The 144,179-nt window shown below is 41.3% G+C and overlaps 3 protein-coding genes across 6 annotated transcripts in view; 2 read left to right on the forward strand and 1 right to left on the reverse strand.

Moving 5' to 3' along the window:
• The first annotated feature begins 3,085 nt into the window (after window positions 1-3,085).
• On the forward strand, window positions 3,086-96,698 carry LOC137658429 (uncharacterized). 4 transcript variants are annotated; one of them, XM_068393139.1, is made up of 19 exons: window positions 3,086-3,822; window positions 11,993-12,698; window positions 18,845-18,980; window positions 19,808-19,884; window positions 20,144-20,288; window positions 20,955-21,057; window positions 23,321-24,117; window positions 24,428-24,676; window positions 39,997-41,310; window positions 42,220-42,416; window positions 53,184-53,367; window positions 53,605-53,793; window positions 54,650-54,835; window positions 65,130-65,861; window positions 75,036-75,274; window positions 77,313-77,480; window positions 78,715-78,894; window positions 88,818-88,952; window positions 89,525-96,698. In XM_068393139.1, the coding sequence occupies exons 2-19, from the start codon at window positions 12,054-12,056 to the stop codon at window positions 90,404-90,406; spliced, it is 6,558 nt and encodes a 2,185-aa protein (XP_068249240.1). In that variant the 5' UTR covers window positions 3,086-3,822; window positions 11,993-12,053; the 3' UTR covers window positions 90,407-96,698. The 4 variants fall into 4 exon arrangements, with proteins under 4 accessions (XP_068249240.1, XP_068249258.1, XP_068249266.1 ...); XM_068393157.1 differs by lacking the exon at window positions 3,086-3,822 and adding an exon at window positions 3,912-4,215; XM_068393165.1 differs by lacking the exon at window positions 3,086-3,822 and adding an exon at window positions 3,912-4,180.
• A 23,750-nt stretch (window positions 96,699-120,448) lies between these two features.
• LOC137658458 (peptidyl-tRNA hydrolase 2, mitochondrial-like) lies at window positions 120,449-134,452 on the forward strand. Its single transcript, XM_068393189.1, has 4 exons — window positions 120,449-120,588; window positions 123,184-123,634; window positions 124,953-125,107; window positions 134,202-134,452. Exons 2-4 carry the CDS (start codon window positions 123,442-123,444, stop codon window positions 134,346-134,348), a joined length of 495 nt encoding a protein of 164 aa, XP_068249290.1. The 5' UTR covers window positions 120,449-120,588; window positions 123,184-123,441; the 3' UTR covers window positions 134,349-134,452.
• The window catches only part of Prosbeta6 (proteasome beta6 subunit), a 27,749-nt gene continuing 18,012 nt past the window's right edge, over window positions 134,443-144,179 (reverse strand). The window contains exons 3-6 of the mRNA XM_068393177.1: window positions 143,727-143,916; window positions 142,901-143,030; window positions 135,199-135,353; window positions 134,443-134,690 (exon numbers count right to left, since the gene is read on the reverse strand). Of these exons, the coding sequence (XP_068249278.1) occupies window positions 134,553-134,690; window positions 135,199-135,353; window positions 142,901-143,030; window positions 143,727-143,916 (613 nt within the window). The 3' untranslated portion in view covers window positions 134,443-134,552. The remainder of the gene's footprint in view (window positions 134,691-135,198; window positions 135,354-142,900; window positions 143,031-143,726; window positions 143,917-144,179) is intronic.

Genomic DNA, 144,179 nt, shown 5'->3' on the forward strand with positions numbered 1-144,179 from the left:
GTGGAACACCAGATATCACATTCCTATACTCACTATGGTGCCCATCAACAACAACTCTTTGAGATCTATTACTTAAAAAATCAATTATAATGCTAAGAAACGACCCACCCACTCCCAACTGTAATATATACATATATATTACCAAGCTACAAATCTAGCTGAAAAAGTAGGATGTTATAAGCTACGCTATTCTATCTTGTTTATCTTTCTTATTCTATTTTTGAAGTTTTTATAGTTTATATATGAAAGATCTAATTCATAATGTTATTATTTTGAATATATTTTATTTCGGTTGCTTAGTACGTCTCTCGTAGGTTATTTATTTCCTTGTTTCCTTTCCGCACTGAGCTATTTTTCCCTGTTGGAACCCTTGGGGTTATAGCATCTTGCTTTTTCAACTAGGGTTATAGCTTAGCCTGTAATAATAATAATAATAATAATAATAATAATAATAATAATAATGGGTAAGACTTTTTTTTCGGCAAGCGTGGCACTTGTTAATATTACTAGCTAAGCTACAACCCTAGTTAGAAAAGCAGAATGCTATATTTACCCAAGGGCTCCAACATGGAAAGTAGCCCAGTTAGGAAAGGAAATAGGGAAATAGAAAATAAACTATATATGAGTATTGAATAAAATACATAGAATATTTTGATATTAGTAACAATATATAAACTATAAGACGGAAAAGCATTTACAGAAAGTTTGAACTTCTGAAGTTCCACTGATTCAACTGTCTGATTAGGAAGATCCTTCCACAATATGGTCACAGCTGGAATAAAACTTCTAGAATACCGTGATTTAAATAAAAAAAAAATCTGTTAAGTATTAATTATGAAGAATAAAATTTCTAGAATACTGTGATTCATATAAAAAATCTAGAATACTGTGATTCATATAAAAAATCTAGAATACTGTGATTCATAAAAAAAAGATCTAGAATATTATGATTTACAAAAAAGATATGTAAAGGGTTAATGATGAAGAATAACACTTCTAGAATACTGTGATTCATATAAAAAGAGTTCTGTAAAGGGTCAATGGTGTAAATTTTACCAATACAAAATACACTAAATTCTTAGAGTACAAAATATGTAGATACTATATAAGGTACAATATGTGAATTATGATAGTTTATTTAGCCTTGTTTCTTTCAAGGTTTTCTGATGTAATTACATAATTAGGCCTAATCATTATTAATCGGTTATAATTTTTCATCTGAAATTTAGTTTTATATAAACTTTTAGTGATATTATAAAACAAAATTGCAACAATAGTATATTGATGATATTCAATACAACAGAAAATGCAGCAGTTTCTACTCCATTGCAGGACATAGGCCTCAGACATGTCCACATTCATTTCTTGGGTTTGGCTAGTTTACATCACCATGCTGGGAAACTGCAGATTGGTAAAGGTAGGAGACATTTGTCTGATTTCTCACAGCAAACCAACCTAGTATGGATGTCCCTGACTATAGTCCATTTCTTTTATCGAGGCAGATTTGCACCGACTCGCAGCGGTGCCCTTTTAGCTCGGAAAAGTTTCCTAATCGCTGATTGGTTAGAATTATCTCGTCCAACCAATCAGCGATCAGGAAACTTTTCCGAGCTAAAAGGGCACCGCTGCGAGTCGGTGCAAATCTGCATCGCTAAAAGAAATGGACTAAAGTACATCTTTGCTGATCATTGCGATACGCAAACCCTTTCAGCACATTAAGGTATCCCTACACTTCAGTACACTACACAATAAATATCTAGGCCTATTTTAATTATCCACAAAAGTACTTCATCAAGTTTGTAGTTATGTCATGACATTATCATATCAGAAAACAAAAGGATTTTAAATTCAGAGACATCCAATTCATTTATAATTCAACAGATGAGAGATTTCTAAACCTGTTAAAAACTTTTTAAGTTTAAGACTTCGATTTGTCTGATGTACATAAATTATCCCATGAATTGCAAAACGACCAAATTGGATACCATAGTAAACCACATTGACTCTTCTTCATGTAAAAGTTATGTGCCCCACCCAATCTTGATTATGTAATCAATTAAAGTCTATATTACACGTGACCCCTCTGTTTCTACCATAATAAACCCTTATAGGTTTTGACAACTGAAACGGCTACAAATTTGGAAAAAAATCACAAACTCAATCGGATGGATAAAGTTCACACAGAGGCATTAAGTAGTTGAAGGTGACGCTAATGTTCAAATCGATTACGGCTGTGAACTTTGCATTCTTTCGCTGTTAGAACGAATGGCCTGAGGTAAGTATGACAAACTATTTTGGAATTGTTCATTCATTCTTTAAAAATACTACGTAAAATGTTGCATATAATTTATTCAAATGTATTATATTCGATGTAGGACTATTGGATCAAGGTGAGGAAGTTTATCTTTAATGATAAGATTATAGTAATAGTTGGTTTAATTGATATTTTTAATCCAAATTAACCAAATCATAAATAGAATACACAAATTGCTGTACAAATTAATTACCATTTGGATAGATAAATTGTAAGGTATTTAGTAACACGAGCCCGATATGACATTGACAGCGCGAGATTAAAAGTAGGAGTGCTATTGATTACTTCCATGACAAAGGATGAACGAGCGACCAACGAGAGAAGCGCAAAAGAGAGAAAGAATCGTGAATAATTGTGTGAGGATGTTCCCTGTCTCACTCTCTTTACCAATCCGAAGTTGATCCATCAACAGTAACACCTTAGTCATTCTCCCATCCCGCTAAATATCGCTCACAACGCGAAGCGGTGAAACTACCTTTAGCCAAGCATGATGCTAAACTCAAACCCCTGGAGTCACTTGATCTAAAAAAGAAACCTTAGAATGTGCAAGGTCATCTTATTCAATACACCAAACTGACTTGCGTTCGATTTTTTGGCCTTGCCCCGTAAATACCAGTACTAACATCTTATGCTTCGATGTTTTTCCTCCTCTCTTAGTGTTGGTGGTTAAGAAACATATTAGGAAGTTGCGCCGACTGTTACCCTAAGGAGCGGCCAAATCTATTCATAACTACTAACCACGTCACGACCTAAGCACCCTTACCATCTAGCATACGTAATGGCCGTCTTTTTCGTAGGGAACAGGCGGTATTTTAAGAGGCGTGTAACTGCTATTCAATCACAGTACCGTAGGTAATGAGAGAGTACAGCATTGTACCAGGACTGTACGACTGAGTTGGCAATAAAGGTGAACAAGTTAGTAGAACCTTAAAGAGAGGATGTAAAAGGCGTAAGCCCCCTGAGTACATCATTTACCGGATGCAAGAGGTGTATATTGCAGTCTTGCTCTATTGATCTCCAACAATCTTGTAGGGCCATTGCAACCCCCATTGTCGTTGGCATGAGTGGTAGAATGGGGGAGAAGGTTTGCGCCGAAGCAACTAGTTAAAGTCGTTGTGCGCATACTCGGACACGAGTTGTTACGGCCAATCCGCCTGCGCCGCTGATGGTAAAGGGTGGTTAACGACACACCGTGTTTCAATACATGCAAATTATTCCTCGTTCATTAACAGGTCTTGACAATCGTCGAATTTGCGATTTATGCATGGCGAAAATATGGCGAAACCCGGTCAAGTTATAGTAACGGCGTTTGAGCCTTGTACCTAAAATTGACATGGGGAACGTGTTTGTGCGGACGAACGAACGAACACAGTCGTTCGGCGTAATTGTGGACTTGACGACTCAGTTCCACTACCTTGTTCAAGTGGCCGTGTCCTCGATACCCCCATCGTTTGGGGACAGTTTGTGCCCCATTTACACCTCGGTGATGGAATACCCATGATTTTAAGGTGAGTATATACCCTCGTTGTGTCCGAAACACCGTAAGAATGATTCACGTGATGGGATCTGGGGCGGTTTGTTTACATTTGGTCGAAGAGATAAAAGGCTCTGCAGGGCCCCTCAGGTGATGAGGGTTTCTCACCTGGCCATAATGAACAGGAATGTACTCGGAATTATGTGTTTTTCCTGATGCCTAATTACCAATTCCAGTTATCCCATGCTTCTATGATTAATAAAGTCTCGCGTGATCGCTGGATCCGATGAAAAGAAGCTTTTAAATAACGAATAGACGTGGAAAGAAATGAAGAGTTGTGTTCAGTGGAGGAAATGTCAAGGGGTTGTGTGATTGCCGATTCAATGGCTGACGTAAGATGACCATTAAGTTCATTGTGGTAATGAAGGTCCTTATAAATATAATTCGTCATTTAAGATGCCCAATTTCATGTCAGGACTTACATTAAATGCTATTTGATACGCAAATAGACTTTGGCATATTCATTTGTTTTGATCCACTGACATGTAAAGCCAAATTAGGCAATCAATCCTTAATTGGCGATTGCTATCTAATCAGGTAATTCAAATTCAATTTTTTTTATCTAATTTCTCTTCCTCTTGTTTTGTTTATGTTTATATGGGAAAAAATTATGTTAATGTTATTACTGTTCTTAAAAAAATTTATTTTTCCTTTATTCCTTTCCTCACTGGGCTTTTTTCCCTGTTGAGGCCCCACGGCCTTATAGCATCCTGCTTTTCCAACTAGGGTTGTAGGTTAGCAGATAATAATAATAATAATAATGATAATCTACCGGCAGGGATGAATCCTAACCTAACCTACCTGCAGGGTTCCTTGTTTTGATTGACATGTATTCACAAGTATAGGTTAGGTTAGTTTAGTGTAATTTAGTATTGAAAATAGATCATGTTATATCCCTAGTTACAGGTGCTATGGCTAGGTATAAAGTAATGTCCTTGTTGCGAATGTTTTTGTCGAACATGATGACATTAGGCTCTTTTTATAGCAAATATATGAAAGGCTTATTCATATTTTAATATTGTTACTGTTCTTAAAATATCATATTTTAATTGTTCATTACTTCTAATGGTTGTTTCTTTCTTTATTTCCTTTCCTCACTGAGCTATTTTTTCCTTGTTGGAGTCCTTGGACATATAGCATCCTGCTTTTCAAACTTGAGTTGTAGCTAAGCCAATAATGATAATAATAATAAAAGTGCTTCTCTTACATTTAGGAAAAAAACGTACTTGATTGAAATTAAGGACTGTTTTCTTGGGCCTTGTCACACACAAACCCTATGCTCTACAGGACAGGATCTAGAAGATTTGTATGTCATCTATTGTACATTCTTAAGTATGTAGAGTATCACAGCATAATCTGTATTCATTTTATATACATTAAGTTTCCATGTGTTGAGTAGGTTAAAAAAAAAAAAGGTAATGTTTTACTCTTACAGATTATAATTTCGAACAGAAAATATGTTTTCCTGTGGTAAATAACGTGATTTAACTGAATTTGACATTCATTTCAAACGTAAACAAACAGAACAACCAGTTCGACTAACTTAAGTAGCCGAACTGGTTGTTGTTGTGGTTGAAATGAAGGTGAAAACCGGTTGAATCACGTTATTTACTTGAGGAAAACATAGTTTTTGTTAAGATTTTTAAATATAATGGCTCTTGTTCCGCTGTGGGCTCCGCTTTGCTCGCCAGAAAACAAAAATATCAAGCTCGTATGTACTGGCAAGCGGTTATGTTGAGCTGCGTACGCTAACATTAGCAATGTTCCGCTTACCTTAGCAACAGTAAATATAATGATTCTTGTTCACGTTAACATGTATATATTTCTGAAACTATTCATTTGCGACAGGAACGAGTGTCATTTTCGAAGAGAGCGGACCTTTTTCTATAGAAAAAAGTATTTTTTTTCCCTAGGTTACGTTACCCTGTAATACTGTACAATAATACCTAAAAAAATCTCATGAGAAATAAAGGAAAATCACTCAATGCATTCCACATGTCCATAAATACACTTATTGTATTCAAATCACTCATTTTAAAAGGTTGTAACTTATAATCCATAATATGATGAATATAAATTAATATTGTAATTGAAAAAATATATTGACAAAATTGCACTTTATTGCACCCTTGAGGAGAGTTGCTGCTGTGGTATGGGAGACGAGAAAGGAATGGGATACTGCTGGGAGGAAAAATCTCCCTCCATGAACAGTTCTGGTAAAATATCAGACGTTTTCTCTCCTCAGCGGTATTCGCTATGTGAATTGCTTAATTTAAGCTTTATGGACGCTAGGTTGCCTTTTTTTCCACATTCTTACATTGAATTTTGTCAAAGAACCTATCTAGAGGCAGCTGTTATTACCTTTTCTTTAAAATATTATGGAAATGGGGTAGAAATCACATGCACAAGGCGTGATCACTACGTGTGTGGGAGGAGGGGATACAACCGCTCTGGCACAGTTGTGACCTCGACCGGCCACCTATTTATGTGTGGGAGAAGGGGATACAACCGCTCTCGCGCAGTTGTGGCCTTGACCGGACATCCATTTCCCACAACCCGAGCTGACCTCTGTGTTTCAGTGCTTTTTCTTTGTTTTGTATTGGGGTTTTGTGTGCTATGGTGTTGCTTTGCTTGCGTTGTTATGGAGCAATCCTGCGTGATGCGTGTGTCCTGTGTATAACGATCAGCGTTTGACGCCTTCACGAGTCGACATGAGGTCAATCCTAATTATGACTCGTGTGCCATGCAGGGGATAACAATATTCCTTCGTTTCCACGTGCCCGGGATGTAAGGACAGGCTGGAGAATTAATGGGGTTGCTGCAACAGGAGGAATAAGAAAAAGATGAAGAGAGATTGTTTGCCCTCCAAGATGTTATCTGTCTAGACTTATTACACTATTTTATATTTATTTCTACATGAATACAAGTTATTGTCCCCTAATAGCAGTATGATTTCAAAGAAGCTAGACCTTCCTTTAAAATTTCAACAAGTTAGTAATAGCTATGGCTACTACTGTAACTGGTGTTAGGTAAGTCCTGCTAATCTGTCAGTCAGCTGTACATTCACTTTTGACTTTGGTCACAAGCTGTACATATGTACTCTTGCTGCCTCTCCAATCTCGGTTGTATCATTCCTCTCTCTCTTTTTTTTTTTAATGAATGAAGAATTACACTGCTATGCAACTGTGTCCAGGTAAAGCGGGGAGAAAATGTGTCAGGTTTATGTCGAAACATGCGGTCATCTCCTTGGGACATGTGCTGGTCATGACCTCCTCTGCAGAGAGTGGAATTTGCCAAGAAGAGTAGAAGTCTAAGAGTGATTTTTCAGTCTTAAAGGTAAAGATGCCTAAGCTGATGTTGAAGAAGCTCTAAACCTCCTCCTTTTCTTCTGGTGCTGTCAGACCTATTGTGTCTCCCGTGGATTCCTTTAGGGCTGGGTGTTCTGGATGAGTTCATGAAAGGGGAGGAGACCTCGATTTACCTCCAGTGAAAGTAATACTGCTTTACCTTTGTCTTGAATCTCGCCTGCCCCTGTACCGACCAGTGACAATGATGATGATCAGTACCTGATGAAGTTGTGGCCTGCCTGGAGCATTGCTAAGGGTCCTTCAGCTGAAAAGCTTATGGCAGCCAGCTGGACTTCTGATGCTTTCCTTGTTTTTCCCATCTCCTGTTCCACCTATCTAGGAGCTAGACGACATTGGCGCCTGTTGATGTGTTCCTGTAGAGGCCCCTGTACCCTTTTCATCCATGGGGTCGTAGTTGTTGGCCTCCAAGATCGACCATGAAGAAGAAGCGTGTGCACTCTTCTAGTTCTTCCTCCAACCCACCTTGTCTTCAGCTGATCCTAGACATTGCTCATTCTGCCCTGAAGAAGAAGAAGAAGAATTTGTAGAGGTCCAGAAATACCGATTGCAAAGAGTCCCCGTGTGATCTCTAGACCTAGTCGTGACAGAGGTTTTGCTTTACCTAGAACTGACTCAGACTGGGAAGGTGTCTTGGTATGTAGTTTAGATATTCACACATCTGCTATCTGTGCTCGGCCTTACAGTGAACAGAGCACCCAAAACGTCGGTCGATATGAAGGCCGCTGTTATTACCCCTATCCTTCTCCTGGATGATATAGGTACACATTGGTTTCTCTCTCTCGCAAATATTTTGGTGATGAAATATTGCTTTTCAGATGGGCCCTGATCCTATTAGGATCAGTCACAGCATGATTGTTCTTCTAGTTACCCAGGTCACTGTGAATGGTTCCACGCATTCTTGCGTGCGGGAACGCAACCACCTGTTATCCGTTCCTTCCCCGTGTGTCTAGTCCACACTTTGAGAAGTTCCCATTAGTTCACGGGATCCGGAACATTAACTCTGGAAGATGTCCCTCTTATGCTCTCACCTCTTACACGAGACAAGAGGGTGCATACCTTGATTGTTTCCTTCTCCAAGAATACATTTAATTATTTTATTCTTGTATTCACCGTGTTTTTCCGACGCGATCCGACACTTTGCACGTGTTCATCAGTAAGTTTTTGGTCACAAAACCTCTGGCATCTGCTTCGTTCCATCTTTCCCAATACAGGAGGCTGGTGGAAGAGGAGACTATAATAGTTTTCATCATTTTTATAGGCTACGAGATCTTCCCTTCACAAGTGCTGAGGTTTCCTTGTGCACTTTGGCTTTAATTTGAGTCTTCATGAGAATCTTCCGATGGTGTTCTCTCTCAGCAAGACAAGTCACTTCGCTCTTGTTCTTTATGACCATTGTTTCCCACGGGTTCAGATGTATGCCATGATATGGAACCATAGCTATCAAAATATACTCTCGTTATTGGGGGATTGTTGTTTTCAAGTCACCATATAAGTGTTACACCTCTTTCTTTTCAGTGCTACTAGACCAGAAATATTCAAAGAGATCTTCAGACACTCCAAAAGTCTTCCTTGACTGTGGTTTGATGCTAGCTTTTAACCCTTTTACCCCCAGGCTTTTTGGAAATTTCCAACCCTTAACCCCCAAGGGGTTACTTTTTTCCCAGCACATTTTGGTGTATATTTCTTTTAAATTGCTCTAACAGCCTTAATTTTTGTCATAGAGAGGTCAGGTTGGTCTCATTCTCTTGGAAAATGTCTGAATTTTCTCCAAAAATTATCAAAAATATGAAAAAAATAATTTTTATAGCATTTTTTTGCAAGTACGTACCGGTACGTCCATGGGGGTAAAGGGATGGCTTTTGTGAAACGTACCAGTACGTCCTTTGGGGGTAAAAGGGTTAAGAACTGGTCAGTGGAACAAGTACAGTACTAAAGACGTAGTCTAAAAGCGCCAGACAACTTTTACGGCCCATTATCTGCGGGACGTATACCCACAAGTTTTTAGTCATGTGTTAACTTGGACCTGTGGTAGTTGCTCGTCAGGTTGCGTAGTGGGATTTTTTACTAGGATAAGAGGTAAAGTGTCTGGTTCTGGTTTTTTTTCTTCTTTTCCCTCTCTTGGGGTACAATGGTCGTGTTGTTACTTGTTGTATTGGACATTTTGATGCAGGTTAGCATCCAAACCGAATACTTTTGTATGGAAAGTCCTCAACTTATAACAATAGATTTCAAGAAGCTGTTTGTAAGTCGAACATTGCTAAATTTTTGCCTAGGGTACCATCCCTACGGTTTTCATCACCTAAAGTCAACAAATAATCAATGCTTCATATTGTAAATGTCAACGGGCTTATCATTATTACTATTATTACTAGCCAGGCTGCAACCGTAGTTGGAAAAGCAGGATGCGATAAGCCCAAGGGCTCCAACAAGGAAAAATAGCCCTGTGAGAATAGGAAACAAGGAAATAAAGAATCTAAAAGAGGAGTAATGAACATTTAAAATAGAATATTTTGGGCTCCAACAGGGGAAAATAAACCAGTGAGGAAAGGAAATAAATAAACTAAAAGAGAAGTAATGAAGAGTTCAGATAAAATATTTTAAGAACAGTAACATTAGAAAATATCATATATAAGACAATAAAAACTAAAATAGAAAAGATAAAGAGAAATAAGATAGAGTAGTGTGCTTGAGTGTATCCTCAGGCAATAGAACTCGCCAAAGAGTGGAAGACCATGGTACGGAGGGCATGGCGCTACCCAGGACTAGCGCACAATGAATTGATTTTGATGGGTTCATTCTCCTAGGAGAGCTGCTTACCCTAGCTAAAGAGTCTCTTCTATCCTTACCAAGAGAAAAGTAGCCACAGAACAATTACAGTGCAGTAGTTAATCCCTTGAGTGCAGAATTGTTTGGCAATCTCAGTATTGTCAGGTGTATGAGGACAGTGGAGAAAGGGGAAAGAACAGGCCAGACTATTCGTTGTGTGTAGACAAAAGAAATATGAGCAGAAACCATATTATGTTGTTATAATTATTATTATTACTTGGTAAGCTACAACCCTAATTGGAAAAGCATGATGCTATAAGTCTAAGGGGTCCAACAGAGAGAATAGCCCAGTGAGGAAAGAAAAAATTTCAAGAGAAGTTTAAGAACAATAACATCAAAATAAATCTTTCATATGTAAACTATTAAAAACTTATAGATAACGAGAGGAAGAGAAACCAAATAGTATAGTGTGCCCAAGTGTACCCTCAAGCAAGAGATCTCTAACCCAAGACAGTGGAAGACCATGATACAGAGGCTATTGGTTTGATTTTGGAGTGTCCTTCTCCTAGAAGAGCTGCTTACCATAGCTAGAGTGTCTCTTTTACCCTTACCAAGGGGAAAGTAGCCACTGAATAATTACAGTGCAGTAGTTAACCTCTTGAGAGAGGAATTGTTTGGTAATATGTGTTGTCAAGTGTATGAGGAAAGAGAATGTGTAAAGAATAGACCAGATTATTCCGTGTATGTGTCAGCAAAGATGAAGTGAGCTCTTTTTTGTTGACCAGGCGGATATGAGTCTTTTTATAGTTTATATAGGACATATTTGTTTTTGACGTTGTTAATAGTTTATATATGACATATCTGTTTTTACGTTGTTGCCTTTTTTAGAATGATTTATTGTTAATTTGTTCTCTTCATTTATTTATTTCCTTATTTCCTTTCCTCACTTGGCTATTTTTCCCAATTGGGGCCCCTGGGCTTATAGCATCTTGCTTTTCCAACTAGGGTTGTAGCTTGGATAGTAATAATAATAATAATAATAACCATTGAAAGGATCAAATGTGTTACTGTAAGGCAGTTAAACTATCCAATATGCCCTAACTCTGAAACAGTAGTATCTCAACGGGTGGCATTAGATTATATAAGTTTTTTACAGTATTTCATTGTGAACTTTTGATATAACATCTAAAATTTATTATTTCAATTAGGTTTGTGTTTGTATCTCTGAATGTCTGTAAGTTGAGAACCTTTTGTATATAGAAGAATCTCTCCCCATCCTTCTTACAAATAGTAGGATGGTTTAGATGTAGAGCTCCTTACAAGGATACAGGTTATTCTGTGACCATATGTCATTACACAGTAATCTAGCCTAACATTTCAGAATCTGTCTCTCAAAGTTAGAAGGTGGTAGGAGTCAACAGCCTTGCACCTATGAATGTGCGACTGACTTGAAATCCTGGGATAATAATAAATCAAGTATGGCCCTAGGGGTTTCTTCCCACCTAAGGAAGAGGTTTTTAAATTCATTTAGGGATAAATCACATGTTTAAAAGTACTTTTTTTCATAACTATACACACTTGAGTCCTTTGAGATTCGATCCTACTTCAATCACCCCGCATGCATTAAGCGGTAATATTGGTGTCTCGGGCTTGGCTTCCTCGCCAGTAACTGCAATCACCTCGTTATAAATTTTATCAGCCGAGTTCTAGCTTTGCTGAAATCATACTTCAAATAAAAAGCTCAGATTTTTATGGTTAGGAAAAATACAAATTACTTTTGAAATTTAAAAACCAATTGCTGAATTTGTTGGATATAAGTAACTATTGTAAGATTATATGGTTATAGTAATTCAAAGAGGAAATAAAATTGCGAATCGAATTTCACGAATAAATGAAATTTTTTATTATAGATTTGTCTTTGCTTTCATAAACAGTCCTGTTCTTGAAAACGTACAATAAAATATTTCCATCAAGATTTTATCAGTACTGAAATATATCCTTATTTTTCAGATATTCCCACCAAACCTTTTATGTCGTATCAAGATGAAAGCATAAACATAATAATTACAAGATGAACAAAACCTACCCAAAAAGAAGGTCCCGTGGGAGGCCTAAGAAGAGAAAAAGAGAGAGACTTCAGAAACATAAGGAAATAAGTGAAATAGATGATGAAGAAGAAGAAATTAGGACAGAAGTGGATGCTGTTGAGATGCAAACAGAGGAAGAGGATACCATCGTTAAAACAGAGGAAGAGACGTTCAATGATGATAGTGGGGTTATGCCTCAGGTGGAGGATATGGTGCCTCCTCCAAATGAGGAAACCAGCACAGAGATGATTCCAAATGAAGATATAAGCTCTACTGAAGACATGAATAATAGTAGCTATCCAAAAGAAAAAATTACTGTCGTTACTCAAACGGAGAATTGTGCCGCCACCACTCAGACAGACGATTTCATTAGTCCCCCTCCTACTTATTTAGAAAGTAATGGGGTTTTGAACTTGAAAGTAACTAAGAAGAATATAAAGGAGGAAGTTAAAGAAGAAATTGATATCGAAGAGCCTCATCCCCACGCATCCACGCTGCCATTCGACTGTTCGGCTTCCACGTCAACCACTCCACCTGAAGCTGTTGTTGCTCAATTAAACCAATTACAAGAAACTGTCGTGTCTCATATACTTCAATATCAAGCTGGTGTCTTGGCTCAATTTCAACAGGTATGTACAGTAGTTGTCTCTATTTAGGTCCCTCTTTTTGATAGATTACATGTACCGTCAAATGTTTTAATGGATTCATTTATTTATTGCTTAAACTTAAAGTTCTAAAGGTCTACCTTTTAAATGTTACTTTCATTTTCATTGAGATGAAATTTTAATTTATCTAATTATGGTATGACCTGTGTAGTATTTCAACTTGCGGGTATTCAGGTTGATATTATTTCTATGAAATTACCCTGATGTTCATATAGCTTTTCTCTCTTGGAGCTGCTTAAATGTTGATGCCTACACCAAAATAAAAATTTGATGTCTTCTTTCCCTGCAAAAGGGGCCTCACCCTCTTGCAAGCATCGAGCCATCCGGCAGTTGATGGCAACTATCTAAGCATTGATGATGCTTAATTACCTTTGCTTTTCAGTTATCATGTCAAATGTATAAGGATCATTCATCTTTAATTCTCCTGCAATTCAAATTAAGTTTTTTCCTTTGTTGTTTTAGGTATTTAACTTTTAATGGGGATGTCTTATGGAAATGCTAGGAATGCTTCTGATATTAGTTCAATATAAATGAACGAATAGTTCCTATCTTTGTGAAACGTCCTGGCTGAAGGATTACGTTTTGTTTTAATGTTTGGGGAAATGTTGTTCATTGTATTCCTCTTTGAGAAATCTGTTGAGCTGATAGCCTACTGCTTTGATTGTTCAAATGTAAAGTAACTTGATGTTTAGTATAAGCCTTTGCTATTTTAGTTCTTATTCAATCTCTACCTCATCCTCATTAGATTCTTCAAATGCTGCTTCTTTTAAGTACACTAGTTTCAAAGATAAAACTATGAAACAATTATTTAGGTATACTGATGAATGCAAGAGTTGATGGGAGAAGTACAAGAGGAAGGCCAAGGTTTGGGTGGATGGATGGAGTGAAGAAAGCTCTGGGTGATAGGAGGATAGATGTGAGAGAGGCAAGAGAGCGTGCTAGAAATGGGATTGAATGGCGAGCGATTGTGACGCAGTTCCGGTAGGCCCTGCTGATGCCTTAGATGACCGCGGAGGTAGCAGCAGTAGGGAATTCAGCATTATGAAGCTTCATCTGTGGTGGATAATGTGGGAGGGTGGGCTGTGGCACCCTAGCAGTACCAGCTGAACTCGGTTGAGTCCCTTGTTAGGCTGGAGGAACGTAGAGAGTAGAGGTCCCCTTTTTTGTTTTGTTTCATTTGTTGATGTCGGCTACCCCCCAAAATCGGGGGAAGTGCCTTGGTATATGTATGTATGTATACTGTGCTATGTGAATTTTTTTAGACTTATCATAATTAATGCTGGTGTAGAACTGTAGGTAGCAGGAACAATTCACAGCAGATATTGCTTCTGGAAGGGTCGAGCAGGCACTGTCTATCCTTTGCACTGATTTTCATGCAATAACAAACACTAGATTGCTTTAATTGGCTTAGTAGATAGTTGAAGAATGCTCTAATTGGCTGATAACATATACCATGATGTATGTCACACAGGTTGCGTTCATTAATGTGTAAATATAGCAAAATATGTATCCCGTGCGGGCTACTTAACTGCTAAGAGTTAGACAACATTAGTTGGGAGCATACTGCCGAAAGGGGCAGTAGAACCAGTCAAGAACCGGGTCCAGGGTTTTACAGCAGGCTCTTCCTGGTGGAGTAGGCTACATGGGCCTGGAGACCGGTCATAGACCTCTGAGTCCTCAACAAATTCGTGTACAAGACCGACTTCAAGATGGGCACTCCGAAGTCGGTCTTAGCGGACTTGAAGGAGGAGGACTTCATGATGTCCATAGACCTCAAAGACGCTTACTTCCAGGTCCCTGTCCATCCCTCCAGCAGGAAGCACCTAAGGGTAGAAATGAGGTACCCAAACGTTGCAGTTCAAAACCCTCTGCTTCGGACTGTCGACAGCCCCTCAGGTCTTCACGGGGGTCTTCGCAACAGTTTTAGCCTGGGCACACGAACAGGGCACCCGCCTGATTCGGTACCTAGATGACTGGTTGTTGTTTTCAGCCTCAGAGGAAGTCCTGAGGGAGCAAGGCGCAAAGCGCCTACAGTTCTACAATGTCTTGAGTGTCATCATCAACCTGGAGAAGTCCCAGCTGATACTCTCCACCAGGATGGCCTAGCTAGGGTTGGTCCTAGACTCCCGGTGGTCGAAAGCCCTCCCCTCTGCGGAGCGACTGTACAACCTAGAACAGATACCCCGGCCCTTCCTGTCGGGCCAGCCCAGGAGAGCCAAGGACTGGCAAAGACTGATAGGACTCCCTGCACAAGATATTCCCGGTGTCCCCGGAGACGAAGGAAGTCCTGGAGTGGTGGCACGTCAGAACGAACACCCTCAAGGGAATGCCCTTCGCAGCCGACCCTCCGGAGATGCTCCTGTTCACGGACGCATCCAAGGAGGGCGGGGCTGCCCATCTTCTCGACAAAACGGCAAAAGGGAAATGGGAAGTCGAGGAGACGAACCTGCACATAAACGTGCTGGAGATGATAGCCGTACAAAGGGCGTGCCTAGAGTTTGTCCATCTACTCCGGGGAAACACCGTGGCTCTGATGTGCGTCAACGCCACGGTGGTGGCCTGCGTGAAAAAGCAAAGAGGACTGAAGTCGAAGGAAGTGTGCGGTCTCACGTTGGAGTTCCTAGAATGGGCCGAAGTGGAACAAATCAATATTTCAGCCAGGTTCATTCCGGGGAAGAGGAACGTCCTGGCCGACGGCCTCAGCAGGATGGGTCACGTGGTAGGGCCCGAGTGGTTCTTACACCCAGAAGTGTCCAAAACCCTCATCCTGAAGTGGGGCTCGCTGGTGATAGACCTCGTCGCCACGAGACTAAACGCACAGCTCCCCATGTTTTGTTCTCCTGTGCCAGATCCAGCAGCAGCGTTCGAGGATGCCTTCCAACACCCTTGGGACAACCTCGGCGTTTACGCCTTCCCTCCCTTCGGGATGCTCAGACAGGTCCTCAACAGGGTGAGACGGGCAGCCAACCTGTGGATGACTTTGGTAGCGCCCTGGTGGCTGTAGAGAGAGTGGTTCGCGGATCTAAAGGAACTGGCACGCCTTCCACCTTGGCCACTTCCAGACAGACCAGACCTTCTCCGGCAGCCTCACTTCCAAAGGTTCCACGAAAACCCTCGGTCCCTCCGCCTTTACGCGTGGAGGTTATCGAGCGTCTCCTGAAAAAGGAAGGATATTCGTCGAGGACGGCATCGAGGATGTCAGGGTACCTGAGACGTTCGTCAATCGCAGTGTACCAGGAGAAGTGGGCTACCTTTACTAAGGGGTGCTCCTCGAAGAACATCAGGCCGTTAGGGGCCTCCATTCACGAGATAGCAGACTTCCTGGTCTATCTCAGGGATGAAGTGGGCCCGTCCATCCCAGTCATTAAATGAGTCCGGTCAGCGCTGGGCCAAGTCTTCCTCCTGAAGGGCATCGACCTAGGTACCTCCAGACATATCTCGATGCTCATCAAGAGCTTCGAGCAGTCGTATTCCCCCCAAGCTGCTAGAGTGCCCCAGTGGGATGTGGCTAGGGTACTGAAGATGCTTTCGGAACCTCCCTTCGAGCCTCTCAAAGACATTCTAGGCAAGGAGCTCACCCTCAAGACAGTCATTCTGTTAGCTCTAGCATCAGCGAAAAAGAGTTGGTGAGATTCATGGCCTGTCTTACGAGATCTCACACCCGAAGGACTGGTGAGAAGCTACCTTCAGATTCTTACCCTCCTTCGTAGCCAAGACTCAGAATCCAGCTGTTTGGGACCCCAATTATTAAGGGTTCTCAGTGCCAGCTATCCTGCGTTCGGACAACCCGAGGGACAGTCAGGGCAGTACGGAAGTACCTAGAGAGGACGGCCAAACTTCGCCCCGAAACCAAGAGTCTGTTCATCTCCTCAGGACTGGTGAAGAAGCCGGTCTCCAAAATACGATCTCCTTCTGGCTACGCCAGGTGATTATGAAAGCCTACAGCAGTGCAGGGGTTCCCCTTCCAGGAAGGCCTAGACCCCATGACATTAGAGGACTGAGTACTTTGTTGGCCTTTGAAAGAAACATGGCAGTGGGCCAAATCCTGAGGACAGGTACATGGTCTAGACAGTCTACCTTTACGGCTCACTACTTAAAGGATTGTTCGAGGAGATCCTTGGACGGGTTCTCTCTCGGTCCCATCATTTCCACGCTCCAAACGATTCAAAGGTGTAACCCCGGGGAAGCCGCGGGCGGTAAGGCCAAGAGACACAGGTTCCTTCCTTACCCCTTTTTTTCCCCTATATGACCCTTAAATCCTTTAACTGCCATGAGATACACTGTCAGTGGAAGAATGCATCGCCAAGGTTTTTTGCAGAGGTGGGTCACTTAGACACTAGAGAGTTTTTGCGTGGTTTTCCCTATTTTCTCGTGTTTCCTTGGGGGTCAGCAGAACCTAGCCTCCTATCTAGGTTCCTTTTCTCTCCTCATCACGGTCTCTAGGTCCGGAAGGCCACTCCCACCTCCTAAGGTGTAAGTCTCCTAAGAAAGTAGTTCGAGGTAAGTACTCCATGTTGGAACAAATCACAAATTTTAAGTCATTTGTATTTTTCCTAACAGTAGTTACCTCGAACTACTTTCGGGTTATGTCCCGCCCATCCTGCCCCGAGTGCCTTACAGGACTTCGTAGAAACCTATCTGTCAAAAACTTACTGGAGCTTCAAACCTGAGCAAGCATGCTCTCTGACCCCGGGTCACCTCATGGCGTGTATCACTCCGCCAGAGGTTACCCCGCATAGAAAACGGGAGTAGGGTAAACTACACAAAATTCTGGTCGGTTGGGAGGAGATCCCAGATACTCCTAAGAAAGTAGTTTGAGGTAAGTACTATTTGGAAAAATACAAATCACTTAAAATTTGGGATTTTGTTGCAGAAAGGATACTTCTTCGTCAAGCATCTCACATTGCATAAGAACTATGAATTGGCCTCCTATCTAAGAGGGTTAACAATACAATTTTCTAATTTTTGTTTCCCAAGAAGATGATCTCTTATTTTACTGGAAATTTCCTCCATTCAAGTCCCAGCTCGTGTTTTTCAACTCCCCATGCTGCTAATTACACTTTAGATAGAGTGTGGGTTTCTTCTGGTAAAGAAAACTTCCTTGGGAGACAAAAAAAGGCTTAATAATCGAAAACAAAGGGGATTTTTGGTGCCAACCCTGGGCTTCTTACTGCTAGAAGGCAAGTAGGTTGGTCAAGGCACCACTCACCCATTGAGATACTACCACTAGAGAGTTATTGGGTTCTTTGAATAGCCAGATAGTACTACATTGGATCCCCTCTAGTTATGGCTCATTTTTCCTTTGCCTAAATATACACCGAATAGTCTGGCCTATTTTTTAGACATTCTTCTCTTTCCTCATACACCAGACTACACTAAAAATAATTGAAAAATTCTTCTACACTTCAGCGGTTGACTACTACACTGTTACTTGTGGCTACTTTCCACTAGGTAAAGGTATAGGAGACTTTAGTCATGGTAAGCAGCTCTTCTACAAGGACACACCAAGATAAAACCATTATTTTCCAGTCCTGGTAGTGTCATGGCCTCTGTACCATGGTCTTCCACTGTCTTAGATTTAGAGTTCTCTTGTTTGAGGTACTTGGGAATGCTATTCTATATGTTTCATTATTTCATTTCCTCACTGGGTTATATTCCCTGTTGGAGCCTTTGGACTTAATAGTAATACAGTAACAGTAATTCCTATTTAAAGGCATGAATTATTAAAGTGAAAGAAAATGGAACATTGTTAAATTTTTAAATTCTGGTAAGTCAAATCATCTGAGCTTCTGGGGACAAAGAAATATGAATCTCAGGTGAGTATAGAAATAAGAAATTTTATCATTAATATTTATTTCGTCGTTAAAGCTATTCGATACCATGCATTATCTCTCAAGGTAAATAAAAAACTACAGTATTTATTTTAGATTATTTTTTGCAATTCTATTTTAGTTTCTACATAAATTGTATATTTCCCAGTCTTACTCTGGTGGTCAGAGTGCATAATTCAGTACTGTACTTTCATTCTTTGTGTCTTAAACCTAAAATTGAAAGTTTTTAAAATGGTCTTTATCCCAAATGATTCTAATGCTGCCCTTTTTTTTTTATAGCTGCAACAGCAAATGCTGTCTGAACTCAGCTCATCAAATCAGTCCCAGGTAACAGTTACTCCAGTAGTCAAAAGGGAACCAAATGGACGGAAGCGTAGATCATCGTCGAAATTTGAGCCTAATTTAACTGAGGAAGGTGAGTGACTGACCCCTTAATGTAGGGATGATGGTGGGAAAGAAGAAGAGAGCAGATTTAGCGATGCCAGATGTAAAAAAATATAATTAGCTAATTTCAGTTGCTTTCTATAATTATTCTCAGATAATTGATGGGGGCTCTGTATCAATAATATTCGTGTATGGGATGGTTAGTTATACAAATTCATAATTGATCTGCTAATTTTTATTTCGATAACTCTTCATTTGCCGTCAACAGCTCACACCAAAGTTTAACCCTTTTAAATGGTGAAGGTTTAGTTAGGAAAGATATAAATTACTTTTAAAATTTAGGATTTTGTTATAAAAAAATATTTATTTCAAAGCTTATAGCAAGATGTTTGTTAGATACTTATTAAAATTATAATTTCAATTTTAAAAACCTATTTTAACCCTTTTACCCCCAAAGGACGTACTGGTACGTTTCTCAAAACACATTCCTTTACCCCCATGGACGTACCGGTACGTCCCTGCAAAAAACTGCTATTTATAATTTTTTTTTTTTTTTTGATAATTTTTTTGAGAAAATTCAGGCATTTTCCAAGAGAATGAGACCAACCTGACCTCTCTATGACGAGAATTAAGGCTGTTAGAGCAATTTGAAAAATATATACTGCAAAACTTGCTTGAATAAAAAATAACCCCTGGGGGCTAAGGGTTGGAAATTTTCAAATAGCCTGGGGGTAAAAGGGTTAAAGAACTTATAAAATTTCCCAATTCATCCGATGATACTATAACATTATGCTATTGACTATTTTAAGGCGTAGTACTTTGGGGAACTGAAACTGAGGTTTGACTTTAATCTTTCAGATAACAGTAAAAATGGAGAGGTCCAGTCCAAGAGAAAACGAACAGCTTTTAGTGAAAAACAGTATGAAATTCTGGAGGTATGTTGATATTGAACTTCCTATGACTGTTATTTTGTAGTAGAGTATTCTTTTCAGCAAGACTAAATAATTTTCAGCACTTGATGGGTTACTTTTCCTTTTAGAGCTCTTAGGCATATAGCATCCTGCCTTTCCAACCACAGTATGTCTGTAGCATAGCAAGTAATAATGGTAATAATATTTTAAGTAGTCAGGTTTTTACCTTTAGTTTTTTTTAATTTGTTATATATAATTTTAAATGTATTGTAATGCTTTTCAGACAACTTTTCAACATAACAACTTCCCTGAGCCCATAGACCAACATTGCATTGCCTTGCGGATCAAAACACCCTATCGAAGCATCAAGATGTGGTTTCAGAACAGGAGAGCGAGCATTAGGAAACGCATGATGCCAAAAGACAAGGGTAAGTTACTGAATCGGCTAAAGTCGTGGTGTTTTGGGTTTCTACGTCTCTAAAATTGTTTGATTTTATATTTTTTATGAAATTTTAATCTTTTGACTATAATATACAATCATGCAAGTCCTAGATTTTTTTATGAATTACAAAGTACATTGCAGTCTTAGGGAAATATATAAGTAATATAATTCAGCCAACTAAAAAAGAAAACAAGCCATTGAGAAAAACGCATACATAGCATCTGGAACTGACATGACCTGCTCTGATTAACACTTTCTAAGATTAACCCTTTTACCCCCAGCCTATTTGGAACTTTCCAACCCTTAACCCCCAGGGGTTATTTTTTATTCAAGCACATTTTGCAGTATATATTTTTCAAATTGCTCTAACAACCTTAATTTTTGTCATAGAGAGGTCAGGTTGGTCTCATTCTCTTGGTAAATGCCTGAAATTTCTCAAAAAATTATAAAAAAAAAAAATGTAAATAGCGGTTTTTTGCAAGGACGTACCGGTACGTCCATGGGGGTAAAGGGATGTGTTTTGTGAAACGTACCAGTACGTCCTTTGGGGGTAAAAGGGTTAAGGAGTTTTGATTCATGCCATATCATACGAGATACTCAACAATAAAATTTCACCAATGCCCCCTTTAAAGATCTTTTAATTCTTTCACAGGTAATGAGGAAGAACCGTCTGAAAGTAAACCTGCCAAGAACAACTGTGATCCTGATACCAGATGGTATTGTTCAGTGTGCCCTTCTACTTTCATTTCTAAAAAGTGAGTACAGTATTCTCCTTTTGTATTCAATATGTTCTGTACCAGCCATTTTTATTTCCAAGCTTAGAGATAAGTGAGTAATTTATATCTGGGTGTAAAACTTTTTGTTATTTTAGCTTGCAAAGATTTTTTTTTATACAAGTGGCAAGTATTTAGGAAGTGGTTGTATCCTAAATTGATTGACAGATCATGCCGTATACTTCTCAACATATGCCTTAACTTTACATAAAGCAATTCCCCTTATCATTTCTCGGTATATTCTTTAATGGTTTTATTACTTATGATAGTTTAACCTCTTTAGATGTTATATTATCTATGATCATTTTATCATGCCAAAATCCTCCAGTTCATATTAATTTTTTTCAATCAACTTTTAAGAATGATACATAAATCAACAAGGCAGGAGGTGGTACATACATACATATACCAAGGCACTTCCCCCAATTTGGGGGGTAGCCGACATCAACATATGAAACAAAAACAAAAAAGGGGACCTCTACTTTCTATGTTCCTCCCAGCCTAACAAGGGACTCAACCGAGTTCAGCTGGTACTGCTAGGGTGCCACAGCCCACCCTCCCCCGTTATCCACCACAGATGAAGCTTCATAATGCTGAATCCCCTACTGCTGCTACCTCCGCGGTCATCTAAGGCATCGGAGGAAGCAGCAGGAGGCGGTACTTTGTGTAATACTTTCTATCAAAGAATATGATAAATTTGAAATTTTTATTTTGGCTGTGGAATAAGCTTTATCAATGCTACAAGCAAAAACTTAAAATCTAAAAGTGAAGGGCCAGGAAGTTGTCTGGAGAAGCATAAATATAGGGAATTTGAGAAGGGAAAATGGAAGCCGTAGAATGAATAAGAGAGCAAAGTGAGCTCAAGCACAGGTGTGTGTGTGTGTGTGTAGGGGGGGGGGGGGTAGCAAGCTACCCTCCCTACCCCCCCGCTAACTAGCGGTGGGGTTGTAAACCCTCGTTTTAAAATTCTAATGGCTCGTCATTTCAGGTACGCCGAAAGTAATAACCCCTATTAAATAGCATGGTTTGTATGTCAGTTACGGAACAAAGTTGAATTTTTCTTTTTCTTCTTCGTTTGCCGGAAGGAGGGAAATTATTTACACTAGAATAGTGAATAGGAACATAGACCAAAAATAATTGCTGTACATAGACCAAAAACAATTGCTAAGTAGGATACCACTTGATGAATGGAAAGCATTATGGCTAACTCTTCACCTTTTTTCTTGCTGTAATTTGATCCTATATTTAGTACAATCTAATATTATTTTGATCTGGGAGATCCCTACACTTGTCAAATATGTTGTGAGCTATACACACACCGCCTCAACAGTTGATGAACATCTTATCAAACTAAGACCCATGCATTTGACAAAATCTTATTTCAGACTACCATAAAAAGCCTTATTAAAGACAGAAAAAAAAAACTACCGAACATAGCACCACACGTGAAATGTCAACCTATTGATTGTCTTGACTAAGGGATAATGAGAGATCCAAGATGGCGGCCTCTCATGGTCATAAATATTGGTATTATATATATTGGAGGGTCATATATATTGGAGGGTTTGTCATAGAAACCAGCTATTGATCCTCTAATATTTTAGTTTGTCAACAAAGCTGGACTTGCAAAGCTTATAGCATAGTGAATATCGGGTAAGAGTTATTGAAATATTCTTGGTTCACAGAATTTTCTTCATTTCATTACAGTAATACAGTACATTTAGCTTTTGGCAATTCATTAAAAGCTAAAGAAATTGAAGTAGTCAAGTTGGCAAGAAAGACCATTTTGATATATATACTATCAGCGGGGAAAGCACTATATTTCGCGTTGGACTTGAGTAAATAACGTTAAAAAAATAAGCAACGCAGATCTCTCATGAGCTTACAATTGGTAAATTGAGGTATTAGTAGAAATAATTGTAGAAATGTTTTCATGGAGGAAACATGCCAATGTAATTCACAGACTTTCGTTGAAGTTGACCTGGAATTGGAAAGGCATTGATAAAGTGCAGAGTAATTCTGAACAGTTAATTCATTTACCATCAGTGAATTGTTTAGTTGTAGGTGACAGCATATAAAGTTTTCCTGGGTCAAGCCTTTATTGAATGATCTTCTCTTCCATTCTTAATAGTCGGTTATTCCTCAAATACTGGCACAGTTAATCCAAAATATGACTCAAGGATTGAAGTTGTTCTTGTTTTTTGCTTATTGATAATAAAATTTATATTTTTTAAAAATTTTTCAGGTTTTTAGATGCCCATACTGAAGCTCATAAGAAGGAAACTCTTCGGTGTGCAAATTGCTCCATGTCTTTCACTCACAAAGTGTTGTTGGATACTCACAGGATATCAAAGTGCACATCCATATCTGGCGTAGATCTTTCCCATCTTGAAGACGAACGTAAGGAATTGAATCAAAGTCACGATAAGATCAATTTTATTAAAGCCTTAAACAACGATCCCAAAAGTTCCGAATCCACCTGTGTATCGTCAGCTATGCTCCCCCTCTTGTTACAGAAATTGCAAAAGCATCCAAAGAAAGAAAGCGACATTTCTTTGCTGCCGCCACTTATTGATTCTAATTCTCGAAGTCCAGGATCGATTGCAAAAGTAGAGAATCCAGTGCTCGTTCAACAGCAGCAGTTGATGCAACAGTTGCTGTTGGCACAGTTGCAACAAGCAGCTCAGTTGAAAGCTAAAAAGGAGTCTGAAGACCAGGAACCTACAAAAGAAACGGATAATGGAAATGGTTCTTTAACTTTAGGGGGCCTAACGATATTCCCGGTCAAATCATCAAAACCCACTGTCGACATCAAAGAAGAGCCCAAGCAATCCGTAGAAGAATTGTCAGATCTTGAGCCTTCGACTCTTCAGGATCAGATTACAAATATCCTCGAAAACCAAGGCATCAGGTCGTCCTTGAAGTCTGAGGATGACGAAGATTCCAAGTGTGGTACAAGAGAATCAATGAAAGAACAAATTCAAGCAATTCTGCGGCACCAAGAAGAGCAGAGAAAAAAATCTTTGAAAATGGTAGCTCAAGGTAAGGTCATTGTATTAGTTTTGTATTATTTTGTATTGATTTAAAGTACTGTATATAAGAATTAAGTGGATGCTCAGTAGCAACTACTTCATTGAGAGGAGAGATATATAGGATCCAGTCTACCAGCTTGGACTTCAACGGTACGAGAACAAACTGAAGTAGAGGATATTCTAACATGTAAGAAAAAGAAATGGACATTGGCAGGACATATAATGAGAATGACAGATAATAGATGGCCTTGGTGTCATATTTTTAATTTAAGAATGCACTATTTTTCTTCATATGAACCACAAATTTTGCTTGGATCTAGGTACCGGTACACAGGAGGAGGAGGCACTGGACCTGGAGAGTTTGAAGCGTCACCGCAGAAGAACGACAGTTTTTAATGAGGTGCAGTTGAGGACATTGTATATGCATTTCACTCATTGCAATTTTCCTGATCCTGCAATGTTCAAAATTATTGGTCATCTTGTGAAGTTAGATCCTCAAGTAATCAAAATATGGTTTCAGAATGAAAGATCTAGGCAGAGAAAACGTGCAATGCATATAGTCGATGAAGGTAAATTCTCTTTCCGTTGATTATAGTAGTGTATCACTTTTCATATGAATATTTCATGTTGAATTTATATTGATTCATAGCTGTATTGTGTAAAAATCCAGAAATCTCATTCTAGCATAGTAAAAATGATTGTCTCAGTAAATAGTGCATAAGCATATGGGTCCCAAGGTACCTATAGGGAACCATGTCAATTCTATTAAGTCTGCACTTTGGTTCACACTTTACAGCCATCCCCAAACTTTTTATTATCCATAGTAGTCAATTCCTCTATTTGATCTTTTCTTTCTCTTTTCCATACACTATTCTTTTACATGTAGTGTGCATTGATTTTATAACATCTTGTAAATTATAGTGATTTTGTGTTCTATTTGATGAACTTTTCACCACATTCCTGTTAGCATTTCGGAAATGTTTTAGAACATTTTTTATTATTCACTCCTGTTTGTTTCTTTTAACACATTAGAATGTATGTTTCCTTTTTTTATTAATAGTTAAGCTTTAGCATTAAGTCTACTTTTCCATATTTTGTTACATTTAAAACTTCCCTCAGGAATCCTGGTCTATGCTAAACACTTTCAAACAGCTTTGCTACACTTCAGTTCTGGTCCCAGATACCAATCGACCAATAAGTGATAGTGAATACCAGATGTTTACCAGTGGTCTAAAATGTGATACAGTGAACCCTCGCTACTTCGCGGTTCGACAATCGCGGATTCACCACTTCGCGGGGTTTTCCCATAACCCATATATATATACATATCGCGGATTTTCCGGAAAATTCGAAAATACCGCGAAATCTGAAGATAACCAAATACGATATTTTGTTACCTGTAATTCCATTAATACTGTAATTATAGTAATATCTGCTCTTACTGATTGTTCATTGCATTACATATGATATATAATTCAGCACAGAAAGAAATAAAACACGAAAAGAGAATGTGATCATACGATAATTCAGTACGTAGTAAAATTAAATCGAACATGAAACGCAAATCAGATGCAGTCATACCATATTAGAATGGTGTGTACTGTAATGGATGTGCTTCTTTTCCATGAATCTTTTGTACGTAGTACAGTACTGCATCCAATAATATTCTTTGTTGCAAAAATCACATTTCGAATAAGTACTGTAAGCGTACGAGAGAGAGAGAGAGAGAGAGAGAGAGAGAGAGAGAGAGAGAGAGAGAGAGAGAGAGAGAGAGAGAGAGGCGTAAAATAGCGTACGTACGTAAATTTTTATTATTATTGTTATTATTATTATTATTGTTGTTGTTGTTAATAAAATTATTATTGTTATTATTATTAATCATTATTATTATTATTATTACTGTACAGTATTATTATCATTATTTATTATTATTACGGTATTGTACTTAATCTACGTACGTTCAGTGTGCGCGGGTCATCTTCTATGAGTAACCAACGCACCATAGTACTGTATAAGACGGGTTGTGATTGGTTCAAGCGCTGATAGATGACGAATCAAAACTCAAGTTTTGTTATCTAGCCTGTGATTGGTGTTTTGCCCGCATCTCCAACCCGCAGCATCAAAGTTCTCGCGGGACTGATCGTTCACTTTCTCTTTCCGCGTATTGCTGAGTAGACGTTCTTAAGTTTGTGAAGTTGAATCTGTGCTGTGTGCGACTGTTTTAAGTTGAACTTTTTGTTGAACTTTCTGTTACAATGGCTCCCAAGCGTTCTGCTTCTAGTAAGGCTGGTAGTGAGCCTAAACGCCACCGAAGAATGATGACGATAGCTGAGAAGGTTACGCTTCTCGACATGTTAAAAGATGGTAGAAGTTACGCGGCCGCCGGCCGCCATTTTGGCATCAACGAATCCACCGTTCGCTACATCAGGAAGGACGAGGCGAACATTAGAAAGACTGCTGCAATCACCTTTAGCAGATCAGCGAAGCGAGTCGTTACAACGCGTAATAAAACGATCGTACGCATGGAAGGTGCTTTAGCTGTGTGGATTGCCGACTGTCGGAAGAAGAACATAGCGTTGGATACGAACACCATCCGAACAAAGGCTTTGAGCTTGTATGAGAATTTTGCGGCAAAGGAACCTCATGACGACGATGGCGACCATGCTGAAGAAGATGATGATGTAGATGATCCTCAACCAGGGACCTCCACTGATTCCCAGCGTCAGAAACAACGTTTTTCCGCCAGCAAAGGATGGTTCGCAAAGTTTCAGAAACGCTTCGCCCTGAAAAGCATTTCCCTGCATGGGGAGTCTGCTTCCGCTGACACTGCCGCTGCTGAAACTTACGTGAACCAGACTTTCAAGAACATTATCGCTGAAGGTGGATACAAGCCGGAACAAGTGTTTAATATGGATGAAACCGGCTTGTTTTGGAAGAGAATGCCGTCGCGAACTTTCCTGTTCAAAGAGGAAGCCAAAGCCTCTGGCTTTAAGGCATTCAAGGATCGCGTTACCCTCGTGATGTGTGGCAATGCTGCTGGATTTTTGTTAAAGCCGGGGCTTATTTATAAGTCGAAAAATCCTCGCGCTTTGAAAAACAAAAATAAGAATCTCCTTCCCGTGTACTGGATGCATAATCAAAAGGCATGGATTACGAAGATGCTGACCTCCAACTGGTTCCACCAGTGTTTCATCCCGCAAGTCCATGAATATCTCTTAGAGAAGGGCTTGCCATTCAAGATCCTTCTCCTTATGGATAACGCTGGTGGACACGCAACTGACCTGTCGCGTGAGGGCGTTCAGGTTGAGTTCCTGCCACCCAACACCACGTCATTAATTCAACCAATGGACCAGGGGGTTATCAGGGCGTTCAAGGCCCTCTACACGAAGAATACCTTGGCGGACCTCGTTGCGTGTGTGGATGCTGCCCAAGATGACGAGGATGAAGACTTCAACTTGAAGGCGTACTGGCGGCAGTACACCATAGCCACGTGCCTGCAGAATATTCAAAAGGCACTTCAAGAGATGAAACCTGCAACCGTAAATGCGAGCTGGAAGAAGCTGTGGCCCGATATTGTTTACGACGACAAGGGATTTACTCCGTCGGAAATCCAACACTCTGCAATACGGAAATCTGTGCAGTTGGCTGCCATAATTGGGGGTGACGGGTTTGGCGACATGACGACTGAAGACGTCGACGAGTTGTTGGACTGCCATTCCCAGCCCCTAACTGACGCAGATCTCGAAGACCTGACGAAATCGGCAAGTGAGGAAGAGAGTGAGGGTACCCAGGAAGAGACCCAAGAAAATGTAGAAGAAACGGGCTTAACATTAGAACGGCTCGCCAAGTTCTGCAACCATATGAAGGAGGCGAAAGAAATGTTGCAAGAGTGGGACGAGGATATGGTTCGCTCGATGCAATTCTGCAACAAGGTCGATGACATCACGACTCCCTACAGGATGCTCTTGGATCGAAAAAAGAAGCAGCGGCAACAACTTCCGATCACAATGTTTTTTCAGCCTCGCAAAAAAGAGCCAGTTCCTCCTGCTAGTACGCCTTCGGAAGAAATTGAAGAAGTTGAAGAGGTGTCCCAGGAAAAGACACCTCCGTCTGAAGAGACGTAAAATACTATCATTGACTGCACAGTAGAACACATCATCAGCTTCATCATCATCATTTCTACTGTGCAGCAAATTCATCGCCATCGTCATTCAAGTTTTTCTGGAACTTCTTTCGTGGTGAGTACAGTAACAATCTTTATTTTTTACTTTAACCTGTTTTATAGTTTAGTACTGTACGTACTGTATGCATTAAGTTAAAGGGAAGGTTTTAAAAGTCTACATGTTGTAACCTATCATATTTTTTTTGTTTAAAATTTACATTTACGTACGTAAAACAATCTCTCTCTCTCTCTCTCTCTCTCTCTCTCTCTCTCTCTCTCTCTCTCTCTCTCTCTCTCTCTCTCTCTCTCTCTCAAATTGTTTTCCTGCTTTGCTACGTACAAGTACTGTATAATTTATATTTGTAAGGTAACATATTTTGTAAATGCTTTGTACTGTAAATACTGTATGTACTGTATCATTATTTATCACTATCATCATGCGTGTTAAATGCCTTGTTTGTTCTGAGCGTGGTTGTTTACTGAGCGTACACGCCGTCGTTTCAGGCGGCGTCATAAAGAAAAAGATTTCATTTGGAAGTCCTAAGAAAAATACGTAAACTAAAACATTGGTAATAAAAAAATCAACATACAGTACTGTATAATCAATATAATCGATGCAAAAACTAACCATACGTACATATATGTGTACACTAAATGAGTTTGTTTCTTCATTATGATCAGAGATGAACGTAAACAAAACATTGGTTGCCATTTTTTATCGTGCTTTTTAGGTGTTTAGGAAACACATGATATAAAATCGCCTTTAATATTTGTGCCTGTTTTAGTTTAGGGTGCTGTAGTACATGCATTAAGTGTTCTGTACATTACAGGGTGTAAAGGGTGGTTTGTTAACAGTACTACGTACAAGGGAAGGTTTTAAAAGTCCGAATATACATGTTAAATAAATAGGTAAATATGCTGTCACTACTTCGCGGATTTTCACCTATCGCGCCCGTGTCTGGAACCTATCTACCGCGATAAACGAGGGTTCACTGTAATTGATACTTGTTCATGATTTAATAAGCACCACAGGTGACCTTATTATAAACATCTTTACTATTGTTTGGCGCTATTTGTATATTTGTTTCACTGTCCCTTTAACCTGATTTTCAATTTTTCAATATTAAACTTACCCGATAATCATGTAGCTGTCAACTCCGTTGCCCGACAGAATTCTACGGGAGGGATACGCCAGCTATCACTATACTAGAAGGGGGTGTACTCACAAGCGCCACCTGTGGCCAGGTACTACAGTACTTGTTGTTGACGCCACCTCACTTTTTTCTCTGTCGTGCTTCCGGCAAGACGTTCTTGGATACTCTTATGATTTTGGAGTATTGTTCACGGTTTGGTGAAGTATTTCTCTAAAATTTGCAGCTATTCGCTGTACTGGAAACTTCTATGTTAGCTTAGCTAGCTTTTGGAATTAATTTAATTATTATGGTGACGAAGAGAGTATGAACTCTCTTTCACCTTTAAATGGCCGACCCTTCCCTTAGACGGAAGTGTTGGTGTCTAAGAGAGTATAGACTCTCTTTCTTAATTTTGTTATAGATTTATTTTATATCTCTCCGCCTTTTATAGGCCTCTTCGATTAACTTCCTTTTATTATAAACTTATTAAAATTAATTTTTATATTTGTTTATATTCGACCTTTCCTAATAGTAGGCGGTCTTTTCTTGGTACCGAAGTTAATTAACATTGAGCCCGTCATTTCGGTTTTACCTGTTAACATATTATGCTATTTTAATGTTTTTGAAAGAATTTCTTTGATAGTCTCGTACTGTTTTCAAAGTTGAACTAACGTTTTGTTTTGTCTCTGCAGTTGTTGACGTTCAGAACGTTCAACTTGCGTTCTATCGTTACGATAGAGAGAGAATTTTCACGGTGTCACGTTGCAGTAGAGTAACCGTGTCTAGCGTTTTGTTCATTCTTTCTTAACTTAATGGTTTTAATTCTAATAAAGGAACTTTTCATTTTGAGAAATATTTTCCTTTAACAATAATATGTTTTAACGATATATATGATTGGGCTCTTCTCTCAGGTTCTAAGTCAAGAGAGAGAGAGAGAGAGAGAGATAGAGACGGAGGGAGAAAGAGGAGGATAAACGTTTCGTTCAAGCGAGTAACGTTGTTATCGTTTTTGCTCTTCTCCCTAGTCTCTTTAGGGGAAGAAGGTAAACGTTTCTAGAGAATTTAAACGTAGTTTATTTGATCTAGTGTTTAGTCTCTTTCCAGCCACTGAATTATTTATCTTTCATTAGATTTTTCTGTTACATTGTAATTCTGTTTTCGCAATTACTAACTTTTGAGAAAGGATAGAATTGCGTGTTTCAGGTACAAACCACTTATAGTTTCGAGTTCAGTGAAATAAGTGCAAACAGAAAATCAAAAGTGATAAGTGATTAGCGCAAAGTGTCAGTGTTGTGCGTGAGGGTACTTCTGTGCGTGCCAGTCGTCCTCCCAGTCCGGGACCTCTTGCAAGCTCCCAAGCCCAGGGGAGAAGCAATGTCGAAGGGCAAAAGGATTCGGCAGGCCTTGATCGGCGCACAGAAGTATCCTCGGTGGTTGCGGGCGTGTCTTACAGAGACCGTCACTCTCACCCGCAGACGATTGAGCCCTTATTTTGCTCGTCTGCAGAAGAAATTTCGGGGAGAAAACGCTGGTCTCAGGTCTCAAGACCTCTTAAACGTAAAGTCCAGACCTATGCCAGACGTACGAAGTTAGAGTTCTACAACCCGGATGCAGTCATTGGGTTAGCTCTGACTCTCCGCAGTCATCAGGTGACTGCACACCTCCTAAGAGAGGTAAGGTGATGCCGTAACAGACCTCATCTTCTGTTAAGGCTTTGCCTCAGCAGACCTTAGCGTCTGCCGACCCCAAGATGACTTTGCTGCAGTCCATGCAGTCACAGCTTGCGGTCTTAATGCGTGAGTGTCAGGCTGAGAAGGTTACACCTCCTCCTGCGATCGCTCCGCCTCACCGCAGTCCAGTCTGCCAGGCGTACGATGTTGAGGTTCCTCAGGATACCTTACCGCGTACTGAGTTGCCAGTTACCAGCGGTGTGCAGCAACCTCCGCCTTCCTTAAGGCAACCTCAGCAATGGGAGCAGGAATCTTATGCCTTACTTCCTCCGCTTCTGCTTGCAGTTCCACCAGAGAGGCAACAATCTCTTGAGGTACGACTACCTCTTCCATCAATGAGGCAGCCACCTCAGCACTCGCTGCAGCTTAGGCTAGCTCCTCAGGAACCTCAACTCGCGAGACAAGAACTGCGTTCTGCGCAGCCGCTACATCAACTCTCGCAGTTCACACCTCAGGAACCTTAACTTGTTCCTCAGGAACCTGCTACTGCGCATCCGCAACCCTTACAGCAAGCGCAACTCATGAGGCAGCAACCTCATGCTATGAGTCAGCCACCTCAACGCATGCATCTGCCACTTTCTCCTCAACTTGAGAAATTACAAATGACAATAATAACACCTCATTACTTTCATAACTTGCATTTGTAATCATATACATGTATGCCTACACAAACATTATGATAATGGAGGTTATTTGTCTTACTTATATAAAAATATATATGTATTCCTTGCAATATATTTTTAACAATATCGCAAAATATGGCAAAAATATCTTCAAAACAAAAATGAATCATGAGTTATGAATGTAAGGTAAATATTATGTTGATATTAAAACCCCATGCAAGCATGCATGAAGCACTCTAGCACTGGTCATGGAATTTCTGAGAAATGTTAAACGCCATGCAACACGCTCTGCTTACCTTACAGCATGCTCTACATACAGCATGCTCTGCATACAGCATGCTCTGCATACAGCATGCTCTGCATACAACATGCTCTGCATACAGCATGCTCTGCATTCAGCATGCTCTGCATACAACATGCTCTTCATACAGCATGCTCTTCATACAGCATGCTCTGCATACAGCATGCTCTGCATACAACATGCTCTGCATACAGCATGCTCTGCATTCAGCATGCTCTGCATACAACATGCTCTGCATACAGCATGCTCTGCATTCAGCATGCTCTGCATACAACATGCTCTACATACAGCATGCTCTGCATACAGCATGCTCTGCATACCTTACCGCATGCTTCTCAGTCATACATCTTTGGTTGTTGCCAACTCACTAGACTGTCAAGCAGTTTCATAACGTTGCCTTCTAGTCTGCTGCTTTTGCACCATTGAAACCCTCACTGAGAGAACTTAACTTTTCTCGGATATGGTCCCTGTAGATGAGAAAGTGCTTTTCTCCCTCCTTCTGATATTCCCTTGAGGACTCTGTCATTTGGAGAGGAGCCTTTAGCTGCGTAGCCTCCTATGGACTTTTATTTAAGCATAACATGCTTCCAGGGAAGGTAATGGTTCCACTTCAGTCACTAACCCCGTCTGTTACCACACCTGCTCCCTTAGACCTTGAGCTGTGTTGCAAGACATGCAGTCCAAGCTTAGTCCTTGTTAAAGGATTTTTTGTTTACGGAGTCAGTGTGTCACTGGGAAGACGTTCAACAACCAGCAGAAGTGACTTGTTGTGACGCAGTGCGGCAACCTCAGCAACCCGATAAGGAGTTGTCTGTACGACCCAGACAGTCTAGACAGCTTCGGGTTGTCACTGTACTTCCTCGCTTCCCCATGGTTGACAGTTCACAGACTGTGCAGCAGTACCATGATCTTGTGTCCGGCTCCGTCAGACGACTGGCTTTTAAGAGCTCTCACAAGTCGTCGCTGTCTGGAGATTCTCAGATGGACTATGGATTTGACCAAGGAACTGGGCCTCCTGGTCAATTTTGAGGAGTCTCAGCTCATCCCATCCCAGACCATTGTCTCCCTGGGTATGGATCTTCAGAGTCGAGCTTTTCGGGCTTTTCCGTCGGCCCCAAGGATCTTCCAAGCCCTAGAATGCATCCAGAGCATGCTGAGAAGGAACCGATGCTCAGTCAGGTAGTGGATGAGTCTAACAGGGACACTTTCATCGCTGGCCCTGTTCATCGTGTTAGGGAGAATCCTCCTCCCCCCTTCAGTATCATCTAGCTGCTCACTGGATAAAGGACATGACGCTAGAGACGGTCTCAGTTCCTGTTTACGAAGAGAGGAGGTCTTCTCTCGCGTGGTGTAAGAACAGCTTTCTTCTCAAGGAAGTCTACCTTTGGCTGTTCAGAAACCCGACCGCCGTTTCCTCTCGGACACATCAGACACGGGCTGGGGTGCGACTTTGGACGGACAGGAATGATCGAGAACATGGAATCAGGAGCAAAGGACACTTCACATCAATTGCAGGAGTTGTTGGCGGTTCTTCTGGCCTTGATAAACTTCAAGTCCCTCCAGCTTAACAAAGTGGTGGAGGTGGACTCTGACAACACCACAGCCCTGGCTTACATCTTCAAGCAGGGAGGGACTCTTTCGTGAAGTTGTTCTAGATCGCAAGGGACCTCCTCATCTGGTCTAAAGATCGAAAGCTCACGCTGGTAACGAGGTTCATTCAGGGCGGTATGAATGTCATGGCAGATCACCTCAGCCGGAAGGGTCAGGTCATCCCCACAGAGTGGACCCTTCACAAGAATGTTTGCAGCAGACTTTGGGCCCTGTGGGGTCAGCCAACCATAGATCTGTTCGCTACCTCGATAACCTAGAGACTCCTATTGTATTGTTCTCCGATTCCAGACCCAGCAGCAGTTCACGTGGATGCTTTTCTGCTGGATTGGTTCCATCTCGACCTGTATGCATTCCCGCCGTTCAAGATTGTCAACAGGGTACTTCAGAAGTTCTCCTCTCGCAAGGGACACGGCTGACGTTGGTTGGCTCCGCTCTGGCCCGCGAGAGAATGGTTCTTAGAGGTACTGCAATGGCTGGTCGACATTCCCAGGACTCTTCCTCTAGGAGTGAACCTTCTACGTCTACCTCACGTAAAGAAGGTACACCCAATCCTCCACGCTCTTCGTCTGACTGCCTTCAGACTTTCGAAAGACTCTCAAGAGCTAGGGGCTTTTCGAAGGAGGCAGCCAGAGCGATTGCCAAAGCAAGGAGAACATCCACTCTCGGAATCTATCAGTCTCAAGGGGAAGTCTTCCGTAGCTGGTACAAGACCAATGCAGTTTCCTCAACCAGTACCACTGTAACCCAGATTGCTGACTTCCTGTTATATCTAAGGAAAGTAAGATCCCTTTCAGCTCCTACGATCAAGGGTTACAGAAGTATGTTGGCAGCGGTTTTCCGCCACAGAGGCTTGGATCTTTCCACCAACAAAGATCTACAGGACCTCCCTAGGTCTTTTGAGACCTCAAAGGAACGTCGGTTGTCCACTCCAGGCTGGAATCTAGACGTGGTTCTAAGGTTCCTTATGTCATCAAGATTTGAACCTCTCCAATCAGCCTCTTTTTAGGACCTCACATTAAAAACTCTTTTCCTCGTGTGCTTGACAACAGCTAAAAGAGTAAGAGAGATCCACGCCTTCAGCAGGATCATTGTTTTCACATCTGAAACGGCTACATGTTCCTTGCAGCTCGGTTTTTGCTAAACGAGCTTCCTTCACGTCCTTGGCCTAAGTCGTTCGAGATCCCAAGCCTGTCCAACTTGGTGGGGAATGAACTGGAGAGAGTACTTTGCCCAGTTAGAGCTCTTAGGTACTATCTAAAAAGGTCTTAACCTTTACGAGGACAATCAGAAGCCTTATAGTGTGCTATCAAGAAACCTTCTTTTCCAAGTTCTAAGAACTCAGTTTCTGACTATTCAGGCTTCTGATTAGAGAAACACATTCTCATCTGAAGGAAGAAGACCTTGCTTTGCTGAAGGTAAGGACACATGAAGTGGGAGCTGTGGCTACTTCTGTGGCCTTCAAACAGAGCCATTCTCTGCAGAGTGTTATGGATGCAACCTATTGGAGAAGCAAGTCAGTGTTCGCATCATTCTATCTCAAAGATGTCCAGTCTCTTTACGAGTACTGCTACACCCTGGGACCATTCGTAGCAACGAATGCAGTAGTAGGCGAGGGCTCAGCCACTACATTCCCATAATCCCATAACCTTTTAACCTTTCTCTTGAATACTTTTTATGGGTTGTACGGTCGGCTAAGAAGCCTTCCACATCCTTGTTGATTTGGCGGGTGGTCAATTCTTTCTTGAGAAGCGCCGAGGTTAAAGGTTGTGATGAGGTCCTTTAGTATGGGTTGCAGCCCTTGATACTTTAGCACCTTTGAGTTGATTCAGCCTTCCAAGAGGAACGCTGCGCTCAGTAAGGAAGACGATCTTATTAAAGGCAGAGTAACGGTTCAAGTCGACTTCCTTACCAGGTACTTATTATTTCATTGTTATTGTGGATAACTGATTATATGAAATACGGGATACTTAGCTATCCTTTAGTCTTGTACACTGGTTTTTCACCCACCCCCCTGGGTGTGAATCAGCTACATGATTATCGGGTAAGTTTAATATTGAAAAATGTTATTTTTATTAGTAAAATAAATTTTTGAATATACTTACCCGATAATCATGATTTAATTGACCCACCCTTCCTCCCCATAGAGAACCAGTGGACCGAGGAAAAAGTGGGGTGGCGTCAACAACAAGTACTGTAGTACCTGGCCACAGGTGGCGCTTGTGAGTACACCCCCTTCTAGTATAGTGATAGCTGGCGTATCCCTCCCGTAGAATTCTGTCGGGCAACGGAGTTGACAGCTACATGATTATCGGGTAAGTATATTCAAAAATTTATTTTACTAATGAAAATAACATTTTTCTGTACTGTCGCTATTACACCTTCCTACCCTATCAGTGTGTGACCTGGATCTGATAGAATGTTATATTATTATTTTTGCCATTTTTATCATCATCAGCAGCAGTGTTCTGACTATTGCTGTTATTTTTGTTTTTATCTAATTGCATTTTTTTCTGTCAACTAAAAATCTTGGATCATTGAAAATTGGTGTGCTCATCCCCTAGGGAATGTCACATGCTTTGGTGCCCCAACTTGATAGCATAAACTGCACCATGGCTCATCGATCTTACACTTTTTATTTATACTGCCAAAGAGATCTCATTGGTCCTGGGATCATGTACAGCATATGCAGTGTTATGTACAGGGGCATACAGTACATGAGTTTGCACGTACATAGACTGAATCACATCTGAGAAAATTTATGCTGTTTGACTTATTGTATAAATAATGTATACAGGAACCTCTAAACATGCATGCATTTTCTCTTCCAAATGATTAACAATTTTTCCTACACTTGGGTGTTTTCTATGTTGGAACATTTAGCCTTTGGGCATGTAGCATTTTGCTTTTCGAGGAAGGGTCGTAGCTTGGCTTGCAATAATAATATGGTCCATAGATTTAAGCCTTTCCTCCTTGGGGCTGATCAGAGCTGTCCTAGGAAATGTATAGACCATGATGTATGTACTGTCTGCCCATCGAATTAAAAATCCATAGGAGAGTTCCTAGAGGAGTGAAACTGTTACTGTAGTAGGAGTGTCAAATTTAAATCTTTTCAAAGGTCAATTATGCACTTGGTTATGGTGTCAAGGGCAGTCAAAGATTTGGTAATTACTTATTGGCAAGACTGAATTACAACTTATTTCGCTGGTCGTGCTGTACCAAAAATATAATAATTGGGTTCATCTTAACTTTAGTTACATTTTCCTTAGTTATAACAATTATAGTAACTCAAGTTGAAAAATCTTGTCCCATTACGGGCCCATAATGTTCATCTTCTGGGATTTGAAAAAGGCCTTCGACAAAGTACCTCGACCTGCCGTGTTGGCTGTCCTCAAAAGATATGGCTGCCCACCCGATTTTGTCAAGCTGGTGCGTGCCCTCCATGACGGAATGGTTGGGAGAGTCTGCCACCAGAACTCTCTTTCAGACCCATTCCTCATCAACGGCGGCCTGAAGCAGGGCTGTGTTCTGGCCCCAACGTGTTTCTCGCTATACACCGCAGCAATGCTCAACGAGATTCCCCCAGACACACCCTCAGTCGACCTACGTTTCCGCATGGATGGAGGCGCTTTCAACCTCGCTAGACTCCGCGCCAGAACCAAGACCACCTTGTGTGCAGTGCGAGAACTGCAGTATGCTGACGACAATGCCACCCCAGGTCAGACGGCAGAGGACCTCGTCCAACATCCACCAGGACTGATGCTCCCCAACTTCAATACCACAGTGAATGACCAACCGTTAGAACAGGTGGACCAGTTCTCCTACCTAGGGAGCATCCTAACATCAGCTCCCACAAGCAAAAAGGACGTGGAGAACAGGATCAGGGCAGCCCACTCCGCCTTTGGCCGACTCAACTGCCGCGTATTTAACAACCACGCACTGAAAATGACCACCAAAATAATGGTGTTCAAGGCAGTAGTCCTCTCCACGCTCCTGTATGCATGTGAAACATGGACGCTATATAAAATCGATCTTAAAAACCTAGAACGCTTCCAACAAATGAAACTGAGGCAGATCTTGAAAATCCCCTGGGAGAGCCACACCACCAACATTGAAGTCTTAGAACGTGCCTCGCTGACCAGCGTGGAGGCCACCATCATCCACCACCGCCTCCGCTGGATAGGACACGTGCATAGGATGGATCCATCTAGGCTCCCAAAGAAAATATTCTACGGAGAACTGACCCAGGGCACCAGACCACGAGGAGCCCCGAAAATGCGCTATAAAGATCAACTAAAGCGCACCCTGGCTAACACTGACATCGATCCTTCCTGTTGGGAAGAAACAGCCAGGGACAGGAAAACCTGGAGGAGTACAGTACACCATGGCACCGTGGACTTTGAGGAGAGGAGGAGACAAAATGAGGAGGCTAGGAGGAGAAGAAGGAGAGAGCGATTAGAACAGCCCCGCCCACCACCTACCCTCCCTTGTGAATACTGTCCGCGACTCTTCCACCACAGACTAGGACTTAACAGCCACATCAGACATAAGCACCCACCCCACAGATAGGAGGCTGATGGCTAACGACCTAACCCAATACTCGGACACGAGTGGGCGCCGACGACGACTATTCCACTAGTCAAGAGTTTGACACCCACGGCATATAGGATGTCCCACCCGAACCTAGATCCAACCCTTAGAGCATGCCCCCAGCAAACCCCAAAAGAGGTTATCCTGATGTCATACAAATCTGTTCTAAACAATTTAGCATAGGCAGTCTCGGAGGTTATAGTTTTCTCGTATATCAGTTTGTTTAATGCTTCATTGATTGGCCAAAAATAGGTCAAGATGACATCAGATAAGACACTACCTGAAACAAATCCAAGCACCAAGCTGTGCAACATGCATATGTGGCACTCCGCTTGTTCGTGACACCTACAAGTGGAAGCCAGATAAAAAAGGGTCACATCTAGGCTCGTGAACAGAAACATAATGATAGGAATCCAGCTTTTCTCTGGAGTTTTCATTTTGGTGACTGTCAGACTTGTTAGTTTTTCTTCTCGCCTATACACACACGATAAAATTCGCTTTGTTATTGGTTGTTCTTGATGGTATGTGAGTCTACTCTGTTATTGCTGTGGTGTTAGCCCTTGGAGACTACACAGCACATTAACTCTGAAAATGTATTTTGATGATGGAAAAAATCACTTTTGAGGAGGTGCTGTTTTGATTCCAAGACCCTCCCTCCCCCCTAGTACCCTCGAGTAGTGAAAGGGGGAAATTTGGTTATCCCTTTGAGCATGAAGGATGGTAGCTTGGCAGAATTAATTGTACAAGTAATAATGGTTCTTGAACTTTTTGTTATTAGGACTGTACCATCATCATGTTTAGTATCTGAGTTGCTTTTGGTAATGGCTTCTTTTAAGCGTTCTAATCTGAAAGAACAAAACAAATCCGCCTGGACCCTACTTTTAGTTATTGCTTTATGATCGTGTTATCAGGAATTGTATGGAAAGCATCAGTAACTGTAATATAAATCTGCTCACTTCTGTTCCTTCTTTTTCTCCAATTGGTTTCTTCTAGTAACCCCCACAGGAAAGAATGGAATCATTTAGTTTTGAGAACAGTGGCTTCCTTACATTGGGAATGCACTCCATAGATGACGTGAGACTTCACTCATCTGCTGGTAACACTACAGTGTGTTAGTTAATACAACATGAGTGTGTGTTTGATGTTTTTATGCATGGAACACAAAATTATTTTGTACAATGTTTAACACATGTTTGCTTTCATTTATTGTATTTGTTTATCTTTATTTGTTAGAGAATTTTGAGAAGTTAAATTGAAGAAATTCAATAGATGTCAAAACAGTCCTGGAGTTTACAGAATATTGTAGTGTATTATTACAAAATATCCAAGTACTTTACTTTAAAAAAATGTTCTAAAACAGACTTTATTTATCACCAATTTATGAATGAATCTTTTGGATCATCTGAAGAAAGAAATGGTCAAGTCCTTGTGTGCGTGAAATACCATTTGCTATCAGTAAATGAATATCCTTAAGTAAATCCCTTGTAAGATTTTCGGTAAAATTCATTACTGTACATATTAGAAAAAAATCCAGTTTTCAGAAATGTAAGATTATATAGCGTAAAAATTTCTACATGAGAATGAGTAATTTAGTTCAACTAATGAGAATGGCAATTATAATAAAGTTGTTTTAAACTAAATAAATATACAATGGCCGCCTTATTCACACTATTGCCTCCTTATTGATAGTTAGACAACTGAGGTTTGGATGATTTACTTAACTGAAGTGTATTCTTTTTCAGTAACTGCCAAAGACAAGCCATATAAATGCAAGGATTGTGGAATGTCATTCGCAATGATGACTTTCTTGGTCAAGCACAGTATGCGTCACATAGGTGAAACTGACCAGGATGCCAGCGTTCGTACTTGTCCTCTCTGTCTCCAGAAGTGGAACAAGGAGGTCTTCTCGTCCCATCTTAAAAGTCGTCACAATGTTAACCTCAGCCTTGTTGAGGAGAGAAGTCCAGGCAGTTTAAAGTGTTACTTGTGTTCGGAGTCATTTCCCGATCAGGAGAACCTCATGATTCATAAGCACAAGCATTTGAAAGATGAGTACGGTGACCCTCCTCAGTGTACAAAGTGTAAAACTACTTTTGTTAATGCCATTTGTTTAGAGGCTCACATGGAAACTCACGAAACTGGAGAATGGACACACAAGTGTAACCTCTGTGATGCATTGTTTCACGATAAAGTTCTACTCACTTCTCATGAAATGGGACACGGTGTACCTCTGGCTCCCGTGAGCACCATCGATCGTTCAAGAAGTCAGCTCCAACATTCTAACTTTAGAACCATAAATGCTGTAGCGAGAAAGACTGTTGCATCTGCTATTGAAAGTCTAAATAGTTCAACTGAAAATGTTGAAGAACCATCTTCGGACAATGAAGTAGCTATGTCAGAGGCAACTATTCTCTCTATAAAATCCAGTATGTTTCTCAAGAAAACACCCGAGCAATCCGTACCAACAGGCACCACATCAAAAACTGCGTCGACAAACACGCCCATCGTTTCAACTGTGGTGGCAACCATGACCTCGCCAACGGTGTCGACTGCTCCAGTCGGTAATGTGATGACTCCGCCCACTGGTCCTGTGAGTTATGTGAAGCTTATTCCTGTTCAGTTGATTCCCACCAATCCCGTGCCTAGCTCACAGTCGGGTTCAACACCGGCGGGCGTTATCACCGGCCCAACCACGGCTTTTCTCTCTGTACCCGTGAATTTCTTCGGTAACGGGGATGCTGCAGGTAATCCCGTATTCAGCCAAATTTTTGACACGTCAGCCAGTCCTTCTAAAGTTACAGGTGATGAAAATGCAAGTAAGAAGAAATCCTTACCAAGTTTAATTCCCATTAGTGATTCCAGCATCACTTTTATCAAGAAAGAAGTGGATCCAAAAGAAGAAAAGGTTCCTGTCCATGATACTAAACTTGAGAAGGAAGGAAACAAAGCCATATTAAGTTCAGACAATGATGTATATGACAAAAGAGATTATGTTCCTGATTCAACCACTACAATTTCAGAAGATGAAGTAGATGAAAATAAGGATCACACTTTGGGTAAGTAACTTTAGTAAAAAAAAGAAAAAAAAATGTTGAGGATGATAACCTAAGTAATTTCCAATTTATTTAAATTTTTTTTGCCATTGGACTTGTATTTTGTTTTGCTTAGTATATTTTCTCATTTACTGCTATCACAGGTTTTGAATCTTAGCTACCTATTCTTTAGCTTATTAAATTTCACTTTGTTTAAAGGCACGATGCATCCAGTTTAGCACTGCATAAAAGTGATTTACCAGGATATATTATTTTTATAATGGTATCAAAAGTTCAATAGGATAGTCTGATCAGCAACTGGTTAAGACAGTTTTACTGTGTTACAAATATTCTCATCAATATAAGTAACAGACAAATGTTATTTAATTACTAATTACTGTATTTGTTTATCATCTTATAAAATGTATTTAAACATTGATTTCACTTTCGGGATTGTATTATCGTCTGTCACATTGAATGGGAATTGTTGTGGCTTAATGTTCCTTGTAGTAGCAATTATACATAATAAATAAGAGGTTTTCCATTTTAGAGTCAGTGCCCATTTCTAATTTCATGTTTTGGGGCACTTGTACTTTGTAAATTTGTATTAACTAATACGCTATCGGATGGTAAACTAATGCCTTCATTATCATTGTAAAACTTTTGTCTCTACCAATACCCTACTGAACTAAGCAGTAAATTATAACATAAATATAATTATTGTGTAAAATATACAGTATAAATTAACTATGTAGTCTTGTGCAATTTGAAATTATTGTTATACTGAACTGTATGATGTAGAAAGCATTAACCATGTTATTTCTATTGAGTAATCATGGTAATTTGGAAAATACTGCACTACAGAACAGTGTTGTAAAACTTTGTTGCATTCAATTCATAGTTAATTAATACATCTCTTTTTCTGCAAAATAGGACGCATCGCCAGTATCACCATCTCCCCATCTCACGATACTAAAGCTCCAAATGACGACCATGATACGGGGAAAATAACTTCAGCAGAAATGAGTGTGCAAGAAAGAAAAGTTTCAAGTGAAGAGGAAAGTTTTGAAGCTGACGATAAGCTTGTACCTGAAGGAAAGACCTCTTCTGAATTGCATTCATCTCTGCAGGTAATTTTCTGGTTAAATGTATTTATGAAAATATAGATGTAAATTTGTAGTTATTTATAATTTACTGTAACATTCAGTCCTGACAGATTTCATTCCCATTTTATCCCTTTTACCCCCAAGGGACGTACTGGTACGTTTCACAGAACTCATCCCTTTACCCCCATGGACGTACTGGTACGTCCTTGCAAAAAACTACAATTTACATTTTTTAGCATATTTTTGATAACTTTATGAGAAACTTCAGGCATTTTTCAAAAGAATGAGACCAACCTGACCTCTCTATGCTGTTAGAGCAATTTAAAAAAAATATATTACAAAATGTGCTTGGAAAAGAAAATGCCTGGGGGTTAAGGGTTGGAAAGTTCCAAATAGCTTGGGGGTAAAAGGGTTAAACATGGTGCCGCACACTGCAATACACACAGTATTTACACTTTATGTACACTATTGTATTGTAATAAAAAGTGATGTCATGAAAAAATGTCTTAAACGAAATTAAATGAAAGACTTATCCAACATTCATTGTTCTATACATTCTATAAGTGCAACTAGATCACAAACTTAGAATTAATGGAATGTGGATTTTTATGGCAAGTTTTGTTTTCATGTCTTATATCTCAACACTTACTACTGCACTAAATTGACCAATAGAGGTCATCGCCTTGAAGCATAATTTTTAATTTGTCCCTATTAGATGTTGGAATTATTTATAATTATTTGAAATAAATTACTGCCAGGTTACTGCTTATGACTACAAAAACGCGAGTTTAGGTTATATGAAAGAAAAAATATTTTACATACATTCTCCTAAGGGGATGTCCAATGTAGCAGTCCCAACCCAGGGGAGCAACTCATGAATAGAGCTCCCACTGCTCCAGCCCCAACTTAGATTTTACATCATGGGAGATTCATAGAAATAAAACTAGTTAAATCAGGCAAAATCAATCTACTTTTATTTTGTAAAAGTATATCTTATAGTCATAAAAGCTTTCAAATAAGCTGGCAAGGCAGAAAAAAGGGTCCTGATAACTGATGTTCTATTATACTGTACGGCATACACAATTGTAGGTACTTGATACTTATGTATTTTGTTTTTAAAGTTTTAAGGAAGCACAGTTTAACATATTAACGAATTAACATATCCACATGCGATAGGCACCCACGCTTCTGTCTCCACCAAAATTTGAACTAGGAAGTGGTTGCTAATGACCTTGCAGACAGTAGAATTATAACCCCCTTCCTCATCCTTACCTCACAGGGCTAGTAAGATTTTTTGTGTGAAAGATATCGGTTGTGACCGCATTTGGTTTTTGAGGTCCCAGATAGTCATCAACAATCTGCTAAGCTACAGTAACCCAAGGTTATTGTGATGTTGCTAGGTAAAGTTTTATATGTTTTAAGCATTTTGTGTAAAATTGGTTTTCTAGAAATCTATTATCCACTGCAGTGGTTTATAAACTTTATATTTTATTATTTATTATTATTATTATTATTATTATTATTTTACATACATATACCAAGGCACTTCCCCCAATTTTGCGGGTAGCCGACATCAACAAATGAAACAAAAACAAAAAGGGGACCTCTACTCTCTACGTTCCTCCCAGCCTGACAAGGGAGCTGGTGCTGCTAGGGTGCCACAGCCCACCCTCCCCCGTTATTATTATTATTATTATTATTATTATTATTATTATTATTATTATTACAAGCAAGGCTACAAACATAATTGAAAAAGAAGGATGCTATAAGGCCAAGGGCTCCTACAGGGAAAAATAGCCCAGTGAGGAAAGAAAACAAGGAAATAAATAAACTACAAGAGAAGTAATGAACAATCAAAATAAAATATTCTAAGAACAGCACCAACATTAAATTGGATCTTTCATATATAAACTATAAAAATATAAAAAGAAAAAACAATAGGAAGAACAAGATAGAATAGCATACCCGAGTGTACCCTCAACTAGAGACCTTTAATCTAAGACAGTGGAAGACCATAGTACAGAGGCTAGGGATTCTATACATTTTATGCTTGCCCATGCTTTTCACGATAAGGGTAGGATGTACGGGGTTGCCTGGTATATTCCTATTGTATTTATTAACCCCATATCCACACTTCATGTGATTATTCCGGCACTAACAAACCTTACATTATTTATATGTGGATGTATTCTTTAGGCGTAGCTGGAAGGTATCCAATTAAAACTGTGGTGCGAGGTGGTAACCCTACCCAGACGCTGGGTAGGGGGTGGCTGGGAGTACCCAGCCACCTCTAAATATATACTCACAGATCAGTGATCTAGTCACTTTTTCTCTTTGGCTGGTAGAGAGCAGTTGTCTCCTCTCTCTCCTCCCTATGAACCTTTACGTCATGCATCAGACCATAATGTCACTCTGAAGACGGCGTTCCTACTCACTTTAGCGTCAACAAAGAGAGCAAGTGAACTACATGGTCTTTCATACGACGTCTCCCATCCAAGGGGATGGGGGGAAGTGACACTCGGCTTCGTCCCTGAGTTCATTGCTTAGACCTGAAATCTGGTGTTGCTGGACCCCAGATTCGAACCCTTTCAGAGTAAGAGTCTACAATCTGTAACCAAAGACACAGAACAATTGTTACTATGCCCTGTGAGGTGTTTGAGATATCTTAAACACACAGCAGCAACTTGACCCCGTCTAACATCAATGTTTGGGTAGAGTCAAAAGGATTACAAAAATTACGGTTTCCTCTTGGATTCGCAAGGTCATTGACTGTGCCCTGAATCCAGATCATCATCCAGCTCGAAGACCTAGGGCTCATGATCTTAGGGGCATCGGTATGCCCCTGGTAGTTAAACGTAACTTCTCGGTGTTACAAGTTTTACAAGAATGTGTGTGGAAGCGTCAAACGACTTTTACTGCCCACTATCTGCAAGATGTGACCCACAGGAGACTCAATATGTTTTCTATCGGTCCTGTTGTGGCTGCACAACAGGTGTTTTAAAATACCTCATGCTCCTTGTTGGACAAGTAGCCTTTGGTTGAAGGCATTGGTTACCCAGGTTAAGTCTGGAATGAATGAGAATATGTCTGGGTTTTTCTTTCTTAATTTCTCCCTTCTTATAGAGTGCAGTGCCATGGGTCCCTCAATTACAGTCTAATAATACTGTACTAGGCAAAACTTGGTTCACTGACTATGCCAGTTGTCGGACTTTCCCACCCACCTAAGGATGAGTCATCCGCATATAAATAACGTAAGGGTATCTAAATGTATTCCCAACTAACACAAACCTGGAGTTATTTATATAAATTGTTCCGCCATCACCTGTCCCCCTAGAAGTTCTGCCTGCAATAGAAAAAGTGACCATCACCGATCGGTGAGTATATATAGAGGTGGCTAGGTACTCCCGGCCACCCTTTACCCAGCATCCAGGTAGGGTTGCCACCTCACTCCACAATTTTAAATGGCTGCCTTCCAGCTATGCCAAAAGGATACATCCACATATAGCTCTTGGTATGTATTAGTAAGGAAAAATATAAATTATCTTCGAATTTGTCATGTTTGCACAGTAGGACCTTTTAGTGCAATTAATAGAAAAATTAAGTTTTTTTGTAGAAGGATATTTATAAATATAGTTTAATTGGAAAGAGAAGGCAGTGAAGAATATAGTATGTTAAATATGTCAGTAGAGATTAGCAAGTTGGAGAGAAAAGGGTAAAATGTACAGTAGTTGGAAATGTAATTTAAAAATTAATTATATGAGAAGGAAGTTAGAAAAATTGTAAGCTTGGGCTAATGTTATGATAGTAGAAGGAGTAGAAGACAAGTACGTAAAATGCTGTTTTATTGTCTCATAAGGACAGCAGGGAGTGTTTGTTGTTAAGAGGGAATAAAATGCAGTCGTTTGTGGAATGATGAAATGAAATATAAAAATCACATTTTCAATATTAAACTTACCCGATAATCATGTAGCTGTCAACTCCGTTGCCCGACAGAATTCTATGGAGGGATACGCCAGCTATCACAATACTAGAAGGGGGTGTATTTACCAGCGCCACCTGTGGCCAGGTACTCAAGTACTTCTTGTTGACACCTCCTCAATTATTCCTCTGTCGTGCTTCCGGCAAGACGTTCTGGGATACGCTTATGTTCTTGGAGTATTTTCACGACTTTGGTGAAGTATTTCTCTTTGATTTCGGCTGTCGCTTTACTGGAAACTTCTATATTAGCTTAGTTAGCTTTTGGAATTAATTTGATTAATTATGGTGACGAAGAGAGTATGAACTCTCGTTCACCTTTCAATGGCCGACCCATCCCTTAGACGGAAGTGTTGGTGTCTAAGAGAGTATAGACTCTCTTTCTTAATTTTGCTTAACAAAAGTTATAGATTTATTTTATATCTCTCCGCCTCTTATAGGCCTCTTCGATTAACTTCCTTTTATTATAAACTTATTAAAATTAATTTTTATATTTGTTTATATTCGACCTTCCTAATAGTAGGCGGTCTTTTCTTGGTACCGAAGTTAATTAACATTGAGCCCGTCATTTCGGTTTTACCTGTTAACATATTATGCTATTTCCGCCACAGAGTTTGAAAGAATTTCTTTGATAGTCTCGTACTGTTTTCAAAGTTGAACTAACGTTTTGTTTTGTCTCTGCAGTTGTTGACGTTCAGAACGTTCAACTTGCACTCTATCGTTACGATAGAGAAAGAATGTTCACGGTTTCACGTTGCAGTAAGAATAACCGTGTCTAGCGTTTTGTTCATTCTTTCTTAACTTAATGGTTTGATCCTAATAAAGGAACTTTTCATTTTGGGAAATATTTCAGTTTTTTCCTTTAACAATAATATGTTTTAACGATATATATGATTGGGCTCTTCTCTCAGGTTCTAAGTCAAGAGAGAGAGAGAGAGAGAGAGATAGAGACGGAGGGAGAAAGAGGAGGATAAACGTTTCATTCAAGCCTGCCAGGCGTACGAGTAACGTCGTTATCGTTTTTGCTCTTCTCCCTAGTCTCTTTAGGGGAAGAAACTAAACGTTTCTAGAGTGATCTAGTGTTTAGTCTCTTTCCAGCCACTGAATTATCTTTCATTAGATTTTTCTGTTACATTGTAATTCTGTTTTCGCAATTACTAACTTTTGAGAAAGGATAGAATTGCGTGTTTCAGGTACAAACCACTTAAAGTTTCGAGTTCAGTGAAATAAGTGCAAACAGAAATCAAAGTGATAAGTGATTAGCGCAAAGTATGTCAGTGTTGTGCGTGAGGGTACTTCTGTGCGCGCCAGTCGTCCTCCCAGTCCGGGACCTCTTGCAAGCTCCCAAGCCCAGGGGAGAAGCAATGTCGAAGGGCATAAGGGTTCAGCAGGCCTTGATCGGCGCACAGAAGTATCCTCGGTGGTTGTGGGCGTGTCTTACCGAGACCGTCACTCCCACCCGCAGACGATTGAGCCCTTATTTTGCTCGTCTGCAGAAGAGATTTAGGGGAGAAAATAAAGGCAGAGTAACGCTGGTCTCAGGTCTCAAGACCTCTTAAACGTAAAGTCCAGACCTATGCCAGACGTACGAAGTTAAAGTTCAACAACCCGGATGCAGTCATTGGGTTAGCTCTGACTCTCCTCAGTCATCAGTTGAATGCACTCCGCCTAAGAGGAGTAAGGTTCTGCCGCAACAGATCTCTGCTGTTAAGGCTTTACCTCAGCAGACCTTAGTGTCTGCCGACCCCAAGTTGACTCTACTGCAGTCCATGCAGTCACAACTTTCGGTCTTGATGCGTGAGTGTCGAGCTGAGAGTGTTGCGCCACCGCCTCCGCCTACACTCCCTCCGCCTACGCTCGCTCCGCCTGATCGCAGTACCATCTGCCAGGCGTACGATGTTGAGCCACGTGCTGAGTTTGCTGTTCCCAGTGGTGTTCAGCCTCCGCCTTCCTTAAGGCAACCTTTACAATGGGATCAGGAGGATTATACCTCTCTTCCTCCGCCTCCACTTGCTGCTCCACCAGTGATGCAACACTCGGTTGAGGTACAACAACCTCTCCCGTCCATGAGTCAGTCTCCTCAGCTCTCGCTGCAGCGAGCTCAACCCTCCACAAGGCAAGCACCACAACACCTTAGCCTTGCGCCTCAGGAGCCTCAGCTTGCGAGACATTTACCTTGTTCTGCGCAGCCTCTTCCTCATCGCGCTCCGCTCACACCACAGGAACTGGAACTTGCTACTCCGCTTCCGCCAACCGCTCAGCAAGCGCAATCCTTGGGTTCAACCACTCATGCTAGGAGTCAGCCTCCTCCACCCATGCGCCTTCCTTCTGCTTGTCTTTTATTCAGCCTTTGCAGACTGAGCCTCAGGTGTTCCCTCAACAGAGTCTTGAAGAGGAAACCACAACTATTGTTGTTCCAGCTCGTTCTGACTCTGCTGTTCAGCATACCTTACCTCCATTTTCAAACCATATGATAATGGAGGTTATTTGTATTACTTATAAAATTATATTTGTATTCCTTGCAATATATTTTTAACAAGATCGCAAAATATGGCAAAAATATGAATCATGAGTTATGAATGTAAGGTAAATATTATGTTGATTTTAAAACCCCATGCAAGCATGCATAAAGCACTCTAGCACTGGTCATGGAATTTCTGAGAAAGGTTAAACGCCATGCACACGCTCTGCTTTCCTTACAGCAGGCTCTGCTTACAGCAGGCTCTGCTTACTACATGCTCTGCATACAGCATGCTCTGCATACAGCATGCTCTGCATACAACATGCTCTGCATACAGCATGCTCTGCATTCAGCATGCTTTGCATACAACATGCTCTGCATACAGCATGCTCTGCATTCAGCATGCTCTGCATACAACATGCTCTACATACAGCATGCTCTGCATTCAGCATACTCTGCATACATCATGCTCTGCATACCTTACCGCATGCTTCTCAGTCACACATCTTTGGTTGTTGCCAACTCACTAGACTGTCAAGCAGTTTCATAACGTTGCCTTCTAGTCTGCTGCTTTTGCACCAGTGAACCCTCACTGAGAGAACTTAGCTTTTCTAGGATATGGTCCCTGTAGATGAGAAAGTTCTTTTCTCCCTCCTTCTGATATTCCCTTGAGGACTCTGTCATTTGGAGGGAGCCTTTAGCTGCATAACCTCTTATGGACTTTTATTTAAGCATAACATGCTTCCAGGGAAGGTAATGGTTCCACTTCAGTCGCTAATCCCGTCTGTTACCACACCTGCTCCCATAGACCTTGAGCTGTGTTGCATGACATGCAGTCCAAGCTTAGTCCTTGTTAGAGGATTTTTTGTTTATGGAGTCAATGTGTCACGGGGAAGACGTTCAACAACCAACAGAAGTGACTTGTTGTGACGCAGTGCGGCAACCTCAGCAACCCGATAAGGAGTTGTCTGTACGACCCAGACAGTCTAGACAGATTCGGGTTGTCACTGTACTTCCTCGCTTGCCCATGATTGACAGTTCACAGACTGTGCAGCAGTATCATGATCTTGTGTCCGGCTCCGTCAGACGACTGGCTTTTAAGAGCTCCCACAAGTCGTCGCTGTCTGGAGATTTTCAAATGGACTATGGATCTGACCAAGGAACTGGGCCTCCTGGTCAATTTTGAGGAGTCTCAGCTCGTTCCATCCCAAACCATTGTCTCCTTGGGTATGGATCTTCAGAGTCGAGCTTTTCGGACTTTTCCGTCGGCCCCAAGGATCTTCCAAGCCCTAGAATGCATCCAGAGCATGCTGAGAAGGAACCGATGCTCAGTCAGGTAGTGGATGAGTCTAACAGGGACACTTTCATCGCTGGCCCTGTTCATCGTGTTAGGGAGACTCCACCTCCCCCCCCTTCAGTATCATCTAGCTGCTCACTGGATAAAGGACATGACGCTAGAGACGGTCTCAGTTCCTGTTTCCGAAGAGAGGAGGTCTTCTCTCGCGTGGTGTAAGAACAGCTTTCTTCTCAAGGAAGTCTACCTTTGGCTGTTCAGAAACACGACCGCCGTCTCCTCTCGGACGCATCAGACACGGGCTGGGGTGCGACTTTGGACGGACAAGAATGCTCGGGAACATGGAATCAGGAGCAAAGGACACTTCACATCATTTGCAAGAAGTTGTTGGCGGTTATTCTGGCCTTGATAAACTTCAAGTCCCTCCAGCTTAACAAAGTGGTGGAGGTGGACTCTGACAACACCACAGCCCTGGCTTACATCTTCAAGCAGGGAGGGACTCTTTCGTGGAAGTTGTTCTAGATCGCAAGGGACCTACTCATCTGGTCTTAAGATCGAAAGCTAACTGGTAACGAGGTTCATTCAGGGCGGTATGAATGTCATGGCAGATCACCTCAGACGGAAGGGTCAGGTCATCCCCACAGAGTGGACCCTTCTCAAGAATGTTTGCAACAGACTTTGGGCCCTGTGGGGTCAGCCAACCATAGATCTGTTCTCTACCTCGATAACCTAGAGACTCCTGTTGTATTGTTCTCCGATTCCAGACCCAGCAGCAGTTCACGTGGATGCTTTTCTGCTGGATTGGTTCCATCTCGACCTGTATGCATTCCCGCCGTTCAAGATTGTCAACAGGGTACTTCAGAAGTTCTCCTCTCACAAAGGGACACGGCTGACGTTGGTTGGCTCCGCTCTGGTCCGCGAGAGAATGGTTCTTAGAGGTACTGCAATGGCTGGTCGACATTCCCAGGACTCTTCCTCTAGGAGTGAACCTTCTAAGTCTACCTCACGTAAAGAAGGTACACCCAATCCTCCACGCTCTTCGTCTGACTGCCTTCAGACTTTCGAAAGACTCTCAAGAGCTAGGGGCTTTTCGAAGGAGGCAGCCAGAGCGATTGCCAAAGCAAGGAGAACATCCACTCTCAGAATCTATCAGTCTCAAGGGGAAGTCTTCCGTAGCTGGTACAAGACCAATGCAGTTTCCTCAACCAGTACCACTGTAACCCAGATTGCTGACTTCCTGTTATATCTAAGGAAGGTAAGATCCCTTTCAGCTCCTACGATCAAGGGTTACAGAAGTATGTTGGCAGCGGTTTTCCGCCACAGAGGCTTGGATCTTTCCACCAACAAAGATCTACAGGACCTCCCTAGGTCTTTTGAGACCTCAAAGGAACGTCGGTTGTCCACTCCAGGCTGGAATCTAGACGTGGTCCTAAGGTTCCTTATGTCATCAAGATTTGAACCTCTCCAATCAGCCTCTTTTTAGGACCTCACATTAAAAACTCTTTTCCTCGTGTGCTTGACAACAGCTAAAAGAGTAAGTGAGATCCACGCCTTCAGCAGGATCATTGTTTTCACATCTGAAACGGCTACATGTTCCTTGCAGCTCGGTTTTTGCTAAACGAGCTTCCTTCACGTCCTTGGCCTAAGTCGTTCGAGATCCCAAGCCTTTCCAACTTGGTGGGGAATGATCTGAAGAGAGTACTTTGCCCAGTTAGAGCTCTTAGGTACTATCTAAAAAGGTCTTAACCTTTACAAGGACAATCAGAAGCCTTATAGTGTGCTATCAAGAAACCTTCTTTTCCAAGTTCTAAGAACTCAGTTTCTTACTATTCAGGCTTCTGATTAGAGAAACACATTCTCATCTGAAGGAAGAAGACCTTGCTTGGCTGAAGGTAAGGACACATGAAGTGGGAGCTGTGGCTATTTCAGTGGCCTTCAAACAGAACCATTCTCTGCAGAGTGTTATGGATGCAACCTATTGGAGAAGCAAGTCAGTGTTCGCATCATTCTATCTCAAAGATGTCCAGTCTCTTTACGAGTACTGCTACACCCTGGGACCATTCGTAGCAACGAATGCAGTAGTAGGCGAGGGCTCAGCCACTACATTCCCATAATCCCATAACCTTTTAACCTTTCTCTTGAATACTTTTTATGGGTTGTACGGTCGGCTAAGAAGCCTTCCACATCCTTGTTGATTTGGCGGGTGGTCAATTCTTTCTTGAGAAGCGCCGAGGTTAAAGGTTGTGATGAGGTCCTTTAGTATGGGTTGCAGCCCTGTATACTTTAGCACCTTTGAGTTGATTCAGCCTCCCAAGAGGAACGCTGCGCTCAGTAAGGAAGACGATCTTATTAAAGGCAGAGTAACGGTTCAAGTCGACTTCCTTACCAGGTACTTATTATTTCATTGTTATTGTGGATAACTGATTATATGAAATACGGGATACTTAGCTATCCTTTAGTCTTGTACACTGGTTTTTCACCCACCCCCCTGGGTGTGAATCAGCTACATGATTATCGGGTAAGTTTAATATTGAAAAATGTTATTTTTATTAGTAAAATAAATTTTTGAATATACTTACCCGATAATCATGATTTAATCGACCCTCCCTTCCTCCCCATAGAGAACCAGTGGACCGAGGAATAATTGAGGAGGTGTCAACAAGAAGTACTTGAGTACCTGGCCACAGGTGGCGCTGGTAAATACACCCCCTTCTAGTATTGTGATAGCTGGCGTATCCCTCCATAGAATTCTGTCGGGCAACGGAGTTGACAGCTACATGATTATCGGGTAAGTATATTCAAAAATTTATTTTACTAATAAAAATAACATATTGTGTTAAACATTTAGAAACATCACAAAAGTAGTTATGATTATAGACATCAACACTTGAATAATGAAATGTATGAGTGCATCAAACTCGGGTCGCTAATATCTAACTTCTGTTGTCTTCTATCAAAGATAAACTGAATCATCTTTGATAATTTTGTGTTACAAAATAAGGCCAATTATGAGTAGGTTAATGGTCTTTAGGTGAAACTAACTTTGATTTTTGGTTTGCAGTTAACGAATAAGAAGAGGTACGTGCCAATACTTCCATTACTTCCGCTGCACTTGGCTGAAAAGGAATCAAAGGTGAATTCAAGAAATCCAACTCCTGAAACATCGATACCTCAGCGGCCAAAGAGTTTACGTAATGTGCCAAACAAAAGACTCTGGGATGCGTATAAAGTTGACAGATACAAAAGTAAGACGGTTTTTAAGTATTGTTGATTATTGCAAAGTAAGACAGTTATCTTGAATTATTGTTGATTATTGCTAAGTAAGACACTTTTTGAAATGTTGATTATTCCAAAGTGAGACAATTTTTTTAAAATATTGATTATTGCAATAGATGAATATACTGTATGCACTGTATATATATACTGTATACTGTACAGGTATTGGAATATTCTCTCTCTCATATTTTATAATAATATTGTAGGAAGAAGAACACCGACATACTTTTCTGGCAGTCAGCGAGAAATTTTGGAAGCCCATTTTGACCATGACAACTTCCCTGATCCAGGAGAGCAATTGGCCATATCCGACCAATTAGGCGTCAGTTATCCTGTTGTCAAGACATGGTTCCAAAACACAAGGAAAAATTATAGAAAACAATTGAAATTTGAAAGTGAGTAAATTCTTATTCATACTTTGTGAAAGGTTTTAATTTAGTTTGATTTAATCATATTTTTATGCATAACTTAGTATTGAGTGATTGAAAGTTTCACTGCAGATTCAGTATCAATCCTCTTCGCCTAAAGCTTTTCCCACTATGTAGGGTCGCTATTTCTGATAAAGCGTTTCCAATTTCTTCTGTCTCCTATGTCCTACACTGTGAGATCTTTTTCCTTCATATCCACTGTTACACACTCCATCCGCCTTCTCTTTGATCTCTCCCTCCTCCTCCTACATTTCACATCCATCTCCAACAACATCCTCCCAACATACTCTGGTCTCTCCTCATTACATGCTCAAACCAGTGGAGTCTCTTTTCTTGCAGATTCAGTATCAAACCTTTTGTTTATTAGTTTTAATTCTCACCCTGACTGCAATTATTGTTGATTTTCTGAAGTCTATTCATATCCCTTGTTTAGTTTGATTGTATGTATTAAATTTTAGAAGTATTGATTGTTACTGTACTTTGGTGATTATATGGATGGTTGAATCTGTTATATGGCATGTAAAGATGTTTTTTTATTATGTTAGTTTCTCATGCTAACTACAACAGTTATGTTATTTTCCTAGATATTGTCCATTTTATATTCTTTGGTTTGTTAAGGTGACTTGTCCATTTTATATTCTTTGGTTTAAGGTGAATTGTCCATTATATATTCTTTGTTATGTTAAGGTGACTTGTCCATTTTATATTCTTTGGTTCAAGGTGAATTGTCCATTATATATTCTTTGTTATGTTAAGGTGAATTGCAATTTCAGTATTTTTAGTACAGAAATAAATGGTGAATATTTGATTTTGGTCCTAACAGAGCTTAATCCAGCTGGTGGACCTTTCCACTGTCTAAAATGCAATGTGGCGTTCATTAGCGAGGCGTCTCTTAACGAACATTCTGAGGTTCATAATTTGCCGACGGAAATTAAATGTCAAGAGTGTGATATGAGCTTCACCCATTCAAGTGTTCTCAAAACTCATCATGCTGTTACTCATAAGAATGGTAAGTGTCCTTTGCAAAAGTTATTTTAATTTTATCAGGTGATTTGGAAAGCATAAATGAGTGTTGATTGATATATACAGTAAATGTAAATAATGGAAAAGATTTTAGTTTTGTGTGTTTTTATTTTAAAGACGTTGCTAGAATGTGAATACAGTTAGGTGAAACACCATTTTAATCAAAATTTAGTTTATTTTAAATATAGCTGTAATTATTTACCATAGTAAATTCATATACAGTTTGCACAACGACATAACCTAGTCCTATAGCGCATATGCTAATTTTATATCTTGTGTATGATGCCACCCCATTGAATTTAGCTTGAATACTAGTTGTCAAAACTGGCATATTATGCAAGTATATATGGCAAATACCAAAGAAATATTGTCTACTTGCTTTGGTATGTGCTTAAAGAATTAGGAATTTAAGAAAATTTTGCTAAGCTGATGAATCCATGTGGGTTTTTCATTTAAAGAAGCCTTGATTTCCCCTTTACCAGAATTTATAGCCAAATATGTACTAGGTTGGCCAAGGCACCAGTCACCCATTAAGATACTATCACTGATGTGTTATTCGGTCCTTTGATAGGCCAGATAGTACTACATTGGATTCCTAGTTACGGCTCATTTTTACTTTGCTTACACATATACCGAATAGTCTGGTCTATTCTTCACACATTCCCCTCTTTCCTCATGCCACTGACAACAATAAGATAACCAAAAAATTTTCTTTCACTCAAGGTGTTAACTGCTGCACTGTATTTGTTCAGTGGCTACTTTCCCCTTGATAAGGGTAGAATAGATTCTTTAGCTATTGTAAGCAGCTCTTATAAGAGAAGGACACTCCAGAATCAAACCATTTTTCTCTAGACTTGGGTAGTGCCATAGCCTCTACCATGTTGTTCCAACGTCTTGTGATCAAATTTTCTTGCTTGAGGGTCCACTCGAGCACACTATTTTATATGTTTCCTCATTTCCTCTGCTTACTGGGCTATTTTCCCTGTTGAAGCCCTTGGGCTTATTGTATCCTGCTTTCCCATCTAGAGTTGTATCTTTGCTAGTAGTAATAATTATAATATGATATAGGTTACAACTCTGCTTTGGCGTTTCAAAATTTAGTGGCTTCAGGCAGGGCTAGGATACTATAATGAGAAGTGTCTTTCTGTTGTGAGAACATTATGACATTATGAACATTATTACATGGTGACATAATACAGTAAACCAGAAGTTATCTTTCAAATACCTTTTGAAAGGGCATTCTTTCATACGAGCATTTAAGTATAAAAAAGGGATTTTGACGAAGGAAAAATTTATCTCTGGCGAGGAACCTGTGTTGCTCTGTGAAATGCTCTTTAAAGCGCCATTTCAAAGGTATAAATACTGCTAAATATACCAGAGAAAAAAGTTGCATGGAATGCCAGGAATATACCCAGCTCGCTCACCCCTAAAGGGTGTCGGTATTAAAACTGGGGCGAGTGATATCACTACCAGAGGTCCCTTTCCAATTAGACTTCTCCCCCCTCAAAATCCCCCGTTACTACAAGGTTTCGTTCACTACAGCTACTGACCCCCCCCCCCCCCCCTCACCACCACCACTATCTATCCTTCTCTCATCATTCCTTGTTAGCACCTGGGATCGTTCGGACGTGTTTTTCATAGCTCTGTGTTATTTTGTGTTTTTGAAGATGTCAGGCATTTTGGAGATCCCTGCTCCCAAGTTGAGTAATATATTTGTATGTTTTAAACATTTAACTTAGCCGGTGGATATATATATAGCTAACGTCTCTGACGTCCGGCAGAAATTCAAAACTCGCGGGCGATCGTAGGTTGGGTTGCTAGGTGTACACTAGCGCCACCACTCGCCAGGATACTGTAACCATTCCTCAAATCCTCAGTTCTTCTCTGCTGCTGTGGGGTAAACATTGATTTTCTTGCTCGCGCTGACCTCAAGTTTCTACAGCTTTGGTGAAGTACTTGTTTTTGGTTTATGGCTTTCGCTTGGTTGGTTTTTCTTTCGACTGTTCTTGAACAATTTTTTGATTTGACTGTTTTTGACCCTTGCTCTGTTTTTTATCTCTCTCTGGATATTCCAAAATGGCTGACCCTTCCCCTGTGTATAGGAAATGTGCTAAAGGCTGTAACAGGCGCCTTCCAAAGGCTTCCATTGACCCCCACTCTATTTGTAACAAGTGTAGAGGTAAAATATGTCAGTTGGGGATTGATGTGATGAATGTGTAATTTTTAAATATTTAACTTAGCCGGTGAATATATAATAGCTGAACCTCCGGCGGCTCGACAGAAAAACACACCAAAAACTCGCGAGCGATCGCTATGAAGGTTGCGGGTGTGCCCACTAGCGCCAACTATCGGCCAGATACCGCATATACATGTAAACAGACCCAATTTTTCTCTGTCGGCCTTAACGACAAGACGTATCAATACTCGCTGTATAACCTGGAGTTTTCTCAACATATTTGGTGAAGTACTTCCTTTTGGTTTGAGCTTTCGCAGTGCAGGTGTTTTATCTTCAACTTAAATCTTGAACTCGTTTTTGGATAGATTTAATTTTTGATGACTTTGGATTGTTTTTTGGACTTTCTTTGACTTTTAAATGGCCGACCCTTCCCTTAGTACGGAAGTGTGTTTTAGGCTTTTAGCAATTATCTTATCACGTTATAAATTGTTAGGGTCAGTGAAAGTTAATTATAGATTTTCCTCTATATATTTTATATCTCATCCGCCTTTATTAGGCCTCTTCGATTAGCTTTCCATTTATAATAAACATCAAGATAAATTTTAATGATTTGTTTATATGCGACCTTTCCTATTCCTCCCCTAATCCGAGAGTAGGCGGTCCTAACTTGGAAACCGAAGTTAAACAACGTTGAGCCCTTTTAATCGTAAATAACTTTTACAGAACAAGTGAATATTTTTTAGTAGATATTTTATGAAAGATTTTCTTTGAATAGTCTTCGTACTGTTTCAAAGATGAACTAACGTTTAGTTTATTTATGCTACGCAGTTTGCGCTCTATCGTTACGATAGAGAGAGAGAGAATCACGGTTTCACTTTGCAGAAAGAGTAAATCGATTCTGACGTTTTGTTCATTCTTCTTTCAAACTTAAATGTTTTAAATACTATTTTAAAGGAACTTGTTAATTGAAAAACCTTTCAGGTTTTTTCCTTTGGTCAAATAACCTGTTTATTGACGAAAGGTAAGTACAGTAGGCTTTTCTCTTCGGTGCGAAATCAAGAGAGAGAGAGAGAGAGAGAGAGAGAGAGAGAGAGAGAGAGAGAGAGAGAGAGAGAACGTTCCGGTCTTTATTCTCGTCCCAAGCGAGTAACGTTGTTCTCGAGTCAGTTAATACTCTCGTCCCTAGTCTCTGTACGGGGAGAAAGAATAAAACGTTTTTAGTTTTTATTCTCGTCCCAAGGCACTGTACGGTGAGAGATTGAAAAACGTAGTTTTGAATGAACTAGTGTTTAGTCTCCTTCCCAGCCACTGATCTTTTTATCTTAATATATGTTTACTGTTTTTTGCTTGTATTAATGTGCTTACATTATACGACTTTTTTCGCAATTATAACCTTTTGATGAGGGTAGAATTGCGTGCTTCAGGTAGAAATCAGTTTTATTCATACCTAATGTGAATTGTTGAAAGATTCGATTTCAGTGAAGTAAGTGCAAAACAGAAAATCGTAGTGATAAAGTGATAATTGCGCAAAGTGTTATCAGTGTTGCGACCGAGGGTTCGTCTGTTCGTGCCTGTCGTTCGCCTAGTCCGAGACCTCTTGCAAGCTCCCAAGCCCAGGGGAGAAGTAATGTCGTACGACTTATGGGTTCGAGAGGACTTGATCAGCGAACAGACGTTCCCTCTATGGTTTCAGGCGTGTCTCATCAACACCGCCTCTACCATAAGACAAGCGAGACGTTTTTCTCCTTGTCATCCGAAGGCTTTTCGCGTAAGAAACCGTGAAGAGGTTTCGAGGCCCTTTAAGCGAAAGTCAGTCCTTTCAGGACAGGTCCAGCGTCCTGGTTGTAATCATTAGGACAGCTCTGACCCTATGCAGTCATCGGAAGACTGCTCGCCGCCTAAACAAAAGCGTAACACAGGCTCCGAGAGTCTTATTGTAGGCAAGGTTTTGCAGTCACAGACGTTACCCTCGTCTCTTACCGCAACCATTCTCGTTGATCCTAAATGGGTTGTACGGCAAGACATGCAGAATAAGCTTGCCTCTCTTATGGAGGACTATTCTGTTGAGCAGGTTCACGATGATCCTCGCCGCTTAGCTGATCGAGATCCTGGCCGTCAGCCACCCAAACGAGCCTTTGCTCGTCCTGTTGACATTGACGTTACAAAGTCACGTCAATCGTGTTTTGTAGAGCCTCACTCGATGCAGTCCCGTGTTGACTCTCAGCCGCTTGTGGACGTTCAGCCGCTGCCGCTTGCTCTTGTTGACGTTCAGGACGTTCACCAACCAGCATAGTTGACTTGTTTTGACGTTGAGCGTCAAGCACCGCAGTCAAGAGTTGTTTTGACTGCTCAGTCTAAGCAGTCAAGGCAGTCTCGAGTTGACGTCGAACGTCCTCCCCGCACCTGTTGTTGTTACTGGTCAGTCCTTTAAGCAGTTACATGACATAGCGTCCTTGACTGCTACTGTTGCTCCTTTGCGTGTGGACTCTGCTTGTCAAGCATTGCCACCACGGCAGGTCTCTCCCTTGCTTGAGACTCGGCAATTGTCGGACAAGGTTCCTTCAGATGAGGAAGTTGCTGATCCCCCTCCTACTGATATTCCCTTGAGGACTCTGTCAGACGGAGAGCAGCCTAAAGCTGCTCAGCCCTCTATGGACTTTAAATAAATCATGCTGATTTTTAAGGATCTTTGTCCGGATCTTTTTGTAACTGCTGCTCCTCGTTCGCCTAAACGTCAGAGTTTACACTAGGCCTAGCTACTTCGAAGCCGTTGTTTTATAAGCTAGTGCTCTCTCGCTCTTCTAAGAGAGCTTTACGTTTGCTAGGCGACTGGTTAATCACCAGGAGGAGTTTGGGGGAGACAGCCTTTGCTTTCCCTACTTTTAAGCTGGCTTATAGAGCGAGAGTCTGATATGACACGGGAGAAGTTCTCGGCTTGGGAGTTCCTGCCTCTGCCCAGATAGACTTCTCAAACCTCATAGACTCTCCCTGGCTCCTGGCCATGAGACGCTCCAAGATTTTATGGTCGACTTCAGAGCTAGACCATCTCCTGTTAGGAGTTTTTTCGAGCGTTTGAAGTTTTGCTGTACAATTATGTCATGCATAAACAAGGCTTTCAGGGATGGCTCCAATGATCTGACAGCCACGTTCTCTGCAGGAACAAGTCCCTCAGGGATGGCTCCAATGATCTGGCAGCCATGTTCACTGCAGGAGTACGTAAGAGGCAAGTGCGCTCAATGTGTTCATTGTCAAGACAAACTTCACGATGAAGTTTACCAGGCTGTCTTGACAGCATTAATGGAAGGCGACTGGATGGTCTCTCTTGACCTTCAGGAGGCATACTTCCACATTCCTATACACCCGGATTCCCAACCGTTTCTGAGGTTTGTTTACAGGAATGTGGGGTACCAGTTTCGAGCCCTGTGCTTTGGCCTCAGTCCTGCTCCTCTCGTGTTTACGAGGCTCATGAGGAGTGTGGCAAAATCCCTCCATCTATCGGGGATCCGAGCCTCCCTGTACTTGGACGACTGGCTTTTCAGAGCATCGTCCAGTCTTCGCTGTCTGCAGGATCTACATTGGACGTTGAGTCTGGCCAGGGAGTTGGGACTTTTGGTCAACCTAAAAGTCCCAACTGATCCCATCCCAGATTATTCTATATTTGGGGATGGAGATTCGCAGTCCAGTTTTTTCGGGCTTTTCCGTCTGCCACCCGAATAGAACAAGCCCTGCTCGAAGTCCAACTAATGCTGAAAAGAGAACGTTTGTTCAGTCAGGAGTTGGAACAGTCTCGTAGGGACTCTCTCATCCCTGGAGCAGTTTGTCTCACTAGGGAGACTACACCTTCTGCCTCTCCGGTTCCATCTAGCCTCTCACTGGAACTAGGACAAGACGTTAGAGACGGTATCATTCCCAGTCTCCGAACCAGTAAAGGCATGCCTGAAATGGTGGGACAGCAATATCAGTCTGAGAGAGGGACTATCCCTAGCAGTCAAGAACCCAAACCACGTGTTGTTCTCAGACGCGTCGGATTTGGGTTGGGGTGCGACCCTGGACAGTCGGGAATGCTCGGGTCTGTGGACCTCAAGTCAGAAGAGCATGCACATCAACGGCAAGGAGCTATTAGCAGTCCACTTGGCCTTGATGATATTCGAAAGCTTTCTTCGAAACTAAGTGGTAGAGGTCAACTCAGACAACACCACAGCTTTGGCGTACATCTCCAAGCAAGGAGGCACACACTACTTCACGCTGCTCGAGATCGCAAGGGACCTTCTCATATGGTCAAGAAATCGAGGCATCTCCCTGTTGACGAGATTCATCCAGGGGGACTTGAACGTCTTGGCAGACTGTCTCAGTCGGAGGGGTCAGGTGATACCCACGGAATGGACCCTCCACAAGGACGTGGGCAAGAGTCTTTGGGCTACTTGGGGTCAACCCACCATAGACCTCTTTGCCTCCTCGTTGACCAAAAGGTTACCAATCTATTGCTCTCCAGTCCTAGATACAGTAGCAATCCGCATAGACGCGTTTCTATTGGATTGGTCTCTTCTAGACATATGCATTCCCACCATTCAAGATAGTCAACAAGGTACTGCAGAAGTTCGCCTCTCACGAAGGGACAAGGTTGACGTTGGTTGCTACCCTCTGGCCCGCGAGAGAGTGGTTCACCGAGGTACTTCAATGGCTGGTAGACTTTCCAAGAAGTCTTCCTCTAAGGGTAGATCTGTTACGTCAGCCCCACGTAAAGAATGTCCATCAAAGCCTCCCCGCTCTTCGTCTGACTTCCTTCAGACTATCGATAGACTCTCAAGAGTTCGAGGCTTTTCGAAGGAGGCAGCCAGTGCGATTGCAAGAGCGAGGAGAGCTTCTACCATTAGAGTATACCAGTCGAAGTGGGAAGTCTTTCGAGACTGGTGCAAGTCACCATCTGTGTCCCCGTCCAGTACCTCTGTAGCCCAAATCGCAGATTTTCTTTTACATCTGAGAAAGGTTAGCTCCCTTTCAGCTCCCACGATTAAGGGCTACAGGAGCATGTTGGCTTCGGTCTTTCGACATAGAGGCTTAGATCTTTCCAACAATAAAGATCTCCAAGATCTCCTTAAGTCTTTCGAGACCTCTAAGGAACGTCGTTTGGCAACTCCTGGATGGAACTTAGACGTGGTCCTGAGGTTCCTCATGTCAGACAGGTTTGAGCCATTACATTCAGCCTCCCTGAAGGATCTCACCCTCAAGACACTTTTCCTAATGTGCTTGGCTTCGGCTAAAAGGGTCAGTGAACTTCATGCCTTCAGTAAGAACATCGGCTTTTCTACAGAAAAAGCCACTTGTTCACTTCAACTTGGTTTCCTGGCCAAAAATGAACTGCCTTCTCGTCCTTGGCCTAAATCTTTTGATATTCCTTGCTTATCAGAGATCGTAGGCAACGAACTGGAAAGAGTATTATGTCCTGTTAGAGCTCTTAAGTTCTATTTAGCTCGTACTAAGTCATTACGAGGTAAATCTGAGGCATTATGGTGCTCAGTTAAGAAACCATCATTGCCTATGTCAAAGAATGCTTTGTCATATTTTATCAGATTTTTAATACGAGAAGCTCATTCTCACTTGAATGAGAAAGACCGATGTTTGCTTAAGGTTAAGACGCACGAAGTTAGAGCTATAGCAACCTCCGTGGCCTTCAAGCAAATTAGATCTCTGCAAAGTATTATGGACGCGACTTTTTGGAGAAGCAAGTCAGTGTTCGCGTCATTTTACTTAAAAGATGTCCAGACTCTTTACGAGGACTGCTACACACTGGGTCCATTCGTTGCAGAGAGTGCAGTAGTGGGTGAGGGTTCTACCACTACATTACCCTAATTCCAATATCCTTTTTAATCTGTCTCTTGAAATGTTTTTAATATTGTTTTTTGGGTTGTACGGAAGGCTAAGAAGCCTTTCGCATCCTGGTTGATTTGGCGGGTGGTCAAAGTCATTTCTTGAGAGCGCCCAGATTAGGGGTTTGATGAGGTCCTGTTGTATGGGTTGCAGCCCTTAATACTTCCGCTCTTGGGAGTCTTTCAGCATCCTAAGAGGATCGCTGGGCTTCGTGAGGAAGACAGACTAATAAGGCAGAGTAATCGTCTAAGTCAACTTCCTTACCAGGTACCTTTATATATTTGGGTTTTGTTATGATATAACTGTCAAAAACTCTAAGCATATACGCTGTAAACTTAATTAACTCTGGTGTCTACCCACCACCATGGGTGTGAATCAGCTATTATATATTCACCGGCTAAGTTAAATATTTAAAAATGATATTTTAATTATAAAATGAATTTTTGAATATACTTACCCGGTGCAAAATTGGGTCTGTTTACATGTATATGCGGTATCTGGCCGATAGTTGGCGCTAGTGGGCACACCCGCAACCTTCATAGCGATCGCTCGCGAGTTTTTGGTGTGTTTTTCTGTCGAGCCGCCGGAGGCTCAGCTATTATATATTCACCGGGTAAGTATATTCAAAAATTTATTTCATAATTAAAATATCATTTTATTAGATACCGAGTGGCTTGAGTATGAAAAGTACACTCGTAAGTTAGAGGTAGATAGAGTCAGAAGAAGTTCTTCTCATTCTCGAGAATTTTCCTCTCCCCATGTCCCTGAACCTTTTCCTCCCCCTGTAGTGGTAATTTCTGAACCCCCTACTAGCACTAATGAGCCTTCACTGATGGACATGATGAAGGCGATTCATGCTCTTGGTGCCAAGGTCGAATCGCTGGCTACGGCTAGGAATCAACTCATGTCCGATGTAAAATTGTTAAAAAGGACAAGTGTTAGTGCGAAAAGTGCAAAAAATGTGTTCAGTGTTGCGAAGGGTTCGTCTGTTCGTACTTGCCGTTCACCCAGTCCGAGACCTCTTTCAAGCTCCCCAACCCCTGGGTGAAGGAATGTCAAACGACAAAAGGGAACGATGGGTGTTAAACCACGAACAGACGTTCCAGCTGTTACCAAGTTGTGGAATGATCTTCCTAATCGGGTAGTTGAATCAGTAGAACTTCAAAAGTTCAAAGTTGGAGCAAATGTTTTTATGTTGACCAGGCTGACATGAGTCTTTTTATAGTTTATATATGACATATCTGTTTTTGACGTTGTTAATAGTGTAGATAGGACATATCTGTTTTGATGCTGTTACTGTATTTAGAATGATATATTGTTGATTTATTCTCATCTTTTATTTATTTCCTTATTTCCTTTCCTCACTGGGCTATTTTTCCCTGTTGGAGCCCTTGGGCTTATAGCATCTTGCTTTTCCAACTAGGGTTGTAGCTTGGCTAGTAATAATAATAATAATAATAATAATATATATTTTTTCCAACACGAAGTACTTACCTCGAACTACTTTCTTAGGAGTATGTATCTGGGATCTCCTCCCATCCAACCAGAGTTTTGTGTAGTTTACCCTAAACCCATTTTCTATGAGGGGTAACCTCAGGCGGAGTGATACGCGCCCTGAGGCTAACCCTGGGTCAGAGGGCATGCTTGCTCAGGTCTCGACTTCCAGTAAGTTCTCTGGTCGCATCGCGAAATCATCTAGCCGCTCTCCTTATCCCAGTGTGACTTGTGTGTCCCCGACCCTTTGTGTCCCACGCGCTTCCCACGTGGTCCCTTTGTGCTTTCTCTGTGCGCGCTTGTGTCTCGTAGTGCTTCTCCTTCATCATGGAGCATCCTCGCCTATGTTCGCAAACTGTTCATGTTTTCTTCACTTTTTTAAATATTCTTAATCATTGCAAAAATACTCTGATTACATCATCGAAACATTCAGTCATTTTTCATTATGATGCAGTAAACCAGACGTTCATATTTTATAGTTTGGCCGTACTGAGGCATATAAAAAATTGATCTGCAAGTGTGTAAATTTTGACCATGGCCAAAAATTGTATATCTGACAATGATTTTGTCATGCTCAGGATTATGGGGTAGTTGTCAAAATATTTCCTTTAAATAAGGAACAGCTATGAATTCCAGGTAAGAATTGAAATGAATATTTGTAATTTAAGAAAAATTTACAATGGAACCTGATGATGATTACGGTTTGTCTTTGTTCATTGATCTTTTCTTTCTTTATTTCCAGCAAAATTAGGAGAACCTGTTAGGAGGAAAAAATATGGTGTGGATATCCTCGAACGGTTCTCATCTAGTCAAGGTCGCTTTGATGGAGAAAATGAAGACGTCAGTGATTCAGATTCTCCAGAGGAAGGGAATGAGGAATGTGTAAAGAATGGTGTAATGGAAGTAGACTCAGTGAAGGTGGAAAAATCTATGGACGATTCATTAGATGGAGAGGATTATCATCCCATCATGGCAGTGGAGTGCATTTTAGACAATTCGGAAGGCGAAGATGGCGTACAAAAATCGGAGGACTCCTGTGAACGATCTGGTCATAAGTGTTGTTCGTGTGGGGAAAGTTTTGCCTCTTTTATAGCTCTGAAGGAACATAATTCCCATCATTGTACCGGCCAGGGATCTCTAAAGCCTGGGCACTTTAGAAGAAGAAAAAAGTTACTGAGTAAAAGAAAGGTCATCGGCAATAGTATTCGGTGCTTTGACTGCTACAGAGTGTTTCCAGATAGAAACACCTACCTGGAACACTTTCGCACCTTTCCTTGTTCATCCAGCACTAGCACAAAGAGAATCGAGTATACTGACGAGGAGCAGAGGGTGCTCGTCACGCATTATGATGGAAATAACTTTCCCCTTCCCTCTGAGATGAGCTTACTTGCCAGGCGTCTCGGAGTTCGGTATAGACAGGTCATGCACTGGTTCCAGAATCGTCGTAGCAAGGAAAGAAAGAAAATAAAAGAAGGTATGTTCTTTCTGCGTAAATTTTGTCCTGTTTTCATGTAATATCTACAGTATCCACAGTGCTGTTGTGTTGAAAAACAAGGAAAATTCAACAGTATTTTGCAATAAAAAATTCAACAATTAGTATCTTTCATTAAAAATATCAATGTAATATTTTTTTAAGTTTGACTTTTGTAGCTTGCAAACAAAAAATGTATCATGTTCACAATTTAAAGCAATTTTTGAATTACATCAATGGGGCAGAACTTTTGATTGTTAATTATATTGTTTAGAAAGATAATTACAATCCTATAGTCCATTTCTTTTAGCGATTCATATTTGCACCGACTCGCAACGGTGCCCTTTTAGCTCGGAAAAGTTTCCTGGTCGCTGATTGGTTAGAATTATCTTGTCCAACCAATCAGTGATCAGGAAACTTTTCCAAGCTAAAAGGGCACCGCTGCGAGTCGATGCCAATATGACTCGCTAAAAGAATTGGACTATAGTAGAAAGATTAATCATTTGGAATTATCACTTGTACACAATACACCCATTGGGAATATTCATCTGCCTTATTTATTTTATGTCTCTTCTCCAATATCCATTTTGCTACCTTTCCATTACACCTTTAGATAACGAGATATGAATATTTTGAAAGACAAGTTTTTAGAGGATGAGAATCCCTACCAAAAGATAGTGCCAAGAGCACTGCCAGTTTGCTTTTGTCGCTTTAACAGATAGGACGTTTGTACAGTAGTTGAAAACTATTTTCAAATGTTATCAAGCTGTTCCCTAATCATCTTAGAAACTAATGAGTACTATTAAGAGGCTTTCGTATTATATTTTAACTTTGTAAAGTTTTTATTTATACAGGGAGAGAACACTTTCCCTGTATATGCAAGTAGCTTAATCCTTCTCCGAATTACCCCTGAATTAATAGTGAGCTTATTTCGTGCTTTAAACTTTAATTGATCATGAAGCATAATACCTAGAAGTCATCAGTGAATCCAACACACTCCTCACTAGAATCTATAAATTAGAAATTATCCTTAGGCACAAGACACAAAGAGAAAGTGGATCATGATCACCTAAAAGTAATTCTTTGGCACAACAGTACATCTGGAGAAGACAATCATTGTTGTTCCATGTTGACTTCAAGACTTAAGAAGTTATCTGTTATGTGTAGCAAGTTATTGTTGATATTCTCTGGTTTCAGTGTTTTACTAGAGGCAATATTTTATTGGAAGGAAAGAAAACTGTTGAATTTGTTTTAAGGAGTAATATTGACATTTCAAGCTTCTACAGACAAAAGCAATATGTAAATTTTATTATTGAAACTATTATATTTGTAAAGAAGGGATCAAAAATTTTTGGCACAATTCTTTTTATTTTTGTTTTCAAAAGGTTTGCGGGGGTTATACATATAGAAGCCATGTGCAATAGATGCAGAATTGACATGAATTTAAGTTTATGTAATTAACACTTAACTACCACTGGGTTAATCGGATAGCTCTGCGGTATGGATTTAAGATTCATAAAAATAAACAGAATTTTTGTAATAAATTTTGCATTGATACCTCCATGTCAGATAATCATCCTCCTTCCTTCGTAGTCCAAGTGATTGACGTATTAACCCTTTTACCCCCAATGGACGCACTGTTACGTTTCACAAAACTCATCCCTTTACCCCCATGGACGTTCCGGTACGTCCTTGCAAAAAACTGCTGTTTACATTTTTTTTTTCATATTTTTGATAACTTTATGAGGAACTTCAGGCATTTTCCAAAAAGAATGAGACCAACCTGACCTCTCTATGACGAAAATTAAGGCTGTTAGAGCAATTTAAAAAAAATATATTGCAAAATGTGCTAAAAAAAAAAAAAGACTGGGAGTTAAGGGTTGGAAAGTTCCAAATAGCTTAATGGAGATCACTGTCGATTTTAGATTGTTAGGACTAAGTGGTGTGGCTGTAGAAGCACCATTTAAGGGGTACTCCTTTAGATTGAGGCTCCTACAGGGGCTGCTCGGGAGGAGAGTCCATGTAAATAATATTCTCTGTTAAATATTAAAAGCACTCACTTTGTATATAAGATTCATTGAAATCTTTTGATATTAACTCTTAGTGGTAGGTATTAAAATGAAATATTTTTAGATTATATTTTGTTTCACATTCCGTGTATTGATTTTCACCAGTATCATAGTCAAAATTCTTGGTGATGCTTCTGTTTTTTTAAGGTACATGTATTATATTTTCTTTTTATTAGGGTTCAGTAACTACAAGAGAACATCTTGGTTTGAAATGATAAAGAAGAAGAAGAATAAGTAAAGACGTCTTTTTGCTACTTTCATAGCCAGAGGATTAAGTGGGCCATAAAATATGTTCTCAAAATTATATTTTAATTATAAAATAAATTTTTGAATATACTTACCCGGTGAATATATAATAGCTGCTACTCAGCGGCTCGACAGAAAACACACTCAAAAAACTCGCGAGCGATCGCTATGAAGGTTGCGGGTGTGCCCACCAGCGCCAACTATCGGCCAGATACCACTCTTGCATGTAAACAAACCCTTCAATTCTTCTCGTCCCGCTGCGTCTCTATTGGGGAGGAAGGGAGGGCCTTTAATTTATATATTCACCGGGTAAGTATATTCAAAAATTTATTTTATAATTAAAATATCATTTTTAAATATTTAACTTAGCCGGTGAATATATAATAGCTGATTCACACCCAAGGCGGTGGGTAGAGACCAGAGTTAATTAAGTTTACAGCGTATAAGCTAAGAGTTTTTGACAGTTATCAATATAACAAAACCAAAATATATAGGTACCTGGTAAGGAAGTTGACTTAGACGATTACTCTGCCTTGTAAGTCTGTCTTCCTCACGAAGCCCAGCGATCCTCTTAGGATGCTGAAAGACTCCCAGGAGCTGAAGTATAAAGGGTTGCAACCCATACTAACAGGACCTCATCAAACCCCTAATCTGGGCGCTCTCAAGAAATGACTTTGACCACCCGCCAAATCAACCAGGATGCGAAAGGCTTCTTAGCCTTCCGTACAACCCATAAAACAATACTAAAAACATTTCAAGAGACAGATTAAAAAGGATATTGGAATTAGGGAAGTGTAGTGGTAGAACCCTCACCCACTACTGCACTCGCTGCTACGAATGGACCCAGTGTGTAGCAGTCCTCGTAAAGAGTCTGGACATCTTTCAAGTAAAATGACGAGAACACTGACTTGCTTCTCCAAAAAGTCGCGTCCATGATACTTTGCAGAGATCTATTTTGCTTGAAGGCCACGGAGGTTGCTATAGCTCTAATTTCGTGCGTCTTAACCTTAAGCAAAGATCAGTCTTCCTCACTCAAGTGGGAATGGGCTTCTCGTATTAAAAATCTGATAAAATATGACAAAGCATTCTTTGACATAGGTAAGGATGGTTTCTTAACCGAACACCATAACGCTTCAGATTTACCTCGTAATGGCTTAGTACGAGCTAAATAGAACTTAAGAGCTCTAACGGGACATAACACTCTCTCCAGTTCGTTGCCTATGATCTCTGATAAACACGGAATATCAAAAGATTTAGGCCAAGGACGAGAAGGCAGTTCATTCTTGGCCAGGAAACCAAGTTGAAGAGAACAAGTGGCTTTTTCTGTAGAAAAGCCGATGTTCTTGCTGAAGGCATGAAGTTCACTGACTCTTTTAGCCGAGGCCAAGCATACCAGGAAAAGAGTCTTAAGAGTGAGATCCTTCAGGGAGGCTGAATGTAATGGCTCAAACCTGTCTGACATGAGGAACCTTAGGACCACGTCTAATTTCCATCCAGGAGTAGCCAAACGACGTTCCTTAGAGGTTTCAAAAGACTTAAGGAGATCTTGTAGATCTTTATCGTTGGAAAGATCTAAGCCTCTATGCCGGAAGACCGAAGCCAACATGCTCCTGTAGCCCTTGATCGTGGAAGCTGAAAGGGAGCGAACCTTTCTCAGGTGTAAGAGAAAATCAGCGATTTGGGCTACAGAGGTACTGGACGAGGATACAGATACTGACTTGCACCAGTTTCGGAAGACTTCCCACTTCGATTGGTATACTCTAATGGTAGAAGCTCTCCTCGCTCTTGCAATCGCACTGGCTGCCTCCTTCGAAAAGCCTCTAGCTCTAGAGAGTCTTTCGATAGTCTGAAGGCAGTCAGACGAAGAGCGGGGAGGCTTTGGTGTACATTCTTTACGTGGAGCTGACGTAACAGGTCTACTCTTAGAGGAAGACTTCTTGGAAAGTCTACCAGCCATCGAAGTACCTCGGTGAACCATTCTCTCGCGGGCCAGAGGGGAGCAACTAACGTCAACCTTGTCCCTTCGTGAGAGGCGAACTTCTGCAGTACCTTGTTGACAATCTTGAATGGTGGGAATGCATATAGGTCTAGATGAGACCAATCTAGAAGAAATGCGTCTATATGTATTGCTGCTGGGTCTGGGACTGGAGAGCAATAGATTGGAAGTCTCTTGGTCATCGAGGTTGCAAAGAGGTCTATGGTGGGTTGACCCCAAGTCGCCCAAAGCCTCTTGCACACGTCCTTGTGGAGGGTCCATTCCGTAGGAATTACCTGACCCCTCTGACTGAGGCAATCTGCTAAGACGTTCAAGTCGCCCTGGATAAACCTCGTTAACAGGGAGATGCCTCGATCTCTTGACCAAATGAGCAGGTCCCTTGCGATCTCGTATAGCGTCAGGGAGTGGGTGCCTCCTTGCTTGGAAATGTATGCCAAGGCTGTGGTATTGTCCGAGTTGATCTCCACCACCTTGTTTCGAAGGAGACTCTCGAAGTTCATCAAGGCCAGGTGGACTGCCAAAAGCTCCTTGCCGTTGATGTGCATGCTCCTCTGACTTGAGGTCCACAGACCTGAGCATTCCCGACCGTCCAGGGTCGCACCCCAACCCAAATCCGATGCGTCTGAGAATAGAACGTGGTTTGGTTTCTGAACTGCTAGGGGAAGTCCCTCTCTTAGACTGATATTGTCGTTCCACCAATTCAGGCATGCCTTTACTGTTTCGGAGATCGGGATTGAGACCGCCTCTAACGTCTTGTCCTTTTTCCAGTGAAAAGCTAGATGGAACTGGAGAGGTCGAAGGTGTAGCCTTCCTAGCGAGACAAACTGCTCCAGGGATGATAGAGTTCCTACTAGACTCATCCACTTCCTGACTGAGCAGCGTTCTCTCTTCAACATCAGTTGGATTATGAGCAGGGCTTGCTCTATTCGGGGGGCAGACGGAAAAGCCCGAAAAACTGGACTGCGAATCTCCATCCCTAAATACAGTATAGTTTGGGATGGAATCAGCTGGGACTTTTCCATGTTGACCAAAAGTCCCAATTCCTTGGTCAGATCCAATGTCCAATGAAGATCCTGCAGACAGCGATGACTGGACGAGGCTCTGAGAAGCCAGTCGTCCAAGTAAAGGGAGGCTCGGATTCCCGATAAATGGAGAAATTTTGCAACATTCCTCATAAGCCTCGTAAACACGAGAGGAGCAGGACTTAGGCCAAAGCACAGGGCCCGAAACTGGTACACCACATTGTCGAAAACAAACCTCAGAAAAGGTTGGGAATCTGAGTGAATGGGGATGTGGAAGTATGCGTCTCTTAGGTCGAGAGAGACCATCCAGTGTCCCTTTCTGACCGCTGCTAAGACTGATTTCGTGGTCTCCATGGTGAACTTTGTCTTCGCGACAAAGACGTTTAGAGCACTGACGTCTAGCACCGGTCTCCAACCTCCTGTCTTCTTCGGTACTAGGAAGAGGCGGTTGTAAAATCCCGGTGATTGAAGGTCCGAGACTTTCACCACCGCTCCCTTCTCTAGCAAAAGAGACACTTCTAGTTTCAGGGCTTGTCTCTTTGATTCCTCTCGGTATATGGGAGAGAGGTCGATGGGGGAAGTCGCTAGAGGAGGTTTGTGTACAAATGGAATTTTGTACCCCTCTCTGAGCAACCTCACAGATTGTTGGTCTGCGCCCCTCTTCTCCCAGGCTTGCCAGAAGTTCTTGAGTCTGGCACCTACTGCTGTCTGAGGCTGCGGGCAGTCAGACTCTGCCACGTGAGGACTTGGTTCCTCTCTTCTTTCCTCTCTTTCCCTCGGCACGAGTACTTCCCCTGCTGGGAGCTCTGCCACGAAAGGGCGGAATAAACCTGGACGCCGGAGTGTCTATCCTTGGTCTTGCAGAAAAGGATGTCGAAGGAGTCCCTTTGCGAGCAGAGGACGCAACCAAGTCATGGGTGTCCTTCTGCACGAGTGACAAAGCTATGTCCTTAACCAAATGTTCAGGGAACAAAAACTTTGATAAGGGAGCAAAGAGTAGTTCAGATCTTTGACAGGGAGTAACTCCTGCCGACAGATAAGAGCAAAGGGACTCTCGCTTCTTAAGGACTCCTGAAGTAAAAGAGGAGGAGAGCTCATTGGATCCATCGCGGATGGCTTTATCCATGCAGGACATAATAAGTACGGAGACATCTCTATCAGCCGATGAGATTTTCCTACTTAAGGCTCCCAAACACCAGTCAAGGAAGTTGAAAACTTCAAAGGCTCTATAAATGCCTTTCAGCAGATGGTCAAGGTCCGAGGAGGACCAACTAATCTTCGAGCGTCTCATGGCTAGGCGGCGGGGAGAGTCTACCAGGCTTGAGAAGTCGCCCTGGGCAGAGGCAGGGACTCCCAAGCCGAGAACTTCTCCCGTGGCATACCAGACGCTCGATCTAGAAGAGAGTTTAGATGGAGGGAAGGCAAAGGCCGTCTTCCCCAAACTCCTCTTAGTTTCCAACCAATCGCCTAAAAGCCGTAAAGCTCTCTTGGATGAGCGAGAGAGCACAAGTTTTGTAAAGGCTGGCATGTCAGCAGGTACGCCTAAAACAAACTCAGACGGCGGCGAACGAGGAGCAACAGAGACGAAGTTATCGGGAAACAACTCCTTAAAAATTAACATGACTTTCTTAAAGTCCATTGATGGCGGAACTGTTCTGGGTTCATCTATATCTGAAGGATGATCCTCAGGCTGAGGGTCAGCAACGTCCTCATCTGAAGGTTCTTCATCTGACAACTGCTGAGAAACAAGCAAAGGGGTTGGCAATGCTTGACACGCAGCGTCCACACGCACTGGTGCATTAGTAGCGGACCAGGACGCAACGTCATGTAACTGCTTGACAGTCTGTGAACTGTCAACAACAACAGGTGCGTGAGGACGCACAGCGTCCACTCGAGACTGCTTTGACCGCCTAGTCTGAGCAGTCAAAACAACTCTAGACTGCGGAGGTTGACGCTCAGCGTCAAAACAAGTCAACTCCGATGGTTGGCGAACGTCCTGAACGTCAACAGGAGCATCAGCAAGTGGCCTAACGTCCAAATGCGGCTGAAAATCCACACGAGACCGCATCGAGTGTGGTTCTAAACAACCTGACTGACGTGACTTGGCTACGCCAACGTCAACAGGACGCACAAAGGAACGTTTGGGTGGCTGAAGGCCAGGATCTCGATGAGATAAACGGCTAGGCTCAACGGAAACCTTATCGGCAGAATAGTCTTCCATAAGGGAGGCAAGCTTAGACTGCATGTCCTGCAGTATAACCCATTTAGGGTCCACGGGAATGGGTGCGGTAAACGACGGGGTTAACGTCTGAGACGGCACAACCTTGCCTTGCTTAGGCGGCGAGCAGTCATCCGATGACTGCAACGGGTCCGAACTGTCCCAATGACTACATCCAGGACGCTGGACCTGTCCTGAAGGGACCGACTTCCGTTTAAGAGGCCTAGAAACCTTGCTCCACGGTTTCTTGCGCGAAAAACCTTCGGAAGATGAGGAGAAAATGGGCTCTCTCGTCTTATGGTAGGGGGCGATCTTGGTGAGATACGCCTGTTACCATAGAGGGAACGTCTGTTCGCTGATCAAGGCCTCTCGAACCCATAAGTCGTACGACATTACTTCTCCCCTGGGCTTGGGAGCTTGCAAGAGGTCCCGGACTAGGTGAACGACAGGCACGAACAGACGAACCCTCGGTCGCAACACTGTTCACAACACTTTGCGCACTAATCGCTTTCCCACTTTCCGCTGTGGCACTCTGACACTTAAGCTCCTTCACGTCAGCCATGAGATGATTACGATCAGATCAGTTGCTAACGCTTCAACTCTTTCCCCCAAGGCATGAATAGCACGTAACATGTCTTGCATAGATGGTTCCTGAGTGCTAGAAGGGGGGTTAGGAACAACCACTACAGGGGAAGGATTAGGTTCAGGGGCATGTGGAGAGGAAAAATCTACAGACTTAGATGAACTCCTCCTTACCCTATCTCTCTCTAGCCTACGTGCATACTTATCGTATTCGAGCCAATCGAATTCCGAAAGGCCCACGCATTCCTCACACCATTCTCCCAATTGACAGGTTTTACCCCGACAATTGGAACACATAGTATGTGGGTCGAGAGATGCCTTTGGAAGACGCCTATTACAGTCCCTAGCATTACACTTACGAAATCTAGGTACTTGTGAAGGATCAGCCATTTTGAATTAGTCAAAGAAATTCCAAAAAACAATCCAAGTCATCAACAAATAATCTGATTCAATAAAAAGTTCAAGAGTTTATGTTGAGGAAAAACACCTGCACTGCGAAAGCTCAAACCAAAATGAAGTACGTCACCAAATATGTTGAGAAAACTCCAGGTTCTACAGCGAGTATTGATACGTCTTGTCGTCAAGGTCGACAGAGAAGAATTGAAGGGTTTGTTTACATGCAAGAGTGGTATCTGGCCGATAGTTGGCGCTGGTGGGCACACCCGCAACCTTCATAGCGATCGCTCGCGAGTTTTTTGAGTGTGTTTTCTGTCGAGCCGCTGAGTAGCAGCTATTATATATTCACCGGCTAAGTTAAATATTTAAAAATTGATTTTAAAGTTACCAAACAGTTTCTTGATCTACAAAAACTGGATTTGTATGATTAGACATTAGACTATCAAAAACATTTCAAGTATTATTTATTCTTATAGTTTTCATACCTTTTGATTATTGTTAATGCTACAACTTATCTAATGAATATGAAGTCAAAGATATCAGAATTCTTTACTTATCATGCAGGCATCCTTTATAGTTAGGTTATTTCCCTTTCTTCTTTTCAAACAGCAGATTTGTGAATCATATCCTCTCATAATTATCTTTTAGGTGGAAAGTTACCTCCAGTAGAATGCCAGCGATGCAAGGCTTCCTTCGTCACAGAAGAAAACTTGAGTCGTCACAAGAAGTTAGCTCATGGCGATGTCAACGAATCTGAAGCCGAGAGTCCCTTGATGGAACATGCGTGCAATACCCCTGGATGTGGTGCTTTCTTTCCAAATGCAGAGCTTTTGGTCACACACAGTTTAGCCCATCAAATAGATGCCGATGCTATGCAAACGGAAGAGGTTTGTGCACGTATATAGATATTTCAAGTTTTCTAAACTTCAAATAATAGAATTTTAGTTTTAGAATTAATTTTTTTTTACTCTTTTAAGTAATTCTAGTATGTTGATTGCTATAAACATAATTGATTATTTTTGTATAGGGATGTGATGGAAAGAGTTATCATATACAGTAGCTCCTCATGTTATGACATTATTGCTTATGGTATTTCTATACGGTTCATCTCCCATAAAGCATTAAGAAAATACGTTTCAACTGGTGAAGCTTGCATCATTGTTACAAACGGGTGGATTAATTTAATTAAGTATGATTGAACAATATCTCGTTTAGGTGGGGAAAGAAAATTGATTAATGGTGTACAAATGAAATACTGTAAGCAGCGTATGAGCGTTGCTCAGAATTGATTATTTGCCATTAGTTCGCTGTTCTGGATTTTCACTCCTCAGTAATTGTGCATACGCCAGACTGGGTTGTTTTTTCCTTTGTACTCGTCTGGTAAACGTTTTCCCTTAAAGGGTTGCTTATCATCATGTCACCCAAATAGCATTACTTCAAAGAACAGGAATGCGATCACCATGGTAGTGGTTAGAAGATTTTGAAAGCAGAAAAGGCAGAACCCAGCAAATACTGGTCACATTTTCAAGCTTGGCCGTTAGACTGCCACAGTGATTATCAAGATGTATTATAGAAGTTTTGTTCCAGCTTTGACCTAATTGTGGAATGATCTGCCTAAATGGGCAGTTGAATCTGTGGAACTTCATAAAATCAAACTTCATGTAAATGTTTTAATGTTGAATATTCTGACGTAAGTCTCTCTTCATGATTTATATATGACAGATCAATTTTAAATTTATTAGTGATCATAAGATATTTTATATTATTCATTACTCATGCAGTTTATTAATTTCTTTATTTCCTTTCCTCAGTGGGCTATTTTTCCCTTGTTGGAACCCTTTTCCTACTAGGGTTGTAGATGGGCTACTAATAATAAAGATCATATCGCTGAGCATGTGAAGGGATCTGTTCCTATAAAATTGACAGTGATAATGCAACGGGGTAGTGATCTAATTATTTAGATGCAGAGATTGTTAATTCTTTACTTGAAACACCAAAGTCAGCAGTATATCCAAGTGAGTCTTTCATTAATTCAGGAGATATATGAAAATTACAAGTGGGAAGGAAGTGAAAGCGGAAGACCTTGTAGCTAGTAGTGGTTTGTTCATGCTTTTTTTGGGAGAATGCAAATCATCCTAAAGTTCAAGGTGAAACTACTAGTGGTGACAAGAAAGATGAAAGATAGTATTCTAATTAATAAGGGGATGTGTGGTCTCCAAAACGCTCCTTTTCTCCCAAGCCTTTTTAGTGAAGGGGGACATTTAAGTCTAACTTAGAGTATCGAAGATGGTGGCCGGGAGCAAACAAAGTGGCCGAGTCATATTGCCTCCAGTATTGGTATTGGTTTGTGGTGATGAAGTATCATTGGTTGCCAGACAGGTTCTATAGAGCCTGAACCCGTGGTTCTCGTATACACACTTGAGTCTGTGCTTTGCGGGTTCATATGTTGGCCCTAGAGCAGGGTTGGTAATATTTCTTTGGTCTTTTGCTGTTTTGGATTCTCAGTTCTAAACTTTTACAGGAAATTCCTTGGAGAGCACATAACACTTTCCTTCATCAAAGTCCCTTATTATTTAAATAAGAATATTTATTTGAATGCTTTTTCTAGGTAAGCTGTTTAGCTAGTTATCATACTGACAAAAGTCTTTTTTAGTTTTTTTTTTAAATGAGAGACTGATAATTCTGGCCAAGTGTCTAATAGTCAGTGGAATTAGTGTTGCTTGATTTAAAAAGCTCTGCTTTCAGTTGCTCTTGTAAAATATAACTGGATACTCTTTCAGTTTAAGATTAGCTCAAAATTGAAAGTTTAAAGAAATGAAGAATTTGTCTTATGTTTGATGAGTAATGGAATTAGAAAACCAAGAAGCCATTTGATATTTCAAGACATTAAAAAAACAAAATTTTATGGTATGGTAATTTTTACAGGAAGAAGATGATCACAAACTACCTAACTTGGGGCCAACAACACTTTGGAAGGACTTTGCAATACTTGAAGCTCATTATAGTGATAATAATTTCCCTGATCCAATGGACATTGGTTTTATTGCTCGGCGATTGCAAGTTGACCCACTTCATGTACATTTGTGGTTTAAGGTAAGACCAGTAGTTTTATTGTATAATTTTAGTGATTTTAAAGTTGTTTATAACCCTATTGAAATTTTTTTTAAATAAGATCTGTTTCCAACTTTGTAACTTAAGATTTGTCTGAAGTTGAACCTAATTTCCATCGTGTGAAGAAAATCAAAGAGAGTTGCTCAGAAGTTATTGTTCGTTCTATCCAAAAGAAAGCAGCTGATATCGGGATATACTTACTTTGGATTGGGGTTCAATCCATATATATTGAGATGAAATTGCATATTATTGGATTATCAAAACTTTCCCTGAAATTTCTAGAAAGCACATGTGACATTGATTTATTGGAGAAAAATTTATTATTAGTAGGAAACCAAAGCAGGATCCTACAGCTGTTTTTCCTCTCTTCTTGCTGAAAGATGGAAACTTTTTAACCCTAAGGAACCACTTCATGTGGCATTTGAAGACACAGTCTATGAGCATACCTCCTCATGATACCTGCCATTATAAGGCACTTGTAGCATGCTGTATGATACAAAGATACCTCTATTTTGAAAACTAATTCCATAAAAAGTTGTAAATTTGTACTAATTTACAGCCCTAAGAATGCAGCAACAACTGTACGTTCTAAACTTAAAGCTAGCATACGTAATCACTATTGGTGTGTACGTATTACAGCTATGCAGAACCTGAAACTTGATTATGTCAGCCTAAAAGAAAATCCCAAGCACATTATTGACATCTGCTTTTCCTTTTATTCTGTTTAGTGTCTGAAAAGTTCAGCTTGCAAGTAACCATTAATGGTTTAAAAATACCATTTGGTTTTATTTTTACTGAGGAGCTGGGGAATCTCTTGCTTCCAATCTTCAGCTAAATAACTTAGGTAATAAGAATTATATCTATAAGAATGGGTGTTTTTCATTTTTTTTTTTATATATATATATTTAAGATTCAAATTTCTCTCCATAGAAATTAAATTTATTCAGCATCATTGCTCACCATCTAACAATATAATACTAGTTCTTAGCTTTCTTTTCTTGTCTTGAACAGTAGAAAAGAATGAATAAAAAAAAAATCTATAGAAATATTTTCAGAAAGGTCTTATAAGTGATGAGAAGGAATTTGAATGATGGTAAATCTAAGCTGCAGGCTTAGATGTTTTTATTGGATTGTAATTTTTTATGCTTTTAGAATTTAATCTATAACACTTTTAATTAAGGATAATTCCATAAAACTGATCACAATTAACTTCTAGGAACGAAGGAAACAGCACATCCGGAAATTAGAAGAGAACGGAAATAAGGTGATGGAAGGGGAGATTGCTGTCAGTACACAGAAAGCTTTGAGTAAAGTCTGTTCGAAGTGTAATGCTGCTTTTATTTGCCAGACGGATTTAGACACTCATGAGGATATGCACAAATCCTCCTGGTCTCAGGTACGTCTTTAGTTTTCCGGTTTGTTTCCTATCCCATTGCTCCTAAGTGTATACGAACCTTTCATCTTTTAGATTAGGGATATGGTTTTGTGGTTTATTTCATGGCCTGTTGTTCCTATGTTTATACCTATACGAACCTTTCATCCTTTAGAATAGAGAAATGTCTTTAGCGGAATTGTTGGAATTGTTAACGAGGTAGTTAACAACGGGATGTGAGCCAATTCCATCTCTATATAGATGCCTAGGTGTAATGTTACAACCGTAGGGGGTGCTGATATATCTCGTGCTGTGGAATTTACCCGCATTGTTTTGTCTATTCCTCTTACTCTATCTTCTACATCCTCTCAACAACTGGTGATGTTTATTTATTACAATGATCTTAGTACAACCTCGGTTGTGAGAGTTTTAACTTTTTCCCCTCTGCATAACTTACTTTTCACATTACTTCTGCAATTCGTTCGTAATGTGCACTCGAACAGAACATAATGTATATAGTTATACAACCTTGTGTTAGTTATCATGATATAACAACAATAATAAAAACGTAGCAGGAAAAAATACCATATGAATGCTAAATGCTTTTTTGAAGAATATCATCAATATTCTCAAACCAATATTGTCAATACTTTTAAAGGGATCCAGTCAAAAATATGATTTCCCTCTTAGATATGTTATCATGTGAAAATATAAACAATTTAGTTTTTAATGAAATCATTTTGAAGTAAAGTTTACTCATTTCATTTTTTCTAAACAAACTCCAATATTGAATGATTGTGAAATTGTTCAAAAAATATTTAGCAGAGGTCAGTTATGCATCCAAAGTAGTTTATGTACTTGTGTATTGCATTGACAACATTCACTAACATCAAAATTCTTTGCTGGAAAATTTACAGGCTAACTCACAAGAACCTCTCTTTGATTATTACATTGTACAAAATCTTAATTATCAGGAGGAGCTTTAGAAACTTGGTAAGTGGAAACACAAACTGAAAATGTAAAATATGTTGGTCAAAGATTTTCAGATTTTGCCAAATTTCAGGAATATCAGCTTCAAGTGCATAGTTGACATTTCATTGAATATTGAATTTTTATTCTCCCTTTGACAAACTTTCTTCTTGCACATTTTTCAATATTAAACTTAGCCGGTGATTATATAAGCTGCAACTCTGTTGCTCGACAGAAAACTCTACGTTCAAAATACGCCAGCGATCGCTATGCAGGTAGGGGGTGTACATCAACAGCGCCATCTGTCGAGCAGGTACTCAGTACTCAATGTAAACACAGAACCAATTTTCTCTCTGTCGGGCTACCGGCAAGACCTACTAATACGCTGTTACTAACTGGATTTGTTTTCACAACTATTTGGTGAAGTACACTATTCTAGTTTTGAGCTTTCGCTATGCAGGTGTTTTATCTTCATCTCAAAACTTGTCCTCGTTTTGGATAGATTTAATTAGGGTGACAAAGAGAGTATGGACTCTCTTTCACTTTTAAATGGCCGACCCTTCCCTTAGACGGAAGTGTGTTTAGGTTTTTAGTAATTTTGCTTAACACGTTATAGATCTATATATTTTATATCTCTCCGCCTTTATTAGGCCTCTTCGATTAACTTTCCATTTATTATAAACATATAAAAATAAATTTTTATGTTTTGTTTATATGCGACCTTTCCTGATAGTAGGCGGTCCTAACTTGGAACCGAAGTTAATCAACGTTGAGCCCGTTATATCGTATTTAGCCTTTAAAGAATTTAAAACTTTTTAAATTTAATGTTTTATGAAAGAATTTCTTTGATAGTCTTCGTACTGTTTTCAAAGATGAACTAACGTTTAGTTTTTTAGACTACGCAGGTGTTGACGTTCAGGACGTTCAACATGCACTCTATCGTTACGATAGAGAGAGAGTGTATCACGGTTTCACTTTGCAGTAAGAGTAAATCGATTCTGACGTTTTGTTCATTCTTTCTTAGCTTTAATGTTTTAAATTCTATTTTAAAGGAACTTTTTATTTGGAAAACCTTTCAGTTTTTTTCCTTTAGTCAAATAACATGTTTTTTTGACGATATATAATTGGGCTCTTCTCTTAGGTGCGAAATCAAGAGAGAAAGAGAGAGAGAGATAGAGACGGAGGGAGAGAGAGGAGAGAAAACGTTCCATTCAAGCGGGTAACGTTGTTCTCGTGTTACTCTCGTCCCTAGTCGCTGTACGGGGAAGAAGGTAAAACGTTTCTAGGGTTTTATTCTTGTCCCCAGGCTATGTGCGGTGAGAGATTGTAAACGTAGTTTATTTGAACTAGTGTTTAGTCTCTTTCCCAGCCACTGAATTTTTTATCTTTATATATGTTTTCTGTTTTTTGCTAGTATTAATGAGCTGCATTATACGACTGATTTCGCAATTACTACCTTTTAATGAGGGTAGAATTGCGTGTTTCAGGTAGAAATCAGTAAAAGTTTCGATTTCAGTGAAATAAGTGCAAAACAGAAAATCGAAGTGATAAAGTGATATGCGCAAAGTGTTACAGTGTTGCGTCCGAGGGTTCGTCTGTTCGTGCCTGTCGTTCACCTAGTCCGGGACCTCTTGCAAGCTCCCAAGCCCAGGGGAGAAGTAATGTCGAACGACTTATGGGTTCGTCAGGCCTTGATCAACGAACAGACGTTTCCCTCCGTGGTTTCGGGCGTATCTACCCAAGATCGCCCCACCCACACAAAGACGAGAGAGCCCATTTATTTCTCGTCTGCGGAAGAGGTTTCTTGTAAGAAACCATGGACCAAGGTCTTGCAGCTTATTAAGCGCAAGTCGGTCCCTTCCGCGCAAGTCCAACGGCCCAGTTGTAGCCACTGGGTCAGTTCGGACTCGCTGCAGTCTTCCGACGACTGCTCACCTCCTAAGAGAGGCAAAGCGGTACCGCATCAGGCAGTCACACCGTCTGTTGCCGCACCTGCTCCTGTAGACCCTAAGTGGTCTTTGCTGCAGACCATGCAGTCTCAGTTAACGTCATTGATGCGGGACTTTCGTGCGGAGAAGGTTGACACTGCACCAACCTCTAGCCTACAACCAACCACGGTTGTGCGTCCTGTGGACGCTGAGGCGACCTTCTGCCGCACTCCAGCTGAGAGAGTCCCGCCACCCATGCGTTCCAGTGTACCCTGCCAGCCGCATGTTGACGTTCAGTAACGCACGGAACCTTCCGTTGACGTTCGCGAGGTACAACAACAGTCTAAGTTGTTTTGTTTTGACGCAGTGCGTCAACCTCCGCATTCTAGAGTTGTTTTGACTGCTCAGTATAGACAGTCAAAGCAGTCTCGAGTGAACACTGTATGTCCTCACGCACCTGTTGTGGTTGACAGTTCAGTTGTTGACAGTTCACAGACTGTCAAGCAGTTACATGACGTTGCCTTCTGGTCTGCTACTAATGCACCAGTGAGAGACTCACTGAGGTAACCTAGCTTTTATCGGACAAGGTTCCTGTAGATGAGAAAGTGCTGTTCTCCCTCCTACTGATATTCCCTTGAGGACTCTTGTCATTTGGAGAGGAGCCTTAAGCTGCTTAGCCTCCTATGGACTTTAATTAAATCATGATGATTTTTTAAGGATCTTCGTCCGGATCTTGTAACTGCTGCTCCTCGTTCGCCTAAACGTCAGAACTTACACTAGGCCTAGCTACTTCGAAGCCGTTGTTTTTAAGCTAGTGCTCTCTCGCTCTCCTAGAGAGCGTTACGTTGGCTAGGCGACTGGTTTTTGCACCAGGAGGAGTTTTAGGGATACAGCCTTTGATTTCCCTTCTTTTAAACTGGCTTATAGAGCGAGAGTCTGATAGGACACGAGAGAAGTTCTCGGCTTGGGAGTTCATGCCTCTGCCCAGATAGACTTCTCAATTCTGGTAGACTCGCCCTGGCGCCTAGCCAGGAGACGCTCCAAGTTGTTTACAGGTCAACTTCTCAACTTTTGTCGAGCCTTTGAAGTTTTGCTGTACTATTATGTCACACATAACAAGGCTTTCAGGGATGGTAAATGGTTCCGCCTCAGTCGCTAACCCCGTCTGTTGCCACACCTGCTCCCGTAGACCCTAAATGGGCTTTGCTGCAAGACATGCAGTCCAAGCTTGCGTCCTTGATAGAGGACTTAAATGCGGAGAAGAACCTTCTGGCCAACAACCTTCCAACCGGTCGGTTGTGCGCCCTGTTGACGCTGAGGTAACCTACTCGCGTCTGCCAGTTGAGGTGGTTCCTCCACCGATGCGACCCAGTGTGGGTTGCCAGTCGCACGTTGACGTTAAGCGACGCTCGGAGGTGGTTGTTGACGTTCAGGACGTTCAACAACCAGCAGAGGTGACTTGTTGTGACGCAGTGCGTCAACCTCAGCAACCCGGTAGGGTGTTGACTGCACAACCCAGACAGTCTAGACAGTTTCGGGTTGACGCTGTACTTCCTCGTGCACCCATGGTTGTTGACAGTTCACAGACTGTGCAGCAGTTCCATGATATTGCGTCCGGCTCCGTCACGCATCCACCAGTGCGACCGGATTCAGCGAGTCAGACGTTGCCCACTCCGTTGCCGTTTCCTCATCAGTTTCGGATGAGGAACCCTCTGATGAGGACGTTGCTTAACAAGACGATCAGCCCCCAGCCCTGCTATCCATCCAGAAGATGCTGAAGAAGGAACGCTGCCCAGTCAGGCTGTGGATGAGTCTGGTAGGGACACTGTCATCCGTGGATCAATTTGTGTCACTAGGAAGACTACACCTCCGTCCTCTTCTATACCATCTAGCTTTTCACTGGAAAAAGGACAAGACGCTAGAAGCGGTCTCGATCCCGGTTTCCGGAAAGATAAAGTCTTGTCTGACTTGGTGAAAGGACTATATCAACCTTAGAGAGGGTCTTCCCCTGACTGTTCAGACTCCCAACCACGTTCTCTTCTCGGACGCATCGGACGTAGGCTGGGGTGCGACATTAGACGGTCGGGAATGCTCGGGATTATGGAACTCGAGTCAAAGGACAATGCATTTCAACTGCAAGGAGCTACTGGCAGTACGTCTGACCTGGAAAAGCTTCAGGTCTCTCCTTCAAGGCAAAGTGGTGGAGGTGAACTCGGACAACACCACGGCTTTGGCGTACATCTCCAAGCAAGGAGGGACCTACTCTCTGACATTGTACGAGATCGCAAGGGACCTCCTCACCTGGTCAAAAGGTCTAGACATATCACTAGTAACGAGGTTCATCCAAGGCAACTTGAATGTCATGGCAGATTGTCTCAGTCGGAAGGGACAAATAATTCCAACAGAATGGACCCTCCACAAGGATGTATGCAAGAGACTTTGGGCCACCTGTGGCCAGCCAACCATAGATCTCTTCGCAACCTCGATGACCAAGAGGCTCCCAATATTTTGCTCACCAATCCCGGACCCAGCAGCAGTTCATATAGATGCCTTTCTACTAGATTGGTCACATCTAGATCTATATGCATTCCCTCCGTTCAAGATTGTCAACAAGGTACTGCAGAAGTTCGCCTCTCACGAAGGGACAAGGTTGACGCTAGTTGCTTCCCTCTGGCCCGCGAGAGAATGGTTCACCGAGGTACTTCGATGGCTAGTAGACGTTCCCAGAACACTTCCCCTAAGGGTGGACCTTCTACGTCAGCCACGCGTAAAGAAGGTACACCAAGGCCTCCACGCTCTTCGTCTGACTGCCTTCAGACTATCGAAAGACTCTCGAGAGCTAGAGGCTTTTCGAAGGAGGCAGCCAGAGCGATTGCTAGAGCAAGGAGAACATCCACCCTTAGAGTCTACCAATCGAAGTGGGAAATCTTCCGAAACTGGTGCAAGTCAGTATCCGTATCCTCGACCAGTACCTCTGTAACTCAAATAGCTGACTTCCTCTTATATCTGAGGAAAGAACGATCTCTTTCAGCTCCCACTATCAAGGGTTACAGAAGCATGTTGGCATCAGTCTTCCGTCACAGAGGCTTAGATCTTTCCAACAATAAAGATCTACAGGACCTCCTTAAGTCTTTTGAGACCACGAAGGAGCGTCGTTTGGTTACACCTGGTTGGAATTTAGACGTGGTACTAAGATTCCTTATGTCAGACAGGTTCGAACCGCTACAATCAGCCTCCCTGAAAGATCTCACCTTAAAGACTCTTTTCCTGGTATGCTTAGCCACAGCTAAAAGAGTCAGTGAGATTCATGCCTTCAGCAAGAACATCGGATTCTCATCCGAAACGGCTACATGTTCTACAACTTGGTTTTCTAGCCAAACACGAGCTGCCTTCTCGGCCTTGGCCAATATCGTTCGATATTCCAAACTTATCGTATGGTTGGAAATGAACTAGAAAGAGTCTTATGTCCTGTAAGAGCTCTTAAGTTCTATTTAAAAACCTTTACGAGGCCCGTCTGAAGCTTTATGGTGTTCAGTTAAGAAACCATCTTTGCCTATGTCAAAGAATGCTTTATCCTATTTTATCAGACTGTTAATACGAGAAGCTCATTCCCATCTGAATGAGGAAGACCAAGCTTTGCTTGAAGGTAAGGACACACGAAGTTAGAGCTGTCGCAACTTCCGTGGCCTTTAAACAAAATAGATCTCTGCAAAGTATAATCGACGCAACCTATTGGAAAAGCAAGTCAGTGTTCGCGTCTTTTTATCTTAAGAATGTCCAGTCTCTTTACGAGAACTGCTACACTCTGGGACCATTCGTAGCAACGAGTGCAGCAGTGGGTGAGGGCTCAACCACTACAATTCCCTAATTCCATAACCTTTTTAATCTTTCTCTTGAAATGTTTTATTATTGTTTTTGGGTTGTCCGGAAGGCTAAGAAGCCTTTCGCATCCTACTTGATTTGGCGGGTGGTCAAAGTCATTTCTTGAGAAGCGCCTAGATTAGAGGTTTTGATGAGGTCCTGTTGTATGGGTTGCAACCCTTGATACTTCAGATCCTAGGGGTCGCTCAGCATCCTAAGAGGATCGCGAGGCTCCGTAAGGAAGACGTACTTAAAAAGGCAGATTAATTGTTCAAGTCGACTTCCTTACCAGGTACTTATTTATTTTATGTTTGTTATTTTGAATAACTGCTAAAATGAAATACAAAATACTTAGCTCATAATAATGTAAACAAGTAATGCTGGTCTCTACCCACCCCCCTGGGTGTGAATCAGCTTATATAATCACCGGCTAAGTTTAATATTGAAAAATGTTATTTTTATTAATAAAATAAATTTTTGAATATACTTACCCGGTGATTATATATTAAAGGACCCTCCCTTCCTCCCCAATAGAGACCCAGTGGACCGAGGAGAAAATTGGTTCTGTGTTTACATTGAGTACTGAGTACCTGCTCGACAGATGGCGCTGTTGATGTACACCCCCTACCTGCATAGCGATCGCTGGCGTATTTTGAACGTAGAGTTTTCTGTCGAGCAACAGAATTGCAGCTTATATAATCACCGGGTAAGTATATTCAAAAATTTATTTTATTAATAAAAATAACATATTTATAAAATCCCTTTTTTTCTAAACATTCTTCAGAATCATGTTTAGATTTAAATTCATTTGGAGTGAAGTTTGAATTAATGTTAAGCAATGAATAATACTTCAACAGAGCCATGAAAAAAATATTCATAATCTTTTAGCTTATTTTCCAATTCAATTACTTGAGCAACTGCTGCATTATAATTTGTACAACCCATCTCCCAATATTGCCTAAATTTACCAACCAACATGTTTGAAATTGTCCAAGTAAGGGATTTTGACGAAGGAAAAATCTATTTTTGGGCGAGGGACCTGTGTCGCCCAGTAAAATGCTCCTCTAGCACCATTTCTAAGGCATAATTATTGCTGAAAATACCAGAGAAAAAGAGATGCATGGAATGCCAGGAATAAACCTAGCTCGCTCACTCAATGAGTGTCGGTATAGAAAACTGGGGTGTGATTGAACCACGACCATAGATCCCTCACCAATTAGACTTCTCCTTCATCAACATACCCCCATCTCTACCCCTACATCTTCCCACCCCCCATCTTCATTCCTCCCAGCACCCAAAGCTTGGACCAACCAGGGTGAGGAAAAAAGGAAAAGGGTGGGTTCACTGGGCGACACAGGTCCCTCGCCCAGAAATAGATTTTTCCTTCATCAAAATCCCTTTTCTGGGTTCGACCTGTGTCGCTCCGTGAAATCATAACGGAGAAATGGTACAAGCTTGGGAAGGGTTAAACACAAGGGACAAACTAAAAACATATAATGCAAAAAGAGTTTATTAGTACAATAATATTTACAAATATAAAACATAAGATATACAAAAACAGATAAACTGGGAAAATCTCAAAATGAAAAAGCAAATACAACCTAGTAAAAATACAAATTCCTAGCAAACAATGTAACCTGAGGTAAGGATGCACATAAAAAGTACAACAAGAACGGTAGGGGGAGTAGGCAAGACAGTTTTTAAGATCCAAATTTACATCTCGAAGGAACCAGGAAAGGGTTCTGGGTTCTCTCCAGTTTGCTTCCGTCACAGATGATATGTTGAAGGCCAGGTTGAAGGACATCAACCGGGTGTGGCGGTCCAGGGCGAACGTCAGTCTCCGGGACAAAGTTGAAAAATTATAATATTCCAGTAAATAATCACAGATCTTTATCGGTATTTATGTAGTGTCCTTGAAAGCAAAACATAGTTTCTATACAGTTTACTGAAACTTCCATGCTGAGACAGATCCAACTCTTCCCAAACCCAAAGCCAGTTCTCAAACTTGATTAGAAAGAACTTTAGATCTATAGATGAATTCTGCTGAATGCGGTTATATTCTTTTGGCACAGATGGACACCTTTGTTCGGAGCTTTAACATTTACAGTATGCCACCATGATGATATTTGTTCAAAGAAGGCTACAGTACCTAACACATCAGGAATATTGATTGTTCTCAGTGCAGCCACATTCTTTACATCAGTCTTAGAACAAACTACAAACTACATTCTGTCTTTCCAAATTAGTAGGAAAAATAAATCTTTCAGAGAAATCTGGAGCTAACTTAGCGTATAGATTTCATTCTTTTGAGTACAGTTCATTCATTGGCAGGAAATCTGCATCTCTTAATTTTTCTTTATTCTATTGAAATATTTCTTTGGAGAGAATTTTAGCAGCAACTCAATGGCACCAACTCGGTTTTCATTGAACATCTTATAAAATTCTGGCCTGTTTGTCTAAATTGTTGGTCTCTAGGTCCTATAGTAACTGCTGTGCATGTGGTTTAATGATGCTGTACTTTTGTGTTCAGTTGATATATAATTTTCCTATTTTACAAAAGTAAGGGATTCGCATATGAAGCTTCATTTCTGGTAGATAATAGAGGGCTCTTGGGCAGTGGCACCCTAGCAGTACCAACCAAACTCGGCTGAATCCCTCTGTCAGCCACCCCCAAAAATTTTCGGAAGTGCCTTGGTAGATAGATAGATAGACAAAAGTTTTTGTTTTCGTTGGCCTTACATGGTTTCGGGGATAAGTAGATAGATAACCATATATTTCTGCATACTGTATAAGACGACCCACAAGATTTTTTCATTACTTTGCTAGAGGCATGAGTCTGTTAAAAGGAAAGAAAGTGGGAAAATCTTTAATTTTAGGGATAAATGTTGTTTAAACCAAACTTTCTGCGAAGAAACAGTATAAATATTAGGCGATTATAGAAATAAGTTTTATTGAAAATCTGCTTTTCTTGTTGTCTGAGACTCAATAATTCAATTCATATTCCTTATGATGCAAATTCTTTTGTTTTTATTAGATGTGCATCCTAGAACAAATTTAATGACAAGCTCTCAATTATACTGTAAAACAAATTAAGTAAAATTTATTATGACTAAAACAGCAGTATTCTATTTGTATATTTAATTTTGTTAGAGGTATGGATGTGTATTAATAAGAACTAAATTCTTATAGGTATGTAGTATGTGCGGTTTGGAGTTCAGTAACGTTGTTGTCCTGGAAACTCATTGGATTCGCCATGGTATCGAGGTAAAGAGACAAAGTCCAGATAGACCAACAAAGGCTTCTTTCAGTAATGCTCAGATGGAGGTGAGAATGATTTATATCTTTATTTTAAAGTATTTAGATTTGTATTGAACAGTCATTTGAGGTATACACATGCCATAGAAATCAGTGCAGATCAGCTAGTCAACACTTAATCTCAAATGTTTTCTGTACTGACAATTATATGTTTTAGAGTAATATATATGGTTTATGTCTTGTGACTAACACCTTTTCTCATTTTCCATATGGTAGAAGCTGTAATATGTTTTTAATAACTTAAATTCTATAGATATGTACTTAGAACTAAAATTTTTTATTAAAATTCCATATTTTAATTAATTTTTAGCTTGAGATCCCCTCTCTTTTGCAGTTTTACCGTTTGCTCATTTTATTTTAAATTAGAAAAATTATTGATATATCCAAATCATGAGTGTCAGGACTCAGAATAGTATTGCCTAGTCAAAGAATGTTAGTTAATTTATTATAAGTAAATTTCAATAATCAACTGTAAATTTTAATGCATTTTTATATGATTTTTTTGTAATGTACTGTTGTAAAGTAAACTCAGTGAGATATATTTCTACAATAAGTTTAACTGTGGCACTTTTTCTCAACAGGTATTGGACACCCATTATGAACACAATAACTTTCCAATGTCACTAGAAATTTGGCTCATCGCCATGAAGTTAAATCTGCGCCCAAGACAGGTAACCCATTGGTTTCAAAATAAACGTGGGAGGGACCGTAGAGTTCAAAAGATAACGACTGCCTGTTCTCGCATTTGTTTGCACTGCGGAGCTTCTTTCATTTGTGATGAGTTTCTTGAAAAACACATGCAGTTGCATAAAACCGAAGCAAGGTTCACCTGCTCAGAGTGTAAGGTCGTATATCTTTCACCTGTATTGCTGGAAACTCATTCACTTTATCACACTAGCATCCCAAAATATAGGATCCCACGTAGATGTAATGATGGTGTGAGGGATCCAATGACAGAGGGTCAAGTGAAAAATACCAATAGTCCAGAAATAGAGGAGGATCATTCTGACAGTAGCGAAGGAGAGCTCAGAATCGACGAGTCAGAGAATTTTGTAATAAGTATTGAAAATAATGAAGACAGTGATGTAAATGAAGAAATAGAGGGTTTGAACAGTCAAGACAAAGCTGATAACGATAATGAAAAGTACCTGGCTACTGATTATGAATCTTTTGAGGAAAGGAACGATGAAGAAGTATCTGATAATCCCACGGACAAATCGGGTGGGAATTTAGCTAATGGGAAAAGTGAGATGGAAAAGTTCGAGCTTCAGTCATTTGATGAAAAAGAAGACACTGTGAAAGTAAACTTCGCCAATATTAAGAAATCAATACGAGAAGAAGTTTTCTTTGATGATAATAGTGATAGCAGTGATGATGACGAGGACGAACCAAGGTTGAGAATTGTGAGTGCCTACACAATCACTGGTAATCCAGAAGATATGGATTCAGAGGAGGATTTATAGATCTTTTTATTTTATGTGACTTCATTGCAATATGAGAAGGAATTTAATCATAATTGAAAAATTGAATTCACTATTCTGTCTTTACTACCTGCACATCTTTGTCCAAGGAAGAAATTCACAGAACGTTATTACAGTAGATATAATAGGCTGTTGACACAATAGCTGTTTTGTTTTGTATGGCATGATGAAAGTAGTGATGTACAAGCTGTAGTTTGAAAATCCTTTTTGACTTTCAAGAATGGAACACGCAGACCAATGCTTCATACCCGCACTTTGAAAGCTGGGTGATTTCTATTTTTTTTAATGTGCAAGTAAGTGATACCAGTAAACCTTCAGAGCTTTGAAAACCAGTTGACGTTTTATTTTTATGACGTATGTAACACCATGTACCTGCTCAGCCAACATGCAATACATTTGGCACTCTCAGGAACCCTGATGAATGCAGATGATACTCAGATTTCAGTTTTTAATTTAGGTGTACAGCATGTCATTTGGCTCATGACATCAATTTCAAATAGTGTTAGGACAAAATATGGCATTGTCTGAGTGTGTACATTGTTTCATAGGATTTTAAGATGTATGTTGCTCAAGATGATGTGATTTAAAACAACCACATAAAACTGCTATGTAAAGACCTCATGAATTGAAAATTTATTGGATGGTTTTAAGTCAGTCTACTGTCATGATTACCATGCAGTACAGTACATACTTATTTGATCTTACTGATTGGGATCTGGACAGCTATTTCTGTAATTTTGGTTTTTGGTATGAGTTTTTGATTATTTAGATATAAATGATGATTTAAGAAAAGTTTTTTTTTTTCACGGGATAATTTTAGTGTGATAGTTTAAGAAAAGTTTTTTTTCACGGGATAATTTTAGTGTGATAGTTTAAGAAAAGTTTTTTTTTCACGGGATACTTTTAGTGTCAAAGCAAGATAAGCCAAACTAGTGATATACTACCAGAAGCCCACCTCATACAAATTATTGAGTTTGTTTTTCTTTGGTACTTTTGCCTCATTCTTTATTGTTGTTTCCATGGTTTAGCTTTTCTTATTCTTTTTCTGATCTCAAAATTGGAATACTGGAAATGAAAATTACAGAAATAGGTGCTTAGATCGATATTTTTATGAATTTTTTTTTTTTCAAAGTACTATTTTGTATTTTGTAAGCATTACATTCATGTTTTTTACCTCTACAGATTGTAAACGAGTGCAATTATGTACGATCTTGATGTACATGTTCAGTGGAAGATAAATTTGTTTAATAAATCTTCTCAAAGATATTATGAGTCGAATCCGAGATTTACGGTGGCATTTACATTTCCCCGGGGTTACAGACATGTCATTATTTTCCTTAATTTAATTTATAAATTTGTCTTTGAAATTGATGAGGTTTTTGTAATATTGTTATTGACCTTTGTTGTTGTTGGTCACTAAGTGTAAAATATTAAAGCCATTTCATAAATGGAACACAATAAAGTTTTGTACTTCCCATAGGAATACAAACAGACTATCTAATAGTACAGGGTCGGTTAGATCTATCACACAGATTAGCTTCACCATCCTAGCTAGCGAGTTGGGAAATATGCAACAGAGCACTGTTCTTGAATTCTATAATTTCCTGTGATATTACTGCATTATGGAGTTTTCTGAAACTTATGGATATTATTGGGAATTCATCAAGAATTTTGGTAGTCATATGCAATGAAGTGCTTGTTAGCATAAGTCGGTAAGCTTGTGTGGTAGGTGGGTTTAACTTAAACGTATCTCCATATCTTTTTTCCAATATGAACTTTGTATTTTTCACTTTTCCCGACTTGGGATTGCAGATTAGTGGTGTACATAGTTACCTATTTGTATTTACTGATCTGTGCACATATGTGATTTTTTAGCTTTATTTAGGTGAAAGTGCCATAATTCTTTCATTTTATTTGTAAACTTTTTGTTGAGATGATTGATCTTTTTAATCTCTTGTGTTTAAAAGCTTGATCTTTTTTCTTTTATTTAATGAGCAAAGTTTTCTTTTATTTTAATTTTCTTTATTGGGAACTGAAATTTTTGTCAAAGAAAACAGGGTATGATAGTAAGGTGAATAGCAATACAGTAGTATAATAGACTTTGAAGTGTGTTATATAATTGGAAATCTAAATCAAATGATCAGGGGCTTACATTTACTATACTAAATTTTCTTTGTTGGTACAAACTTGAATCCCCTCCTGAAGCTGGGTGGTTTGAATACTTTTTGTTGTGCACTAAATCAAGAAAGGTGAATGGCATAGTGTGAAACTAAAGCTATTTGGAAAGGATTAATTCACATTTATTTGCTGTCGTCACCTGATTACATTTTGTGCCTTGAAGTTTCTCTCCCATGCCCTCCTCTCCAGTTGGGAGCTCTTAACAATAATAGAAATTTGGTGTGTCAAACTTCAAAGAACCAAGAGAATTGCAAGGGCTTTTTTTAGACGATGATTTGTGGTAAAGGATATTACTACGAGTTATCAGGCTGTAAACCAGTTAACTGCTGCTTCTAGGCAAGTGATGGGTTGTGGGACCTGATGATTTGTAGATATTTCTTCTGTGGTATTAAAAGACTGTAGATGTTACCACAATAGTGACCTGTAATTGAACCTTTGCCATGTTTTCAGCACGTTGTTCTTGTGGTAATTATAGTCTTCGTAAACTTTTATTGTCAGTAGTGTTTGAGTAGAATTTTTATCCATTTATATATCCCCACTAGCATAACTTTAGCAGCAGTGATTGAGAGGTATTCTAATACCTAGTGTTTGTAACTTTAATTCCTGTACCAAGAAACAATATATTTTCGTTATGTAATTATTTGTCGTTTATTTTGATAATGTATTTCTAATTAAGTGAAGAATATTTTAATGTTTGAAAACTTGATTTAATTTCTGCTTGGTAAGGGACTCTAGGATGAGCTTTTTTGTTAATGTTAAGTAGTTCATTTGTTTTCTTCCCTTGTACGACCGAAATGTATTTATTTATATTATTCAGTGCTTATCTTTCAACTAGGGAAGTTCTGGGCATGATTTTTACTGTAAGCTTCTGTGTGCCATTATGTTTTCAGTTGTTTTGGTCATATCACTAGGTATTGAAGTAATCTAGTTTATTTAAATCAATACCTTACTTAAAATATATTTGGTGTTTAAACAATATATGTTCCTGGCGGCAGTATTTATGGTTCCAATTAATTTTCTCACAATTGTATAGGAAGTGCCAAGTTTTTTTTTTTATTATTATTATTATTATTAATGTAACAAGGTGTTCTATCCCATTTTGCTTATATGATCTCCGTTAATGTTTGTTCCTCATTGCAGTCAGCTGATAAACAATACTGTTGAAAATGTAGAGGACTCAAGTAAATAAAGGGGGTAGGGGTCTTTAGTTGCTAACTTCTTGTCTAGGGAAAGTTTGGGAAACAATTTAGGTAAATTCCCCATGTTTTCATTTTATCTCATTAAAAAAATTATCTTAAGATACACTAATGTCATATTCAAGGAGCAAGAAATAGCATTAGTAAATGTATATTAATAAAATGCTGTTATCTTAAAGTACACTAACTTCTTATTCAAGGAGCAAGAAGGGGTATTAATACAAGATGTAAAACTAATTCTTAAAAGCTTTATCTAATAAAATTACAACTGAATTTTAGGAATGTGCATTAGTACTGTCATGGCATCTCATATCTCCTTGTAGTCGACAATTTTGACTATTCATTGCAAAATATATGAACAGTAAATAGCTTTGATACAAGAGAATTGTGCATAGTACTGTATTATTATCTGCCAGAATGAAAAGTTAAATATGTAGTATAACAAGATTTTATACTGACATTTTATGCAGTTGTATATACCCAAATATTATGGATGAAATTCTTGGTGCCATGGTCATGTTATATTATTTTTAAGTTTTGTATATAGAAAAATAGACCATTAGGGACTTGTGGAAGACTGCAAATTAAAGACAATGAATTTATGTAAGAGTAGTATAAAAGAAATGATCTATTTGCCTATTAAATATGGAAATTTAGGTGAGTGCTACATGAATATAGAAATTTGTTATAGTAATTATAGCTCCTCATTAAAGTGGTTTGATTTGGTAAGATTTTAACTTGAGAATCACTGATCAGAAAAAAGAATGATTCTTACATGCAGTTAAAGCGAGACGAAGTCTTATTTATTCGGGAAATCTACAAAGCTGTCATGAATAATCTTTTAAAGCATAGTTATTGACATGTTGTCGTGAAGTAAGAATCTTGCCCATTCTTCTCAGTCAATAATTTGAAGGAAGAGGGTGTATTGCTTACTATTACTTTCTTTTCAACTTAAGTTTACAAAGTAGCATCATAAATGTATTAATTGACTTTGTAAGGTTTCTTTAAATCCCACTTAATGTACAAGTGATTTGTTCCTTGGTTTGAAACCTGCTTGTCTGGTTAGGTCATGATTTTAAATGCAGACTTGTTGGGTTATGATAAGCATTGTTTTGAAATGTCATTGTGCTCACCTTATGTGATAAAAAAAAGTTTAAAGTAGATCGCATTGTCCAGGAGTCCAGATTGAGTTATAGAGCCATTTGTTTTATGTATAGATTATGTACAATACTTCTACTAAGAGTTCTTTTTAACTAGTGATGCCAGTCTCACACAGTAAAGTCAAAGCCTTAAGAAATGAAGAAATTCAGTCTAATTTCTCATTCACGTCACTGTAGCTTATTACTGTTAAGGTAGTTTTACCTTGTAGGGGTAAAATTTTGCCCTTGATCTAGTACCCTGATGTACAGTATATTTTGAAGTATCAATTTATTAGATTTCTTGAAGAATCTTTCCCATATAATGTCGCCATATTTGTTTTGCATTATAAAATTGAAAAGTCATTAGTTTCAAAGAAGTATTTTTAGGAAACTTTAAAAAAGGCACTACTTATAACATCTTTCTGAGAACCTTTTGCTTATATGTTTTATTGTTATTTATTTTTGTTGCTAGATGGAGCTCATGATTGTTTCATTGAAGTCCACTAAATGATACCTTCTTTAATCTTATAAGATCCCAAATTTAGTTAATTGTTTGTGATTGGTAATGTTTATTCATGGAATGCCATCTTAGAGTAATGTTATTTTGTCTTAGAAAATTTGTTTGTGAAGATGAATTATATATATTTTACATCATGGATTCAGTATACGAGAATTGTTGGAAACGCTTTTTTTATAATGTTTGTTGTTTGAATTTGTGGTTCAGGGGGAAGTAGGAGTCTCTTCAATTGACAATAATGTAACTAATATTTGAGTCATTTTTGGCCTTGCAACCTCGTATGAAGTTTGCTCAAGCACTTCAGTAGCGTACGTTTGCTATAAAGTGAGGCTTAATAGGATTATTCTCCTTTAGAATATATTTGCTTCACAACTCTATTGTGTTCATCCATGTTTTATGTGTCAGCGATCGGCCTACACGAGGATTACACTCTTTCAAGCATGTATTGTACTGTCCTGTTGTACTTAAGATGTTACATGTTGTTTGTTATCCATAGCTTTAAGGTCTTGATAATTTTAGAATTTTATGGAGTTCTTTTTATACAATGTTTAGGAAGAAATTGTAAGAGACAATCTATGTGGAATTCTCATACTATCTTATCTTGATTGGGTAAATTATTCCTATTTTCATATCTTGAATATTTTTGCTTAATGCTTCAGAGGTGATTAGTTTTTGGTCATTGGTTAGTCATGTTAAGGCTTGGTTGATTTGTGTTTTTCTTGTTGCAGTGTACTTATAGCTACTCGTTATGAAATTTGTGCATTAGTAAACAGGTTCATTTAGTACTTTGTAGTGTATGTTGATTATTTGCTCTAAACATTGTACTGTACAGTACTTTAATTTATTTATGCCAGACCTGGCATTACAAAGTCAGTTTTGGAAATAATTCAAATAAGCTTTTTTCTGAGGGTCCATTTTCTTTGTACCGTTAATTTTTGGAATGATATCCTTTAGCGTACGAGGCACCGACTCCCTTCCGTAGACCTTCGTGTAAAATTCCTCTGCTTAGTTGGATGGATCCTTTTTTAACTGTTACTGAGCAGGTTTCTTCATCAACTAACAATGTGTTAGTCATAAGGTCACACAGAGAATTAGTGTTGCAGTCATAGTCAGATGTCAGATGTTTGCCATGTAGTACAAGTAAGTTATTTATAATTTACAGTTAATTTTGCTTGCAGCTGAAAATTACTTAAATTTTTTTAATATTCTGTAGAGTTTTGCCATTAAAAGGCATAGATTTTAAATTTGTTTCAGTGGATTTATCCTTCAATATTTAATCTTAAGATATTAAACAATGTTATTTCAATTATTCTCCCTCCATAATTCATTGTGTGTTCTTTATACTGTGCAAGCTTGCCAAGAGCAAAACTGAAACTGGATCAGTAGCTGTCTCTGGACCGTCGTAACTTATCCAATAAGGGGTGTCGCTTGGGAAACGGTCTTATTAATTTTTCCAAAACAAATAGATTATTGATTTGAGGTCAGTTTTTTTTTTTTTCCCCCCATTATAAAGCATAATTTGAGGGTTTGTTTATTGTACTTTTGTCTCTTTTAAGATCAAGGTATGTTTCAAAGTACAAATAAAATCAGACTCTATATTATGTAATTCAACACATATATATATACTGTACATATATTTAAAACATTGATCCCCATAATGTTTGCTCACATGTAGAGTTCACTATTGTACTGTTCATAACCATAGAATAATTGTTGTGAACTTCAAAAGGTTGAAAAAATATTTGTTACTTGGTAAGAACACCAAAAGAGGGAGGGATAGGAATGCTAGAAATTTTAAGACCGATTTAGCATGTAACGCTAGTGCTTTATCAGACCTCGATTCTGTTGCAGTTGACTACTTCTGCATTCCAATTCACATTCACAAGTGCTGGATAATGTGCATTGTATAGAGGTGGATACTTTATATCATGATCAGTGTAAAGTAAAATGATAATACTATCATTAATGAACAGATGAATTATTTTGTTTCTGATTATGTGGAGTTGTTCTTTAAATGCATTAATGCTACTACTTAGCTTTGTGGGATTACATATTGAGAGGTTTTACAGACACAAGTACTGAAAATGCTGTTACAGATCATGATTTTACTAGTTTTGAGCTATTGGGTGCATTTATTCCTCACGGGAAAAGTGATTTCTCTGATAATTGAATATTCTCTTTCCAAAGACTTGGTTATGCCATTAAATCTTATACACCATTGTCAGGTTGGGCCTACACCTGGTTTGGACACACTCCACTGGATCATTCAGTTGCGAGCCCTCATCAACCTATAATTGTGATTCCAAACACCGTTGGAATATCTCAGAGAAAGATGATGCTTCTATGTCTTGTGAAATATTTAATCTTCTTTAATTAGCAGCTCCTTACAGAAGAAATATAGGAGGATTGCCTTAACTCGCTTCTGTAAGTCCTTGACAAATTCTGCTTCTATTCTTTCATTCACTAAGGTCTAGTAGGCTCGTGTGTTACCGTACAGGGGAAATTTCTTTTCAGATACAGTAATTCCTATTGAGCAGGGTTATTAATTTAACTCCATTAATAGATTAATATTAAAGAAATGCTCTTCAAGTCTGGTAGGATTGCTTTGTCTCCCAGAAAGTTTGCCTAGATTTAGGGATGGTTTTGGATATACTGCACTATACAATACATTACAGTATACTCAAATGTTTAGATACAACTTAAACCTATGGATGTTCTGAGTTTGTAACTACATTTTTCAGAGTAATTTCTGTAGCAGTCACCAAAATGCTAAGACCTTTTTTAAGGCCGAGAATACATCTCGGCTGTACAGAGTTTTTCACGTTCGGAGTACTGGGCAAATAATCTTCAGAAATATTGTTCAGTCACTAATTTGTTTGAGCTCTAGTGCTTTCAGTATCCAAGGTTCTACTGGGTGACTTACTGCTAGAGTTGGCGCTGGAGAGGTAGAAGGTATCATTGGGAAGTATGGCGTACCAGGTGAAAATGAGAGTGATGAGAGACTGGTAGATGTGTGTTGAGCAAGAGATGGTGATAAGTTCTAGCTTTTTCAAAAAGAAAGATAAAAACAAGTATACGTGGGTAAGAGTGGCAAATGGAAGAGTGGTAGAAAGGGCGTTAATGGATTGTGTGTTTATAACTAAAAAAATGTTTGGAAGATTGAAAGACGTGCACGTGTTTAGGGGTATGGTTAATGATATGTCTGATCATTTTTTGGTGGAAGGAAAATTAGTTGTAGCAAAAGAATGGGAAAATAGAGTCATCATCATCATCATCATTTCAGCCTTCAAAAGTCCTTTGTTGGATGTAGGCCTTCCCCAGGTTTCTCCACAGACTTCTATCGCAAGCTATTCTGTGCCACTGTTGCTTATGTTGGTCTAAGTCATCTCGCCAGCGGGTTTTTTGTCTTCCTCGGTTTCTTGTGTATCCTCGGGGTGTCCAGATGGTTGTTCGTGATGTCCAACGGTTGTCTGTCATCCTGGCAATGTGCCCTGCCCAGTTCCATTTGAGCTTGCTAATGGTTTCAAGGATATCCATTACTTTAGTTTTTTGACGTATCCATTTAGCTGTTTTTCTATCCTTCCATGTTAGATTTAGCATAATTTTCTCATGTGCCCTCTGCATTGTTCGTAATTTAAGGGAAAGCTTTTTTGTTAGATTCCAAGTTTCGGCCCCATAGGTGACAGTGGGGATAGAGTAGGTGGTTGTAAAAGGGAGCTAGTGAGGGTTGAAGAGCTAATAAAACTGGGGCAAGAAGTAAATATCAAGAAAGGTTGAAAATGGCATATGAAGAAGTGAAAGTAAGAGAAACTGGTAATTTAGAGGAGGAGTGGAAGTTAGTAAAAGAAAATTTTGTTGGGATTGCAAGTGATGTGTGTGGCAAGAAGTTTGTTGGAGGCAGCATGAGGAAGGGCAGTGAATGGTGGAATGAAGGAGTGAAGGTAAAAGTGGAAGAGAAAAAGAGGGCTTTTGAAGAATGGCTGCAGAGTAATAGTGTAGAGAAGTATGAAAGATATACAGAGAAAAATGGGGAAGTAAAGCGTAAGGTAAGTGAGGCAAAGAGGGCAGCTGACCTGAGGTGGGGTCAGGGATTGGGTCATTCATATGAAGAGAATAAGAAGTTTTGGAAAGAAGTGAAGAGAGTAAGGAAGGCTGATTCAAGAATTGAAGAGACAGTGAAAGATGGAAATGGAAGGTTGTTAAAAGGAGAGGAGGCAAGGAAAAGGTGGGCGGAATATTTTGAAAGTTTACTGAATGTTGAGGATAATAGGGAGGCAGATATAATTGCTGTTGCAGGTGTTGAGGTGCTGGTGATGGGAGATGAGAATGAGAGAGAGATTACAAGAGAGGAAGTAAGGAGAGCACTAGATGAAACGAGAGTAGGAAAAGCATCTGGTATGGATGGTGTGAGAGCTGAGATGTTGAAGGAAGGGGGTGTGATTGTACTCGAATGGTTGGTGAGATTGTTTAATATGTGTTTTGTGTTGTCACTGGTACCAGTAGATTGGGTTTGTGCGTGTATTGTACCACTATATAAGGGTAAGGGAGATGTGCATGAGTGTTGTAATTCAAGGGGCATTAGTTTGTTGAGTGTGGTGGGTAAAGTGTATGGTAGAGTACTGATTAACAGGATTAAGGATAAAACAGAGAATGCAATCTTAGAAGTACAGAGTGGTTTTAGAAGAGGTAGGGGTTGTATGAATCAGATTTTTAAAATATTTAACTTAGCCGGTGAATATATAATAGCTGCAACTCTGTTGCTCGACAGGCAAAAAACAGTAAAAACTCGCCAGCGATCGCTATACAGGTTGCGGGTGTGCCCACCAGCGCCAACTGTCGGCCAGATACCACTCTCGATGTAAACAAAGACTCAATTTCTTCTCTGTCGACGTGTCGACAAGACGTACTTTACTCGCTGTTGAACCTGGAGTTTTTTCACATCATATTTGGTGAAGTACTTTAATTTGGTTTGAGCTTTCGCAGTACAGGTGTTTTTCTTCAAATAAATCCTTGAACTATTTTTTGGATCGGATTAATTGTTGATGACTTAGATCGTTTTTTTTTTTGGAATTTTCCCTTGACTAATTCAAAATGGCTGACCTTTCACAAGTTCCCAAGTTCAGAAAATGTAATGCTAGGGACTGTCATAGGCGTCTTCCAAAGGCTTCTCTCGACCCTCACACTGTTTGTTCCAATTGTCGGGGTAAAACCTGTCAATTGGAAGATCAGTGTGAGGAATGCGTGGGCCTTTCGGAATTCGATTTTATCGAATTTGAGAAATATACACGCAGACTAGAGAGAGATAGGGTAAGGAGAAGTTCTTCTAGGTCGGTAGATTTTTCCTCTCCACATGCCCCTGAACCTAATCCTTCCCCTGTAGTGGTTGTTCCTAACCCCCCTCCTAGCACTCAGGAACCGTCGATGCAAGACATGATGCGTGCTATCCATGCCTTGGGGGAGAGAGTTGAGGCCCTAGCAAGTGACCGGAATCAACTCATGGCGGACGTAAAGGAACTAAAGTGCCAAAGTGCCGCGGCGGAAAGTGTTAAAGTGCCTAGTGTTTCTCAAAGTGTTGTGAACAGTGTTGCGCTTGAGGGTTCGTCTGTTCGTGCCTGTCGTCCTCCTAGTCCGGGACCTCTTGCAAGCTCCCAAGCCCAGGGGAGAAGCAATGTCGTACGACTCATGGGTTCGAGAGGCCTTGATCAGCGAACAGACGTTCCCTCTATGGTATCAGGCGTATCTCCCCAAGATCGCCCCTACCAACGTAAGACGAGAGAGCCTATTTTTACCTCGTCGTCCGAAGGTGTTTCTCGTAAGAAACCTTGGACCAAGGTCTCCAGACCTTTGAAACGTAAGTCGGTCCCTTCAGGACAAGTCCAACGTCCAGGTTGTAGCCACTGGGACAGTTCGGACTCGTTGCCGTCATCGGATGACTGCTCGCCGCCTAAGAGAGGGAAAGTTGTGCCGCCTCAGTCGCTCACCCCGTCTGTTGCCGCACCTGCTTCCGTAGACCCTAAATGGGTGTTACTGCAGGACATGCAGTCCAAGCTTGCGTCCTTGATGGAGGACTTCAATGCGGAGAAGGTTGCCGCTGAACCTTCTGGCCAACAACCATCCAAGCGGTCTGTTGTGCGTCCTGTTGACGTTGAGGTAGCTTTCTCGCGTCAACCAGTTGGGGTAGTACCTCCACCGATGCGACCCAGTGTGGGTTTCCAGCCGCACGTTGACGTTAGGCAACGTACGGAGGTGGTTGTTGACGTTCAGGACGTTCATCAACCATCAGAGGTGACTTGTTTTGACGCGGTGCGTCAACCTCCGCAACCCGGTATGGTGTTGACTGCACAACCCAGACGGTCTAAACAGTCTCGGGTGGACGCTGTGCGTCCTCGCGCACCTATGGTTGTTGACAGTTCCCAGACTGTTCAGCAGTTCCATGACGCTGCGTCCGGCTCCGTCACGCATGCACCAGTGCGACCGGACTCGGCGAGTCAAACGTTGCCCACTCCTTTTGCCGTTTTCTCATCAGCTATCGGATGAGGAACTGTCAGATGAGGACGTTGCTGAACCACAAGAGGATCAACCTTCAGAACTTGATGAGCCTAAGGCAGCTCAACCATCCTTGGACTTTAGAAAAGTCATGGCTGTGTTTAAGGAGTTGTTCCCTGACCACTTTGTTTCTGTGGCTCCTCGTTCGCCGCCGTCGGAGTTTGTATTAGGCGTTCCTGCTACCGTGCCTGCCTTTACTAAACTCGTTCTCTCTCGCTCATCCAAGAGAGCTTTGCGGCTGTTGGGCGATTGGTTAGAGACCAAGAAGAGTTTAGGGAAGACAGCATTTGCCTTCCCCCCATCTAAACTCTCGTCTAGATCGAGCGTCTGGTATGCCACGGGAGAAGTTCTCGGCTTGGGAGTTCCTGCCTCTGCCCAGGGCGACTTCTCAAGTCTTGTAGACTCTCCCCGCCGCCTTGCCATGAGACGCTCGAAGATTTGTTGGTCACCATCGGACCTGGACCACCACCTTAAAGGGATATTTAGGGCTTTCGAAGTCTTTAACTTCCCAGACTGGTGCTTAGGAGCCCTGAGCAGGAAAATCTCTTCTGCGGATAAGGATGTTTCCTTACTCATTATGTCCTGCATGGACAAGGCCGTCCGTGATGGGTCCAACGAACTTGCCGCTTCATTTACGTCCGGAGTCCTGAAGAAACGAGAGTCTCTATGTTCTTTCCTTTCTGCTGGAGTGACGCCATGCCAAAGATCTGAGCTCCTCTTTGCGCCCTTGTCCAAGTGCCTGTTTCCTGAAGTCTTGGTTAAGGAAATTGCCTTGTCTTTAGTACAGAAGGACACCCACGATCTAGTTGCGTCCTCGGCTCGCAAAGCTCCCCCTTTGCCTACATTGTCTGCTAGACCAAGGATAGACACTCCAGCTTCTCGGTTTATCCCGCCCTTTCGTGGCAGAGCCTCCAGCAGGGGAGGTACTCGTGCCGAAGGGAAGCGAGGGAAGAGGAAAGGATCCAAGTCCTCTAAGGGCAGAGTCTGACTGCCCGCAACTTCAGACAGCAGTAGGAGCCAGACTCAAGAACTTCTGGCAAGCCTGGGAGAAGAGAGGCGCAGATCAACAATCTGTGAGGTTGCTCAGAGAGGGGTACAAAATCCCTTTTGTACGCAAACCCCCTCTAGCGACGTCCCCCATCGATCTCTCTCCCAGGTACAGAGAGGAAGAAAAGAGACAAGCTCTGAAACTGGAAGTGTCTCTTTTGCTAGAGAAGGGAGCGGTGGTCAAAGTCTCGGACCTTCAATCACCGGGGTTTTACAACCGTCTCTTCCTAGTATCAAAGAAGACAGGAGGTTGGAGACCGGTGCTAGACGTCAGTGCTCTGAATGTCTTTGTCACAAAGACGAAGTTTTCCATGGAGACCACAAAGTCAGTCTTAGCAGCGGTCAGAAAGGAAGACTGGATGGTCTCTCTAGACCTAAGGGACGCCTACTTCCACATCCCCATTCACTCAGACTCCCAACCCTTTCTGAGATTCGTCTTCGAAGATGTGGTTTACCAGTTTCGGGCCCTGTGCTTTGGCCTAAGCACAGCTCCTCTCGTGTTTACGAGGCTGATGAGGAATGTGGCGAAATTCCTCCACTTATCGGACATCCAAGCCTCCCTTTATTTGGACGACTGGCTTCTCAGAGCCTCTTCCAGTCGTCGCTGTCTGAAGGATCTCAATTGGACTCTAGATCTGACCAAGGAATTGGGACTCCTAGTCAATTTGGAAAAGTCGCAGCTGGTCCCATCCCAAACTATTCTGTATTTAGGGATGGAGATTCACAGTCGAGCTTTTCGGGCTTTTCCGTCGGCCCCCAGAATAGATCAAGCCCTGCTCTCCATCCAGAAGATGCTGAAGAAATAACGCTGCTCAGTCAGGCTGTGGATGAGTCTGGTAGGGACACTGTCATCCCTGGAGCAATTTGTATCACTAGGAAGACTACACCTCCGTCCTCTTCAATTCCATCTGGCTTTTCACTGGAAAAAGGACGACGCTAGAGGCGGTCTCGATCCCGATTTCCGAAAAGATAAAGTCTTGTCTGACTTGGTGGAAGGACAATATCAGCCTAAGAGAGGGTCTTCCCCTGGCAGTTCAGATACCCAACCACGTTCTCTTCTCGGACGCATCGGACTTGGGCTGGGACGCGACGCTGGACGGTCGGGAATGCTCAGGTCTGTGGAACTCGAGTCAGAGGAGCATGCATATCAACTGCAAGGAGCTTTTGGCAGTTCATCTGGCCTTGAGAAGCTTCGAGTATCTCCTTCGAGGCGAAGTGGTGGAAGTAAACTCGGACAACACCACGGCCTTGGCGTACATCTCCAAACAGGGAGGTACCCACTCACTGACGTTGTACGAGATCGCAAGGGACCTGCTCATCTGGTCAAAAGATCGAGGCATCTCCCTAGTAACGAAGTTCATCCAGGGCGACTTGAACGTCCTAGCAGATTGTCTCAGTCGGAAAGGTCAAGTAATTCCAACCGAATGGACCCTCCACAAGGATGTGTGCAAGAGACTTTGGGCGACTTGGGGTCAACCCACCATAGATCTCTTTGCAACCTCGCTGACCAAGAGACTTCCAATCTATTGCTCTCCAGTCCCGGACCCAGCAGCAATACATATAGATGCCTTCCTCCTAGATTGGTCACATCTGGATCTTTACGCATTCCCACCATTCAAGATTGTCAACAAGGTACTGCAGAAGTTCGCCTCTCACGAAGGGACAAGGTTGACGTTAGTTGCTCCCCTCTGGCCCGCGAGAGAATGGTTCACCGAGGTACTTCGATGGTTAGTAGACGTTCCCAGAAGTCTTCCTCTAAGAGTAGACCTTCTACGTCAGCCACACGTAAAGAAGGTACACCAAAGCCTCCACGCTCTTTGTCTGACTGCCTTCAGACTATCAAAAGACTCTCGAGAGCTAGAGGCTTTTCGAAGGAGGCAGCCAGTGCGATTGCTAGAGCAAGGAGAGCGTCTACCATTAGAGTCTACCAATCGAAGTGGGAAGTCTTCCGAGACTGGTGCAAGTCAGTTTCTGTATCCTCGACCAGTACCTCTGTAGCCCAAATAGCTGATTTTCTCTTATACCTGAGAAAAGGACGATCCCTTTCAGCTCCCACTATCAAGGGCTACAGAAGCATGTTGGCATCGGTCTTCCGGCATAGAGGCTTAGATCTTTCCAACAATAAAGATCTGCAAGACCTCCTTAAGTCTTTCGAGACCACTAAGGAGCGTCGTTTGGCTACTCCTGGGTGGAATTCAGACGTGGTCCTAAGATTCCTCATGTCAGACAGGTTTGAGCCTTTACAGTCAGCCTCCCTGAAAGATCTCACTCTTAAGACTCTTTTCCTGGTATGCTTAGCCTCGGCTAAAAGAGTCAGTGAGATTCATGCCTTCAGCAAGAACATCGGATTTTCGTCAGAAAAAGCTACTTGTTCTCTGCAACTTGGTTTTCTAGCCAAAAATGAGCTACCTTCTCGTCCTTGGCCTAAATCTTTCGATATTCCCAGCTTATCGGAGATCGTAGGCAATGAACTAGAAAGAGTCTTATGCCCTGTTAGAGCTCTTAAGTTCTACTTAGCTTGTACTAAACCTTTACGAGGCCAATCTGAAGCTTTATGGTGTTCGGTTAAGAAACCATCCTTGCCTATGTCAAAGAATGCTTTGTCATACTTTATCAGATTGTTAATACGAGAAGCTCATTCACACCTGAGTGAGGAAGACCGATCTTTGCTTAAGGTTAAGACGCACGAGGTTAGAGCTGTAGCAACTTCCGTGGCCTTTAAGCAAAATAGATCTCTGCAAAGTATAATGGACGCAACCTATTGGAGAAGCAAGTCAGTGTTCGCGTCATTTTACTTGAAAGATGTCCAGTCTCTTTACGAGAACTGCTACACACTGGGACCATTCGTAGCAGCGAGTGCAGTAGTGGGTGAGGGCTCAACCACTACAATTCCCTAATTCCATATCCTTTTAATCTGTCTCTTGAAATGTTTTAATGTTGTTTTTATGGGTTGTCCGGAAGGCTAAGAAGCCTTTCGCATCCTGGTTGATTTGGCGGGTGGTCAAAGTCATTTCTTGAGAGCGCCCAGATTAGGGGTTTGATGAGGTCCTGTTGTATGGGTTGCAGCCCTTGATACTTCAGCTCCTGGGGGTCTGTCAGCATCCTAAGAGGATCGCTGGGCTCCGTAAGGAAGACGTACTTACAAGGCAGAGTAATCGTCTAAGTCGACTTCCTTACCAGGTACCTATTTATTTTGGTTTTGTTATATTGATAACTGTCAAAATGAAATAAAAAACTCTTAGCTTATACGATGTAAACATATTTAACTGGTCTCTACCCACCTCCTTGGGTGTGAATCAGCTATTATATATTCACCGGCTAAGTTAAATATTTAAAAGTGATATTTTAATTATAAAATAAATTTTTGAATATACTTACCCGGTGAATATATAAATTAAACGACCCTCCCTTCCTCCCCAATAGAGACGCAGTGAGATGAGAAGAAATTGAGTCTTTGTTTACATCGAGAGTGGTATCTGGCCGACAGTTGGCGCTGGTGGGCACACCCGCAACCTGTATAGCGATCGCTGGCGAGTTTTTACTGTTTTTTGTCTGTCGAGCAACAGAGTTGCAGCTATTATATATTCACCGGGTAAGTATATTCAAAAATTTATTTTATAATTAAAATATCATTTTACAGTTACGCAGATATGCGAGAAATATTTAGCAAAAGGTAAGGAGATGTATGTTGTGTTTATGGATGGATCTGGAGAAAGCGTATGATAGAGTTGATAGGGAAGCCATGTGGAATGTGATGAGGTTATATGGAGTTGGTGGAAGGTTGTTGCAATCAGTGAAAAGTTTCTACAAAGGTAGTAAAGCATGTGTTAGGATAGGAAATGAAGAGAGTGATTGGTTTCCGGTGAGAGTGGGGCTGAGACAGGGATGTGTGATGTCGTCGTGGTTGTTTAACTTGTATGTTGATGGAGTGGTGAGAGAGGTGAATGCTCGAATGCTTGGACGAGGATTGAAACTGGTAGACGAGAATGACCATGAATGGGAGGTAAATCAGTTGTTGTTTGCGGATGATACTGTACTGGTTGCAGACGCGGAAGAGAAGCTTGGCCGATTAGTGACAGAATTTGGAAGGGTGTGTGAGAGAAGGAAGTTGAGAGTTAATGTGGGTAAGAGTAAGGTTATGAGATGTACGAGAAGGGAAGGTGGTGCGAGGTTGAATGTCATGTTGATGGAGAGTTACTTGAGGAGGTGGATCAGTTTAAGTACTTGGGGTCTGTTGTTGCAGCAAATGGTGGAGTGGAAGCAGATGTACGTCAGAGAGTGAATGAAGGATGCAAAGTGTTGGGGGCAGTTAAGGGAGTAGTAAAAAATAGAGGGTTGGGCATGAATGTAAAGAGAGATCTGTATGAGAAAGTGATTGTACCAACTGTGATGTATGGATCGGAATTGTGGGGAATGAAAGTGACGGAGACAGAAATATAATGTGTTTGAGATGAAATGTCTAAGGAGTATGGCTGGTGTATCTCGAGTAGATAGGGTTAAGAACGAAGTAGTGAGGATGAGAACGGGTGTAAGAAATGAGTTAGCAGCTAGAGTGGATATGAATGCGTTGAGGTGGTTTGGCCATGTTGAGAGAATGGAAAATGGCTGTCTGCTAGAGAAGGTGATGAATGCAAGAGTTGATGGGAGAAGTACAAGAGGAAGGCCAAGGTTTTGGTGGATGGATGGAGCGAAGGAAGATAGATGTGAGAGAGGCAAGATTGCGTGCTAGGAATAGGAATGAATGGCGAGTGATTGTGACGCAGGTCCTGTAAGCCCTGCTGCTTCCTCCGGTGCCTTAGATGACCGCGGAGGTAGCAGCAGTAGGGGATTCAGTGTTATGAAGCTTCATCTGTGGTGGATAACGGGGTAGGGTGGGCTGTGGCACCCCTAGCAGTACCAGCCGAACTCGGTTGAGTCTCTTGTCAGGCTGGAAGGAACGTAGAGAGGAGAGGTCCCCTTTTCTGTTTCATTTGTCTGATGTCGGCTACCCCCCCCCCCAAAATTGGGAATGGCATTCAATGGAAAATGGACCAGAGATTATGTGATCTTGAATATGCAGATAATATAGTTATAGTTGCCTCTACAATGGCTGAAATGCAGGAAATGAGTGTTAGGTTAGTATTGGAGAGGAGAATAATTGAAATGGAGATCAACCAGAGAAAGACTGTGATCATGCAGATTCAGAGTAGTGATCTGACGAACTGCCTTATTGAAGGATTGAATTTTAACAAACTCAAATTCTTTCAAATATTCAGGAACCTCCATTACCAGCAATGGATCACTAGTTACTGTACAGAGAATAGGGAAGGCCGAACAAGTAATACATATGCTAAAAACAGTTTGGATGTCAAATCGAATATCAGTTCACAGCAAAATCAAAATGTACATTTCACTAGTAAGATCAATATTAACTTATGGGCACCAGTCATGGTACAGCATTGTAATAACTGATATAAAATGTCTTGCCTTTGAGAATAAAGCATTAAGAAGGATTTTGGGAACCAAGTGGCAACAGCATATAACAAATGTGATAATTCCTGAGGTGGCAGGGATGCCCAATGTGATTTAGGTAATTAGATTATCAAAAATGGGCAAATTTTAAGAAGCATAAAGTCCATGTTGTATCTGAATGGAAGCTGTTTGGGCATGAGAGGACATGATAAACCAAGAGAAGCGTGACTGATGATAAAGCGGAGGGAGGTTCCATCTGAGAATTAGGTTGAGCTGAAAGAGGTGTCACAGGAAAGAGACATATCCTGTGAGTGCCTGACGTTTAGGATAAATTAGAAATATATCTTCAAAAGGAAGGGGCAATACAAATAACTAAAGGGAAGATATATAAGTTACAGGTATTATAAATTAAAACCCATAGATCAATATCAAGAACTACAAAGTAGGAATATACTCCAATCAATGTTTAAAAACAAGTTGGTCCCTCCTGTAACTACACTAGAGATGTGAGAACAACAACTATTTGAAAAAAAAATATCATTAAAGACAACCCAATGCATTGAAGAAAAAGAATTTTTTTGTTTGAAAAACACATGCAAAGGGCAAAAGTAATTCAACAATAAATTCCAGATTTAAATTTAGATATCCAAGCTTTTATTAACGTAAAATATGTAAATAATATCATAAAATCAGTGTACTAGAAGTATTGGAGGAAGATATAGAAAAAAGAAGAAAAAAAATGCCACATCTCTACAATCATTGATAGAAGCCTTCAGCCACACATAAAAGAAAGTTTTTATAAAAACGGAGAAGGATTCAGTGTTACTCTAGAACACTAGATCTGCAGTAGAGGAAAAAATTGAAGAAAAAAAAATATACTTAGCATTTCATACAAGACTGCAAGAAATTAAATATCATAAGAGATTCAAACTTGCATAAAATGTTTGTTATTTTGAAGAGGCTGGCATCAGTATTTTATATAGTTTATATGTGAAAAAATCTGTTTTAATGTTGCTTTTGTTTTTATTTATTGTAGTTGTTGATTACTTCTCCTTTAGTTTATTTATTTCCTTTTCTCACTGGGCTATTTTTCCCGTTGGAGCCCTTGGGCTTATAGTATCCTGCTTTTCCAACTAGGGTTGTACCTTAATTAACCATGATAAAAATAATATAGTAACAATAATAATGAAAGGAAGAAGACACGATAAAAGCCTGATACTCTTTACAATATAAAATTATGAAAATTTATTCAAATGTAGAAATGTTATTTATATTTTAAATAAATCCAGAAAAGTAATAACAAATGAACTGTAAAACAACATAAGGAGAAAGCTAAGAAAAATCAGGGTAGCTGTTGCAAAGGCTACGACCTACACTATTACTAATTTACTACTATAACGAGTTTGGAATGTTATTTAATAGTTTAGTTACCGCTTACGTTTACCGGTTCCTATTTGTAGTCTATTTGTTATCTGGAAGTGAGTTAACTACTGCTGTATATTAGGTAAGGCGTAAATAAAGCTTATTTACAATAAGCAATTAAGAGGTAAGCAGTAAGTTTCCAAGATCCCAGTGTTCTTACCTTACCCTAAACTAGGTAGTATCTCTCGTGTTGGCTTATAGGGTAAAATTGCTTAAGTTGCCAATAATTCCCAATGCATAACAGAATGGCATGGGGTGTATGTATGACAGCGGCCACCTGTATGTATTATTATGGCTAACAAATAACCGGCAGTGTAGGCGGGGTCCGAAGGGACGTTCCCCCCCCCCCCCCCCTGTTAGTTAAATAGGTAAGGACACGGCTTGTAGGTTAGGTTAGAGGGGAAACTGTAGGTTAGTTGATGTCCATTTTTCATCCACGCGGGAGAAACTGGCCACTTATATACAAAGGCTCTGGATGTCATAGGGGTGTATGCATGATAACTGCCACCTGTATTTATGATGACGGCAGCCGACTAAGAATATGGCAGTGTAAGAGGGGTCGCTAGGGTGCGTTATCTCCCCCGTTAGGTAATTAAAATCAAGTCAGGACATGGCTTGTAAGTTAGGTTAGGGGTGGGGGAAGTTTAGGTTAGTCGGTGTCCATTTTTAATACATGCGGGAGGATCTGGCCGCTTATATACAAAGGCTCCATGGCATATTTTTCATGTGTTTTGAACTAATCTTATGATGGTTATCGGCGCAAATCCATAGTTAAGTTAGGTATCGACTTCCCCAACTCCACAACCTATGGATATGCGAGAAAAATATTGTTAAATTCTTTCAAAACATGTGAAAATATGCCATGGAAATCATTTTGAAATCCAATTATAGTGAAATTACAAGTACTCTCGAAAATGAAAACGAATTGATAAATATTGACAATGTTTGCAACTTACGACATACCAACACAAAAAGACACTGATCGAACACTTCGCTTTCAGTTTTTTAATATTTTATGAAAAGCCAACCTAACCTAATCTAACCAAGGAAGAAAACAGGTCACTAACCTAACTAGGGGGCATGACCCTCGGACTCCCTGTTGCAGTTCACTTAAAAAAATAATGAAATGTCTTCAGGTAAAGCTGTACCGGTAGCACACTGTTCAAACACTTTCAGATTTGAATTGTGGCTTCAGTTTTTAAGAATTCTATATTTTCAATATTAAACTTACCCGATAATCATGTAGCTGTCAACTCCGTTGCCCGACAGAATTCTACGGGAGGGATACGCCAGCTATCACTATACTAGAAGGGGGTGTACTCACAAGCGCCACCTGTGGCCAGGTACTACAGTACTTGTTGTTGTCGCCACCTCACTTTTTCCTCTGTCGTGCTTCCGGCTAGACGTTCTTGGATACGCTTATGATTTTGGAGTATTGTTCACGGTTTGGTGAAGTATTTCTCTAAATTTGCAGCTATTCGCTAAACTGGAAACTTCTTTGTTAGCTTAGCTAGCGTTTGGAATTAATTTTTATGGTGACGAAGAGAGTATGAACTCTCTTTCACCTTTAAATGGCCGACCCTTCCCTTAGACGGAAGTGTTGGTGTCTAAGAGAGTATAGACTCTCTTTCTTAGTTTTGTTATAGATTTATTTTATATCTCTCCGCCTTTTATAGGCCTCTTCGATTAACTTACTTTTATTATAAACTTATTAAAATTAATTTTTATATTTGTTTATATTCGACCTTTCCTAATAGTAGGCGGTCTTTTCTTGGTACCGAAGTTAATTAACATTGAGCCCGTCATTTCGGTTTTACCTGTTAACATATTATGCTATTTTAATGTCTTTGAAAGAATTTCTTTGATAGTCTCGTACTGTTTTCAAAGTTGAACTAACGTTTTGTTTTGTCTCTGCAGTTGTTGACGTTCAGAACGTTCAACTTGCGCTCTATCGTTACGATAGAGAAAGAATTTTCACGGTGTCACGTTGCAGTAAGAGTAACCGTGTCTAGCGTTTTGTTCATTCTTTCTTAACTTAATGGTTTTAATTCTAATAAAGGAACTTTTCTTTTGGGAAATATTTCAGTTTTTTCCTTTAACAATAATATGTTTTAACGATATATATGATTGGGCTCTTCTCTCAGGTTCTAAGTCAAGAGAGAGAGAGAGAGAGATAGATAGAGACGGAGGGAGAAAGAGGAGGATAAACGTTTCATTCAAGCGAGTAACGTTGTTATCGTTTTTGCTCTTCTCCCTAGTCTCTTTAGGGGAAGAAGGTAAACGTTTCTAGAGTGATCTAGTGTTTAGTCTCTTTCCAGCCACTGAATTATTTATCTTTCATTAGATTTTTCTGTTACATTGTAATTCTGTTTTCGCAATTACTAACTTTTGAGAAAGGATAGAATTGCGTGTTTCAGGTACAAACCACTTAAAGTTTCGAGTTCAGTGAAATAAGTGCAAACAGAAAATCAAAGTGATAAGTGAATAGCGCAAAGTGTGTCAGTGTTGTGCGTGAGGGTACTTCTGTGTGCGCCAGTCGTCCTCCCAGTCCGGGACCTCTTGCAAGCTCCCAAGCCCAGGGGAGAAGCAATGTCGAAGGGCAAAAGGGTTCGGCAGGCCTTGATCGGCGCACAGAAGTATCCTCGGTGGTTGCGGGCGTGTCTTACAGAGACCGTCACTCCCACCCGCAGACGATTGAGCCCTTATTTTGCTCGTCTGCAGAAGAAATTTAGGGGAGAAAACGCTGGTCTCAGGTCTCAAGACCTCTTAAACGTAGTCCAGACCTATGCCAGACGTACGAAGTTAGAGTTCAAAGCTCTGACTCGCCGCAGTCATCAGTTGAATGCACTCCGCCTAAGAGGAGTAAGGTTCTGCCGCAACAGATCTCTGCTGTTAAGGCTTTACCTCAGCAGACCTTAGTGTCTGCCGACCCCAAGTTGACTCTACTGCAGTCCATGCAGTCACAACTTTCGGTCTTGATGCGTGAGTGTCGGGCTGAGAAGGTTGCGCCTCCGCCTGCGCTCGCTCCGCCTGCGCTCGCTCCGCCTGCGCTCCCTCCGCCTGCGCTCGCTCCGCCTGACCGCAGTACCGCCTGCCAGGCGTACGATGTTGAGCCACGTTATGAGTTTACTGATCCCAGTGGTGTGCAGCTCCCTCCGCCTTCCTTAAGGCAACCTCAGCAATGGGAACAGTAGACTTATACCTCTCTTCCTCCGCTTCCACTTGCTGTTCCACCAGTGAGGCAACACTCGCTTGAGGTACAACAACCTCTCCCATCCATGAGGTAGTCTCCTCAGCTCTCGCTGCAGCGAGCTCAACCCTCCTCAAGGCAAGCACTTCAACACCTTAGCCTTGCGCCTCAGGAGCCTCAACTTGCGAGACATTTACTGCGCTCTGCGCAGCCACTACCTCATCGCTCTCAGCTCACACCGCAGGAACCTCAACTCGTTCCTCAGGAACTTGCTACTGCGCTTCCGCCAACCACTCAGCAAGCGCAACCCTTGAGTTCAGCCACTCATGCCAGGAGTCAGCCTCCTCCACCCATGCGCCTACCTTCTGCTACTTCTTTTGATCAGCCTTTGCAGACTGAGCCTCAGATGTTCCCTCAACAGAGTCTTGAAGAGGAAACCACAACTATTGTTGTTCCAGCTCGTTCTGACTCTGCTGTTCAGCATACCTTACCTCCATTTTCAAACATTATGATAATGGAGGTTATTTGTATAACTTATTTAAAAATATATTTGTATTCCTTGCAATATATTTTTAACAAATCGCAAAATATGGCAAAAATCATGAGTTATGAATGTAAGGTAAATATTATGTTGATATTAAACCCCTTGCAAGCATGCATGTAGTAATGCAGTGTTGCCAACAGGGCGAGTTTCCCTTTCCGGAGGTGAAGTAGATTATAGTACATTTAGTGTAGCTTAATTCTACGATTATCATGCCGGCTATCAAATTCATCAACAAAACAGTCTAAATCAATTCCCTCGGCACGTGCACTTTCAATGGACGGTAATGCGATATTACTCACTCTAGCACTGGTCATGGAATTTCTGAGAAATGTTACACGCCATGCAACACGCTCTGCTTACCTTACAGCATGTTCTACATACAGCATGCTCTGCATACAGCATGCTCTGCTTACAGCATGCTCTGCATACAACAGGCTCTGCATACCTTACCGCATGCTTCTCAGTCACACATCTTTGGTTGTTGCCAACTCACTAGACTGTCAAGCAGTTTCTTAACGTTGCCTTCTAGTCTGCTGCGTTTGCACAGTGTAACCCTCACTGAGAGAACTTAGCTTTTCTCGGATATGGTCCCTGTAGATGAGAAAGTGCTTTTCTCCCTCCTTCTGATATTCCCTTGAGGACTCTGTCATTTGGAGAGGAGCCTTTAGCTGCGTAGCCTCCTATGGACTTTTATTTAAGCATAACATGCTTCCAGGGAAGGTAATGGTCCCACTTCAGTCGCTAATCCCGTCTGTTACCACACCTGCTCCCATAGTCCTTGAGCTGTGTTGCAAGACATGCAGTCCAAACTTAGTCCTTGTTAGAGGATTTTTTGTTTACGGAGTCAGTGTGTCACTGGGAAGACGTTCAACAACCAGCAGGAGTGACTTGTTGTGACGCAGTACGGCAACCTTAGCAACCCGATAAGGAGTTGTCTGTACGACCCAGACAGTCTAGACAGCTTCGGGTTGTCACTGTACTTCCTCGCTTCCCCATGGTTGACAGTTCACAGACTGTGCAGCAGTACCATGATCTTGTGTCCGGCTCCGTCAGACGACTGGCTTTTAAGAGCTCCCACAAGTCGTCGCTGTCTGGAGATTCTCAAATGGACTATGGATCTGACCAAGGAACTGGGCCTCCTGGTCAATTTTGAGGAGTCTTAGCTCGTCCCATCCCAGACCATTGTCTCCCTGGGTATGGATCTTCAGAGTCGAGCTTTTCGGGCTTTTCCGTCGGCCCCAAGGATCTTCCAAGCCCTAGAATGCATCCAGAGCATGCTGAGAAGGAACCGATGCTCAGTCAGGTAGTGGATGAGTCTTACAGGGACACTTTCATCGCTGGCCCTGTTCATCGTGTTAGGGAGACTCCACCTCCCCCCCCTTCAGTATCATCTAGCTGCTCACTGGATAAAGGACATGACGCTAGAGACGGTCTCAGTTCCTGTTTCCGAAGAGAGAAGGTCTTCTCGCGTGGTGTAAGAACAGCTTTCTTCTCAAGGAAGTCTACCTTTGGCTGTTCAGAAACCCGACCGCCGTCTCCTCTCGGACGCATCAGACACGGGCTGGGGTGCGACTTTGGACGGATAAGAATGCTCGGGAACATGGAATCAGGAGCAAAGGACACTTCACATCAATTGCAAGGAGTTGTTGGCGGTTATTCTGGCCTTGATAAACTTCAAGTCCCTCCAGCTTAACAAAGTGGTGGAGGCGGACTCTGACAACACCACAGCCCTGGCTTACATCTTCAAGCAGGGAGGGACTCTTTCGTGGAAGTTGTTCTAGATCGCAAGGGACCTCCTCATCTGGTCTAAAGATCGAAAGCTCACGCTGGTAACGAGGTTCATTCAGGGCGGTATGAATGTCATGGCAGATCACCTCAGCCGCAAGGGTCAGATCATCCCCACAGAGTGGACCCTTCACAAGAATGTTTGCAGCAGACTTTGGGCCCTTTGGGGTCAGCCAACCATAGATCTGTTCGCTACCTCGATAACCTAGAGACTCCTGTTGTATTGTTCTCCGATTCCAGACCCAGCAGCAGTTCACGTGGATGCTTTTCTGCTGGATTGGTTCCATCTCGACCTGTATGCATTCCCGCCGTTAAAGATTGTCAACAGGGTACTTCAGAAGTTCTCCTCTCGCAAGGGACACGGCTGACGTTGGTTGGCTCCGCTCTGGCCCGCGAGAGAATGGTTCTTAGAGGTACTGCAATGGCTGGTCAACATTCCCAGGACTCTTCCTCTAGGAGTGAACCTTCTACGTCTACCTCACGTAAAGAAGGTACACCCAATCCTCCACGCTCTTCGTCTGACTGCCTTCAGACTTTCGAAAGACTCTCAAGAGCTAGGGACTTTTTCGAAGGAGGCAGCCAGAGCGATTGCCAAAGCAAGGAGAACATCCACTCTCGGAATCTATCAGTCTCAAGGGGAAGTCTTCTGTAGCTGGTACAAGACCAATGCAGTTTCCTCAACCAGTACCACTGTAACCCAGATTGCTGACTTCCTGTTATATCTAAGGAAAGTAAGATCCCTTTCAGCTCCTACGATCAAGGGTTACAGAAGTATGTTGGCAGCGGTTTTCCGCCACAGAGGCTTGGATCTTTCCACCAACAAAGATCTACAGGACCTCCCTAGGTCTTTTGAGACCTCAAAGGAACGTCGGTTGTCCACCCCAGGCTGGAATCTAGACGTGGTCCTAAGGTTCCTTATGTCATCAAGATTTGAACCTCTCCAATCAGCCTCTTTTTAGGACCTCACGTTAAAAACTCTTTTCCTCGTGTGCTTGACAACAGCTAAAAGAGTAAGTGAGATCCACGCCTTCAGCAGGATCATTGTTTTCACATCTGAAACGGCTAAATGTTCCTTGAAGCTCGGTTTTTGCTAAACGAGCTTCCTTCACGTCCTTGGCCTAAGTCGTTCGAGATCCCAAGCCTGTCCAACTTGGTGGGGAATGAACTGGAGAGAGTACTTTGCCCAGTTAGAGCTCTTAGGTACTTTCTAAAAAGGTCTTAACCTTTTCGAGGACTATCAGAAGCCTTATAGTGTGCTATCAAGAAACCTTCTTTTCCAAGTTCTAAGAACTCAGTTTCTTACTATTCAGGCTTCTGATTAGAGAAACACATTCTCATCTGAAGGAAGAAGACCTTGCTTTGCTGAAGGTAAGGACACATGAAGTGGGAGCTGTGGCTACTTCTGTGGCCTTCAAACAGAGCCATTCTCTGCAGAGTGTTATGGATGCAACCTATTGGAGAAGCAAGTCAGTGTTCGCATCATTCTATCTCAAAGATGTCCAGTCTCTTTACGAGTACTGCTACACCCTGGGACCATTCGTAGCAACGAATGCAGTAGTAGGCGAGGGCTCAGCCACTACATTCCCATAATCCCATAACCTTTTAACCTTTCTCTTGAATACTTTTTATGGGTTGTATGGTCGGCTAAGAAGCCTTCCACATCCTTGTTGATTTGGCGGGTGGTCAATTCTTTCTTGAGAAGCGCCGAGGTTAAAGGTTGTGATGAGGTCCTTTAGTATGGGTTGCAGCCCTTGATACTTTAGCACCTTTGAGTTGATTCAGCCTTCCAAGAGGAACGCTGCGCTCAGTAAGGAAGACGATCTTATTAAAGGCAGAGTAACGGTTCAAGTCGACTTCCTTACCAGGTACTTATTATTTCATTGTTATTGTGGATAACTGATTATATGAAATACGGGATACTTAGCTATCCTTTAGTCTTGTACACTGGTTTTTCACCCACCCCCCTGGGTGTGAATCAGCTACATGATTATCGGGTAAGTTTAATATTGAAAAATGTTATTTTCATTAGTAAAATAAATTTTTGAATATACTTACCCGATAATCATGATTTAATTGACCCACCCTTCCTCCCCATAGAGAACCAGTGGACCGAGGAAAAAGTGAGGTGGCGACAACAACAAGTACTGTAGTACCTGGCCACAGGTGGCGCTTGTGAGTACACCCCCTTCTAGTATAGTGATAGCTGGCGTATCCCTCCCGTAGAATTCTGTCGGGCAACGGAGTTGACAGCTACATGATTATCGGGTAAGTATATTCAAAAATTTATTTTACTAATGAAAATAACATATTATTATTGTTAGAATTTATTTGTGCCTGGTGTCTATGGTATTCAAAATATTGCTTTTTCAATGCTCTAACCGATTGTGCATAGTATTTTGAGCTATCGCATAATGGCAATTTAGCCTATGCAGTAATACTGTTTGTACAGTAGTTGGTTGGGACAGGCATAAACTTATTACTTGTCAAATCAATTTTCTTTATGGGAAAAATGTTGTTTATCTTTGTCTGTAACATTTTTTAAAGATATTTTTACAACTTACAAAATAAACACAAGCTTGAGACCTTAAAACAGTGTTAGGGCTAGCTAAGGGTATGCTGTTTTAAGGCTGATTGCAGGAGACGTAGCCATCCTCCGGTAGGTAAGATTACGTGGGTCTAAGGGCGGGTTGCGGAGTATCCCTTCCCCTCCTCCGTGTAGGCAATTAGGTAAGAATATGGCTCCTAGGTTAGGTTAGGTGGTACTCTTGTGTTTATTTCCTATTTAAAAATGAGATTGTGATTATTCAATCTTAACAGTTTGAATTTTAAAAATTTGGGTTACCCCCAATTATTTGTATCAGAATAGCTCAAAGTATCTTATAATACACCAAGAACACTTCAATTGTGCTTTCCTTGTACCCCAGAACATGGGTTAGGATGGGATCAGTGTTCACAAATCTCCTAGGTGTGTCCCATACGAACCTATAAGATGATCATTGTAGAAATGTGACTCAACGCGATCTTTCGGCTGCCCTTGGTTTTGGCAAGCTTTTAATATTTTTTATGTCACTAGTCATTTTGAAGAATGGAACGAGGTCTCCTTAGCTTGTTCTTGATTTTATGGGCAGGACCCAGCTGCCCACGATATCAGGTTCGGATTCTTCTCCATCCCATTTCGGGAGGCAACCAGAGTGGATCGGAATGACTGGCTTCTCTGTGCTGCTTTTCATAGCACAGGCAGGATAAAGAAAAAGATATCCAAGCTATGATCAGGTGGTGGAATGATCTTCCTAATCAAGCAGTTGAATCCATGTAACTTAAAAAGTTCAAGCTTGCAGCAAATTTTTTTTTTTTTATGCTAGTCTGACATGAGTTATTTTCTACAGATTATATATAAAAGGTTATTTTAATATTTTTACTGTTCTTAAAATCTATATCTATATACCAAGGCACTTCCCCCAATTTTATGGGGTATCTGACATCAAACAAATGAAAAAATAATATTTTAATTGTACATTACATCTCTTTCAGTTTATTTGTTTCTTTATGTTTCCTTTCCTTACTGGGCGAATTTCCCGGTCGGAGCTTTTAGGCTTGTAGTGTTCAACTTTTCCAACTAAAGTTGTAGCTTAGCTAGTAATAATAATAATATTAAATAAAGAACTCTGTTCTTTCTAGCTTTCTAAGACCACTAATTTCTCTCACCCACACCAGCAAATTAGAAGATACAATTCAGGAAATGTCTCATGAATTAGGGATATCGGTTCTTCCTTAGCTCTTGGGAAGAACCTGTCGAGCTTAGGTATTAGACAAGATTTGCTCATACATATTTCCTTTACCTTCGTTACTTGCAGGAGTATACCAGGAACTTCTGCAAGGCCTTGGGTACCAATAGCCTTGGTCCTGTGGTGGCTGCCTTACTGGCCATACAGCCAACCTTGCTCTCTCACAAGATAAGTTGTATCTTGTCCAACATAGCAGTTTTGATGTAAGGTTGAATGACTGGCCTTCTATCCTGCCTTCTCTCCTCTGGGGTGCAAAAATTGTGGTCACTATGTGCTGGACTAGAAGTCAGATGCATGTAAGCTTCATAACTTGAAAAGCTTTTCTTTTCAAACAAGATCTTGAAGGGAAGGAGAATAGATAGAATGTATACAAACTCATTTCTTAATGTACATACATTGGGACAAAGATGTACTGTATGTTCTATGACTGATTACCATTTGCTCTTGGTATGGCCCTAACCTTGTGCCGGTGACGTCTCCATGCTCAGACCATTAGCAAGTAGGCAGGAGTCATTAGCTTTGCCCTTATCTAGGAGCTTTTAATCTCTGACATTTGCAGGAAAGTGAAACCAGCCTGATTTTGGTTTATAAGGACTTAAATGTATTTCCTTCAAAGGATAAGTCTCTTATTGAAGGACAATATGTTTTATCGGTGTCAGAATAATTCACAAATTTTTAAATTCATTTATAATTTTTTCTAACAATGCAATCTGGAGTCCAAGGTGCACCTCCTGCCTCAACCATCACTGAAGTCATACTGTACTCCGACTGTATAGCCTAAAAGGACAAATACAAATTAAAGTACTCAAATTTTGTGATTATTTTTTGACTGAGTTTACTTAATAAGAGAGGATGGTTTGTATTTTAGTAGGAAAAAATTAGTTAGTAGTTTTTGTACAAACCAGAGTATTATAATAATTTTATATACACTAGTGCCAGTGAAAAATAATGCTTGTTTTGTATATAAAAATTATGCACCTTAATTATAGAAGTTGCCAGTTTTCTTCTGAGTTAGAGTTTACTTTTGAATAACACTTTTGATATAGTGCATGTGAAGAAGTGTTATTATTGATATTTCTTTTAATTTATCTAATATTGTAAACCCATATTCAAGTTTTAAAGCTGTGGTACTGTATAAATTGAAATGGCTTTCATTATATCCCCTCTCATTTTAGATGTAACCTGGATTAAGCAGCAAGAATTTGGCTCGTAGCCTCGTGTATATTTGTTTATAAGCTTAGTATGAAATAATGAGTGATCCTCATAACCGAAGTCGCGTCCCCGCAGACGATGATGATGAAGAGGATCCGGTAGAGAAAATGATAAGCAAGACTGGTTGCTTGGAGAAACATTATTCAGTTCAAGTGAGTAATTTGTTAAGGCTTATTTGTTACAGGACTATGATAATCTTCGTTTATTTTCTTTAAGCTCATATTACTATTTGTTCTTATGTAGATACAGTACAATCCTTTGTTCTTCAAAATATGAGTATTATCCGATGGGAGCTGGAAGTGGCTGTTGAAAATTGGTAATAATGTAGTAATTGTTGGGTAAAATTGGTAGAATTACCTCCAGCCTGCGACATAAGCTACCCACTTTGCTTTGCTCATTCTCAGTAATCTTACCCACTGTTCGTTGTTGAACTTCTTTTAGTGTTTTCCGAAAGTTTATTAATAAGGTCTGCCCTCAATACCCGCATTTTCTCAATCTGCATATTCACTTACACGGCCAACCAATTACAACAGGTACCATTGTAAAGTAAAATGTAGCAAAATAGTAAAGAATAAGTGTACCAAAGGGCTAGATTAATTGTCATCCTCCTACTGCTAAAAGAAAATCACCTCACACACCCTCCTCCACTCAGAGAAATTCTTCTTATTCTAAAGACAGTGGAAATTATCCTCGTAGATCTTTTAGAACCAAAGAAAAATATTGAGTAAAGCTGGGTTTTTCTGATGCTATCACTGTCCGTATTCAAAAGGCTTTATTTTTAAATAAAACATTTTGTTTTTTTACATGAGCAAATAAGTTACCAGGTTATCAGATATTTTATATAAATTTTAGCTTCCTTTTTATAAACCAAGATGCCACATTTTGAAAAAAAAAATACTTGAAATATGTGAGAAATTAAGTAGGCTATATAAAATCAATTTTGAAACTGGAAAAATCATTGAGTATTGGCCTCTAAATACAATCATTGCCTTATGTTTTAATCAATACTCAAAGACAAGGAAATTCAATTAGACCCATTATCAGTACAGTAAGAATTATTTGTAAATTATCTGGATATTCAGTGGTATTAGTTTTTCCATTGTAGCCTCAATTTCATCTTTGCATATAGGAAAACTAACTAATTTCAGCTCGTTACAAAATATGAATATAATGTCAAACGCAAGCTAGTCTAGAGTGTCCATTAATGACGTGTTTGATTTCATGTCTGGCATGTTTGATTCTTATGAGTTAACATTATCATTAATTGATGATATTTATTTTTTGTATTAAAAAGTGTAAGTTTAGCTGTGAAGAAAATTTCTATGAATATTATGGCAGTGGCTAATTCTTTTATACAGTAATGGTAATAATAGAATAATACACTTTATTTCAGAGTATGACATAAGCAAGGAGTTGCCCAAATTAAATAAATTACTTTGATAAAGGGGTTTTGTCGAAGGAAAAATTTATTTGTTCCGGCACAAATACAAATCTTTATCCTATACATAGGAGAGATAACAGCAAAGCAGGAGAATACTACAGTTGAAACTTTATTAACGAAGTGTAAACAGGCCGCTGGCAAATACCTGGCTAGGAGCAGGGATTTCTCTTCAAGAAGAGATCACCAAGAGTAGCTTTCTTCCGCCAAAAGTTATCAATTGTCTCCAACGGCATTTATGTAGATCTCACACTCCATCTCTCTTCGGAATCGAAAAGTTCCCAGTAGGGAACGTCTTCAATCATCATACAAATACATTATAGAAGTGACATTCCAAACACTCCTTACAAGGGGGAGTGTGTAGTAATCAGGCAAACAAAGTACTATACATATGCCAAGTGGTGTGAAACAAGAAAACTCATTAGAATGCATATACTCTTTAGTTTGAACCAGGCAAACCCATTAGTATACATAAGCCTCGGCATTATAACAGATTTTCTCCTGTGTTCTTCATTTCACGGGGCGTGGACCTGCTGGTACAGTATAGTCACACCACTGGTGCAGCAGGTGTAAGGAACCTGAACTCTCACTACCCACAAGGTCCGAGTTTACGAATCCCAGTATTAGTTTTTCAGCCAGTTGGAATAGGAAATTCCTCCCATCTAAGAATGAGTGTCCTATGTAAGGGACTGTTTGTATTTGTACCGGAACAAGTGACGAATTTGGAGATAATTCGTAGTTTTCCTAATCTTAAAACCTGAGTCCTTTACTCTTTCCCGCCATCACCAAGTCCTTAGAAAGTCCCATATGCAGAGTGACCACTCGATGAGCAAGCAGAGTGGTGGTGCTTCCCCGCTCCCAGCCAGGTAATTGGCGGCCACCGGTTTACACCTCGTTGTAAAAGTTTTGATTACCTTATTTTCCAGCTAATGTTATCATTCTCCTATGTAAAGATCTTAGGTTTGTATAGTTAGGAAAAATATGAATTATCTCTAAATTTTTCATACTTTTTCAGAAAGAAACCAATCGCTTTATTAAAATTGAATATTCTATTGCCCAACCTGTCATCTCTTGATCTTTACTCATAGTGCAGTAATAGATTGTTTTGAACTAATACCTGTATTTTGGAAAATGGTTTTTAAAAATTTACATAAATTCAAATTTGATTGTATTTTTAATTTTGTATTACTGTAAATCTTTATACTATAGTCAATTTTTCTTGTGAATTAAATCCGTAGTCTGTCCGACTATCTACTTACCCAGGTACTTATGTTGTGCAATTCTCATTTCCACCCATGTTTCCTTTCAGTTTTGTATGGCAGATCACAAAGATTGGCGCAAATGTCAGGAGGAAGTTAAAGATTTCCAATCTTGCATTCAGGAGTACAATAGAAGAAAAAAATAACACTATCAATCTCCTTGATAGTGTCTTTTGGTAGCTAAAACCTTCAGTTTAATCTACCCTTTAAAGTAGTCCTTGGGGGAAATTAACCTTCTAAATACTATTAAAGGATATTCAGTATACCCCTGTCATATATGGTATAAATTCTGGGAAACTTTTCAAGAAATGGCTGATTCTACCAAGAAATCTATGGAACTATCAAGTATCACGAACATTACATTAATGGCAACGTGCTTCCTAGCAGGTATTTACGTTGGTCGTAAACTTAGCAATGCTGCTAGAAGAGTGTCCTCACTAATATCAGTCGGGCCAAGCAAACTGGCTCTGGTGGTTCGGAATGATCTTAAAATGGGTCGAGGTAAGATAATGTCAGTCTGTTTAGTTGTTAGTTTATGTACTGTCTTGAATTTAACCCAACACTGGCTTTGGTAGTGTCTTGAATTTCACACAACACTGTTTCTGCAGTGTCTTGAATTTAAAACAATTGTCAATTTTTGTTAGCATATCAATCAGTTATATGTCTTGGGTATGTGTAGCTTGGAAAAATACAAATAATTTGAAAATTTGTATTCTGCTATCCGCAGTTCCTCTTGAAATAATCCACAAAGTATCGTTATTCCCACCTGGGCAGTTAGATTTGTAGGTAAATCAACATCACTAAGGGTTAGGAGTCCATTGTAAAGTGTGCTGGCTGCTTGACTTCATTCATTAAAAGTAATGCATTTATGAACAATAATGAACTGCCATTATCAATTAGAGTGAATAGTTAGTTAATACAATACAAACATCATAATGAACCTCATTCAACCATATCTTTTTTCTCTCCACCTTGGAGCATAAAGAAAACATGAATATGCTTTTGTAGAACCGGAGTGTCAAGCTCATGGCCCGCAAGGTGACAAGATCTTTGAACACAAGTTATTAAAATTGTTATAACTGTAGAAAATGTAACTTAAAAGTTGAGCTGAACCCAAATATTTTTTTTTTTTGGTAAACCAGGATGACCAGCAAAATGAGTTATCTTCAATATTGCCAATAAGTAATTACGAAATCTTTGATGACTCTTGAGACCATAACCAAATGCATAATTGGCCCTCCAAAGGATTAGAGTTTAACACTCCTAATTTATACCATAAAGACTTGCTTAAAGACATTCCCTTGATTTTTTATGAGAGGGGATGTTGAATTCAGCTGTGTTGTTCCTAGTCAAATTTATTCATTATTACTGTATTATTATTACTACATACATACATACATATACCAAGGCACTTGGGGGGTAGCCGACATCAACAAATGAAACAAAACAAAAAAAGGGGACCTCTACTCTCTACGTTCCTCCAGCCCAAAAAGTGACTCAACCGAGTTCAGCTGGTACTGCCAGGGTGCCACAGCCCACCCTCCCACATTATCCACCACAGATGAAGCTTCATAATGCTGAATCCCCTACTGCTGCTACCTCTGCGGTCATCTAAGGCATCTGAGGCAGCAGCAGGGCCTACCGGAACTGCGTCACAATCGCTCGCCATTCATTCCTATTTCTAGCACGCTCTCTTGCCTCTCTCACATCTATCCTCCTATCACCTAGTTAAGCTTAATTATGATCATGGTAGTATTGTAGACAGGAATTTTAGGTCCATAATAATGTTTTATAGTATAAAAAATCCTTTTTTTTTCAGGGAAAATTGCTTCTCAGTGTTCCCATGGCACAGTTGCAGCCTATTTGAAGATGCAGAAAAGCAATCCAAAGCTTTTACAAGCTTGGTTAGATTCTGGGCAAGCAAAAGTAGTGTTAAAAGCAGCTGATTTGAATCAACTCCTAGAGTTGTCAGAAGTGAGTACTTCTTGTTTTTATTGGCTGGTTTAACCCTTTTACCCCCAAAGGACATACTGGTACGTTTCACAAAAGCCATCCCTTTACCCCCATGGACGTACCGGTACGTCCTTGCAAAAAAATGCTATAAAAAATATTTTTTTCATATTTTTGATAATTTTTTTAGAAAATTCGGGCATTTTCCAAGAGAATGAGACCAACCTGACCTCTCTATGACAAAAATTAAGGCTGTTAGAGAAATTTGAAAAAAATATACTGCAAAATGTGCTGGGAAAAAAATAACCCCCTGGGGGTTAAGGGTTGGAAATTTCCAAATAGCCTGGGGGTAAAAGGGTTAATATAGAATAGAGATCCTTTTGCAAATGTCACAAGTTTGGTTGTTAGCTTAAAACTTTTAATTGGGTTTTCTTTGGTGAAATCAACAAATATTTTTTTTTATTAGAAACCCATTACATGTAATTTGACATTTTCATTTTAACAAATTGAATCTGAAAGCATGGACTTTTTGAAAACCAACAGCCACTTAATATGTATTGAACAAAACCTACAATGATAAATTGTATAGATATATCATAACTTGGTTAGAATATCTAATAGTAAATTGTTCAAACTGACATATGATCAAAAACTACCCATTTCAATGTTTTTTTAACATGAAGGATCCCTATATATGTAGTTGTTGCAAAGAATAAAGTTGCCGATAAATAAGCTCAAACTGCTATTACTGTTAATAGATTGAATATATTTCTTGTTAAAGATTTATTATTGTAACTAGACTGCAAGCCTTATGGAATAACCAAACAATGATGAATGAGAACTGATAAAACCAACAGTTGGATTACAGTATTACGATCTTCATTTCCAAAGAATATTATCCCATCTTCAAATCGGTTACTTTCAATCAATGAGTTTTGACAATGGAAGAATTTATTTTTTGGGGGGAGACTTTCCTATGAAAGGCTAGAACAGGGAATCCAATGCTTTGTGTGCACTTAGACAACAAGAGTGAATGGTGGTTGAGGGTTTTTTGTGACAGGCATGTTGGCGAGAACTATAATGAGGGTTCCTTTCTGAGACGCATTTATGACGTCACTCATAGCAGATGACATCAGCTGCTGAGGTGCCGTGGCAAGGTCAAATGAGCCTGAACTTATGTGGTCTCCCATATACACGCTGAGTCCGTGCCTTGCACGTTTATACCTTGGCCCTATAGCAGGGGAGACAATATCTCTTAGGTATGCATGACACATTGGATTGTCTGTCCCAAGTTAACCTTTCATAAGAAAGCCCTTGGACACCTCATTGCACTGTAACCCCCCCAAAATATATTTGCTTTTCGATGAGGGATTCAGCCGAGTTTGGCTGATACTGCTAGGGTGCTACAGCAATTTAAAGTATTTAATAATGTATATTTTAAAAGTAGACTCTTTCAGGAAAGTAGAGTTTAGAAAGTAAAAGTGATTGCTACTTCAACAGCATTCCCTTTCTAAAAAAATATTTCTTCTCAGAACCCCATATTTTTAAATATTTAACTTCCATGGTAGTTACATATATATAGCTTAAATCCCACGTTTCGAGGCTGCACGACAGAAAATTCAAATTCGCGGCGACCGCCGCCATGACAGTAGGTGGTCATACATGAGCGCCATCTCTCATAGGTTATCAGAACCATTCCCTACATTCTTCAGAAATTCCATGTCTCTGTTTTCAGAGGGGAGGAGGGAGGGCCCTTTTATATATGTAACTACCAGGTAAGTATATTTAAAAAATTTATTTTATAATAAAAATACAATTTTTGAATATGTAACTTCCCTGGTAGTTACATATATATAGCTGATTCATAGCTGATTCACACCGTTGGTGGTGGGTTGAAAACCTCATCCCATTGGGAAATTCATATAATTATTAATACAGTGATACCTCGGTAGTCGAACGACTCTATACTCGAACAATTCGGAGTTCGACCAAAATTTTCGAGAAATTTTTGCTGCGGTGCTCGACCAAAAATTCGGTACTCGACCAGCCGAACACGTGACGACCGCATGGGCTTTGTGATGATCGCGCCATCTCGGCCACTCTCGCTTGTTCGGGAAGCATCAGTTCTCTCGAGAGCGTCACTCAGACAACGCGCGATCAGCATTCGTTGTGATTTAGTGATTTTCAGTGCTTTTAATTGCTTTTTTAGCTTTCATAATGAGTCCCAAGAAAGTAATGAGTGTTAAGGGGAAGGAGAAGAGGAAAACAGTGCGAACAACGATCGAGTTGAAGAAGGAAATTATAGCGAAATATGAGAATGGTGTACGAGTGTCCGATTTAGCGGTAGAATACGGAATGGCGAAGTCGACCATTTCTACGTTTTTAAAGCATAAAGAAATGATTAAGAAGGCGAATGTTGCAACGGGAGTTACGGCGGTAACTAAGCAAAGGCCACAAGTGATTGAGGAGATGGAAAAGTTGCTTTTAATATTTATTAAAGAAAAACAGTTGGCCGGGGAAAGTGTTAGTGAAGCGTTCATTTGTGAAAAAGCGTTGCATATCTATGAAGAATTAGTGAAGAAAAGTCCGAGTACCAGTGAAAGTGATTCATTTACATTTAAAGCGAGCAGGGGTTGGTTTGAAAAGTTTCGTAATAGAACAGGTATTCATCGTGTTACTAGGCATGGGGAGGCAGCTAGTTCGGATCAAATTGCAGCCGATAAATACGTGGGGGAATTCGATCGGTACATAAATGAACAAAATTTGATCGCACAACAAGTCTTTAATTGTGATGAGACTGGGTTATTTTGGAAGAAAATGCCAGCCAATACGTACATTACCAAGGACGAGACGAAGATGCCAGGTCACAAGCCAATGAAAGATAGGCTAACATTGTTGCTGTGTGCAAATGCAAGTGGCGATTGCAAGATCAAACCCTTGTTAGTGTACCACTCGGACAACCCCCGGGTGTTCAAACGAAATAATATTTGTAAAAGTGCACTACCAGTTATGTGGCGCTCGAACACTAAATCTTGGGTCACAAGACAATTCTTTACTGAGTGGATAAACGAAGTGTTTGCCCCCCAGGTTAAGGCTTACCTCATTGAAAAGAGCTTGCCAATGAAATGTCTTCTGGTTATGGACAATGCTCCTGCACATCCTCCAGGTCTCGAGGATGACTTGAAAGAAGAATACAGCTTTATCAAAATCAAATTCTTGCCCCCCAATACTACTCCCATACTCCAGCCCATGGACCAACAGGTCATTTCAAACTTCAAAAAACTCTATACCAAGGCCCTTTTCAGAAAGTGTTTTGAAGTGACCAGTGACACGAAGTTGACCCTAAAGGAATTCTGGAAGGAACACTTCAGCATCCTCAACTCTGTTAACATGATTGACCAAGCTTGGCGAGGTGTGACCTATAGGACATTGAACTCTGCCTGGCGTAAGCTGTGGCCATCATGTGTCACAGAGAGGGAGTTTGAAGGTTTCCAACCAGAGGCGGGTCCAAGCACTGCTACCCCTGTAATTTCTGATGACACTGATGTCGTTGAGGAAATTGTTGTCATGGGCAGGAGTTTGGGGCTTGAGGTCGACAAGGATGATATTGATGAGCTTGTAGAAAGCCATTCTACCGAGTTGACTGTGGAGGAATTGTTGCACCTGCAACAACAACAGCAGCAGGATCTGATTGTGGAGCAGGAATCTTCAGAAGAGGATGAGGTAAGGGAGGATGTTCCAAGTTCTCTCATCAATGAAATTTGTTCCAAGTGGGCAGATGTGCAGGCTTTTGCTGAAAAATACCACCCAGAAATTGCAGTAGCAAACCGGGCAGTGCATATGTTTAATGATAGTGTCATGTATCATTTTCGAAGAATACTGCAGAGGAGGAAGAAACAATTAACAATAGACCAGTTTTTCACAAAAGAAAAGAAAGCTGCTACATCAAAGCCTGTTTCTCCTCCAAAGAAGAGACAAAGAAGAGAAGAAACCCCTGAAATAGATCTGCCCACCCTTTCATTGGAGAGAGAAACAACTCCTGAAGGAGAACTACCCCGCCACATCATGGAAGGGGACTCTCCTTCCAAGCAGTAACCTCCCCCTTCCATCCTCTCCACATCCATCCCTGTATGCCATCGAACCGCTGCTCAAAGGTATGTTCACTACAGTACAGAAAATGGTTTAAAATTGTTTTATTTTAGTACAGTAAATGGTTTAAAATTGTTTTATAGGATTTTCTGACCAATTTCATACACATTTAGATAATTATTGTTGTTTAGGTACACGTTTTATTAATATTTTGGGCCTGTTCGAGTGCTTGGGAACGGAATAGAATATATACCATTATTTCTTATGGGGAAAAAAAATTCGGTACTCGAACAAATCGGAGGTCGAACACGGATCTCGAACGGATTATGGTCGAGTACCGAGGTATCACTGTATCTACAATTAGTAGTACTAACAATCTGGTTCTTACCTGATAAGGATCTGGCTTCATAATTACTCTGCCTCATTTCGCCTGCATTCCTTAAGAGAGACAGCGATCCTTTCAGGGGGCTGTAAAAGTCTCTGTGGGGCTGCCACAAAGTCCTTGACCTTCGCGTGGCTAGACCTCCACCCTTGCAAACCTGGCATAGCCAAGGATACTGAATCTGACCACCTACTCCAAAGTTAAAAACACACATAAATAAACTAACTTGACTTGCATCCCAGACTGTGGAAGGCTGCGACAACCTGTGAATACAAATACAAGATAAGGCAAGGGTATATAATAGATTATAGGGAAGAGGCAGTAGACCCTTCTCCAACTACGACGCCGGAGGTAACGTATGGATCCAGAGAACAGCAATCCTCACACTGGGTTTGTACATCTTTGAGATAGTAGTCTGCGAAGACTGATTTACTTCGCTAAAACGTGGCCTCTAAAATGGACTTCATAGATTTATTATGCTTGTAAGCCATAGAGGTTGCAACAGCTCTAACCTCATGGGGTTTCACCTTAAGAATTGAGAAAATCCTTAATTCACAATTCTGGTGAGCTTCTCTTATCAAGACGGGAGTATTGCCTTTCTCTAGCAAACTTAATACCCCAACCTTTTGCCCAGTTCTCCCCATTGCTATAATTAATGACAACCCTTACAAGGACTTGGATTTGCTATAGCAAATTATGTGAACAAAATCTTGGATTTTTAGGAGCCTCTAGATCTCGGAAGTCTTCTCGCCCTATTGTTACTCCCATCCTGCTTATAAAGGAGATCTGTGAGGTGGCACCCCAGATTGATCCTTGATTATTATCACTGTTTTTGGAGACAGGAGTTACTATGAGGTGTTTTTTTTTTTAAGTCCTCATTTTTCCCATCCAAGGCATCTACAATATTCTCAGAGTACATGGCAAGTATATTTTTCTGCCCATGTATGCCATTTATGCTATTAATTTGACACAATGAAGTAAGGTACCTGAGACTTCTTAGCCAGAAAAGCAAAGAAGTCATAGTCTTTATAAAATTCTGAGGGGGTAAAAGAATTATTTTATCAAGGTAATAAGTAATGTGATAATTGTTAGGTAGGGAAATTTTTAGAAGCTGAAAGTAAAAATCTATTAAACCTTTTCATTTATTTTCTAATCTTGAACCATTGTCATACAGTCCACATTTGCAATTAATATCCCCATGCAAGTCTTCAAGTGCCTGGCAAGACGAGCAATATTGCAAAGAGCGGCTATTAATAGATGGGGGACTGTGATCGACTGTTAGTTAGTAACTAGTTACCCCCACTTTGCTGCAGTAGAGGGGCTTGAGTGTCTCAATGATGGGCTGGGCAATGGCGGTGGGGTAGTTTATCCACCCTGGCAGGCTCTACCATACCGCTAAGGCCAGTTCTGAGAGACCAGACCAAGACTGGACCCCTAGAGGCCTTCTCCTTTATTTCAGATAGGCAAAGGTTAGGAGAAGGAAAACTCCAAAACCAAACCAAACAAGACCCCAACGGCGGAGCTTCCCAGCGCCGGCGGAAGAGGGCAATGCCTATCGGGCAGGCAACAAGGCGGGCCTTGACATAACAAGAACCCAGCAGCCCGATGCAACCAACATCGGAGAAGCCGCCTGTCTCATGTCTTGAGCCGCGGTGAAAACGATGTGGGCCAAGTGTGTGTGCGTGGCCGTTGCAAAGCCACGACCACCCAAGACAATATACCCAGCTACTGGCATTCTGTCGTTTCCTCCACCCTTCTTCTGATAGGAGGCTGATGGCTTACGACAGAACCCAATACTCGGACACGAGTGGGCGCCGACGACGACGATTATTCTAGACAAGCTACTGCCAGTTCCTGAGGGCCTGTTTGCTTCCAAATCCTTGACCTTGGTGAAGAAGCGTAATTACTCCCCATCTCGTGCTTTGTCTTTTACTGCACCTTCTTCCTCCCCTGCTGAGGAGCTGCCTGCCACTAGGAAGAGGAGTTTCACCAAGGTACAAGACAACCAATCTGGAGAAATATCTCGTCTTCCCAAGGTTCCTCTCGATGGTTTTATGGGAGGAGTAGCATTGTACCAAATGTTTCCCCAAGGGAAAGTGTTGAGGTATGTGATTGAAGAGTCAAGTCCCTTTCCTCATGGGGCATTCCACGGGCCCTACTAGTCAGGACGAGTTATGCTGTAGCCCAGGGATGTTCCCGGACTCGCTGAAAATTGCTCCAAAGAGGTCTAATGCTTATCTTGCTTGAGACAAACAGTTTCCTTATGTGTACGTGCAAGGAAAGCTAATTATATTAAGCATTTGTCAATTCACGAGTAAATGGTTTCCTCTCACAGGCTGAGAAGTCAAGTAAAGACTTCTGTAAGGATGAAAAAAGCACAAGTGTAATCAAAGAAGAGTTAGAAGTCACCAGAGAAATCACAATATACTGTAGTCGCTCATGAGCATCTCCACAATCACCTCTTAATACTAGACCCGGGACGGGATTGAATCGTGAGTCCCCAGGTGCACAAACACCATGTTTGTCACCACGGATGCACTTCACTCACAAACTCAATTCTCCAAGCACTTCCCTTCACTACAGAGACATGTAAAGAAGGCAGAGTGTTTCCTCAGTAAAATGCAACCGATCCCCACTCACTGCATCTGCACAACCATGATCACTATACTCTAAGCCGTCACACTAGATCTTCAAGATCACCCCACTTTGAGGCATGAGCACCGGCGTCACGAACACTCATTGTCTCGCTCTCGAACCAAGGAAACATCGTAAGTAGATTAGACAATTCCTCTCCCCCAAGGGACACCCTAGGGAAATCCCTCCCTCAGCCCACAGAGGAAGAGAAAGTATTTAACCGCAGCCACATTCAGTTTCCTCCAATCGCCTAAAGTTCACGCCAAAACGTAGTTCCTAGGCTCCCCCATGGCTTAAGAGCAGTCTCAGTCACAGGATACATCTTCAGGAAGAGATCATGACACCTAGAGGCTTGGAGAGTTTCTCCCTGGCAGGATTCTCCCTCAAGTAGATGTGAGAATAGACAGGCAATATCTAGGATGAAATCATGACACACACTGGAGTGAAGGGAGTCTTCCTCTCTGTCGCCAATCCCCACGCTAACTGCAAAGCTGAGGTTGCAGTGAAAACCATCAAGAGGATGCTCACTGACAACCGAGGACCAGCTGGATCCCTCAACATTGACAGATTCCAGAGAGCGATGCTCATTTACCGTAACTCAGAGACCCGGAAACGAAGACCTCGCCAGTAAGGGTCCTATTTGGCAGACCCATCAGAACCCATTCTCATCCCCTTAGGTAAATATTGCCCTCACAACACATGCCAAGAAACAATGAAGAACAGGGAAGTGACCTTAGCAAAGCGCCACTCACGAGAATGCGAGAAGTGATCCTTACCTACCACATAATTGTCACCATTGAAAGTTGTGGATCATGTGAACTCACAGAACCTGGTAGGCAATCACCCTAGACGCTGGGACCGCACTGGAGTGGTTAAAAAGGTCCGCCAGTTCCATCAGTATTCTATTTGGATCGATGTATCTGGTAGAGTGACTCACAAATCGCCAACATCTTAGGAAATTCCGACCATCCCATCTTCCTCCTGATAGGATTGATACCGTCCTTCACTCACCCCCAGAACCGGCTTCAACCAGCCCACCTACCATGACTGAAGTTGCAGGTCCACCTGAGCCAGAAGCTGCACCAGCTCCAATTGAAGTCCCATATACAGAGGCAACAACTCCCCAGCCTACAACCTCAGGGCCGACAGCTACAGCCGTTTGCAGTTGCAGGATCAACAGGAACTAGTCAGCACTTCATCAGGTCCATCCCCACCATTTACTAAGCTAATATTATCCCCGAGGCATCTTATGCTTCATAACATACCAGGCGTCAGGGAAACGGTGCCATTAAGATATTTTAAGGATTAGTGTGACTGTTCACTTCAAGGCCAGGGTCTTCGTGAGTCATGATAATACCCCCTGGAGGGAAGGGAGAGGAGGTCTCTATATCAAGTGCATGGAAGTGCCATTGATGAATGGCCTTCAAGTAACATGTATATCTTTTAATCAGGCTATGTGAACTGATCAATTGCTCCAAAAACTATTGGTTTTTATATTTTGGCAATCAAGATCTATTACCGAACTTTCACAAGTTGCTGTTTCCACCCCGTCAAGTTTTATTCGTACCTTTTAAAATTCCCCCCTAGGGAAAGTAGACAGATAGACATGCTATTTACCCCAGTTTATTCATTACTTATGTTTGTCTCTTCTGTGTTCCAGGTGACTTATCAGTCATCCTTTTGGCTAGGATTTTTAAAACCCAGAAGAGAATCATTTCTTGCCAACTGCAGATGCTTGAAATATATACTGTAAGCATAGGAATACTGGATTAGATGTATTGAAATGATTTAATTTCATGTCATTTATGCTGCTTATGTTATTGCTCACTAGAAAAAGATACTTTACATTATCTTACTGCTTAATTTTTTATATGAGGGGGAGGGTCATTATGGCTGGGTAAGGCCACTCACTATATTTTTTCCTAAATATAAAACCAAACAATTAGGTAATACAGAACCTTCATTGTAAGCTAAAAATGAATACTTTAATGGGATTTTACTTTTTCTTCACAGGCATCAAAGTCATATGGTGTACAAGAAGTTTTAGTGATGGATGCTGGAAGAACTCAGGTTGCACAAGGGTCTGAAACTGTACTGGCAGTAGGTCCTGGATCAGTGAAAGATGTAGATAAGATTACAGGAAAACTACAGTTATTGTAAATAATTTTCAAGACGCATCAAACGCAAGCCTTTCCAGGTGCTTTTTCCAGTTATAAATTCTGAAAAGGATGTGCATTCCTCAAAAAATAAAGTATTAAATTATATTATTTTATTGATGAAAACCTAATCACTCATTAAGTCATATTATAATATTGAAATTGTTATTTTACTATAGAAAAATGCTGAAAGTTTCCATTAACACATTTAATCTCTTCGAAGTTTAATAGTCTCTTCTGTTGTTCCATCTTTGGTAATAGTGTGAATTATAACACCATCACCTGTATTGATGTCACGTTCAGCAGCAGATACAAATGAATCGTGAATAAGCTGGTGAGCAAGTTCCTGCAAAGAAAATAATGCAATTAAAACTGATATAGACCCACTCTTGTATTTATCAAAAAATTTTGTTTTGATGCAAAACAAAACTTATAGACATGGATATTTGATGAGAGAGCTGGATAGGTAATTACATGTTAAGGTGGAATTGGGTTTAAGAACCCCAGTTGTACCAAGAAGTTTAGAGGTTTTACAGCTAGAAAGAAGGATGCAGGAATAAAAAAAAAAAAAATTATTAGGATAAAAATTGGTTGCAGCTAGGTGGTATCTAGTTATGCCATAAGGACCTTACAGCACACTGTGTGAGGTCCAATGATTGAACTATTTCCATAAATGAAACGCGTGTTGGTCCATAAACATACATGTTTATAGACAACTTGAGAACTTTATTATTGCAAAGATTTGTTGATTGCATATACAAGCCCTTCATCCTTCAAAATAGTGTACAATGACTACTACTGCATACTTCTGCACAGCAACTTGAATTACTGTGTTGTTGTGACATTTAACTTACCTTGGTCATCTTCGGTGGGTCAACATCTTTCATGTTCTTAGCATCAATCTGGTTGTCTAAGAGGGGTTGAATTTGTGCAACAGAGGCTCCTGAAGCACTGTATGTGAGTTTTTCCATGTGTCCTACTGGGTCATAGTGATATACGACACCCTTACCTGAAAATGATTTTACATTTCAATTTACAATATTTCATTATATAGAATTATGAGTCATTAAACCTGCAAATCAACAATGGCTGATATAGTGACTACAAAATCACAAATTTTAGGTAATTTGTATTTTTCCTAACAGTACTTACCTCGAACTACTTTCTTAGGAGGATCTGGGATCTCATTAACCGACCAAGAATTTTGCGTAGTTCCCCCTCTCTCCACTACCTTGTTGGGGCGCTCCGGGCCGGAAGGATACTCGCCCCAGGGTCAGCGCGCGAGGCAGCGCTGCTAGGTCTGAGTCGTCAGTAAGCGTATGTTCAAGTCCCACTCGAACTCCTGTAAGCTACTTGGGGCAGGATGGGTGGGCAATAACCCGAAAGTAGTTCGAGCTAAGTACTGTTAGGAAAAATACAAATTACCTAAAATTTGTGATTTGTTCCAACACGGAGTACTTACCTCGAACTACTTTCTTAGAAGACATACTTTAGGAGGAGGGAGTGGCTTACAGACCAGAATATCCCATAACATCCTGGGGCACGAGACCTAGATAGGAGGCTAGGTCTAGACGACCCAGTGGAGAGGTAGGAGAGTCGGGGAAAGCACGCAAGTCTACCTTATGTACAACTCACCTTAATATACAATCCGGACATGGTTTTCCACAACGTCCATCTCTCACATGGAAGGAGGATGGGAAAAGGGAGAGATGGCAAGGAAAGGGGGGAGTAAGGAGGAACTTGTGTCGCTTGCGATTACTTCCCACGGGCTACCCGGGGCCCAAAAACCACTAAACTTGTTACATGGCGGAAATTACTGGCCCAATGGAGAAGGCATCTAGGGATTTCCTTGTACAATCTTTCAGGTAGTGGGCTGTAAAGGTGGATTGCCTGGCCCATGTACCTGCTCGTAAGATTTGGCCCACTGCCATGTTGGTGTCAAAAGCCAAGGAAGTGCTAAGGCCCCTAATATCATGGGGTTTCGGGGGGGTCCCAGGAACCGTGGAAAAATCGCTGTCGTACGCCCTCTTGATAACTTGCCAGAGCCAGAAAGATATAGTGTTCTTAGAAACTGCTTTCTTGACTGGGCCTGAAGAGACAACCACTTTTGATAGCTGGTCTGAGTTTGGATGTTCTACCGAGGTATTTCCTGATTGTTCTCACGGGGCACAAAAGCAGGTCCTCCGGGTTGTCCGAGCGAGGAATTGCTGGAATAGAGAATTCCTCGAACCTAGGATCCGCAACTGCTGGGTTCTGGGTCTTGGCCACGAATTCGGGTAAGAACTGAAAAGACATTTCCTTCCACCCTTTCGAGTGCGAGACTTCGAAGGACAAGCCATGGAGCTCACTCACCCGCTTGGCTGAGGCTAATGCTAGTAAGAACACAACCTTGAGGGTGAGGTCTTTATCTAGGATGTCCTTAAGGGGTCGAAGGGAGGCCTCAAAAGAGCCCTGAGGACCTTGGCCACGTCCCACTGAGGAACCCTTGAGGAGCGTGGGGAACAAGACTATTCGAAATATCTGATGAGCATGGAGATGTGGCGAGACGCCCCTAGGTTGATGCCTCTGAATTGGAAAACCTGCCCCAGTGCCGCACGGACTCCTTTGATGGCTGGAATGGAGACTCCCAGGTCGTCCCTCAGGTGAACCAAGAAGTCTGCAATACTGTGGACTGAAGCGTCTAAGGGCCACAGGTTCTGTGTGGCACACCATTTCACGAAAGTGGACCACTTGGCCTGGTACACTACGCACGAGGACTTCCGGAGATACCCTGACTTTCTGGAAGCAGTCTTCTCCAAGAATCCCTCTTTCCTTAGCAGGCGCTTGATAACCTCCACGCGTGTAGCCTCAGGCCCTGGGGGTTTTCGTGTAGCCTTCGGAAGTGCGGCTGACGTAACGGGTCTTCTCTTGCTGGAAGGGTGGCCAGGTCCTGTAGATCCGCGAACCACTCCCTCTCCGGCCACCAGGCCGCTACCAAAGTCATCTTTGTAGACCTCGACTGCCTTAGCCTGTTGAGTACCTGCCTGATGATCCCGAAGGGGGAGAAGGCGTACACGTCGTGACCGTCCCACGAGTGGTGGAAGGCGTCCTCGAACGCTGCTGTCGGGCCTGGTACTGGGGAATAGAATATGGGTAGCTGCGCATTGAGCCTTGTGGCGAACAGGTCTATCACCAGGGAGCCCCATAGCTGGAGAATCTCCCGTGCCACCTGCGGATGTAGAGACCATTCTGACCCTACTACCTGCCCTGCCCTGGTGAGGGTGTCGGCCAGGATGTTTCTCTTTCCTGGAATGAACCTGGCTGTAAGCAGAATGTGGTTCTTTTCGGTCCATTCAAGGATTTGAGCTGTGAGGTCGCACAGTTCTCTTGATCTCGGGCCTCCTTGCTTCTTTATGTACGCCACTACTGTGGCGTTGTCGCACATGAGTGCTACCGAGTTTCCCAGAAGAAGATGGGCGAATGTCGCAAGGGCCTTTTGTACTGCCATGAGCTCGAGTAAATTGATATGCAGGGTCTTTTCCTCCAGTGACCACTTTCCCTCTGCTGTTTCTACGAGTAGATGGGCTCCCCACCCCTCTTTCGATGAGTCCGTGAAGAGCAGCATCTCCGGAGGAGCGGAACCGAACGGTATCCCTTTCAGCGTGTTCTTCCTGTTGGACCACCAGAGGAGCATGTCCTTCTGAGGGGACTCCTCCGCTGACCAGAGGTCCTTCAGACTCCACTGTATTGGCCTCAGCTCGAGCCTCCCTTCCGGAACCAATTTTTCCAGAGACCAGGTGTCCCACGAGTCTCTGCCAATCCTTGGCTCTCATTGGAGTGTCTGCTAGAAACGGGCGAATCACTTGGTCTAGGTTGTCTAGCTGGGAGTCCAGGACCATCCCTAGGTACGTCATCCCGGTGGTTGGGACTAACTGGGGCTTTTCCAGGTTGATTGTAATCCCGAGGTCCCTGCAGAACTGTACCAGTTTCGTGCCCTGCTCCTTTAAGTCTGCCTCTGAGGCTGAAAGCAGCAACCAATCGTCGAGGTATCTGATCAGCCTGATGCCCTGTTTGTGTGCCCAGACTGATACCAGGGTGAACACCCTCGTGAACACCTGAGGAGCTGTTGACAGGCCGAAGCAGAGGGTCTTGAACTGCAGGGATTGGGACCCCCACCTTATTCTGAGGAACTTCCTGCTGGAGGGGTGTACGGGGATTTGAAAGTAGGCATCCTTGAGATCCAGAGACATCATGAAATCCCCTTCTCTCAAGGCTGCCAGCACCGACTTTGGCGTGTCCATCTTGAAGGAGATCCTGGGGATGGTTCCTGGACGGGCTGTAGAGCTCCCTTGCTCAACATGGCCGCCACTTCCGCTTGCAGGGCTGCTCTCTTCTCGGTGTCCTTGGGTGCCAGCCATTCTGCTTGATGTTCAGGGATCAGAGGGGGCGGTTCTGACAGGAAGGGAATTCTGTATCCCTCCCTGAGGACTGTCACCGTTCAGGGATCCGCGCCGTTGTCTCGCGCCATGCTTGCCAATAACGTTTGAGGCATCCCCCCACCTGAGGCGTGGGAAGGTGTGGGGGGGCCTCTCTCCCTATCTCCTTCTGGGAAGACGATTAGAACGGCCTCTCCTTGAGCCGGAATATTTAGGTCTAAAGGAGGTCTGAACTGGGGCACCGCTCCTGCGGGAGGGCTGCGGGGATTGATGCCAGGAAGGGGAGGAGGCCTCCTGCCTAGCCGGCATCGTAGGCGGGTAGGCCCCGTCTGCTGAAGATCTGTGTGAGGGCCGCCTTATCGCCAGCTGCCCTGGGCTCGGATGAACTCTTCAATTTTCCTACACTTTCTAGCGTCTCCGCCACTGCATGAAGGGAGAACTCAGTCTCGCCCCAGACCGGGGCATTCCTCAGGAATTTAGCTTCCCGTTCAGGGAGTCTACGGGGCAGTCTGTTCAGCACTGTGTCCCTCCTCCTCAGAACCCAGTTCGCCGTCTGGGTAAGGGACCGGAAGGTGAGAAACTTCATCGCCTTCCCCCCCTAGCGGATCAGTTCTTGTAACAGGGCCTGGTTCTCTGGAACCGATAGGTCGTGCGCCAGTTGAAACCCTGCTAGGGTGCACGCCCACCAGTCCAGGCACGAGGTCACGTTGACTATGTCCTAGTGGATCAGTTCTTGTAACAGGGCCTGGTTCTCTGGAACCGATAGGTCGTGCGCCAGTTGAAACCCTGCTAGGGTGCACGCCCACCAGTCCAGGCACGAGGTCACGTTGACTATGTCCTGAGCGGTGTCCTCCATCATGGCGGCCTCTGCTTGTGAGAAAATCACCGGTGCATTAAGGCTCCGCTCATCTGTGTTGCCCTGGTTCAGGGTAGCGACGGCTTCCTCCAGTGTGCGGGGCCCTCAGTGCAGCCCGTCTGGCACATAAAATTCTTTTGGGTCCTCAGTCCCGGTAGGAGCTTGAAGGAACCCTGGGCTCTCAGGAGTTCTTAGGGCCCGACACAAAGCGATCCACGTGCTCCATCCCCAGGGCAACGTCGGGCGCTAAGGGTAAGGTCAGGGATGGCTTCTGTTGCACAGGATTGTCAACCATCCTGCCTAGACCTGACAGCCAAGCTTGTTCTGATGACGGCTGTGGTTCGTCCAGCCTATAGTGGTGGCGAATTAGGGCCAGAACCTTCCTATACGAAGAAACCTCGTCCGGGGAGCACTCGCCGGTGTCCAGCAACTCCTCCACTACTTGCACTTCCGTGTCGGAAGCATCCTCAAACACGGAGGGATCCATGGGAGCGGAGGTATCCCTTCCTTCTTGACGGGTTGGTGGACCGGCTGTCTCCGTCACGGCTGGAGCCTCCGGGGCGGGGGTAGCCGTCATGGGTCTACCCCCTCCCGGGGAAATCAGGATGGAGCTGCTTGAAGGTCGAGGCAGCGGCAGGTTCCGTAACTTGGACGGAGCCGGTGCGACGAAGTGGCTGGGGGCCGAGCTGCTGGGTCTCATCCCCGGGCGTTCCCGTAGAGCGGATGGAGCCGATGACTTGCTGGGCAAGTGTGCCAACACCTGCACCAGATGGGCAGACGGAGCCGAAGAGACACTGGGCAAGGTCACGGAAGCAGCTCCAGCGGCCAATGAGGCAGGCACTGGGGCGGCAGCCATCCTGCTCGACCCGCGAGGGTGAGGAGCTACTCTTACAAATCTCCTTCGCGAGGAATTCTTCTTTTTACTCCTTCTCCACGAGAACTTCGCCTTCTTCCTCGCCAGGCTTGCGTGGGAGCTAGCCCTCCTTCTTCTGGACCTCTTCCTCTTCTTCCTGATGTCCCGGTTGCTGGAGTCCTCCGACGAGGAGGAGGAGCTGTCGGAATCTTCTGTCTCTACCACAATCCTTCTAGGGGCCCTTGGTCTGGATACCAGGGTCAAGGGCTCCATAAAGTCAGGCGGAAGCGTTGCTGATGGCGCCGGGGGCGTGCGAATAGCGGCTCGAGAGGCAAACCAGCCCTCGAACTCCTCTTCCTGCCGCATGGGGGACCTGAAGGGCGTCCTAGGCGCTGTCCAAACAATGGAGTCGGGGTCTGACAAACACGTGGTCTTCGTTTCTTTGTCCCGGCCGCCCCCGGAACCCGCTGAACCTGAAAAACACTGCCACGATGGGGGGGTAGGCGCTGTTTCAGGCTTCCCCCACACCGGGTCTTCACTTGAGACATGTCGTGCGGGCACCAGGACTTTGTCCACAACACACTTCCGCCACACTAGCAGACCCTCCACTCGTCTGCGTAGGCCCCACATTAACAGAATCCCCGACATCAGACTCACGGGGAACGGCAATGGGCCGATTCCCCGCAACGGACTTACCTCGTACCCTACTCTGGGTAGGGGAAGGAGAACCTCTCCGAAGGCGCTGAGGGCGACATCAACGGCAAAGTGAAGCCCGCCTTCTTGGGAGATCGTTTGGGCGCCTTTTTCTTCTTAGTGGCGAACAGCGTTCACTGAAGCTCTGGCCAGGACTCGCACTCCGGGCACGTGGAGGAAGGGGAGCACTTATTTCCTCGTCACGAGGCGAACACCGTGTGTGGGTCGACATCCGGCCTGGACAGCCAGGCCCCGCAAGACTTACCAGCTTTAGGCCTGGGACAACAACGCTGGGATTCCATAATAAGGAAACGCGGACACGCAAGCAACACAAGAACACAAGGGTAAGGGTAAGGAACACAAGGGAACACGTGGTGCACAAGGGATGAGGAACACAAAGGAACGCGTGGTACACAATGTGATCAGACGGGATAAGTGAGAGTGGCGAGATGATATCTACACCGCGACCAGATGCTTAATGACGACTCAGACCTAGCAGCGCTGCCTCGCGCTGACCCTGAGTCGCCCGGGGGAGAGTATCCTTCTGCCCCGGAGCGCCCCAACAAGGTAGCGGAGAGAGGGGGAACTACGCAAAATTCTTGGTCGGTTAATGAGGAGATCCCAGATCCTCCTAAGAAAGTAGTTCGAGGTAAGTACTCCGTGTTGGAACAAATAGAACGACTCCATATTTTGCTGGAAAAGGGATTGAGAAGTGTAAATGGCAGATTCAAAAACATATTCTATTATTATTACAACTTGCTAAGCTACAACCCTAGTTGGAAAAGCAGGATGCTATAAGACCAAGGGCTCCAACAGGGTAAATAGCCCAGTGAGGAAAGGAAATAAATTTTTCATATATAAACTATAAAAACCTAAAAATAACAAGAAGATAAAAATTTCAAAATAACGAGAGGAAGAGAAAAAAAGAATAGTGTGCCCGAGCGTACCCTCGCACAAGAGGTCTCTAACCAAGACAGTGGAAGATCATGGCACAGAGGCTATGGCACTACCCAAGACTAGAGAACAATGGTTTCATTTTGGAGTGACCCTCTCCTACAAGAGCTGCTTACCATAGCTAAAGAGTCTCTTATACCCTTACCAAGAGGAAAGTGGCCTTTGAACAATTAGTGCAGTAATTAACCTCTTGAAAGAAGAAAAATAGTTTGGTAACTTCAGTGTTGTCAAGTGTACGAGGAAAGAGGAAAACGTGTAAAGAATAGACCAGACTATTCTGTGTATGTGTAGGGAAAGATGAAATGAGCCATAGCCAGAGAGAGGGATCCAATGGTAGTACAGTCTGGCCAGTCAAAGGACCCAATAACACTGCTGGTAGTATCTCATTGGATGGCTGGTGCCTGGGCCAACCTACTACCCAGATATATTGAGTCAGCCAAACACAAACATCTACAGTGAATATTATGAGTGAATTATGAACACAATGATTTGATTATTATCCCTAGACTCCAAACACACCAAGGTGTTAGCATATATTTTCAGGATAGGTTTTAGAACAATTATATCTTGTTAGTAAGGCCCTACCTCTTAGCAAGGATTTAAAAATACTCCACCATGCAGCCATCAGGGTTAAAAAGATTATCAAAAGTCAAGGTTCCAAATGTCCCATCAAAAATATAAGGCAAGCAGAAATTAATTTTGTACATTTTTTAAAACAATGTCATTAACAAATGCTCTATAACTATACAACATTATTTACATGCAAATCCTCATATAATACTAACCTTCTTCATCCAGGCCAGCTAAGATGTTGGAAACATAATATGGGAAGAATCTCTTCCAATAAAGCATTGTTGAGAGCAGCTGAGCAATTGCCGTTGTTGACATTACATCATGATGTTCATGGGAATACATCTGAAATTAGTATCAAATGATATAAATCAAGTAACAATATATTTCTAATACAACATGGATAAAAAATACAGTACATCACAGCTTTCAAAATTAACTGGGTCATTAGAAATTTTAAAAGTATAGAACACAATGATTTTCAGTTAATGTTAAACAAACTAGCCTTGAAATGTTATGTCTAGGGAAATCTTATAGAACCTTTTTGAAATGGCCTTATTAAGGGGCGTGACTCACAACCTCTGGCTTAGAATTTTGGACATTGAGAATATTTTTTTTAGGAGAGTGTATACTGTATATTTCACATTTTAAAGTTTTTTGATGAAAACATTTTATTTTATCACCAAAAAGTCCCTTTTATATATGTACATAATTCACAAGGGCACTGCCTGCTCTACCTTTTCAATGATTCTTTGTTAAACACTGATGTTAGTTGTGAATTAAATCTTAAAATACAAATTTTTTATCTCCTGCTATTGAAGCTTGTACTTAAAGCATACAGCACAATCAATGATAGGTATCACTGAAGTTACCAAGTCTAAAATACTACCAAATATAAAATATCTCAAGGACAATAGGCTAAATCGACTGGTATTCCATTCGTAAGTTATTCATTAAAAAGAAATCACGCTCCCATAGCTCATAGCGCCACTGATCCGTTATATAAAAGCTATTAAAAATTCTCTTTATACTTTTACTTACTGTAAGTCTGGCTTGTAAGACTTTGTTGAGGGTAAGTACATCAGCCCAGCAACCAGTTGATGCCAACATTGTTTTTGATGTTAGGCCAAACACTTTACTCTGTTCGCGGCTAAAAATACTGAACCCTCTTGATAAACGGGTATCGCTTGCCACCATCACGAAATCATCACCAGCTATGGCTACTGTGGTTCTGAAAGTAATAAAAGTTTTTAATCAGAGAAAACTTAATATTCTCTTGTTTCCATAGATCTCACTTAGTGAGGTATGCATTTACTATACAGTATTATAGTGACCATAATAGTCATAATATTCTTGAAAAACAATGTACAACCCCACCATATAATGCTAGAGACAATAGAATTATATATACCTTACGTCAATCAGAAAAATCAGCCATACAGAGTAAAAAGATAAATATTGTTGATATCTTATAGTTCAGATAATTTGTATATA

Source organism: Palaemon carinicauda, chromosome 1 (assembly GCF_036898095.1).
Source record: "Palaemon carinicauda isolate YSFRI2023 chromosome 1, ASM3689809v2, whole genome shotgun sequence".
Classification (NCBI taxonomy): Eukaryota; Metazoa; Arthropoda; class Malacostraca; order Decapoda; family Palaemonidae; genus Palaemon; species Palaemon carinicauda.

Excerpts from the sequence above, each read along its gene's own strand:
- LOC137658429 (XM_068393139.1), top strand. The coding sequence starts at position 12,054 with ATGAACAAAACCTACCCAAAAAGAAGGTCCCGTGGGAGGCCTAAGAAG. Across the intron at positions 54,836-65,129 it reads TGCTGTTACTCATAAGAATG|CAAAATTAGGAGAACCTGTT; the intron begins GTAAGTGTCCTT and ends CTTTATTTCCAG. Across the intron at positions 78,895-88,817 it reads ACAAATCCTCCTGGTCTCAG|GTATGTAGTATGTGCGGTTT; the intron begins GTACGTCTTTAG and ends AAATTCTTATAG.
- LOC137658458 (XM_068393189.1), top strand. The coding sequence starts at position 123,442 with ATGGCTGATTCTACCAAGAAATCTATGGAACTATCAAGTATCACGAAC. Across the intron at positions 123,635-124,952 it reads TGATCTTAAAATGGGTCGAG|GGAAAATTGCTTCTCAGTGT; the intron begins GTAAGATAATGT and ends TTTTTTTTTCAG. Across the intron at positions 125,108-134,201 it reads AACTCCTAGAGTTGTCAGAA|GCATCAAAGTCATATGGTGT; the intron begins GTGAGTACTTCT and ends TTTTCTTCACAG.